At 47.5% G+C, this 144,179-nt stretch overlaps 1 protein-coding gene across 1 annotated transcript; it reads right to left on the reverse strand.

Moving 5' to 3' along the window:
* Positions 1-8,196: 8,196 nt before the first annotated feature.
* SFRP1 (secreted frizzled related protein 1) lies at positions 8,197-78,496 on the reverse strand. The gene is made up of 3 exons (XM_084804075.1): positions 77,541-78,496; positions 51,318-51,395; positions 8,197-13,312 (listed from the first exon to the last, which is right to left on the reverse strand). The coding sequence occupies exons 1-3, from the start codon at positions 78,106-78,108 to the stop codon at positions 12,990-12,992; spliced, it is 969 nt and encodes a 322-aa protein (XP_084660201.1). The 5' UTR covers positions 78,109-78,496; the 3' UTR covers positions 8,197-12,989.
* Positions 78,497-144,179: the final 65,683 nt, after the last annotated feature.

Genomic DNA, 144,179 nt, shown 5'->3' on the forward strand with positions numbered 1-144,179 from the left:
TGCATTGCTGGGGGAGGCGGCTGCCTTGGGGTTAAGACATCTCCATCCACAAGGCAGAAAATGGCAAAGGCATACCCCGTACAGTATAAATATGATAATTTGCATGAATGGACTTTAGGATGCCCTTCAGTGGCTCCCCCAAAAAGCTGCTGTTTTCTCTCTCTGCCTAATTGCATAGCAAGCCTTGATATTATTATTTTTTTCATTTCATTTATATCCCACCTTTTTTCCTCTTGCAAGGAACCCAAGGGGGCTTACATTATCATCATCCTCTCCCTTTTAGCCTCACAACAACAACCCTGTGAGGTAGGTTGGGCTGAAAGTCTGTGACTGGCCCAAAGTCACCCAGTGAGCTTCCGTGGCCAAGTGGGGACTAGAACCTGGATCTCCCAGCTCCCAGTCTGTCACTCTCACCACTACACTAGACTACACTGGCTCTCTAGATATGGACTAGCTGCCCCAGTCTCTTGACTATATGGGCAGTATTTTATAGTCTATATCAGGGGCGGGGAACCTCCAGCCCGTAGGCCAGATGTGGCCCACGAGACTTCCCCATCTGGCCTGCCAGGCTCTTCCCCCTTTCAGGGCCGGCCCAAGGCTGCTGCCTGAGGCGAAAGTCAAGATGGTGCCTGCTCCCATTCCATGTACAAAAGCTGACTGGACCAGCAGATGAATCTCTCTTCAACGCTAATGATGGGACAATGCCCCTCGCTGCGGCCTCCCAGCATCTGCCACCTGAGGTGACTGCCTCACCCTGCCTAATGGCAGGGCCGGCTCTGCCCCCTCTGCACTCCCTTCCCCCTTCCCACAACCTCACTCCTTCCCTTGCATTGCTCCGCTGTTTCTGGACTGCTCCACTGAGTAGTGCAGGGGGGTGGGATTGCAGGGAGGGGAGTTTTAAGACCTCTCCACCCTGTGCTGCTCAGCTCATCACCAGGAAACAGCTGAGGAGGGCGGACAAGAGGGCTGTGGAGTTCCACTGCTCAGCTGAGCAATGGGACTCCACAGTTCCCTTTTCCCCACCCCTCAGCTGGATCCCAGATCACCTAAACCATGTGGGGAGGGAGAGATCATGGGTAAGGCCTGGGGATTGTGCAGGGTGTACTTCAGGCTGCAAGTGAGGGCTCGCGGGATTCAATTAAGAAAAGATCCCCACACATAGACAATTAGCACGGCACCGCCTCCCTGACATACCAGTTCTCTGTGGGCGGGGATTCCTGTTGGTGTTTGTATGGAAGGACATGCAGTTGTGTGAGTGCTCACCTGCAGTCTGAAGTGGTACAGTCCAGACATGAACATACCACCTCAGGCAGAGCTAGGCCCGTGACCGGCCAGACTGGAGTCAGGATGAGGATAAGCCATTTGAAACGGAGTCCAGAGAAGCCTGAAGTACTGAAGCCTCATCCCTGTGGTGTCCGACAGAACTGTCGAACCCCTTTCAGCCCAAGGCCCAAATTCAATTCCAGAGAAGCTCTCAGAGGCCACATTCCAGGGGCAAAAATTCCCCAAACCCCAAAGATACCAGCATATTATAGTTTAGTTTAAGCTCTTGCTGCCCAGAACTAAGCTTTGGAGTAGCATTTCAACCTTCTGGATGGCGGGTGGCGGGAAGTACTGCACAAAAGCCAGGAGACCACCAACAATCAGTGGCTGAGGGGAAAGGGATGAGGCCAGGGGAAGGGTTACGACCCCAGGTAAGCTGGATTTGGCCCAGGAGCTTGAGGTTCAACACGCCTGCTGTACATACACACACACACATGCACACACATGCAGAATTTTTTGTCCCGTTGTCACCTCTGGTCAAACAGGTGATGCAGGTTTTTCAAGACTTGGAAACCTTTTTGCCAGAGATGAAAATGCAACACGTGCACACACTGCAAGCTGTAATCTGTCTTCAACTAAGGAAAAAAGCTGTTTCTGGCCTTCTCTCCATCCATCCCCCATCCTCAAGTTAATGGGGAAGGGGATTCTGGATTAACAGGGGTGGGGGGAGGATTTTAGATACACATTGGTTCTTGGATGGTTTTATCCCCAAATGGTGATCCAATCCACTCCCTCCCGAAAGGCCGCTTGGGCCATTTGAAACACAACCACCCAGGGGGTTACGAAAACAACATACACAAGAACATCACGCAGGAACTGGTTAATTCAGCAACTTTAGTTAAATGAATGTGAATACATGGGGGGAGAGAGAAACAGAACAAGTATCAGACTCGCTTTTAAAAAATGTAACTTCTGCCTTTGAAAGGGCAGATAAGTGGGTGCCGCTAACTTGATACAAATGGGGACTGTTGCTTGGAAAAGAAAGGCAATATTTTCTTTCCCACGGCTGACACAATTATCCAACCCTCTTCCAGAAGAGAGAGTTAACAAAGGTGCTGGTATGATTTTGCTGGTAGTCAAATATGTTGTTGAAGTCCAACTGGGAGCAATTCTCAGCAACACCGAAGGAATGTGAAAGTATTGTACATCTGCAGCGAGAGCTAATCAAATTATCCGTGAAACACACCCTTTAGGCATCCTCTCTAATAATGCTCCATGAGTTTGCCTGTCTGCTTTAGGGATGTACAAGAATTTTATTTCCATTCACAAATCATACCAACATGTCCTGTTTGCAATCCCAAATGCGAACATGACTTTGTTCCTTAGAATTGTTCATAAATTCCCCAATTTGCAACTGCACTTGAAAAATACTTTTAAAAAAAAAAATGCGCACTTGGAAATACACATATCCCCCACCCCAAATGTGCATGTTTGTATTTTAGTCAATGGGGAACAGCACACAATTTTGAAAAATACACACAGACATGCACACTTTTTCCATTCGAATAAGCCAAAAAACAGTCCGAAAACAAAAAAATGGGAGCAAGCCAAAACAAGCTTCGAAGTGATTTTCGGAGCATTTAAGTGATCTCAAAAATTGTTGGTTCTCCCAAACCTAGTTTATGTTCTCCTCCAGATCCTCTGCAGAGATGCAGGTTGCTGTCTGAAAGAGAAGGATTTGGAAGAAAATGAAAAAAAGAGTATAGGGCTGGGCAAAAATGGCCTCCACGAATTCTCCATTCTGTTTGTGGGCAGCACAATTAGGGGAGGGGGATTTTGCAGAATATTTTCTGAAGCAAAGCAGAATTCTCCAACAGCTTGCGGGGGTGGGGGTTGTCAAAAAATAAAATTCTAAGAAATTCCAGCTCACTTAATACCAGGGTGGCCACTTACATATTGCCAAAAAGAGGAAATGCTTCACCCCCAAAAAGAATACACCAATTTGCATAACATTTGCATATGCTAATTGGATGTTTAGATGCAAATTTGGAAATAATAATTATAATTTAAACAGAAATACCACCATACATCTCTCTAAAGTGGGAAAGACTGAACAGGGGACCAGCGTGTGCCTGTGCAGTCTGCTGTCCAAAGGCTAGAAGTGGATCAGCAGTTTCAAGGCCGCTGCTCTCCTTTCTCAGGGTGCTTTCATAGAATCATAGAATAGTAGGGCTGGAAGGGGCCTACAAGGCCATCAAGTTCAACCCCCTGCTCAGTGCAGGAATCCAAGTCAGAGCATCCCTGACAGGTGGCTGTCCAGCCTCGTCTTGAACGCCTCCAGTGTGGGAGAGCCCGCCGCCTCCCTAGGTAATTGGTTCCACTGTCGTATTGCTCTAACAGTCAGGAAGTTTTTAAGTTTTAAGCCTGTCTTGGACTGGAACCCTTTCAAATAGAGGACTCCTGCTAACAGATGGCTGTCCTCTGACAGCCCTTCAAATAGATGAGCATCCTCTGTGAAGTAGGACACCTGACCACCCTATATTGAATGAAACAATATTGTTAGTTCATACCGATAGATGAAAGGAAGTGGTGGGTTTAGAACAGAGGTGGGCAACTTGCAGCCTACAGCTCATATGCAGCCTCCACTGCCCCCTGCTGCCCCCACTTTTAAAAAAATTACCAAAAATAGTGCTCCATAGCCATGACGAAGCATTATGGGCACAATCCTATCGAAATAGTCGGCCACCACCTCCAAACTCAGAGGTGACCGGCTATCCTAAGCAGGGCAGGAGATGCATGGAGGGGATCGTGCCCTCCGTGCTTCCCCTGCCCTGCTTTTTTGGCTAGACAGCCAATTGCGGCTGTCTAGCCACAGGAGCATGGAGCGGGAAAGGAGGCTGCTGTACGACACGTTGGATGTGTCGTACACACAGCTACGCTCTCCCCATCCTGGAACACCCCCAGCCACGCCCCTTTTTAGCCCCTCTGCGCTTCTCTTGTGAGCGCGGAGGACAGGGCTGTCCTCCAGGGGGGAGGTCATTTTTCCGGGAACCGACCTCAGAGCAAAACGGCATATCCTATGGCCGTCTAGCCACTGTCTAGTGGCCATAGGATTGCTCCCTAAGACGGCTAAATTTAACTTGGGGACAGCAGAGGCTGGGGTCTCCGATGTCAGAGGGGCTGTGAATCTGCTCTGGGTTTCAGTGAGAACCAGGCAGAACACCAAAGAAGCTGTCCAAGATGCAAAGCGGATTCATTGTCCCCCTGACATCAGAGCCACAAGGCTGCACTGCTTGGAGACAAGTTAAATTTAGCCCTTATAGCATTATGGAGTGGTTCGCCACCAAATCTCAGTGGCAAACCAGTGATTTTTTGCCTTTTCGTTTTTTGCTTTTTTGGAGGGTGCTTTGTGGACTGCAGGCCACAGAGGGTAAGCCTGGAGAGCAAAAATTGCCCCCAGACCTCCCAAAGTAGCCCACCTCTGGATTACAGGAAAGAAGGAGTAGCACCCATGGCCATTGCTTCCTGAAAGGAGATTAAAACTGGAACCACAATTGCACCTGAAGTTCTCCTCCATATGGAAAATTCAGGAGGTCATGTTGCTAAATATTCTCCCAGGGAGGATTAAAATTCTCCAAAAATTCAGGAGTAGCTTGAAAAAGAAAAAAATATGATTTATCAGAAAATTATTTTCTGAGAAATTTCAGCTCAGCCCTATGCAATTCGTGAACTTTTCACCTAGGAGAGAGTATTTGTCCCACGCTTCAAATGCCCATTTCCCTTAGAAACTGCATTGGGGAATTCACTGTTTTACCTTGTTGTGGCCTTTGTGACACTAGTCAACATTACACCAATGCCCACCCTCATCTCAGACCTATCTGCATACCTAGCAACCAACACTACAGAATGGGTCAAATACTGGGTGTACAGACACAAGGAAAGCTCACCATATCTATTTCCAGAGCCAGCCTTTCTCAATCTGTCACACTCCAGGTATGTTGGGCTGAAACCCCAAACATGGCCACACTGGCTGGATTATGGGAGTTGTAGTCCAACACATCTGGAGGGCACCAGGTTGGTGAAAGCTGCCCTAGGCAGACAATGGAAGGAAAACATGTTTCCCGTGGGAAATTGGGGACCTATGGTTGAAGCTGTGGGAAACCTGACCAAACAAAAACCGGAGGGAAACATTCACATGCAAAGAACAGCTAGGTCTCTTTTCAGTACAACTTACTACCATTTTGGTGAACAGGATGATTTTTTAAAATACAAATAAAAAATTCTAGCTGCTGCCAATCTATACGGACAGTAGCTCCGACGCTATGTTCCCGGGAAAGTCTTCGAGATTTCCTGGAAGCATTCCCAAAGAGATGATGAAGTCATAGCAGGCAAGCTTCTCTGAACAGCACGTCTGCCAAGTGCTACTGTTCTCCCCTATAACATGAGGTTAGAGGAGGGTTTTTGGCTCATTCTGCTTTGCCTTCTCAATTCACGCAGGGCAACGGAGAGACCAAGACCCTGGCCGGTGCCCCAGGTGGGTGCACCCCACAACATGACCCAGAATCCTTTGCAATGCCTGGGGCTCCTCGGTGGAAGAATCAGTGGGCCAAGGGGTTGCTTGAAGGTAGGATGTCTGGAAGCCACTGCCTGTTTTGGAAGGCATCCCAAATTCTAACATCAAATCCTACATATTGACGCTGACCAGAATTGATCGCACAAATTGCTTGCATTCGGGTTTGTTTGTTTGTTCATTTAACCATTTAATTTGAGCTTCCGGAAGCGGGTGTCGGAGGCCTTGTTTGAATAGGGAGAGAATGAGCAAAGATGCCAGACAGTGTGGGAAATGGGATGGGGTGTGGGACTACGGCTGTCGTCAGCATCTGGTTTCCTTGAGCACCCTGACAGGGCCCACCGCTGACACCTGCCCAGGGCTGCCTTTTAAAACATGTTCTGGCCTGGTACTCCAAGAAGAAACAGGTGGCTGCGTCTAGCTACCCCCTAGGTTCCCACAATGCCCCAGCATCATTCTCATGGGGATTGTGGGAAATTTAAATGGAGGCTCTCAGCAGTGCTGGCTCCAGGTTTTGGAGGGCCCTTCGGTAAGGCACCCTTCATGGGGCCCCTCCCACAGTGAGCCTACCTTCTCACCGCCATTCTCACCAGCTGGTCTTGCTCCTGATCTTCTTTCTCATCATTGCCGCCACTTGCTGGCTTGATGAACCGAGAGCCAAGGAGCATGTATGCCGCGGCACCTGCTCCTCCTCCTCCTCCTCCTCACCACCACCGTTATCTGGGCCAGAGTGAGAGGCGGGGGAACAAGCAGGTTGCCATGATGAAGAGAAGCAACTCTGGGGGGCTCTTGTCAGTGGGCCCCTGCTGGGGTGTGGGCCCTTGGCAGATGCCCAGCTATGCCTACCCTTGATGCTGGCCCTGGCTCTTGATGCTATGCCTGCCACTGGCTGCCATCGCTGCAAGGGAAGCCCACCAGGGCACACAGACAGCGCACTTCATCCAGGGGCCCCTCAAAACGGGAGACTCTTAACAACCTGTGGGAGAAGCTATGAAATCGCTAGTTCTCCATGTGAAACAGGCCACCCTGAGGGCAGTGTGAGGTAAAGGCTGATGGAGGGAATCCGAAGCACATTTACTGGGGAGTGAATCACACCGAGCTCAGCGGGTCTCACTTCTTCAGTAGACATGATGCTAAGGAGTGACCTGAATCTGGAGGATTTCAAATATGACCCCAGAAATAGAGCAGCCAGGCCATTAATGGGGTGGAGCCAGAACTGAGGGGAGCTTGGTGTCGCTGGGCCAGCAAGCTGACGCTTTGGCCAGGAGAAAGCATCACATCTGTCCTCAGCAGGAAAATAAAAACCCTGGGGTCAAGCTGACCCTGGCACCTACAAAATCGGTCCTGGTGCTTGGGTTGCTGAAGAGGACAAGAAATGGGTTATGCTGCTGTTTATGGGAACTAGTCGACCCTTTCTCCTCTTACTTCTGTTGTCCCTAATAGCAACCAGCAGTAACTTCTGGAAGACAGAGGTAGAGTTCGGGGCCCAGCACCCAGTCTAGGGCAGGGGTGTCAGATCTCCTTCAGCCTGAGGGCCAAATTCAGTCTTGGAGAAGCTCTTGGGGGCATTCCAGTGGTGGCTGGGGCCAAAGACAAAAGAGGTGTGGCAAAATGCCAAGATATTTTAGCTTAAAGCTTTTACTGGCAGTAACTGAGCCTTAGAAAAGGGCAGGCACCCCAACCTTTTAGAACCGGGGAATTGACTGCATAGAAACCGGGAAACCCCCAAATGATTGACGGTTGGGGGGGGGAAGAGTTGGGCCGGGGGAAGGGGGTGTGGCCTTCTGGGGAACCCTGGAGGGCTGGATTGGGACCCTAGCAGGCAGGCTGGATTTAGCTGGCAGGCTTGAGGTTTTGCGCCTCTGATCTAGAAGAATTGAGAGGCCAATATGGGAACACAGGCAGCAAAGCCTCTTCTTTCAGCGGTGCACCCCAGGTCTCTCTTTCCTTCACAACCAGCTCCTAGCAAATCTAGCTGGCTCCTAAGGCTGCACTCTTACGCATCTGTACTTGGAAGTAAGACCTGTTGAACTCCCCGAGATTTACTTCTGCGCAGGATCAGGCTGAAAGTTTTGCAAACATGTGATGGTGATTAAAGCTGGGTCAAATTATTCATCCCTTCTGCCCTATACTGCTTCCTCTGACTGGCAGTGGTCCTCTGGGAGCTCAGTCAGGGGACTGCTGCAGCCCTGCAACAGAACTTTGCAACAGGAGATGCTAGGGGTTGAGTCTAGCATCTTCTGCATGCAGAGGATGTGTTCTACCACTGAGCCACACGCCATCCCACTTTTTCTTTTTTTCTTTCTTTCTTTCTTTTTCTTTCTTTCTCTTTTTCTTTCTTTCTCTTTTTCTTTCTTTCTTTTGGACCAATGGCCCTAATTAATATTAACCAAATGCTGGACTGGCAGAGTGTAATAGGAAAGTGAAATTCAACACTCCGCAATGCACTTGGCCAAAAGTATCCCCTGTGCAACGACTAGCACGAAGACAGAGCGAGGTTCAAATTAACCTCACTGGTGGTGCCGGTTCCTAGAGAAAGACAGCCAAGGCATAGTGATGGCTCCCAAGAGGAACCTGCTGGACCTTCCAGAGCATTCCAGCACATTTGCTTGATTAGCTTGCTGATCCGATGACCTCCGCTTGCACTCCTAAAGGGCCGTAGCCACTGCGTATCAGCGCCGTGCGAGGGAGTCTTGTCACTAACTCCAGATGGTTCATTTTGTCCACCGTAACAGGCATTTCCCTCTAGAGCCAAAGCGAACTCATCCCCACACGCGTCACTCGGCACTTCTGCTGTGCTCAAGGGCAACCCTGTTAGTCGAAAGCAGGAGGCAGGACAGAGGAAGGAGCCTAATATAAAAAACATGTGTGTATGGGGGTGGGAGGAGGACAGGACACTAAGTCACCTTCACTATGACAAGAACATAAAGTCACCACAAAGGGGGTCTGTGCAGCCTGATCCTACACATTTACTTGGAAGTAAGTTCCATTGAGTTAAGTGGGCTTACTCCAAAAAAGCGTGCATAGGATTTCCACCTCAGCTTAATCCCCACCACCCCGCTAATTTACTCTGGACAAAATCCACAGGAAGGTTCTCCTGCATAAGCTCCACTGAAATGAATGGTTTGAACATAGTGAGAGAGAAAGTATTAGTAGAGTTGGGCCTAACTCTGCATAAATCATTCTATTGCTCCATATTCCCCAAAGATGGAACTGGAGGGTCTAGATTCTCTGAAGGAGCAGGAATACGAATGCATGGCAAATTTGCATTCAACATGCAAGAATTTGTAAACTAGGTTCTGGTTATGGCATCTCTCACCTTGCAGATTTCAATCCCATGTCACCTCCTGCCCCACTCCCTCAGAAGAAGTGCATCTTTAATGTTTTCGTTCTTCATAACTTTGCTTTTTCCCCGTTTCTCAGAATTGCTGCTGTCAGACAGAACACTCTTCATCCTCTGTTTACCGGTTTTGCATTGGTGTGTGTGTGTGTGTGTGTGTGTGTGTGAAATCCCATTTATTTTATAAAAGAATCGACAAAAAATGCACAATTTTGAGATGCAGATACAGTGTTGAAACTGGGCACATTTGCATTTATTTAGTTAATTTGCAAATCTGGTTCTTGTTGTTTTAGATAACATGGAACATTGTGTCAGTTTGGGGTTGGAGAAAGGTAGTACTTGGAGACTATGGCAAGTTTTACACACTTACAGTGCGTGTGTAAAAATATTTATTTATTTATTTATTTATTTATTACAATTCTATACTGTCCGACAGCCAAAGATCTCAAAATAGGGAAGGTATTCGGAGCAGAGAGATGCAGTGTAAAAAAAAAGAAAAAAGACTGTTCTGACTGCAGACATCCTGGCTATAGGGTGGCCATTTATGGATTGTTGAACAAACAGGAAATGATCACCAAAAAAGAGGGCAACAGAGGACATAGATTTACATATAATTTGCATATGTGGATTTATATGTATATATATGCAAATTTAGAATTATTAAAATGTTAATAGAAATACCGTACATCTCAGCATAGTGCAGAATACAGTGACCAGTTGGCCTGTGTACCTGCCTGTTCAGTCCAGGTGATGTTGATGGGCAACAGGTCTTATGGTTCTTTATTTTAAAACTGGAATTGAACAGGACAGTTTTTCAAATAGAGGATGGTCCTCTGGTTGGCTGTGAAAGAGGACACCTGGCCACCCTACAAGGCCCAACTACTTCATCTGCTTTCTAAACGTAGAGCTATAGATGTGCTTTCTGCTTCTTCCCAGCATCCGTCATGGCTAGATACCTGATGGTATTTTTAAATGAAATTGGAAAGAGAAGACTATATTTGTGTTACAGGCCTTCCGCAAAGAATGATCGTGCTGTTGTGGTTGTTCAGATTTCGACACCACCTCTATCTGTAGTGACTTTACAGCATAATGCAAACGTATATGAATAGCTTAAAAATAATGCAGTATGACATTAGATGTAGGTTTTCCCCCCTCTTAGGTGCTGTTAGTTTTAGGAAAAACAATATTAACAGAAAAATGAAAACAAACGGGGGGGGGGAATCTCCTTAAAGGCACAAACTCCATTCTAAAACCTGGAGGTTCAAAACGTCACATTTACCAACAAAATAACAAACAAATGGGAGTGAGACAGAAAACAAGAAAATAGTATACTTTGGAACTAGAAAAGCTACCAAAAACAAAATTCAAGGAAATCTTTCTGGAGAAAGAATAGGATTATACACAAATAGGGCATTTCTACCTCCTGGGAAAAGGACAGAAAGACAAAAAGGTCCTAGCACTGTGAAAATAACAAGCAGCAACACTCCGTTAGATTACACTTTTAAGTAAATAACCAGATCAGGGATGGTTGCCATGGGACAGAACCAGCCCCCAAAGCAATTGTATCTAACCCCCACTGCCACTATCAAATTGTTAGCCAAGGTGTAATATAAAGCTGCACCTATACGGAAGAGAAAAATGTTTTCAAGGTGTAAGAGATATTCCACACTTTAATGTTACACCTCTCTTCTTGGATTCTGTATGCAGTTTGCAAAGATACATATATTGAAATGCCATGTGCCTGAGCTCGTGATGTGCTCCATATCTGAGAAGCTGTTCATGCTAGATGGCACCAGCTTTATTACAGCGCCTGACTACTTGAGAGGGGGGATCAGTTCATACTGCAAAAGACAGCTCATCCACCAACCTAACCAGGCCACTGTCAGAGAATGGAGCCTCCCCACAACTCCCATGAATACAGACGTGGGTCGTTCCTGAACCATGGTATTCAACGTCTTCTCCCTCACACTGCCACTTTAACCAGAAACTCCATTCCTTGTCTTAACCCCATGCCCTGCCTTGGCAATGACCCCTCCAGGGGACAGGACAAACAGCCCAACTGACCCCCAAACCCAGTTTCTCACACTTTCTGAAGTTGGGTTCCCCCTTGCCTCTACCTTGTGAAGGGGCCCTCTCAATGCAACCCATACAACCTGTTCCACCACAGAATGTGTGGAGACTCTCATGCACCGTTTCATGCAGACTTCTGCTTATATTGCTGCATGTGAGGATCTGTGAACTAGGGTACTAGTCCAACTCTGGCATTAGGAGAGGAACAGATGAAAGACCATCTGACACACACACACACCCCAGCAGCTCTCCAGGTAGGGTTCTTTTTCAGGCCTACCTGGAGATGCCAGGGATTGAACCTGGGACCTTTTGCATGCAAAGCAGGTGCTCTACCACTGAGCTATGGCCCTTTCCCTGCTACATGAGGAACTGTAGCTAGAAGAAAGCAGTGGGTCTTCCAGAGCGTCCTTCCCAAATCAGATTGGCATAATGGTCATTTCTACAAGTCCAATGTGAATCAAAGAGGGTCTTCTACCAAGGGACGTTCAACCCACCCAGGTGTTGGCTGAAACAGAAGAAGGGAGGCTTCCCCTGCCTGGGGATCTTAGCCCTCCCTGGAACTTTGCACTTCATTTCCCCCCTACCCCAACACCTCGGGTGGGTGCCATTCTCCAAGGGAAGGCACCTTTCAAATTCAAAACCACTGCCACACCACCAAGCTGCCTGTTCCTGAGTGATCTGGCATTAGTTTCAAACAATGTAAAACAGCATGCATATATCTGCAGAAATTAAGTGTCGCAATATTAGGGCTGGCCCAAGATATTCCAGTCCTCAAGGCAAAGAATCAAAATGGCATTCTCCATCCTGCTAATGGCCATGGAGAACCATCACCGAGGAGCTCTTCTGCACGAGCCTCCTTGGGATGGACAGGAGATCCTCACCTGCACCACTCCCAGTCATTTCAATAGTCTCTATTCTCTTGAGCAGCTTGTTCCCTTAAAAAAAGATTTGCGGTGATAAAACCCCCTTGGCACTGCATGTGTGGGACACTCCTGTGGCCTTACTGACTCCCGGTCAGCACTTTAGATACCCCAAAGGAGAGCTAAGTCAAAACTACTCGTAGGAGGGTTTTTTGTGAACATTTTTTGCTGTGACCAAAAAAATGCCTTCCCTTTTTGGCAATTTTTGGGCACGCCTTGCAATCAAAACAAAGGTATGTTGACTTACTCCTTGATATTGCCCTCAGTCACCCCCAGTGACCTCATCACATAGGTGAATTTAATTGGCCACACAGCACTGTGACATCATCTCATCTACCGCATACTAGCTGGGATCATCTGTGTGTCTAATCAATGGAGGAGGATGAAGCTACACTAAGGGTGGGTAGGAAACGGTCACTGAAGGAACAGCTGCCAGGAGAAACAAGTGAATCAGAGGGGTCCTTTTAAGGGAAATTTTCATCCCCATTGAAATTGCAGGTTTCTATGCAAAAAACAAAGAACAGTCAGCACAGTTCTGTTGCAAAGGCTTGCTTTCAATATGGCCTCCGATACAGCTGTGCTTGTAACCCCAAGCCTACCTACACACCATTCTGAACATTCCCTAACGGGGATATAGCTGGGGTAGGGGAAAGAACAAGAAACAGGAAGCTCTAGAAGACACAAACAGAAGGAAACACCAAGGAACCAAAGGCACAGCATCCACTATGGCAGAAGGAGCCCAACTGTATATGAGCCAGCAAGGCAAAGTCTGTGCAAGTTCAGGGCCAGCAAAAAAAGAAGACGTCCCAATTCTGGCACCGGCTGATCATTTGAAGACAGACTGGAATGTGGGGCACTCAGGACTCTTCATTTTCTTCATGAACTTTTTGAATTCTTTGTTTTTCTTATCCCACTTGTGGATGGCTGTCAGCAGATACTGGGTCTTCACCTTGCGCCCCATGATGAGAAACTGGTTGCTGAGGTTGTCCAGCTGGTGGCATGGACAGTCTGCTCCATTCTTCAAGTACAGCACCAACTTCTTGAGATCTTTCTTCTTGATGGTGCCCAGCTTCAAGGGCTTCTTCTTCTTTGGGATGATCTTCTTGTCTCCATTTTCTTTTTTCACCTCTTTTATTTTCATCTTTAAAGCTGGAAATCAGAAGAAATTCAAATAGGACAGCCACATTAGTCTCTTGAAGAAAGACAACAGAGGAAGCAAAGACTCCTGCAGCCAAGATGGTGAAAAAACAATTGTTTAAAACAAAACAGAACCATATATTAATCACCTCTTAAAATCACCTGCTTTAAAACAAAATCTGAATTTAATATGACTGAGCCTGTTCAAATCTGCATTCATCATCTCTTAAAACTGAATTAATTATCTGCTATCAAACACATAGATTCCAGACGTGGGTGATATAGCAGCATCCAATTTGTTTGCAGCTTGAAATGGAATAGCAACTCTGCTTCCAGACTTCTGGAATCCAAACGACATTTTGTAGCTGGGCAAACAGCCCCAAATGTTGTGTGTGTGCGATTTTTGTAGGGCATGGGGGCCATAACTGACCCAAAAATGCACTAGTGGACAGCCACACAATAAGTCAACTACACCTGGGGAGATTGTGCAGCAAGAACTTCCACTGTGTTTAAAACACACACACACACACACACACACACACACAGCTAGGAATGCCTGAGCTCAGAGGGGCAGGGGGAAATGAAGGGGCGAAATATGGGTGGAAGATGAAAAGTGAGCGACCAAAGTGTACCTATGTCACAGTAAACGCACAGGGAAGCAACCATCATTAAAGTCTGTGATTTAATGTAGAGAGTACAGACCAGAGGCAAAAAGATCTAACTTTTGAGTTCCAGCATTAGTAATATAACACAATGGGTAATTTCACACATAGTGAATATTTTCATAAATATACAGATGTAATGTATATTTATGAAAATGTAAATTAATGTAAATTAACTTCCCATTTCATGGGGAAATACAATCCTGCCTAGCTCTTGTTTCTGGGTACTTGGGTTCAAGCAAGTAGTCTTATATATTGTTCTTACATCTGTACAGGGAACCAAACAGCAATCCATAAATTTCACAAACTAGCCTACCCTGCAGTGAAAAAGCCCTGCGCGCTACATGATCAGAAGTTTTAAATTCTGCTCCTGGGCAGTATAAATGTTCTTTTTAGTAACAAACCAGTTTTTGGTTTGAGAGGGTTTTACCCTTAAAGGTGGCCTAACAATAATTTTAAATAAATAAATAAATAAATAAGTTTATGTAGCAACCCTGTGCACATTGACCAGGGTGTTTGCCCTACTGACCATAGTGGGACTTACTTCTGAGTACACATGTCTAGGACTGTGCTGTTAATGGTTATAAACAGCCAATTAGTGTGCTCTCTTGTTCAAAGAATTTGTGAATTACAAAATTGTAAGCATGATTATTTTTTGATTAATAGTATTTGTATATTGCTTCTAATTTGAAACAAGTGATTATTAGTGTGCTCACAAATCACAAATTATTATTAGTAATTATTAGTGTGCTCACAAATCTGATTATTAGTGTGCTCACAAATCACAAATCAGTGATTACTAGTGTGCTGTTATGTTCAAATAATATATGAATTACAAAATTGTAAACACGATTATTATTATTTGATTAACAATATTTGTATATTGCTTCTCATTTGAAACAAATCAGTGATTTCAATTGGCCTTTTTTGATTATGTAAATCACCCTAAACTTTATCTATAAATTGTGAAACAAAATGGGAGTGATTTATTGATTACTAGAACCAATTTACTGGGTTATAGCACAACTCTATTAATCTCTTCCAATTCCCTATTAAATGGTTTTATGTGATACAAACCATAGTATTTGCCTCTCTTTCTTGCTCTGGTGTATCAGAATCTTGAATATATAAGAGAAAGCATAAGACTACTTGCTTTGTTTTGATATTATATTCAATAATATTATACTTTGATATTTTGATATTATATTTAATGTTGTTTAATATTATATTTAATAATGATATTATATTTAATGATTTAAATGATCATTAAATCATGGAGGGAGCAATCCTATGGCCGCTAGTCAGCGGCTAGATGGCTATAGGATATCTTGTTTTCCGGGAACTGACCTTCCCCTTCTTCCATGCTGCAGGCAGCGCGGAGATGCCTTGTGCTCTGCGCTCGCAAGAGGAGCACGGAGCGGCCAAAACGTTTCAGGGCAGGGAGGGCGGAAATGCCAGTAGGACACATCCAATGTGCCGTACAGCAGCCTCCTCCCCCACTCCGCCTTCCTGTGGCTGGACAGCCTAAAGCAGCTGTCTAGCCCAAAATGCAGGGCAGGAGGAGCATGGAGGGAATGATCCCCTCTGTGCTTCTCCTGCCCTGCATTGGATAGGCGGTCACCTCCGAGTTCGGAGGTGGCCACCTATCTGCATAGGATTGCACCCTTAATGTTTTATCATGACGATGATAAACATTTTTAACTATTTATATATGGATATATATCCAGCTTTTCTGCCATGAGGCACCCAAGACCACTAACAAAAGCAATTAAAAAACAGTCAAGAACAATATAATGCATTAAAAATTTAATTTTAAAATTAAAAAATTAGTTAATTTGGTTTTATTGGCACCCTATTTTTAAGGAATAATTTTAGTATCACGTTTCATTCTTCTTTTTCTTTTGTTCATTTTATCTCTTGTTGTTCACCACTCCGGAAGCAATATACAGCAATATACAAATGTTGTAAATAAATAAATAAATAAATCGACCAATTAAAATGCAATAGTAAAAGTGGAACAGAAGCAGCAGAAAACAATCCAACAGTTTAAAGGCCATGTATTTAAATGCCAAGATTTGAAGCCTGCTGAAATCAAAAGGCCCTCAACCGGCGGCAAAGACAGAACACGCTGCAAGCTAGGCAGATCTTCTGGCAGGGAGTTCCACAAAGAAGCCTCTCCCATGTTCCTGCCAAGCGTACATCAAAGACATGCAGGAGGGTCTCTCCAGATGACCCTGCCAGTTGCCAGCCCCCGACCTTTGCTCCTATGGCGCTACCCTCCTCAGCTGCCCAAAGCTCTCCTGCTTTCTTAAAAGACTCCACCCATTCTCTTTTACTGCTTTTTGACCCTGGAATTGTCCCACTGCTCATCTCATGCCCGATTTCTATTTACACTCGCTATCGCTGCTTGCTATGTGTGAACAGGAAATTTGCACAAATTGAGCAGTGAGCAACCTGGAGATTCGTGCAAGTTTCCCCAAATCTGCGCAGATCTCCTCCATAGGCTAAAGCGGGGCTCATTCAGCCTACTCAGGAAATTTGCACAAATTGGGAAATTTGCAAAAATCAAACTGGGAATTGAGAACAAGACAAATGAAGCACGTCTTCGACAATTTGCGAATATTTTTGGCAAGCATGAGCGTGCACTCATGTTCTGAGCTTCAAATGGGGCATGGTCGAATGTTTTGCGAACAAAAACGAAATTCTCATACATCCCTAGCAACGTGTTCTCAGAACATTGCAGAAGTGCAGCTAGGGTTAAACCTTGGGGCCAAAGTCAAACAAGCCTGTCACCAGGCCAAGGTTAAGGTTTTGGTGATAGTGTACAAAACCCTAAACAACTTGGGACCAGGATTCCTGAGAGAGTGCCTTCTCCCCTACCAACCTGCCTGGTCACTGAGATCATCACAGGGCATGCTCCTGGTGGTTCCACATGGACTATGGCTCAATTGGAGTTCAGCCAGAGAAGAGCCTTCAGTGTGGTGGCCCCCTTCCTATGGAATTAACTGCCTTCAGAGGTCATGCAGGAGCCAACATTGCATTGCTTCCAGCACCTCCTGAAGACACTGTCATTTCGGGAGGCCCTCCTTGAGCAACCAGCCACAATTGATCAAAACCTGATTGTCAGACCTCTGTTCTTTTTTCTTTTTAACATGGAGTTCTTATTCTTTTATCCTGTCTGCTGTTCATCGCTCTGAATTCTTTCAATGTGGAGCAGTATACAAATATTGTAAATACATACATACATACATACATAAGCTAGCTAGCTAGCTAGCTCCTGGGCTGGAAGGGAATGCCAGAGTCCACCAGAGCTGACACAACTCACTACAGCATCCTTTCTTTCTTAGTTCTAAAACATTTTATAGTCAGGGACAGCAAGGTGAACATAAACATGGTTATAGATGCTCATCTTATTATTTTTACTTTCAAATATATTATTCTTTTCTACCACAAAATGATGCTTATTCCCAAGTAAATTTGTTCAGCATCAGGGCAGCAAAAACAAACTCCATTATATCCCTGTAATCTTGTAGGTGGTGCTGTGATGCGCAACTACAGATAGAATAATAGAATAGTAGGGTTGGAAGGGGCCTATAAGACCATCGAGTCCACCCCCCTGCTCAGTGCAGGAATCCAAGTCAGAGCATCCCTGACAGATGGCTGTCCAGCTTCATCTTGAATGCCTCCAGTGTGGGACAGCCCACCACCTCCCTAGGGAATTGGTTCCGTTGTCGTATTGCTCTAACAGTCAGCACGTTTTTCCTGATGTTCAGCTGGAATCTGGCTTCCTGTACCTTGAGCCCATTACTCCGTGTCCTGCATTCTGGAATGATCAAGAAGAGATCCCAGCCTTCCTCTCTGTGACAACCTTTCAAGGACTTGAAGAATGCCTGATTAAAGGCAGCCACCAATGTGATCATATCACTCCAGTCCTGAAGGAGTTGCACAGGTTACCAGTTGTTTTCTGGGCCAAATTCAAGGTGTTTGTTTTGACCTTTAAAACCCTATATGGTTCTGGTCCAGCCTATCTCAAGGAGCACCTTCAGCAACACCAGAGAGGCCACTCAACAAGATCAGCCTCGGATGGCCTTCTCTCTGTCCCATCAGCCAGGACAGCTAGGCTGGTGAGGACGAGGGAGAGGGCCTTCTCTGTGGTGGCCCCCACTCTGTGGAACTCCCTCTCTAGGGAACTCCACCATGCTCCCTCTTTAATGAGCTTCCGCCACGCATTAAAAACATGGTTGTTCAGGCAGGCATTTGGGGTGGGTTAGGGTATTTTTAGAAATACAATGTTTTAATGTGGAATTTTATTGTTTTAAACTTTTGTATTATTGTACATCGTCCAGAGCAGCCGGGTGACTGGCCAGATGAGCGATTAAGAAATTTAATAAATAAAATAAAATAAATTTAATAAATAAATAGAGAGTGCTATCCTATCTCCCCTCAGTCTTCTCTTCTCAAGGCTAAACATGCCCACTTCTTTCAGTCTCTCCTCACAGGGCTTTGTTTCCAGTCCCCTGATCATCTTCATTGCCCTCCTCTGAACTCTCTCCAGTTTGTCTGCGTCCTTCTTAAAATGTGGTGCCCAGAACTGGACACAGTACTCCAGATGAGGCCTAAGCAGTGCTGAGTAGAGGGGAACTAGTAATTCACGTGATTTGGAAGCTATACTTCTATTAATGCATCCCAAAATAGCATTTGCCTTTTTTGCAGCTACATCACATTGTTGGCTCATATTCCACTTGTGATCTACAGCAACTCCAAGATCTTTCTCACTTGTAGTATTATTGAGTCAGGTATCCCCCATCTTGTAAATGTGCATTTGGTTTCTTTTTCCTAGGTGCAGAACTTGGCATTTATCCCTATTAAATTTCATTCTGTTGTTTTCAGCCCAGCACTCCAGCCTATCAAGATCACTTTGAATTTTGTTGCTGTCTTCCAGGGTATTAGCTATCTCACCCAATTTTGTGTCACTGGCAAATCTGATAAGCATTCCCTGCACCTCTTCATCCACGTTATTAATATTCAGAGTATTTCTTTTTTAAATCAGGGCTGGCAAGCAGTTTTTTCTCTCTTTTTTTTTGCTCTAATGTATCAGGAATGTAGTATCAGTTGTAAAGCATGGAATGGTGGGTGGGGAAGAAAAATGTTACGTGTGTGTGTTCACGACTGAAACATGGCCATCTAATGGGTGACCCCATATCACCATTACATCCAGGATCTAAACTTACCTCACTGCACCTCTAAACACCTGCATGATGCTCACCCATCTTGCTGTCCTTTCAATTTTCTCCTAAAAACCCACCATTTCCATGAAGGCTTTGGCTTAACTCCATGGTCCCTAACCCCTTAAATAAATGGAACTGAGTATGTGTAACAGCACATGTCCAAACTGTTTCCCAGTTCCCCTTGTTTCTGTCCCCTCCCCTCCCCTCCCTTCCCTTTCTCATCTCCTTTCCATTGAAATTTAAGCTATAAGCTCCTCGGGGCAGGGAACCTGTCTTTGGTTTTGCTTACTATACCATGTAAAGTGCCAGGTACACCAATGGGGCTACATAAATAAAGAAATGTTCTCAGGAAAAGAAAAAGCAACAGGGAGTCATGCTTCAAGCCTCACACACCGGCGGGCCGAAACGTTCTGCCAAAAGAAGTGAGGGCTGATGGGCCATATGTGCTTGATCAAAACAAGGAGCCAAGTAATGGAGAAAGGGCTCTTTTAATGCGCAACACATTGTCATCATTGTTACCCTATAAACTGAATTCCACCCCACAATTGCCACAAAGGAACATTAACTGTGGACTGAAGCTGCAATCAATAACTGAAACAAAGTACTCAGCCCAAAAGAGAGACTATTTTTCCATTTAAGTCGCATCACATTCACTTTCCTACTCTAGGGGGATGGTGTGGACAGTGGAAAACTGTTCCAAACACCTTTGTCCATGGAGTGGCACAGGTGGGTAGAAGAAAGACACTGCTTCCCATTCCTAGGAAGGCAGGACGACATCGGCCAGGGCTGTTACCAAGACAGCCCCTGTCGCTTAGCTGCAAACAAAGCCCTGGGAAACGTGAATGACAAATGAGCCGGTGCAGTGCAGTGGTGAGAGTGATGGACTGGGAGCCGGGAAATCCAGGTTCTAGTCCCCACTCCGCCATGAAGCTCACTGGGTGACTTTGGGCCAGGCACAGACTCTCACCCCAACGTACCTCACAGGGTTGTTGTTGTGAGGATAAAACGGAGAGGAGGAGGATAATGTGAGCTGCCTTGGGTTCCTTGCAAGAGGAAAAAAGGCAGGGTATAAATGCAATCAATCAATCAATCAGTAAGTAAGTAAGGGTCTTGTAGCACTTTAAGACTAACAAATGTATAATTCCATAAGCTTTTGTGGGCCAAAATCTTGGGATGGCGGAGAATTCCACCACGGATTTCAGTGAGGCCAAATGCACTGGCATTCAGCCCCGCGAAACCCGTGGCAGAACGGCCTCCCACCCCCCGCCACCTTGCGGAATAGCCCCGCAATAAAACTTACCTGGGGCTCCGCCGGCAGCGGCTCCCGCTGGTCTTTCGACCAGCTGCCGTGGCCACCATTTGCATCCTGCTCTTTGCCGTGACAGGCTACGTGGGTATTTACGTAGCCTATCACGGCAAGCAAAACAAAAACAAAAACCAGCGTACGCAAATGGCAGCAGCTACGGCGGCCGCCATTTGCGTTCCCTTTTTTTCGCTGTTTTAGCCTTTGAAAATATTTACGTAAGCTATTATGGCGAATAAAAGGGGAACGCAAAAGCGTAGTGGGCGCTATTTGCGTTCCTTTTTTTCTCTCGCCGTAATAGCTTAAGTAAATATTTACGTAGGCTAAAGCGGCAGGGGGGAAAAGGAACACAAATGGCGCCCACTATGCTATTTGTGTTCCCCTTTTTTTCGCCATAATAGCTTACGTAAATATTTACATAGGCTAAAACAGCGAAAAAAAGGGAACGCAAATGGTGGCCACCGTAGCCGCCGCCATTTGCATACGTGGTTTTTGTTTGTTTGTTTTTTGCTTGCCGGATGTCCGGCTGCGGGCAGCCCCGGCCGGCGGCTCCATGGAATCTCCGCAGAGCGGAGCTGGCCGGATTAGGATTTCGGGGGGAGGTGCGGAGCGCCTCCCTCCCACCGCGAATCACCCCGTCAAAAAGGTAAGTGACTTTCGTACATCCCTACCAAAATCTCACTTTGTCAGAACTTTGGGAACATCATTCACAGGTCACATTCCCCGGGGTCGCAAGGAACTAAAATAACATAGAAAAGGTCAGTGGTCCCACATCTCGGCTTGGGGTCTGTTTTGTACTCCCAATCATGTGCATTCTGCAGGCCTCCAGCCATGATTTACACCCATGGTTGCCCTTCAGAAACAACACCATCTATATATTAGTAAACTCAGCACTGGATCATATTTTAAGCCACTTACTGTCAGAGTTGGATCTGAGCCCAGAGAGCCCCAAAGCAGTTCTGATTCTGAGGAAGAGATAGAAACCGCAGGAGAGGAACCCGCGTGCTGTTCAGAGGAGCAGCCAGGGGGAGAGCCCCCCCGGTACACATTCCTGAGAGTGATAGTGACCCTGGCAGGGAGAGGGAGGCGCAACAGTGGTTTCTGGACACTAGGCGCCGGCGCAGCGTCAAGTGGGAGATGGCGGGCGCTGAGAGGAGGCGCTCAGCCCACTTGGCGCGACGGCAACAGCGGCACCCCGATGCCCCACGGGAAAAGGGTGGACTCTCTCCTCCTAGCCCATAAGTACAGAGGTTTCCCGCCTTCCCCTCCAAATGGAGATCAACTGATTCCTAAGGTTAGAACCCCCGAGTAGGCAGCTCTCTTAAGTCTCACTCGCAGGATCAAGCAATTAGCATCTGTAAGCATCATTAGGTTGAATGGGAATAAAGCCTTGGAAAAGAGCCCTATTGTCTGCATGTTGATTCTGGCTACCTGAGGATTCAGAAGGCGGCAGGGGCGACCTCCCGACACTTACTAGGGTTACAGAGAGATGGAGAGGAAAGGGGTGGCTTTGACAATGTATTCCAAAAATCAAATACAGAACAACAACACCCTGAGGGAAATATAGGCGGCAGACTTTTGACATCCATAGCCATTGGCTCAGAGAGCTCTGGCTTCAGTTGACTGAAGTGAGCCCTCTCTAGCCATTGGCTTGGGTGCTGAGGTGTTATGGAATCTCAAGAAACACTCCAACTGATCCAAACATTCCAGCTGCTCAAGATCTCACTAATCCTTTGAATGTTTATATATTCTACACTGAGGATGTACAGGTCTGCCTAGGGCTAGCAAGGCAGGACTTCCTCTTCGCCCAGCCCATAGCTCCTGCACTCCCAGGCCTGCCCTCTTTCTTTCTTTCTTTCTTTCTTACTTACTTACTTACAACATTTCTATACCACTCCACATCTAAACAGATCTTGGAGTGGTGAACAACATGAGATAAAATCAACAAAAGATAAAATGAATGAACCATGATATTAACATTATTCTTTAAAACACAGAGTGCCAATAAAACCGAGGCTGGTTAACCAAGGAAGGCTTCCTGGAAAAGAGCTGTTCTCAGGAGGCTCCAAAAACAACCCAGCATTGGCACCTGCCTGACCTCCAGAGGCAGGGAGGTCCACAGGATGGGAGCCACCACACTGAAGGCTCTTCTCTGGGTGGACTCCATTTGGGCCACAGATCCATGTGGAACCACCAGGAGCATGCCCTGTGATGACCTCAGTGATCAGGTAAGTTGGTAAGGGAGAAGGCGCTCTCTCAGGTATCCTGGTCCCAAGTTGTTTAGGGCTTTGTACACTAGTATCAAAACATTAAACCTTTCTTGCTTCCTTGGGCCTTATTCTCCATTTTCAATAAATCACCTGATTTATGTTGAAAAATTATAGCCTCAAACTCGGTGTTTCGGGTGCCGAAATGGCATCCGAGATGGAAAGCAAGATGTGGGAAGGGGAGAGAAAGAGAGACTGAAAGAGTTGCGGGGGGGAGAACTCAACTATCTTTTAAATTCTTTTTTAAAGCGGCTTGCTGTCACTTCTTCCAGTGGTGGCTGCCAGTGGCTATTATTCACTCCCTGATCAAAAATGCCAACAGGAAGCCTGTCATGAGGAACTCTGCATGATGTGATGGCAAACTGTTTTTTTTTTTTTAAGAAATAAATGTTTAATGGTAAGCCCCTTGCTGATATGCTTTGGTACCTTTGTCCCTTCCCTAATCGACCAAAATGGCCCCATTTGGCCACCCACAAATGGAAATGCACATTTTGGGGATCGGGGGGGGGGGTGGTACAGCCCTACTGACCGCTGAACTTGACTTTCCCTTAAGCACAGCACATGCAGGCCCACCAGAGAGCCTGATCTGAACCACCACTTTGAATTCTGCCCAGATACAGGCCAATATCCGGTGAAGCTGTTGTAAAAGCCTGGTGGCTCGGATTTCAGTGGGACGGTGAATCCATTCCGGGTTTCAGCCAGAACTCTGAAGGAGCTATGTGGAAGCACCTTGGAGAGCTCCTTTAGAGTTCCGAATGAAACCCGGAGCAGATTCACCGCCCCACTGACATCGGAGCCACCAGCCTCCACCGACATGCTCCCTGTAACTGGTCCCAGTCAACAGTCTGGGTGCAGCAGCATCTTGGACCAGCTGAAATTTCCGGACAGTTTTCAAAGGCAGCCCCACAGAGTTTGTCCCTTCCATCTGCTCCCGAGGTAGAAAAGTGCAGACAGGCACTGCCCTGGCCTGGCCCGGCCCTTGGACCTGCCGCAGCAAGGACCACATTGTCACTGTTAATCATTCTGGCATCCATGGAGCCCATCGCGCCAACCGTCAGAGGAGGAGGATGGCTTGGAACTCTCCAGTCTCTTCTGGAAAGATGCCTTCACCCCTCACCCCACCCCACGAAGCACAAGGGACAGAGCGGAGCTTAAACATAGCCACTTATCAGCACAGATTGCATCTTGGCTTCTGGCCTTCAGCAGAGCTGCCAAAGCAAACATCTCCCCTTCGCTGGAACCCCAACTTTCCCATCAGCTTGATACACTCTCAGGCATCTTATCCCAGGTGGAGTCCCAAGAGCAGAAATGATGGAGAAGCTGGAATCCCATCCAGTTCCATGGGCTTTAATCCAACATGCTTGACGCCGATCTCCAGCCGTCCCCTCCCATCCCAGTCATTATTCACCCAGAAGAGAGTTCAGCAAAATGCTAATTTACAGCACCACCAAATAATGTACAGGAAATTCTCAGCTGGATGCAGTGGGAGAAAGAGAAAGTGTGTGTGTAAACACATGCAAACATGAGCGGTTAAGCTACAGGCAGCAGAGAATCGGGTCGGGGGGAAAGCAAACAGGGCTGATCCAAGCCATTGTGATGCCTAAGACAAAGAGCAATGCCTGCTATGGTCCCAGGTGTCACGCCACCACTGAAGTCAACTTCAGAGGAGAAGCCAGAACCATCAGTGCCAGTTGGCCCCTCATGAGACCCTGGCACTGGCCAAGATGGTCTGGGACCCTCAGGAGTGATGCCTTTGGACAGGGCCTATCGGTGGGGGCTGTGTCTAGGATTTTAGAAGGGGTAGAGTAGATAGGGAAGTTAGGACCAAGTATTAATTAATAATAACAACAATAACAACAACATATAACAATAACATGTAACTCTTCTTGAGTGAAATACATTTTTATTTGTTTGTTTTAAACAATTGTTTGTTTTAAACAATGTGTTGTTTGATTTTACGCTACCTTTATTATATCTGTTTCCTGGTTACTTCTCCTGTAGTGGGTTGAGAGAACCAATCGAGCATACTGGGTTTCTCTGGAACCTCGAGCGAGTAAAAGGGCTGAAGCTTGTGGGACAGTGGGTACAGCTGTCCCAAAGTGAAAGCAGGCGTTCCGGGGGGGTGGGGGTCTCAGTGTCTGAGGAAGAGGCCGGGGAAAAGGTGGAACCCAGGCAGGAATGCCACAAGGGGCCATTTGACCCAGGGACTCAAATTCAGACTGGACGTTATCTCGAAATGCAGTTATACAGACAGACACAGAGATGAGCTGACAGGACTGAAAGAAGGGGACGTTCACCGTGCAACTTTAAAATGGACTGTAAGCCAAAGGAATTGCTTCAAGGAGGACTCCAGCTAGGACGTGCTGGTACGCTTCCTAATGTCACCGTTGCATTGAGGGTTTTGCTCAGTCTACCTGCCTCAGCAGCTTCAGGTGAACGGTATTTCAATGTGCTGAAGCAAGTCAAGAATTGTCACCGTTCAGCTCTGGGACAAGGTCTTTTGTTTTGAATGGCCTTGCTATGCTTAACATAAACTGTGACATTATATTATTATATAATGGTCCCAGGGCGTAGCCTGAAGGCACATGAGGCAGCCACTTTGCTGAAGCTTAAGCAGGTCTGGGTCTGGTCAGTGCTTGGAGGGGAGACCACCTGGGAACCACGTGTAGCCACCTTGAGTTCCACGATGGAAGGAAGGTGGGAGATAAATGAAATAAATAAATTATTATTATTTTCATTTCTATACCTTGCATTTCTAGACGTTGCAAGAAAACTAATTTTTCCCAGAATAATTGGCCAATTTGCACAGAGAAAAGCTAGAAAAGCACTTGTTAAATAAAAAGGGAACATTTATTACAAATTATTGCATTGTATGTTTTGTGTGAAAAGTGTTAATTTGTTAAATGCAAACATTTAAAATATACAAGAATATTTGTAACCCCGTTTTGGCATTTCCTCATTTTTTAATATCCCGGGAGCATCCAAAAATGGAACTGGCCCAGGCCTCTCTCGACCTCTGAGAGGGCCTGCCTTTGGATCGGCCTCATGGAGAGGGAGAGAGCTCAGCTTCTGAGGCAGAGGGAGATACTGGGCAGAGGGAGATGCTGGGCCCCAGCCTAGCCCCCAAGAACACAACACCTTAAGATCCATGATAGGGTGGTGGCCAGGGGAAGGAGTGCTCGCTTACTGAAGAGGGCTACTCATGAGCAGCTGAGCACTGGGTGGGGCTCTAGTAGCTCTAGCTATATCAGCTCTCACTGGTAAGTTGGAAGCTGTCCTTCTCCACACCCCAAGGCATGAGGCTGTCATGTGGCCCAGGACAGACTGTGTGGCGCACACAGCACTATCCTCCAGCACCTCACCACTGCTTTTTTGCCAACCCATCCAGAGCCTGCTTGCTGCCCATGCAAAGAAATGCACAAGCGTGTGTACATCACAGGAGCAGAGCAAGGCACGCACACGTGCAATGCCCACTGGAGTGTGTGGCTTAGGCAGGCAGCCCCCTGCTTGCTTGCTCTGTCAAGGGCCTTTCCCAACAGTGCTGTCTCTGGCAAGTGGGGAGAAGGTGACAAGGTCAGGGATGGGCAGAAGGTAGATCTCCAGATGTGTTGGACTTCAACTCCCAGAAGCCCCTGCCAGCATGGCCAATGATCCGGAATGTTGGGAGTTGACGTCCAAAATATCTGGAGATCTGCTTTCTGCCTACACCTGGACTAGGTGAGCTAGCCTGTTCTGATCCATCCATAGGAGGTACCCATGAGGCAAAAGCAGGCAAACTGATAGTGAACCAAGTCCCTCCATCCAGTCTACTGCTCCTAAGCTAGACACACACACACCTTGCTTGGAGTGTGGTTCCTTAAAAAGCCAACCAAGGCTCGAAGGTGGGCACTTCTTGTTCTTTTTGTGGCCTCCTGCCAGGTATGCTCCCTGTGCCGTTGTCCAGGCATGGTGGTGCAGGGGGACATGACACCTCAGGTGAACTGTGCACAGGGGGAGGGATCTGCAGGGGTCCCAGCATAGGTCATGCATGCTCCTGACCTCTAGCCTCAGGTTCTGTATCAGGAGCCTAGGCCATGGTACAGTAGACCTAGACTGCGCTAGCTCATTCTCCTCTGACTCTGAGCTCAATTCTGGGTCAGTGACACCCCAGCCCAGCAGCAGGCAAGCATGGTGGATGGAAATCGCCATGGGGTTCAGAGGAGAATGACCAAGATCTCACAGGGAACAGCTGGGGAATACTGCTGCCATCCGCCAGCATCCACTGCCTGAAATGAAGGAAATGTGTGGGAAGGATCACACTTATGGCACCCCCAGTCCAGGCTCCAATGCTTGCCTAGTCCTTCCAATGTGATCCCACAACTCCTAGGTACCATTAGGCTGATCTGGCCCACTTCAGGTGACAGATACAAACTGTCAATTACCCAGTTCATTATATTTTCAATCAGCCCAGTGGGGCACCATTTCGATCTGCTCTCTCAGGCCCTGAAATGACTTGGGCTGTGTCCAACTCTTACAGCTCTGGGTCTGAAGTGAGACCTCAGAGCATAGGGGAGGCAAGCACACACGACTCCCATAACATACAAATGAGACCTAATGGCCAGGATTGTGAGGGATGGGGGAGAAATTAGTTGGGTTCACATTTTTATGGGAACTTGCCTAATTTCACACTTTTGAACGAATACACGAACCAAAACCCAGTTATCCATCTAATGTTTGCTCTCCTCCAATTTCTGCATTGGAATTCTCCAATACAAAAATGTGTATAAAACTGGGCATACTGTGGCAGATTCCCACAAAAATGTATATATTCATGAAAATAATGTTCCAAAGTGCATTATATTAGGAAACTTTCTGGCAAAACTGCATACAAAAACACATGTATTAGGAGAAATGTGCACAAAAATCCATATGAATCTTCATGCAAACTGTTAATTTGTTTTTAGTTCTCAATATTTGGGGTGAACTAAAAAAATGACTGGCCCTTTTAGGCAGCCATTCCTTCAGTTCTGAAGCACATGACTCACATTTCTCTCCCTGCCATTCCATGCTTCACAACTGCCTCTACAAAAACACACCATTGTTTGCCAAGAGAAAAGGATATTTTGCAAAGTAAAAACAATGAAATGAGCATCTGTAACTATGTACATGCCCAGCTGGGAGCGTGCTGCAGTGACCACATTTCCACTAAGCCTGTTTGCAACCACCCCATCACCTACTACTGATTGCATGGTCATTCAGGGGTGGAGGGAGGGGGGAAACCCTGGGTTATGCATAGGGATGTACAAATTCTGTTAAATCCGTTCCATCTGGGTTTTGTGGATTATCAAGTGTCATTTGTTCTATCTTCCATTCATTGACTGAATCGGGGGGGGGGGTGCTACCAGAATTTTGTTCTACTTGCACTAATTCACAACAGAGCAAGTGTGCATGCTAATGCACATTTGCACACTTGCGTATTAGTGCTAATACAAATTGGTGCAACTCCACTCCAAAAGTGAAAAACAGCCCTCAAGTCCGTGTAATCCATGTGCCTTGGAAAAAGCCGTCCATTATGGAACCTGCAGGTCAGATTCATAGAATCTAAACTCATTTGAATCCGTTGCAGATTTCTCTGACATCCCTAGCTGTGGGGGCTCTGGACTTCAGCCCTGAGATCCGGCTTTAAGTGCACCACCCAGCATGTGCTCTACCACTGAGAAATGGGCCCCCTTTCTTTGGAGATAGACAGGAGACCCTCTGCCTGACCCATGCGAATGGAAGGAGCAAGGGTAGGAAAACAGAAAGTTCTCTTCGGGCAAACCTCACTATTCCTTCTCCAAAGAAGGAAAACTGCCAGAAGATCCATTAGATCTGTAAGACTAGAAAGCTTCAGGCAACAACCTGCCAGTCAGAGAGGTAAGAAAACAAAACAGCACATTGATTTTATTTCAGTTTCCACTGCCATTCGAGAAGGGATCCCGCGAACGCCAGCTGAATGGCAGAAACAAAATGAAAAGGGTATCATCTCTCCAAAGAAGGCCATGGGGGAAGGAATTAGCACTGAAAAACTGCAGGAATGGACTGAACAAGTGAGGTGTGAGAAATGCAGAGCATTCTCGTGCTGCAGATGGGGTTTCTGCAGGGTTGGGCCTACCATTAAGGGAAGTGCAGTGGCCACTTCAGATAGCAGATGCTGGGGGGCAGGGAAGGGGACAGCAATACCAGCAACCCCTTCCTTGGCCCATAGTCCAACGTTCCTCCAACCACCCAGCCACATGGAGGATCAGGCTGCACAACTAATTCCTCATGGATGAATGCAGCAAAGAAGGAGGGCAAAGCGCACATCAACTAGGGATGGACGCGCCCCCCCCCCATCCGGGTTCTCTGGTCACCCAGCCCCTGTCCCTGCTCGCATGTCCCCGGACCAGTGCTTGAGCCCCACACCGGCTCACCGAGCTGCCTGCACTTCCTCAGGCCCCATCCGTCTCCGCCGTGATTGCATGTTTTTAAAGACATGGTGATTGCAATACTGTGCACATAGACTTATACGCAAAATGGCACCATGAATCTTGCATATATGGGTGATTTACGGTGCCATTTTATGTGTAAGTCTATGTGCAAAAAATGTGCACATAGACTTATATGCAAAATGGCACTATAAATCACCCATATACACAAGATCCACAGCGCCATTTTGTGTATAAGTCTATGTGCATAGTACTGCGATAGCCATGTTTTTTCAAAACATAGCAATTGCAGCAGAGGCGGATGGGGTCCAGGTAAGTTGCGGGCGGTCAGCAAGTACAGGAGGGGGTCGAGCGGGGGCAGGGACTCAGTGGGAGTGGCTTGGGGAGCACAGGCACAGGCAGTCTTCTAGAATCCCGGACTGGGATAGGCACCATGTTATCCCTAGCATCAACCTATAGGACATACTGTACCTAAACACAAATATTTATCTGTGGCTGCATCTTTAGGTTTTGCTAGTATGCCCACCAGGAAGGAGCCAGGATAAGAGACGGGAACTGTTCAGGGATGGCCCTTTATTTATCCCTTCCCCTGGGAGATACGATTTTGTTTTTTTGGAGAGTCCTAAGAATGTTTTTATTTCAGACTGATTTTAATTGAAAGGGCAAATTATATTTGTATCTGTTCTTAGCGGCCCTGTTTTTAGGTCTTGGCTGGCAGCACCCAGTGGAAATTGCGACTGAAACAAACTTGAGCCACCCAAGAGCATGGACACTCTTTAGCTCAGCTCATGTATTTTTCAATGAGGTTAGGACAGGAGAACTTTCCAACGGGCTGTGCCTCATGTAAATTAGTCGGAGGGAAAGTGCCTTTTGGGCTCCCACCACAGACACCAAAATGTCCCAAGCTGGTCCTGACAGAATTTTCTCCTTCCATTTCTACATATGAGCCAAGAAGCTCAGAGCAGCTGAAATGAAAACAGAAAATATAAGGACAAATGTCTAGGACTACAAATGAGATGGATGAATCTGTCTGTTTTGTTTTCTTCTGCATGCAAATTTTCATAAATTCAAGTTCTTTCTCTCCCAAAGATGAAGAACTTCGTGAATGTTAGTTAATACTTATCAAAAATGAACTGAAGGGAAATTCTCACCCACCTGCACAAATTCAAGAAGTACAGCTATTCCCAGCATGGAGAGGAACCCAGAGCAAGGCATAAGGCAAGGTGAAGCCCTTGCTCAGGCAACGGAGCGGGGCCAGCACAGGAGAGCGGCAAATTGCGTATGCATTCCCAACTTTTGAAAGTGATTTTACTGTCTGCAAAGGGATGTATGCTTTAGCATACCTCCCTCTCACCCCCAGTGATAAAATGTTGTGGTGTATCATGATAATCTTGCATCACAATAAAATACATTACCTACCAATAGTGCAGTCCTATGCATGTCTAAAAGGTAAAAAGGTAAAGGTGTCCCCAACCAGTCGTGTCCGACTCTAGGGTGTGGTGCTCATCTCCATTTCTAAGCCGAGGAGCCAGCGCTGTCCGAAGACGCTTCTGTGGTCATGTGGCCTGCATGACTGAACACCGAGGTGCACGGAACGCTGTTACCTTTCCCGCTGAGGCGGTACCTATTTATCTACTTGCAATTTCTTGCTTTCGAACTGCTAGGTTGGCAGGAGCTGGGACTGAAGACGGGAGCTCACTCCGTCATGCAGCACTCGGGTCTCGAACTGCTGTCCTGCCGACCTTCCGGTCTGCAATTCAGCTTCTTAACCACTAAGCCACTGCGGCCCCTATGTCTACTCATGCATGTCTACTCAGCAGTAAGTCCTCCTGAGTTCAATGGGTCTTACTCCCCAGGAAGTGTGCATAGGATTGAAGCATAACTCTTGAAAATCAAGCTTTTCTCCTTCTTCTGGAAGGTGCACAGATTTTAATAGATCATGTGGTAAAGTGGTAGTGCAATAAAGAAAGCATGGGTTTGAAGCATTCTCTCCACCCCTAAGGTTTCAAAGTCCCCATTTGAAAGTTTAAGATTCAGAACATTAGCTATTTTCAAAGAAAATATGTGCTTTAAATGCATGTTGTAAGCTAGGGAATTTAAAAATGGCACTAATTTTTAACAATATCGCCAACGTTTTTATTTATGCAAGTGGTGTGGGTGGGTGTGGGCATGCATGTGTGTGTGAGAGAGAGAGAAAGAGGCAGAGAGGAGGCTCACTGTGTTTAAGAGAGAAATCTTAGGGGATGCCACTTTTCCTCTCTTCCTCAGGCAGCAAAATGCCTTGGGCCGGCCCTAGAAGACTGTGATGGACTCACTTGCCATGGAGCTGTTAAACATGAGGAGCCAGTGGAGGCTGGTGACTCCGATGTCAGTGGGGCAGTGAATCCGCTCTGGGTTTCAGTCAGAACCAGTCAGAACTCTAAAGGAGCTGTCCAATGTGCTCCTCAGGTGGGTGCTTCACCTTGGATAGCTCCTTTAGCGTTCTGACTGGTTCTCACTGAAACCCAAAGGATTCACCGCCCCACTGACATCGGAGCCACAAGCCTCCACTCTGAGGAGCCTTTCAGAAAAAAGAGGTGGCATCCGTAACTGCACAGTACAAATACACAGGGATTCAAACCCAGACTTTTAAGAGCTAAGCAATCAAAGCCCTGGGCCTGGATAGCCAAATCTTGCCAGCTTTGCTTTCTCCCACATTTAGTTTTCTTTTAACCTCACATCTTTTTGCCCTGAATATGGAGAACTTTGAGAATATTGGTAAATTATTATTAAAACCAAACCAAAACAGAATTCTCACCCACCTCAAATTACAAACAAAACAGAAACACAAACTGGTAGAGGTGAAGTTCATAATTACCGGGCTTGGCATACAAACACTCATAACATTTGGCTACAGTGTGAAGCAAACGCCATTTCCCTCTGAAATTCTTCTTTGGCTCAGATTCTGACTCAATTGGTCTCCATATAATGTCTTCGATATTATAACAGCAGGAACCCTGGCACCGGGGATCTGAGGACATGAAGTTTCCAGGGCACCCGACATCCATTGTTTTCCCAGGACTCAGTTGTCCTATGAAAACAAGATTTCCCAGCGTCCCTGGAGCTTGGACCACTTAAAGGTGCCACAGAGAAAGGGCTCATGGACTTCCTTCCTCTCTGAATTTGTGAATTTGCGCAAATCTGGTAACAACAAAATCCAATTCTGGCAATGGGAAGGCGGAACGAAAGGTAACTGCCAATCCGCGAAACACAGACGGATCGGAATTTACACAGTCCATACATCCCTACTCCGAAATCATACATCCACCCCACTGGGAGTCTGAGTTCTACCATCCTGGCTCTGCTTACATGAGGGAGCATCTCCTCCCTCCGAGGTTCCTCCCTCCTTTAAAATGAACCTGCAGTGGAAATGTGAAATAAATAATCCCCCGGCTCCCCACAGGCGCAGAGTTTGAGAGGGTCATTGTCAGGAGCTGCTGGGACTAGAACCTCTGGATGTGCACTCCGCCCTGCTCCCCGGGGCCAAAACTTAGGCAGTTTCCTGACTGTGCTGTATTCCCAGGTTCTGGAGTGACTCCACCCACCCCGAAAGCCCATTGGCTCTCCCTGACCTGGCTGGGGCTATAAAGGCTTCCAGGTCAAGCTAGGACTTACGGCTGCACCTGGCTAGTTCTGTGGGGAGAGGCTCCTCTGCCCTGCCTACAAGCCAGGTTATTCTGCCACCATTCCTCATGTCTCTGTTCTCCCTGTACCTCCATAAAGCCGTCCAGCATCCTCACAATTGCAGCCACAGAGGACAAATGCAGCAGAATTCTGCATTTGAATTCACAAGCCTCTCGATCACCCTCCGAGATCATAGGTGCAAGGGAATGGGGTGACCCACAAAGGACCAGCAAACACCTGGGGTCCATAATACATCACAGTCAAAGAGCTGCTACCCTGAAATTTCCACAGAGTCCTGGTCTTACAAGAAGTGAGGCCAGCCCCTACATTTACAACAGGGCTTTCATTGTTCTTTATTTCCTGCCTACAATGTCCTGGCTGCCCTCTTCCACCCCAGACATGGCTGCGTTCCAGCAGCAGGCAAAGATATTCTGAAGGTTAGTCTGGGAGGAGCCCCAGGCCCTCAAGAAAAGCTGAACATACCACCAGGAGCGAGGAGATGGGGACAGTGGCATGGCGGAAGTGGCGTGAGGCAAGGCCCACAGGGTCAAAGCACTGGGATGTTTTGATTAGCAGGGATGATTGTGTCACCTGCCGCCCCACTCAGAATGTCCTGTTCCCTCTGAGCTTAGCTGCAATCCTCACAGTAGCTGGGGGGTGGATGGGTTTTCCAAGCAATGCTATATTCTGTGGGGAGCTAACCCTGTTGTAATGTAAAATATTTTGGGGTGTCTTGGTCTAGAATGGGCAATTAAGGACACAATCCTATGCATGTTTAGATAGCAAAAAGTCCTCCAGCTCCCAGCATCCCCTAGCCAGTGCTGCTGACTGGGGGATGCTGGGAGTTGGAGGACTTTTTCCTCTCTAAACATGCATAGGATTGCGCCTTAAGAAACATTAGATTTACAGAAGACCTGGTCTGGTGGAGATCAAAACTAGGGGTTTATGAAACACACTCACCCATCCGGTTGGGGCATCCACTGGGGGGGGAGGTGATCCGTCCCTCCCCCCAGAATCCTCCCCGGCCAGCTCCGCTCCACAGCGAGTCCGCGGAGCCACCGGCCAGGCCCATCCGCAGCCGGACTTCCGTCCGCTGCCGGTCTGCAGCCACAAATGGCTTCCGGCATAGTGGATGCCATTTGCGTCCCTGCTTTAGCCGTGATACGCTACGTAAATCTTTACGTAGCCTATCACGGCAAAGAGCAGGGACGCAAATGTGTTTTAGCCGTGATAGGCTACGTAAATCTTTACGTAGCACATCACGTGTAGCCTATCCCTGCTTTAGCCGTGATAGGCTACGTAAATCTTTACGTAGCCTATCACGGCAAAGAGCAGGGACGCAAATGGCGTCCGCTACGCCATTTGCGTCCCTGCTTTAGCTTTAGCCGTGATAGGCTACGAAAATCTTTATGTAGCCTATCATGAAAAGAGTAGCGACTCAAATGGCGTAGCCGGAGCAACAGACAACAACGGATGGACCCGGACTGGCCAGCAGCAGGTAGGGTCTGTCCTGGGAAAATGCCGTGGGGTGGAGGGGGGGGGTAGTCCATTCTGCCATGGACTCCAGTGAGGCTGGATTCTTTAGATTTCAGATTTCTCCGCCATCCCTAATCAAAACTGCTAGAACTGGGTTGATGATATGGATCAACTGGGGTCTGTTGTGAAACACTCAAGCACTTCAAAACTGACCACTACACCACTGGCTGGGAAAGGCTGCTACCACCGAGAGCCACTTCCCCACGCTGCACACAGGCACACATTTTTGTGGAAGGAAGGACTCGATCCTGAGGGGTCAGCAAGGGTACCAAACCCATCTCCTCTCGCTGCTGGGGTTGCTTCCCAAAGGATACTGGAGAAAAGAAAAGAAAAAGACAGGCTAAACCCAACTCCCCCCCCACACACACACACACACCATAATAATGTAAGCTTTCGTTATATAGATCTGGCTTTCTCCCAGAAAGGGTTACCTGCCAGCTAGCAGTGTTTACCTTGGTGGACATTCATGAGAATTTGGAGTTTGGACAGATTAGAGCTTATGTTCAGTGCCAGGCATAAGGCTTTGCCTGATAAGTTTCCCACGCCAGGGAACACAGTTCCTCCAAAGGACCAGATCAGCCTTTCCCGCCTTGGAATGGCCATGCCGGCAGACTGGACATGACAGGAGGCGCCGTCCAACACATCAGAAGGGCACCAGGTGGGGGAAAGGCTGGACTAGACAAAAGAGCTGGCCAGGCAGCTCAGAGCTGGAGGGGTCCCCCAACTGGTGGTCTGCACTGGCCTGGCCAGAGACGAAGGGTGCAGTCCTACAGGGGTAGTCAACCACCTCCAAACTCAGAGGTGGCCGACTATCCAATGCTGGGCAGGTGGAGCACGGAGGGGATCCTCTCCTCCACGCTCCAGCCACCCTGCATTTGCAGCTAGATGGCCAATTTCAGCTGTCTAGCCAGGGAACAGGGAGAGGAGGCCAGAAGGCACATAGGAAGTGTCATGATGGCACTCCCACCCTCCCCTCCCCACCCCCAGGAACGTCCCATTTTCGCCAGCTCCGCACTGCTCTTACGTGTGTGGAGCCAGGGACAAACCGCGCTGCCTACAAGGCAGCAGGGGAGGGGACAGGGAGTCAGGTTTCTGGTTCCCAGAAACCGAAAAATCCTTTGGCCATCTAGACGCTGTCTAGCGACCATAGGACTGTGCTCTAAACGTGGAGAATGAATGACAGCCTAATATTCTTCATGGCCCTTCCTTGGCAATCTGTTAGAACAAGTGGAGACCTCCATCAGTCCAAAGATGTTTTTTGCTACGTGTTCAGTACCTCCACCAAACCCTAGGAAGAGCCACTGCAAAAACAAAACCCCCACAATCACCACTCTCATCTGCTCTGTTAGTAATGCAAAATACATACATTCAGGGTGCACGTTGAAACAGAAAAAAGTCCTACAACAACCAGCATGCACCAGCCAGCATTTATTTATTTATTTAAAACATTTCTTGGCTGCCTTTCAGGTCAGAAGCCATCCCAAGCAAAAAAATACATAAAAACAGTTAAAATATTAAAAGTGATAAAACCCACAAAAACAACAATAAAAGCCAACAATGATGGTAACAGCAGCAACAGCAGCTATATCAAGAGAAGGCCAAAGTAAAATAATATGTTTTCAAGGCCTTCTTAAAAGTCTGCAATGACAAAGCATGGCGAACCTCCGATGGCAGTTTGTTCCAAAGGAAGGGGGCACTGCAGAGAAGGCCCTCTCACGTGTGGTCACTCACCTGACTGCTCTCACAGGTGAGCAAATGAGAAGGGCCTCTCTTTCTGACCTTAAAGTGCGGGCAGGCTAATATGGGTGAAGATGGTCCTTCAAGTAACTTGGTCCCAAACCGTTTAAGGCTTTAAAGGTCAAAACCAGCACTTTGAACTGGGCTCAGAAACACACCGGTAACCAGTGCAGCTGGCACAGTATAGGCATCATGTGATTGAAGCGCCTCGCCCCCACCAACACTCAGGTGGCCTCATTCTGCATAAGCTGGAGTTTCCAAACCTTCAAAGGCAGCCCCATGTATAGCACATTACAGTAGTCCAACCTGGATGTGACAAGTGCATGGATAACTGAGGCAAGAGCCGACCTCTCCAGATAGGGCCGCAGTTGGCGTTCCAGCCTAAGCTGGTAAAAAGCACTCCTGGACACCACAGCCACCTGGGCTTCCCCAGTTAGCTCAGAGTCCAGGAGGACTCCCAGACTGCACACTTGGTCTTTCAGGGGGAGTGCAACCCTATCTAAGACCAGTTGTAAACCTCCATCCGAAGTAGTTGGTTTCCCAACCCACAGTACCTCCATCTTGTCTGGATTAAGTTTTAGCTTGTCCACCTTCATCTGGACAAACACCACACCAGTGACATGAAACAGCAGTTTGCAAAGGAGGGAACAGCTTATGTGCTCTGAGACATTGAAGGCTACTACGGGGCAGGTGTCCCCACCACACAGAGGGGGCTGGCAGTCCCATCTGGGCATGATTCAGTGTAGTAGCCATGCCTCCTCCTGATCAGTGACTGTGGGGAGGACAATTCAATCCCACCTGAGACTGAATTGTTGCAAAATAATGCCACAAAATTATCCACCCCCACAGGAGGCTGCCTCTTATGTCTCTGTATGAGTTTCCAATCAGAAGGCATGCCCAGATCATATAGAGGCTTTTCTGAGTGCTGCTGGCTAGGGATGTACGAGAATTTAATTTCTGCTTGCAAAACATGCAAGCATGCCCCATTCGAAGCTCCAAACACAAATGTAAGCATGTGTCCATTGAAAATGTTCACAAATTGTCGAACACGTGCTCATGTTCATCTCATTCCCAACTGTCATTCTCTGCTGCCTGAAATTAGTACATATCTACACCACAGACATAAACAAATTTAATATTCAACCTCAGTCCTCAGGGGACCCCAGGAATTGTGCTTCTGGGTGTGGGGGCAGAGATCTCTAACAGCTCCCTCACCAAACAATTGACAAGATTTTTTGAGGGAAGCCATGGTAGTTTCCTCATTCCTCCTCCATATCCCCTTTTCCTTTGTGGCATGAATTTCATGACACACCCTTAGTTTGCGCAGATTTCCTCAGTAGACTGAATCAGCCCTGCTTTAGTCTATGGAGGACATTTGCACGGAGAACTGAGCAAATTTTGGGAGATTTGTGCAAAATTCAGGAGATATGCGCAAATCTCCCATTCGATTGCTGCTCCATTTGCACAAGTTTCCCATTCGTGCAGAGCAAGCAGTGATCGCAATCACCAACGTGAATCAGGCCCAAGGCAACTGGCAAGACGATGTTCAGAAAATCCTAGCAATTTTGAAGATTGCTTGCTCATCCATCCCAAGTGCCGGCTCCAGGTTTTGGCAAGACACCCTTAATGGACCCCCCCCCCCATGGAATCTACCTTCTTACTGCCATTATCACCAACTGTCATTGTTCCTCCTCCTCGTTCTCATCCATGCTGCCACTTACTTGCACAACAAACAGAGGCCCAGGGAGCAAGTAGGCCATGGCATCTCCTGCTCCTCCTTCTCACCACCATCATTCTCTGGGCCAGGGCGAGAGGAAGGTAGACAACCAGTTTGCAATGGTGAAGAGGAGGAGCAAGTCCAGAAGGTTCTTGTCAGTGGGCCCTCAGCAGGTGCCTGACCATGCCCACCTTTGATGCTGGCCCTGCCTCTGTGGGCAGACAGTGCTCATTCTTACACACTCTAAAAGTAAACCTGCCTCCCATTTTAATTAACAAAAAAAAGCGTCTCTCTCTTGGCTAGGAGACATTCGGGTTCCGACAACAAAAGACTCCATGACCTGCAAATTAACTGCCTGTACTTTACAATCGTGGATCTGGCAACCTTATCCCAGGATTACAAACTAGCAACATTCGGATACCTTAAATCAATTAAACAAGCATTTCCGGATTTGCAGTCACACGCTGGGTTTTTGGCAAGTCAGCACTGCTGAGGCTGGCTATGACTCCTGGCCAAAGCTGGAGAGAAAAATACAGCAGGGAGGGGGGAGCCCCATTGTCTGATGCACGGCTTGGCGGGGGTCTTTTGCTTCCCCTTTCCAAAAATCAATAGAAGCTATCAAAAGAAAAACAATAAGCAGAATTGCCAAATAATTCCTAACAGCCCTGTCTGGAAGAGGCCTGAGCCAAGAGCAATTAGGAACAGACGACAGGAGAAACACCCCCAGACTCTGCCAAACAACAGTAATCATTTGGCTGCAACCCACAGGACACTCACGGTGAAGTCGCCCCACTGCAGCAGGACTACTCTGGAGTAGCTGTTCCCTGAGCCACAGCATTTAAAGCAGCTGTTCCAAAACACTGCCTTCAGTCCAAATGAGATGTGATGTGGGAGTTTCAAGATCCAAACACCCAATGATTTATTTCTCAAACTGATTTGAATTAAGGGCCCAGCACGGGGAGTGGGGGTGTGTGTCTCTAACTCTTTGTCCCTGTACTGATTCCCCCACTGTTAATCCCCCCTGAAGTTTCAGCTTGCCACTGAGGGGGGAATGTAGGGGGATGATTGGCTCCTAAAGTTTTTCCCTCTGTAGTTAAGAGCAGCTTCAGAGAGGCGCATTTTGGATCAGGGCCACTGCATGGGGGTGAAGGATCATGCCCACTCCACTGCACCGTGACCCCAGACCAAGCCACACATAACCCTGCACAGCTTTTTCTAAGAAAGAGAAAGCCATTGTCACGAATTTCATGTCATGGAACACGCCCATGTCACGTCGGCCCTGAGTCAGGGTGAATTCATGCAAAAGACAACTTTGCTATGCATCTCTGTCCTTCTTCAGTGGTTTTCTGGGGAATGCTGGAATGCCTCCTGGAACCCCAATAAACATGCAGTGACAGACTCGGAGACTGGAGACAGCAACGCTTCCCTGGAATACAGCCTGCCCACCAGTACCGATTATGTTATCGTATATAACATATTTCTGAAAAGCCCCTCCATCCAATGTGTGCTCAAGATGATTTACAATAGAATCATAACAACAGCAAAATACAACCATTCCAAATGAAATAAAGCTAACGCTAAAACAAAACAGATAAAACCTAAACATTTCAGTAAAACAGGGTGATCTTCTAAAATCAAAGAGTGGCATGAAATACTACAAGCCTGGGGAAACAGTGTATCTTTTTACCAGCCATCTAAAGGCCAACAATCAGGGATCCAACCTAACCTTGCCAGGAAGGCAGTTCTACAACCAGGGTGCTGCTCCATAGAAGGCCCTGTCTTGGGTTCCCACTAACTACACCTTTCTAGGGAGACAGGGCCTCAAGGTCTCAGAAGAGAAGCATAGGCTCCTGGCAGGTTTATGCTGGAGGAGGTGGTTTCTCAGATACCCTGGCCCCAAGCCCACAGTTGCCTAGGGAGGTGGTGGGCTCTCTGTTCCTGGAAGTATTCAAGCAGAAACTAGGGATCATTGCTAGGAAATCCAGTTCTTTTTTGGCTTGTCTGTGTCCCACAGTGTGTATGACTCACTTTGCATCTGCGAGCTGAGCTACGACCTGTTCTCTGAACTCTGGGAACTTTCTTGCGCATTTTGGAGGGAAGGTTCTGGAATTTGCACAAATTTCTGAACGACTGGCCATAATTTGCCAAATTTGTGCAAATGCATCCATAATTTGTGCAAATTCGGCCATAATTTGCACAAATTGCTTAGAGATTTGTGCAAATTGCACGACCTTCCCCCTAAAATGTGCAAAATCCCCAGAAATTCCATGAATTGGCCTGATTTGCTGCAGATCGAGTCGGGCACTGCAGCAGGAACTGAAACGAAGTGGGGGGGGCAAGTGTAGGAGCACTTGTCAAACTCCACCCCTGAAATGGATTTCTCTGAGCAGGGAGTTGGACTCGATGACCTAAATGGCCCTTCCAACTCTACAATGAAAATGTGCAAACCAAGGAATGTTTGATGTGTTCAGGGGAGGGGGGGTATTCTCAGTTCATGTTGGACAGTGGCAAGGTTCTAGAAGCCTGATTAATCTCCTCACGTTAACTTCGTAGGCACCCTGGAGCATTGGAGAAACTCCACTGCAGATGCTTAGGAGTTTCTCATTGGATTATCCACACAAAAATTATTTCCAGACTGCCAACTGCTGGTCCATTTAGATGAGTCGTATAACACGGGGGTGCTGTCATGGCAGGACTTTGGGGAAGATGCCCAAGGCCCCACTCAATAGAATGAGCAGGAAGGCCCCCAAATGCACCACAGCTGGCTCACCACGTTTTGAAGTGACGTAATACAGATTTCCATCTAAAAGTGCCATCCTCCCAGCATAAAACCATTAAGCCCAGAATGTAAGAGTTACCAAACTATACTACTAGTATAGCATGGCCAAGAAGAACATGACCGTTGCTCAGTGGGGACCATGATAAAGCACTGAGAAGGTCCCAGATCGCACCCCTGGCATGGCTAGCAAGAATCAGGAAGCAAATGAGGTGAAAGACTTCTCTCTGCTTGAAACCCTGCAGAGCCACTTCCGATTGGAGTAGACAATACCGTCCTATCGACAGACCAATGGTTTTGGGATAGAATCATAGAATCATAGAATAGTAGGGTTGGAAGGGGCCTACAAGGCCATCGAGTCCAACCCCCTGCTCAATGCAGGAATCCAAGTCAGAGCATCCCTGACAAACGGCTGTCCAGCCTCGTCTTGAACGCCACCGGTGTGGGAGAGCCTACCACTACCTCCCTAGGGAATGGGTTCCATTGTCGTATTGCTCTAACAGTCAGGAGGTTTTTCCTGACGTTCAGCCAGAATCTGGCCTCCTGTAACTTGAGGCCATTCTTCCATGTCCTGCACTCTGGGATGATTAAGAAGAGATCCCAGCCTTCCTCTCTGTGACCACCTTTCAAGGACTTGAAGAGCGCTATCCTATCTCCCCTCAGTCTTCTCTTCTCAAGGCAGGTTTGGGGCAGGTTTACTGGAGGCTGGTGGCTCCAATGTTAGTGGGGCGCTGAAGCCACTCCATGTTTCAATCAGAACCAGTCAGAACTCTAAAGGAGCTATCCAAGGTGAGAAGTTCTGACTGGTTCTGACTGAAACCCAGAGCGGATTCACAGCCCCAGTGACATTAGAGCCACCAGCCTCCACTGGGCAAGTTCATATGCTACATGCCTACAGGAACTAGCCCTCTGACAATCTCAGATGGCTTTAACATCTAAGGTTCTAGCCAATGCTGTTCCCTTCCAGGGCTATTACTTTCATACCTATTTCCACCATCTCACATGTTGGGATAAATGAGGGATGGGCGACTCGGCCTATTTCCAGAACATGTCACTTCCACAAGTGTTCACCTGTGTTCCATCCTACTTTCACATTTATCTGCAATATTATTGTTTTTCAGTCCACACAAAACATTCACATTAAAGCCACGATCCTGTACCCACTTATCTGGAAGGATGTTCCATGGAATTCAATGGCTTTACTTTTGAGTAAACATGTATAGGATCATGCTATTGAAGACATATTTAAATTTGTATTTTTCAATGTCTTTTCTCTCAAAATACAATAATGTTCATCCATTTAAAACATCTCTTTTGATATGTTTTGTGAGCCAAGAACTGGGTCAGAACATTTGGAAACTGCCAAAGTTAGTGGATAACTGAGTCCTGATCCACACATTAGTCGAGAAGACGTGGGCCAAGTTAGCTAACAGCACAATTCATAAAGATCAAAATTCTCAAGCATCCCTAGATAGAACCAGCCAGATAAAGCTAGCTAAAGTGCTTTACCAGTGAGGGACAATCAGGCTTGTAAATGGACACTTACCTGGTCTCCTATGGTGAACAACCATGGCCTCCAGCCAATCAGATAGTAGGGAAGAACTTTTGTACGTTCTAATTTTGCTGTAAGTTGTTCTGGGTCTTTTTGTTTTGTTTTCCTTTTTTTTGCGAAAGGGGCTAAGAAATTTAAATAATAATAAAAATAAAATAGTAATCTTATTGAGATAGACGGTCACCTCTGACTTCCTCTGAAGTTGGAGGCGACCACCTATCCAATGCAGGGCAGCTGAAGAACAGAGGAGAGGATTCCTTCCGTGCTCTCTCTGCCCTGCAGTTTTCCTTAGATGTCTGATTCTGGGCGTCTAAGTGTAGCTTCAGGAAGGGGGCAGGAAGGGGGCTGGAGACCGCATAGGGAGCTGTCTAAAAAGCTTCTATGGTCTTCTCCCCTCCCTACCATCGGGAACACCCCCTTTTCACCATGTCTGTGCTCCATGTTATGAGCATGGACAGGCACGGAGGGGCAGCTGCTGCGGTTCTCTCCACCCCAGCTATGAGGGGGAGGGGGAGGGGAGCATGGTTTCCTGCCTATGAGCTCGTAGCTGGAAAACCAAAAACTGCTATCTCCCCTGGACGCTGTCTAGGGGACACAGGACTGCTAATAAAAATAAAAAAAAATTATAAAATAATGATCATGATGATACTAATAAATGTTATCACAAGTTTATCATGATACCAATAATAATAAACTTTAATATTACTTTACTAAACTTTATTATCAGAAATTTATCATCCTTCCTTATTTTCGTGTATTGATGGTGCTTTATTATGTCAAAATTCAATCAAATAATTAAAAGAAAAAAGAAAAGAAAAAAAGAAAAAAAATTCTTAAAAAAGAAATAGATTGGCTGAAATCTTAAAGAGCACAAACCCAACGAATTCAGCAGGACTTACTTATGAGTAGGCATCCTTAAGATTAGGGATGCTTGAGGAATTTTATTGTTGTGAATTTAAATACAAACTAACCTCGCAGACTAATGTGTGGATCGGAAAGTGGTTATCGTCAGATTTTGCCCATCTTTGAATGCTGTCACACAGTTCTCATCCCCCAAAATAGAACAAAATGTGTTTACAAATGCATATTTTGAAGGGAAATATGTTTTGAAATGTGTGTTTTGAGAGAAGATATGTTCAAATATATATATATCTAAATGCAGGTTTTCATGCGGTGTTAAACGACTTCGCAGAGTCGCAGACTAATGAAGGAATGGGACAAAACTGCATTATGAATGAACATGTGCAAAAGTGATGTGGACCAGAAATAGATTGTTTCACCCGTCCCTGCTTAGGATCACACTGCATGACAGGTGTGAATGGACAGCCTAGTAACTCTGGCAGGGCTGGGGATGAGCTGTCAGGTGGGGAGCCTACAGGGATGACATGATCCCCTCAGGAGATGGTTTGAAGAGAAGGCTGCCTGGTTGCCAAGACATTTGGTCCCTGAAGGCTCTCCCAGTGTTTAGTCTGCCATGTGCACAATTTGGCTTCCTGGGGCCTTTCACCAAAGGCCTGAATAACTCATCAAAAGGATGGCTTGGCCATCCGTTGCACAGTGCAACTGCCCCAGCCACGCATGGAAAAAGAAGAGTTGGAACACGGCAAGCGTGTGGCTGTGCTTTTCCTCGCTTTCCCAACTTTTGCCTGCCAAGGAGATGCCAAAAATGCACACAGAACCAGCAGCAGCACTTGAATAACAATTTGCTTTCCTTGCCTGCCAGATGCATTCTGGGCAACGGTGCATCCTTTCTTCGCTAGTTATTTCTGCTCTGGCTACCAAACGGGTAACATTCCTGGAAGCTGTGCGCTTCGAAGTTTCCCCTGCAGATTACTCACCTCATGTTTTTATTACCCATACTTTTAACAAGGTGCGGGGGGGGGGGGGCGGAACCAGACTGAGACATTTTGGTGCCTGAGACGGAAAATCCGAAATTGCAACCCACCTCCACCCTAGCTAATACAGGGCACAAGACGCTGAGATGTTCTCCTGCACAAGGCTCATGGAAGTTCACAGGGGCTATGCAACAGCCTGACATGATGCCCCAGGAGTCTGTTCTGCCCGCCTGCCAACCATGCCACCCTTAACGGCACCCCAAACTATTTTGCCTCATGTTCAGACCACCCCTGGACTATGCTGGCTCCCTACCACCTCCAAGCAACACTCTGTCAGTAACCCCAAGCCCGCCTGTTCTCTAGCACCATCCACAACACTCCCATCAAAAATACCTGTTTCCCATTCTGCCTCCTTTGGAGTGGAACTGCTTTCCACTGACTGCTGGGGTCAAGAATCCAGATCAGCTCGAGGAGGCGGCAGGATGGGGCACTTGCCAGGGCCCTAAAGTGATAAAGGGCTCAGTGCTGCTGTTCTGAGTCTGCACAGAGCACCCGAAACGATAAGAGGCAAGGCGAGGTCTTCCTCAACTGGCCTGCCTCGCCACGGGCAGGCTAAGCAGAGCCAGAGAGGGTGCACCCCTGAGGCGCTCCGAGGGACTTGGCAGCCCTGTGGAAGCAGCCGCTCCGGCGCCACTCTCCCGCTTCTGCTGCCGTGTACCCAAGGTGAGGTGCTGAAGAAAAGAGCAGGGGGTTGTTCCACCCGGTGCTCAGGGTGCCTTGGCAGTGAAGCAGTCAAAGAAGCCCACAGCATCCTCTCCAGTGTCCGGCCTCAAGCAGAGCCACACCTGGTTTCTGGCACTGACTGGACCTTTCAGGCTGTGTGACGAGGCACCGAGGCTGTGGAGCAAGGAGCCAGCAAAAGGGTCCATGCAGCCTCAGGAGTTTTCTTGAAGGCGAAGCCTGAACAAGACCCAAGGGCCAGAGCATACAAGGTTGAAAGGGGAAGAAGGTAGCCAGGGAATGATGAACAGACTAGGCGGAGGCTTGGCTTCCCTCTCAGGAGCCCTCCATCGTGCCTGGAGGCAGCTCCAAGTGAGAGCCCCCTCCCTCCTGCTACCAACTGCCACTGCTGAGGACATCAGCGGGAGAGGGCGCAGCGGCCCCGCCACTCCAGGACCTGCTGAACTTTGCAACTACAAATCGACTGCCTGGATTTGCTTGTTTCCTCCTCCCTCCCAATCCTTTTTCCTTTGGTGTTGTGTCTTGTAGATTATAAGCCTGCAGGCAGGGATTGTCTCGTCGCCTTGTCATTGTAAGCTGCTCTGGGAGCCTTTTTGACTGAAGGATGGGATAAAAATGCAGGGGAAATGCTGAAATCTTCTGAATCAGAAGCCGGGCTCTCTGCAGCCTGAGGAGATGGGTCTACTAATTTCACCCCTGAGGGCACAGGATCCCCCTAATCACCCCCGGGGTTTCTTGAAACAGTCTGCTCCACTGTTCAGCTCAGGGAACTCTAGATCAGGGGTCCCCAATGTGCCACCCGTGAATGCCATCACACCCACAGGGACCTCCCACAAAGCTCTCCCCTCCCTGCCCCCTTTAAAATATATATTTTAAGAAAAACCTTGGAAAATGTTAGGGCAATCTTCTTTCTCTACCCTTCTAGCATCTAGCTGTGCTCTTTCTCTCCCTTCTCCCCTTTTGCTATTTTCCCCTCCCAGCCTCTAGCTTTGCTATTTCTGCCCAGCTCTTTACCTTGCTCTTTCTCCCCCCTCTATCCCTGTGCCTTGCTATTATCCCCTCCTTTCCAGCCTCTAGCCCACCTCTTTCTCTCCCCCCCATACACACACATCTTTAGCTCACTTTTGCCTACTCAGTCCCCCACAGCAGCCATTACATGACCAGCCACATCCACTGTCGGACCATTTTGTGGTGGTGCCTGCAGCAGTTTCTCAAATTCCCAAATGTGCGCACAGGTCCAAAAAGGTTGGGGAACCCTGCTCTAGATCATCCTCGGCAAGGATCCCTTCATGGGTGGGGCAGGACATCCAGCTCCAAGGTTTAGCAGAATCCTGGGGTTCATCGCTCTTGCTGGAGGCAACGGAACATCAACCATGGTGAATTGTGAATTGCTCAGCATAGGTTTCATGGACTAGCCTTCCTGGACCTGGCGCCCTCTGGGCGGCAACTGATCACAATTCCCATCATCTCCAGACAGTGTGGTCTGTGGCCATGCTAGCCAAGGATGATGGGAGTTGTAGTACAACACATCTGCAGGGCGCCAGGCTGGAGCAGTCTGCCATGTGCTACAGTGAGCCTTGCCCATGCCCAATGCCATCCTCAGGTGGCAGGAGTGCAAGTGTGTATACACAAATGCACACATGCATCTTGCAACTGTGGACGCTGCTTCATTCATCAAAGTGGACATTGACTAGAAGTGCCCAGTGGGGAGAAGCATTCCCCCCTCCCGCCCCCCGCCCTGACAATGCTCATGACATAGCATCGTTGTATGGGGCAGAATATATGGGGTTGCTCATTTTCCAGCTTTTAAAAAAAGCATTGGTTAAACAAAATGTACATGTCTGGACGTGTGTCATGTATACTTGCCAACTGAGGATATAACACTTGATGCATCTGACAAAATGAGCTGTAGTCCATGAAAGTTTGCTGCACACTAAGAGTGCAATCCTATGCATGTTTAGACAGAAAAAAGGCCTACCGCTCCCAGAATGCCCCAGCCAGCCATGCTGGGGACCATGCTGACTGGGGCATGCTGGGAGCAGTAAGCCTTTTCCCCCTCTAAACAAGCATAGGACTGCATCTTAAAACTCTTAGCCTCTTTGTTGTTTTTGCTGCAACAGAACAACAAAGTTAGTCTTCTGGAACATTCTTTAGAGATTTCCGGAAGACTCAAATATTGGCCACATTTTTGCCGTCTTAAAATATTTTAGCATTTGACTACAGACATGAAATTTCATATGTATATGATACATGCCAAAATTACTGAGATATGTGCCAACAAGTCCAATGTTTTTGAATTTGAAATTTCAGAGCTGTCATTTTCAAAATGTTTTATCGTATTTCATTATATATTTGTCATTTTAGAGTGTGCTTTATATAGGTTGCCAGCTGCCCTGGGATCTTCATGAGGAAGTGTGGGATATAAATCAAATAAATAAAAATCATAAATAAAATGAAATCCAGATTCAGATTTTGAATTCAAAAATGCCGCAGTGAACATTTCACAAAGGAAGTTGGCCGTTTTGTGAATTTTGAACAGTTGCAAATATTCGCTTTGGCTCTGGCCTGCATGAGAAGCGGGCTACCATTTTGAACACCGAGCCTGGTTTTCGCTTCCCAGTCTGTTGCTCCGTCCAGGCTGAACCAGGAATGTTCCGGAGGAGCCAGGACTCAGGAGTGGCTGTTTATATTATTTTTTAGGTACCAAAGAAATGTTCCAAATATCCACCCTTGCCTTGGAAACATTTGGCAAAGTGGCCGTGTGGGAGAGTCAAGAATTTGTTAAAAGAAAAGAAAGTCACACTCCCTGCCTCAACAAATGTGGCGCACCCAAGTACTAATCCCAGAGGAACAAACACCTTGCTCCACAGGCCTTTTATATCCTTCCAGGAAAGTTGGATTTCCCAAGAAGGCATAAACATCACTCATTTCAATTAAATTGGCCCTGGCCAAATACCAGAAGTAGCCTACTAGCATCTGGGACGGATATATCCACTGAAGCACTCTGCCACCACCATCATCCCAAGCTCAAGCTCCTTTCCTGAGGGTGAACTGGGGCAACACCAAGTGAAGGGGAAAAGATTTCATTGTTCTCTGGAACGACTGTTGCCAACTCTCCAGGCAATAAAGTCAGCCTAGCTGGTAGAGGTAGTGTTGTTGCTTTCAGAGAAGTCTCCAGAAAAGGAGCAAGGATATTTATTTTATTTATTTACAACATTCGTATACCATCTAAAACAGATTCTGGAGCAGTGAACATGAGAGGTACAATGGTAAAAGATTAAAAATTTAAAATACCGTATTAAAGTTCTTAAAAACAGAATGCCAATAAAAACTATGGCTGGTCATTCAAGGAACGCTTCCTGGAACAGAACTGTTTGCAGGAGGCGCCAGAAGCAATATAGTGTTGGCACCTGCCTGACCTCCAGGGGCAGGGAGTTCCAAAGAAAGGGGGCCACCACCACAAAAATATTTCTCTAGGTTTGTGAACACCCCCCCACACACACGCACACACAATTGCACCTCAATTCCAGAGTTGTTGTTGTTGTGTGTCTTGGGGCCAAAGTAAATGCTATACTAAATGCATGGCTACCACTGAAAATAGCAGCCACCTTTTTAATCTCCTATTTCCATTATCAGGTAATTCAGTAGAAGTTACTCCTTATTCCAACATTACAATATCCCGTATTTCTCCATCCCCATCTACTTCCCGGGCTGGCAGGGCACGGGAAAATACAGAATGCTGTGCTATCAGAAGACAGGATGGATAAATGTTTTAACTCTTTTAACCTGCTGTTTTATTATTTTACCGTGTTGTTCACCACTCCGAAATCTTCTGATGTGGAGTGGTATATAAATATTGTAAGTAAATAAATAAATAAATAAGTTCTACTAGACTTCACAAGCCAGAGAGCGAAATACCAGGCCGCCATTTTGGGCAGTAGCCACACATTTAGCATAATGTCTAGTTTCCCACTGCATTACACTGGCTCTTAAATACAGACTTCATAAATGAAGCCTCCTGGAGCCTCAGTGGCTCATCTCTATCAGAGCGGGAAGCGCCTGGCAACTTTACCCTTCCGCCTCTCCCTTTCTGCAGGTGGCACAACGACGACATCTAGAGGAGAACACGTGGCACCGGAGACCCGCCTGTGCATGTCCACCCGACAACCACTAGGGTAAATGCCAAGGTGCCCTTCACAGTGCTATGTGTAGGTCAGCCTTCCCCAACCTGGTGCCCTCCAGATGTTTTGGACTCCAACTCCCAGCATTCCTGACCACTGGCCATGTCAGCTGGGGCTGATGGGAACTGAAGTCCAAACAATACAGAGGGCACCAAGCTGGAGACGGCTGATGTAGGTTACTTGTCACTAAGCAAAACACACTGTCTTGTTTGCTGTCTTATGGGATGGTTTCAAACGTGGATGGAGAGCCTCAGAGGGCAAGGCTGTCACTTTTAAGGAAAAACAGCAGCAGCTAGTCCCATGTGATTACACAGAATCATAGAATAGTAGGGTTGGAAGGGGCCTACAAGGCCATTGAGTCCAACCCCCTGCTCAATGCAGGAATCCAAGTCAGAGCATCCCTGGCAGATGGCTGTCCAGCCTCATCTTGAACGCCACCAGTGTGGGAGAGCCCACTGCCTCCCTAGGGAATTGGTTCCATTGTCATATTGCTCTAACAGTCAGGAGGTTTTTCCTGATGTTCAGCCAGAATCTGGCTTCCTGTAACTTAAATTTCATACAAACCTGTGTTGCACTGCTATCTCCTGTGCACTGTGACTGTGGCAGGGTGTAGGACTGCCATCCGTCTGCCTGGGGTGGAGGGGCAGATTTCTCAGGAAGCACCTAAGATGATGCAACCAACATGCATAGCGCTTTACAAAGCACAAGAGGGCTGGTCTCTGCTCCCAAGGAGCTTACACTAATTTCCCACATCACAGGAAGGGAGGAAGCAGGGAAAGAATATACAGTTATTTCTGTTGCTCGTATTTCAACTTAGTTACCATAGAGCAGACTTCAGCCTTGAAGGATCTACTCTGGTTTTGTTTTTAGAATTTCAAGGCCCCTCAATCAGAGCCAGGTGCAAAATGGTGGCTCGGGGGGGGGGGTGTTCTGTACACTCTTTTGACGGTCCATGGGGCCTGTGAGCACATGCTCAGCCCAAGAGTTTGTTTTCAGTACCAGCACTGAAGTCACCATCCTTTCATGTACAAAGATCCACACCCAGTCCCCTCACACACAAGCTTTCTTCATGACAGCAGTCTGATTTGTGTGCGCTTGGTGGGGAGGCTTTCATCTGTTGCTAGTGCTAAACCACTGGGAGACAGAATTTGAAACTCTTGCAGATCGATTGAAAATTAACCCCAAGACCTACCAGGGGATCTCAAATCAGCTTCTGCCCAGCCCTGCCATGAGGCACAGGGATATGCCAAAGGCTTCGTGGAAAAGTTGGGTTCTGAGGAGGGATTTGGAGGAAGGGAGATGCCATCACACAGGAGTCATGGGAGGAAGTTGGGTTCTGAGGAGGGATTTGGAGAGAGGGAGATGCCATCACACAGGAGTCATGGGAGGAAGTTGGGTTCTGAGGAGGGATTTGGAGGGAGAAAGATGCCATCACACAGGAGTCATGGGAGGAAGTTGGGTTCTGAGGTGGAATTTGGAGGAAGGGAGATGCCATCACACAGGAGTCATGGGAGGAAGTTGGGTTCTGAGGTGGGATTTGGAGGAAGGGAGATGCCATCACACAGGAGTCATGGGAGGAAGTTGGGTTCTGAGGAGGGATTTGGAGGGAGGGAGATGCCATCACACAGGAGTCATGGGAGGAAGTTGGGTTCTGAGGAGGGATTTGGAGGGAGGGAGATGCCATCACACAGGAGTCATGGGAGGAAGTTGGGTTCTAGAAGGAATTGGAGGGAGGGAGATGCCATCACACAGGTGTCAAGGGGGGAAGTTGGGTTCTGAGGTGGGATTTGGAGGAAGGGAGATGCCATCACACAGGAGTCATGGGAGGAAGTTGGGTTCTAGGAGGGATTTGGAGGGAGGGAGATGCCATCACACAGGTGTCAAGGGAGGAAGTTCTAAGCATAACCGGCAGCAAGGGGGACACTAAGGAACTCCAGCCCATCGATTACCTCCTCCCATCCAAGCACATTTGCTCTACAGCACTGCCAAATTCCTTCCAGAGTGGCGTTTCCCAACCTAGCTCCCTCCAAATGTGTTGGACTACAACTCCTATCATCCTCAGTCTTTGCCCATGCTGGCTAGGGGGTGATGGGTGTTGTAGTCCCAGAAGCAGCAAGAGTGGAAGGCACTTGCATGTCCCAAGACAGGAGAGAAAATATTCTCAGATGCCTGAAAAAAAGGTTTATTATGGGTGTTGCAGTCCCACACATCTGGAGGACAGCAGGTTGAGGGAAAGCTGTGCTACAGTTCGACCATTCAAGACAAGAGTCAGATTGTTCTGCTCCAGAAGAGCATTGCAGTCCCCAAGAATACAAGAATTTAGCAACTCTGGCCCAGGACACTGAAAATAGGAAAAAGGGGACGTTTCCTTACCAAACTCACTGGCACACAGGTGCTCGAGGATGGCATCCGACTTCATCTCATTGTCGCAAGGAGGACACACGGCCACGCCTGGCAAGAGAAGAGAGAACAGCTTAGTATGAGGAAAAGCAGCAGTGGTGGCAAAAGCCTACTAGCCCGGAAGGCTACTAGCCCTCCAGCAAATGGACCAAGGTGCTGCTGTACCTTGATACAGAATACGTCCTTAGTGTGTCCACAGCTAAAGGCAGGCTTCCCCAACCTGGTGCCCACCAGGTGTTTTGGACTTCAAGTCCCATCAGCCCCAGTCAGCAAGTTCAGTGGTCAGGAGCTCTGGGACTTGTAGTCCAAAACAGCTGGAGGGTCCCAGATTGGGGAAGGCTGCGCCAGGGGCATGTTTGGCATTTGTGTCAAACAGTGGAGCTTAACTTCTAATGCAGCAGTCCCCAACCTTTTTGGGACCAGGGACCGGTCCATGGAAGACAATTTTTCCATGGACCGGGGGGGGGGGATGGGACCGGGCCACAGTAGGGGTGTGGGAACCCCCCTTACCTTGGGTCCGCAAGGGGGGAGGCGATCCGTCCCTCCCCCCTGCCACCGGAATCCTCGTCGGCCCCGGACTCGCCACAGAGCTGCCGGCCAGCTCCGGACAGGGGAGGACTTCCGGCCGCTGGGACGCAAATGGCGTCTGCATAGCAGACACCATTTGCATCCCTGTTCTTTGTAGTAATAGGCTATTACTGCAAAGAACAGGGCCAGAGCCAGCCGGCAGCTCCGCGGACTTGCCGCGGAGTGGAGCCGGCCAGGGCCGGCAAGGATTCTGGGGCAGGGGGGAGGGACAGATCACCTCCTCCCCCCCACGGACCCAAGGCAAGGGGGAGTTCCTACACCCCTACTGCGGCCCGGTCCCTAACATGCCACGGACCGGTACAGGTCCGCGGCCCAGGGGTTGGGGACCCCTGTTCTAATGGATGGATGGATGGATGGTTGGCTAGACAGAATTTGACTAAGAAGGCACCTAGAATAGCAATTTTTGCTTCCTCTGCAGCCAGCATTGTTTCAAAGGATCCACACCAGATCCAAGGACTGGTCATTGGGAGGGGCAGGGCAGCGGGTTCCCACGCAAAAAGCTTGTCACTCAGCCTTCCCCAACCTGGTGCTCTGCAGGTATGCTGGGAGTACAACTCCCATCATGCCAGCTATCAGGTCGGCCGAAGGCTGTTGTATCTCCTTAAAGAGGTACACACATTTGTGCAATTGCTCTGGGAAGGTTTCACTCTGTCTCACTTCTATGTTCTTGGCCACGGTCCTGCCCCAGCTTCCAGCCTCCGCTATCCTTTAATGGGACTTTTATCCTTTAAAGCACACATACATTTCAAATCACACAGGCATGCCATTGCACCCATGGGCCCATGCACCTAGACATCTTGTTAAATTTATCTACTATTTTATTTCATTGATTGATTGACTGATTGATTGATTGCATTTATATCCCGCCTTTTTTCCTCTTGCAAGGAACCTAAGGCAGCTTACATTATCCTCCCCCTCCTCTCTATTTTATCTTCACAACAACAAACTGTGAGGTAGGTTGGGCTGAGAGTCTGTGACTGGCCCAAAGTCACCCAGTGAGCTTCCATGGCTGAGTGGGGACTAGAACCCGGGTCTCCCGACTCCCAGTCCAATACTCTCACCGCTACACCACTCTGGCTCTCGAGTGCAATCATATGCATATTTAGGCAGAAAAAGGTCCTACAACTCCCAGCATTCCCCAGCCAGACTTCCTTCTGTCTAAACATGCATAGAATTGCACTCTTAGCAGAATAGAAAACCCCAGAAGACTAACTCCGTCACAAGCTAGTCTGAAGTTTGTTCTTCCCGTCTCCTTTTCTCAGCAAACTGTGCTACATGTACCACATGCAAATACACACATTCAGTTTTGACTGAAAAGAAATTAAGGGTGGCTAGGGGAGCGCTGGGAACTGTAGGACTTTTTTTCTGTCTAAATATGCATAGGATTGCACCCTAAATCAATCTGAGCATTGAATGTGAGCTCTGCGGTCATCCTCTTGCACAGCTCCCATTCCTTTCAAGGAGGCAATAGAACACCTGCCTAAACATGGTCAGAAATAGGGATGGATGAATCTGTCTAGTTCGATTTTGCTCAGTTTCTCTTTTTTTCCAATATTAAGTTCATTCTGTCCCTTTTTTGCATCAGTTTGAGATTTTGTTTAAAGTCTGCATGAAAGTGTGTACGTATTTTCATGCGCTTTTCGCCAAATATATGGATTTTTGTACGCACGCATCTCAAAATATACATATTATTTGCAAGCAATTTCCCCCTAAAATAAAGCGGCGGGGGTGGTTGCCCACTTTTCCATAATACATGTGTTTTTGTGCACATCCTCCTATAATGTATACATTTTTGCACACATTTTTTATTTGTGAATAAAATTTTGAAAAGTGCAAATATCCATAGAACTGCATTCCAGTTCATGTGTAGGTTCAGGAAGTGCAAATTTGGTAAGTTCACATTAAAATCTGAACTGAATAAATTTCTCACCTATCTCTAGTCAGAAGGCAACTGATGCAACAACTTTGATGAAGCTAAGCAGGTCTGTATTTGGTTAGTGTCTGGATCAGAGACTACCTAGGAATCCTCCAAGACTTTGTCCCCACCTCACCCCCGGAAGCAGGGCCGGATTAAGACATGCTGAGTCCCTAAGCCATGTCAAGATTCAGAGGCCCCATACCATAAAAATAAAGAGAAAAAATGTATTGCATTATAGTAGAAAGAATAATGAAAGGGTAGCACCCAGTGTTATCTTGTAGTTAGACAGTGTTAGATAGCCTTCTCTGAAGATCTGTATAAAAGTACTAATAAAGTAAGTTGATGTGAACTTCTTTTAAACTGGCACTAGCTTGTGCTTATTGCCTCCACTACTAAATGCTGTGTTGCCACACTTTCTCTCTATATAAAGCAACTCTGCTGTAAGTCACACCAGACTTTCCAACATATCTAAGTCAAAGCAATTTCATCTTAGTTATCATACATCTTAGTTATCTCCAACATATTTAGAGGCCCCTCATAATATCAGGCCCTAAGCCATGGCTTGTTCCTAAATCCAGCACTGCCTGGAAGAAAGGTAGTATGAGGCAGATGCCTTATATTACTTCATGGCAAAAGCTGCTCGGTTCATGGAATCAGCGTGCACACAGCCCTGCATTTCCTTAAATCATATTTATTTACGTAGAAAACTTATACCTCACCTTTCCAAGATGTTGGCATCGCTCAGGGTGGCTTACAACAATAAAAAACCCCAATCCCATAAAAATGACCAGCATAAAAATGGAAACAAGCTCAGGAGATAAAACATTCTAAAACAAGGATCTCCCACATAAAAGCATCTGTCCAGCAAGACAAATGCTTGCCAAGATCAGGAAGGTTTTAACCAGTCAGCAAAAAATGGTAGGAGTGGGGCAGGGCATGAGCAGCCCTACCGTTAGGCAGTGTGAGGTGGCTGATTCAGCCAGCTGATTTTGGGTGTCCTGAAAGGACTGCAAATATGTAGTTATTACATTTATTTTTGTTCTGTTTTTACTGCCAGGGACGAGGAGAGGTACTACTTGTGGGATTTTTTTTGTCTCGGGTGCCGTAGTAAGTTGGCCAGCTGTTGGGACTGTGCACCTTGACTTGGGAAATAAAATGAAGTCAACGATTTAAGAAATATCATGGCATAAATGCAATATTTCAAAGAAATGATACAATCCATGAATGAATTCAGACCCAGTAAATGGTGATCCAATGTGAATGAAAGATTAAAATTAATAAAATAAAACACAGGCAAAATGGTGAGCCCAGAACTCCACCATGTCAGTGGTGGTCTTGCGGAAGACCAAGGGTAATATCCAATGTAAGTCCTACTTAGAGTAGACCTACTGAAAAGAATATGTTAAGTTAGTCTTTACTAACTTAAGTCCCATTCATTTCAATGGGTGCACTTTAAGTAAGACTAACAAGAGTCCACCGCAGACCAGTTTAACTACAGTTTGGGAACTTAGAGGATGGGGTCTTCTCACCAGGCCTGGAGGCGTGATCAGGAGGGGCGATGGCGTTAATTCACCTTCTCCAACTTCCCCCACCTCTCTGTCCACATACTGAAGCCTTAAAAGGGTTATTAATAGAAAATTAATACAATAATATTTCAAGGTCAATGGGCACATTTGGAATTGGAGAGAGTGGCGTGGGTGCTCTCACAAAATGGCTGCCATGGGTGGGCTTGCCAGTTCATCAAAAGACTATGGTGATGGGCATGGCTGGGCACAGAAGGCTCATTTCCCAGAAGGCAATCTGGTGAGATTAAAAGAGAAGTAACTTGCTCAAGATTCAAAGTACAAAGCAAAGGTGGGGTCTGAGCTCCAAAACACAAACTCACTCTTTTGAACCCAAATAAAGATGGCGCTGGAGGGCAGAGCTTCACTTGGCAGCACACCAGCTTCCCAGTTTTAATTTTTTTAAAAGATCTTAAGAAACAAAATAAAAATCAGGAGAGGCAGGGAGCCTGGCAGGCGGAAAGGGAGGTGCCGGTGAGCACACTGGTGCCCATAGGCATCACACTGGAGACCCCGGCAATAAATCAATGAAAGAACATTTCCCAAAGAAATTTTAAAGACTACAGAGAAAAAAACAGCAGCTGGCACAAAGTGCTGAGAGAGAAAACATTTGTGGAGATTTTTTTTTTTACTCAGCAGGCTTTTGCCAGGTTGACGTGGTTTTACTGAAGACTCTGTTATCTTTGCCAGGTCTTTCTCTGTTGTCTTTTTATTGTTGCTATATTTTACTATCCAAACCTCATCAAGGATCCCAGGGTTACGTGACCCTCTTAGGGCAGAGTGTTCTGGTGGTGGTGCCACCACCTCAAAGGCTCTATATCATGGGTCTACCCACAGCACTTCAAACCATGGTGGGACACAGACCGGCCTCCTCCATCAAGGACTTAATGGAGGAAGATCATACGGCTGGAGCTGTTCCCTTAGATATCCTTAGAGTTGGTTCCGATGCACTCCCATATGGACATGTTCTGGATAAGCATCTTCTAAGGTTGGTTTTGCTCTAGAGAATTTTACCGCGGCTGAAGGATGGACTAAACTGACCCCGGGAGAGGTCTTCCATTTCTGGGTAGTGCTCCTTACAGCATACCCAGAAATTCTTTCAGGCTCATCGACAAACCTGGAAAAGCAAAATCCTTGACCGATCCCTTTGTTGCATGGGCTTTTCGTTATAAAACCCGGGTGGTTTGCCAGTCCTTTCCCTTCTGAATGGATTGCCAATATCAGCAAGCAGAGCCTCAGAAGTTAAGCCCTTCTTGTTATTACCTGTGGATATCTTGACAACGGAACAGCTTTCTCGTCTCTGCATTTTTTTCTTTGTGTTTTACTTACCTCTTTGCTCATTCCCCCTAAGTTGTTTATATAGCCCCTGAAGTCAGCCATGAAAAATGTGGAGGAGAGCTATGAGATTTCCTAGGCGATATATCCAAAAAAAACTTCCTTTCCTCATTGAAACCTTAGTATACAAACCTCAACACGAATCCCAGAATGCAGTCATACCTGAATCCCTCTTTGTGTATATGTCTGCAGGGGTGGGGGGGATATCTATCCTACAAATACAAACCAGTTTCAAATTTATCTGCCATGGCCCTCAGCCAAGTTATGCTGGGAATTGTAGCTCCCTGACAGAGCAAAAGATCTCCAGCAGAGCATTCTTAGCATCTTCACAAAATAACAGTTCCAGATCAGGTTTCTTGGAGGGGGCTCTGGCCGTCAAAGTGACTTCAAACTGGTTTCAAAGTGGTTTAGGATTTGGAATCTAGATGTGCAAAGAGAAAGGGAGGGAAAGCACATGCATTTGCTTGTTTGTTTCTGTTTTTTAGATTGCGACTACTCCAAGGTGGGGGGGGGGGGCTACCACAAGGAACTTGCATTTCCTTGGCCTGAGAAATGAGAGTTTTTATGCATCACCAAAAAAGCAAAAATGCATTGCTAAAAAGGAGGAAATGCAATTCCAAAAAAAGTACAGTAGAGGACACAGGTTTTCATAAGATTTTCATGTGCTAATTTAGACAGAGAGATGCAACTTTAGAACGAATTGCTATAATTTAAATAGAAATGCAATGCATCTCACCATAGTAGGGAAGATATTGGCCAGGTGAGCTGGGTGCCCACTGCTCGGTCTGCTGTTCTGCTAAATGTTGTTGGGCAACTTCCGGGCCCCTGCTGCTCTCCCTTCCTAGGTTTTTTATCTTTAAACTGGTCTTGCTGCCCAGTTCAAGTGTCCTTCAAATAGAGGACATGTTCAAAAAGGAGGACTATCCTCTGAAAACAAAAGGCTACATGGCCACCCTACCAAGAAATCAAGCCCATTAAGCCTAACCTGTTGCAAGGTTGTAGACAGAAATGCTGTGGCATAGGACCCAAGGATACACAGAGACGTGGGATTGCTGGCCACTTTCTCCACACCTTGCATAATGGACCAATGGATGGACTTGGTATAAAGCAGATTCGTCTGTTCATTCGTATTTCATTTCATCTTTCTGCATTAGAGTGGCCATGTGTCCTACTTTACAGAGGATGGTCCTTTCTTTGAAGAGGATAGCCCTTTATCTGCAGGTGTCCTCTATTTGGAGGGCTGTCCAGTCCAAGGCAGGCTTAAAGAACCCAAAGAAGAAGGAGCAGAGCAGGGCCTTGAAGTTGCCCATCTATAGTTAGTACCTGGTCAGCGGACCAGGCACACTGGTCAAGTGGCCACAGTCTTCCCCACTATGGAGAGATGGATTCTATATTTATTTAAATTTTAGTAATTAGTTCTTAACTTGCATCTATACATATAAATTAGCTTATGCCATTTTTATGCAAATCGGTGCCTTCTTTTTGCCTCTCCTTTGGCGATGTGTAAGAGGCCTTCCTACGTAACACTCATTTTATGCTGCAATCTCTTCCACCGATTTAAAAGCTAGGAGAGTGTTTGTTGTTTGGGGTAAAGATATATGAGAAGAACATAACTGTCCTACCACAGGCTATCATCAGTTCAAAATATACTGTTGCAGCATGGGAAAGGTCAGGCTTTGCAGGGCATTCACGGGCATGCATTGAGACACACGTGCATGAGATCAGAGGTGTCCAACCGCCCACTCAGAGATTTACAACGTAATCCTAGAAACATTTACTCAGAAATAAGCCCCGCTATGTTCGCTAGTCCTAACCCACAGGCAAGTGTGCATTAATAATGGAAAGAAACAAGCCTGTGTAATATATTACATTTATATCCCACCGTTTTTCCTCTTGCAAGGAAACCAAGGCAGCTTACATTGTCCTCCTCCTCTCCATTTTATCCTCACAACAACCCTGTACGGTAGGTTAAGCTGATAATCAGTGACTGGCCCAGAATCCCCCAGTGAGCTTCATGGCCAAGTGGAGACTAGAACCCCGATCTCCTGAGGCTCAGTCCAGCACCCTCACCACTACACCACACTGGCTCTCTCGCCATATTGACCCAGTAATTGGTGGAGAAATGTTTCTGTGAAATGCCCCCACCCCACACCACTTTGTTTCTCTGAATAATTCACAGACTCCCCAGCATTTTAACTTGGGAATTATTCCCACTAAAGTCAATGGGGCTTACTTCTGATTACACACACAAAATAGCATGGGATGCCTTTCAAACCCTGAGGCCTGCTTTCGAATAAAGTGCCTTTGGATTTTCTCCAAGGCATTCTAATAAATAAGAGAAGGAAATCCAAATATGCAAACCATTTTTTCCTAGTAGTCCAGGCTTAAAAATCAGGTTGCATGGAACAGCACACTGTGACTTTATAGTTGTAACAAGCTTGTTTCAATTGCTGTACGTTTTTGGAGGAGTATTTCACGCTGCATCCCTTGAATAAGGTGAGCTACTGAAGGAGGGATCTGCCCATACTGTAAATGTGTGTGTTTTTCTGTAGATATTCAACAGCTGGCCACCTTCATGGCAGCCCCCAGTGAGTGGAGGCAGCCATTTTTAGTGGTGGAAGCCATTTTGCATTCTCCAGAATTCGAAAACCACCTCGGAACAGGGCTGGGGCGGGGGCATGAAATGGCAGCTGCTCTAATTCTCTTCCTGCCCCCCCCCCAAAAAAGTATTTTGCCTTGGCCCTGAAATAAGCCAAAAGAAAACAAGACGATTTCCTGGTGGGTGAACAGCTGAGAAATGGCTCTTGTCATGGTTGGAAATTATGGGAGCTGCAGTCCAACGTGGGTTTGAGAAGGTTGCTGTTATATACATCCACCGTGGCTTGTAGACCAAAATAACCCTTGGAACATATCTGTGCTACAAACATATATAGGCTTTACGCTTGCTGAACTGTTGCGGCTTCCCCCAAAGAATCTCTGCAACTGGCATTTGGTGGGTGACGAAATTCCCACGCTCCCCTCACAGAATTGAAGTTCCCAAAGTTCCCTTGAGAGGGGGGGAAAAAAACACATGCATGGTGTAACGGTTACAAAGTGCCTCATCTGAACCAGAAAGACCTAGATCCAAAAATCCCCGCTCAGCCACAAAGCTCACTGGGTGACCTTGGGGCGCTCCCTATCACTCAGCTCAAGCTGCCTCACAGGTAGGGCTGTGCATGGACCCCCCGATCCGACTCAGAAGCTGCTTCGGGGCGTTTGAGGCGGGCCCGATTCCACTCTGGCTGATTCAGGGGGGCCCAACCTGCCTCGGCCTAAGAAGTCGAAGCGGGATTTGGACATCCCAATCCCACTTTGGCCCCCAGCACGCCACCCAGCCCCCAGCTCCTTACCCGGGCCCTTGTTCCGTGGCGGGGGCACCACCAGAGAAGGCGCTGCCAGGGAAACCGCTGCCAACAGGCACGAGGGCAGGACTCGCCCTCCAACTGCGCTCTCTCCCTTCTTGGCAAGGAGGGGAGGGTGCCCAGTTGGAGGCCGACTCCTGCCTCTGCTCAAGCCTTCACGAGTTCCTTGCTTGCGAGGAGCCTGTGAAGGCTTGAGTGAGGCCAGCGGCAGCAGCTTGCAATGAAGGTGGGCTGCCGCTGGGGAAGCCACCGCCGCCAGCTCCTAGGCCCTCTGGACACGTGCCGGCAACCATCTTGTTCCGGGGAATGGGGGGAGCCATTTTTAAAATGGCTCCCCCTGTTCCCCGGAACAAGATGTCTGCCAGCAAGCGTCCAGAAGACCAGGTAAAGAACTGAGGGCTGGGCAGCAGCAGTGGCGGCGGCATGGCGGCTGGGCCTCCGGATCACTCCACAGCGCACCAAAGCACTGTGGAGGGGTTCGATCCACTTTGGGCTGCTTCGGGCCCCCTCTGCCTCGATTCAGAGGCAGCCCAAAGCAGCCCAAGGTACCCCACTTGGACTCGGAGTTTGGGCTTTGGGCCGAAGCGGTGCACAGCCCTACTCACAGGGTTGTCGTGAGGATGGAATGGGCGGAAAGAACCGCGTATGCCACCCTTAGCTTTTTGGAGGAAGGCCAAGATAGAAACATAATAAATCAACAGACACAGATTATTCAACCAGTTTAAAGCCATCACGTAGACATGGTTTTGGGCTCCTCTATCCCCACGCTGACTTGCAGCTAAGCCTGTGCGCTTGATGATGTTTCCTCCGGTCTGTTTCCAACATGATTCCTCCTCTGACCCTTTCCAAAGCACACAGCTCGAAGCAAAAACTTACTCCAGGGGAGGGAAAGGAATGTGTAACGCTCTATTAATCGGTAACTCCCCAATGCATCCAGCAGGTCTGCAGGCCGACCATCTCATGTTTAAGGCAAAAGGAATTCAAGCCAGTCAGCATTTCGGAGGCAGGAACAAATCCCGCTTTCCAGGTGTTAATGAGAGAAGGGGGAATAAACCTGGAAAGGATGTTGTTGTCTTTCCTTTTAATTATTCATTTTTGGAGGGATGGCAAAACTCAAAGCTGGTTTATAACCTTATCGACTTCAGCAAGAAGCAAGGCTTCCACTCGTGAAAACTAGGAGCAAATGGGAGTTCTCTGGAGGGTGTCGGTTTGATTTTTAAAGACCAGTTTAAAAAAACCTCACAAGAAATCCCCTCGTTGTAAAATGGTGTAATTGGGGGGGGGATTAGAGCCCCTAGGTTTCACCGTAATAGGTCTGTTATCTGTTCTTGAACAGCCTCTCCGTGTCACAGGATCTGGCCACTAAATAATCATTGTTTGGGGCTGAAATCCTCAAGACACTGGGTAGTCTGCAATGTTAGCCCTACTTAGAGTAGACCCATTGAAAGGAATGGGGCTTAGTTAATCATGACTAACTTAAGTCCCATTCATTTCAATGGATCTACTCTTAGTAGGGTTAACATTGCAGACTACCTGTTGACTTAATGCAAAGGGCCAACCTGCAGCCAAGCTACATCTGAGGCTGGTCACACTGGTCCAGCCTGAAGTGTAAGCGCTGTGCTTTTTTACAATTAGCCAGTGTGGAAGTATGATCCAGGCCGGGATGCCGGTGAGGGGGCTGCAGTGGCTTTAACCTTCCTCCTGCTGTGGGCTCAATCCAAATTGAGCCTCCCACACTTGCAATTCGCACTGCAAAAAAAGGTCCAATTTGTTTCAGTGGGACCTTTATTTGCAATGCAAATTGCAGGCATTGGAGGGGGGAGTCTAAAAGATTAAAAAAAAACCCAACTCACACATATACCGGGTCCTGATCCAAATTGGGGCAACGCGCTGGCTATCTGTCAAAAAATAACACAACTGTGCACTTAAAGACAAAGTTACATGACCAGTGTTATGTGTAGTTTGACCATTAGATCTGATGCTAAAAACATCCCTTGAAGTTCTATTTCTGCGTGTGCGTGTTTTGATGTTAATAGCTGCCGTGGGGGCTGGGGGATTTTCATCAAGACCACAGTGTGTGAGAAGGAGGGTTAACCTTTTCCTCCCCCACAGTGGTCCTGATGAAAAACATACAGCACTCCATGAAGTTCACTGGGTGATCTTGCTCCCCTTACAACAACCCTGTGAGGTAGGTTAGGCTAAGAGCTGATAACTAGCCCAAGGTCACTCAGTGAGCTCCATGGCCAAATGGGGATTTGAACCCAGGTCTCTCCAGTCCTCATCCATCACTAGAACCACTACATCACGCTGGCTCCTCAGGGAATGGCCTCGCTGGACGGGACCAAATGGTCTGCGTAGCCCAATATTCTGCTCCCAGCAGTAGCGAAGGAGATGCCTTTGGACGGTTCATAGGCACAACATGAAGGCAATCCCAGCCAACCTACCAGGGCCCAGGACACTTTGCTGTCTGAGGCAAAGAACAAGATGGTGCCCCCTCCTATTCCGTGTCCAAAAGCCAACTTGACTGGCAGATCAGTCTGTCCAACACTGACGATGGCACTGCACCCACCATAGCACCTGAAGGGGTCAGGGCGAACTTAGGGGGTGCAGAGCAGGCCACATGGCACAGAGGTGTCTCCTCCAATATCTTGCTGCCACCTCCCAGCATCTGCTGCCTGAGGCTACTGCTTCACGCTGCCTAATGGTAGGGCCGGCCCTGCAACCTACAGACAGGACAAGCTAGATTCAGTGGCTTTCAAGCCTCTGCTTGCTCTACAGGCCAATGAAGCAAAAGCATGCCCCAACAGCTCCAGATCCTTGACATGTCCCTGAAGATGCTTTGGTGTGGCCTTCATTGAGATGCACATCTCAATCGTAAGCATGTTTACTCAGAAGTAAGACCCACTGAAGTCAATGGGAGTTATAACTGTGCAAGGCTTCTTTTTTTTTCCAAAATGGACAGGAACAGGGACTATATCTTCTTGCCACCATCAGTTCAGACAAGAGGGCAACCCAAGTTGCCCAAAATTATCTTGATAGGCTGGACCGCTGGGCTGAAAACAGAATGAAATTTAATAGGGATAAATGCCAAGTTCTGCACCTAGGAAAAAGAAACCAAATGCACAGTTACAAGATGGGGGATACATGGCTCAACAGCACTACAAGCGAGAAGGATCTTGGAATTGCTGTGGATCACAAGCTGAATATGCGCTAACAACGTGATGTGGCTGCAAAAAAAGGCAAATGCTATTTGGGGATGCATTAATAGAAGTATAGCTTCCAAATCATGTGAGGTACTAGTTCCCCTCTACTTAGCATTGGTTAGGCCTCATCTGGAGTACTGTGTCCAGTTCTGGGCACCACACTTTAAGAAGGATGCAGACAAACGGGAGAGGGTTCAGAGGAGGCAACGAAGATGATCAGGAGACTGGAAACAAAGCCCTATGAGGAAAGACTGAAAGAACTGGGCATGTTTAGCCTTGAAAAGAGAAGACTGAGGGGAGAAAGGATAGCGCTCTTCAAGGACTTGAAAGGTTGTCACAGAGAGGAAGGCCAGGATCTCTTCCCCATCATCCCAGAGTACAGGACACAGAAGAATGGGCTCAAGTTACAGGAAACCAGATTATGGCTGAACATCAGGAAAAATGTGCTGACCATTAGAGCAATACGACAATGGAACCAATGACCTAGGGAGGTGGGGGGCTCTCCCACACTGGAGGCATTCAAGATGAGGCTGGACAGCCACCTCTCAGGGATGCTTTGACTTGGATACCTGCACTGAGCAGGGGGTTGGACTCGATGGCCTTGTAGGCCCCTTCCAACCCTACAATTCTATGATTCTATGAAGTGGTCACAGGGCTGAAGTAACACCCCTACAAGGAAAGGTTACATATGTGGCTTTTTAGTACTGGAAGTGGGGATTTGATAGAGGTGTAGAATCATAGAATCATGGAATAGTAGGGTTGGAAGGGGCCTACAAGGCCATCGAGTCCAACCCCCTGCTCAATGCAGGAATCCAAGTCAGAGCATCCCTGACAGATGGCTGTCCAGCCTCATCTTGAACGCCTCCAGTGTGGGGGAGCCCACCACCTCCCTAGGTCATTGGTGCCAGAACTTTAAAGTGTTCATGCATAAATAAAATTATGCATGGTGAAATGGATAGAGGGGGAAAATGGATAGAGAAAAAAATCTCCCTCTCTCCTAATACTAGAACCCAGAGTCATCCCATAAAGCTGAATGGTGGGAGATTCAGGACAGATAACAGGAAGGACTTCTTCATGCACTGCATAGTGAAATTAAGGAATTCACTTTCAAAGAATGCAGCCATGGCTACCTATTTGGATTGGGAGGATTAGATACATTTTTGGAGGACAAAACTATCGATGGCTACTAGTCATGGTAGTACGTATTACCTCCAGGATGAGAGGCAGCCTGTCTCTCAATACCAGTTGCTAGGAAACATGAGCTAGGAAACTACTGCACTCATGTTTTGCTTGTGGGCTTTCCATTGGGGCATCTGATTAGCCCAGCATCCTGTTCCCAGAGTGGCCAGAGAGGCCTTTGGTCTGACCCAGCAGGGTTCTTCTTATGGTCTTGCATTCAGTATGGGCCATTCATATGTGCATGTCCGTCACTTGCTCACTGCGGCATCAAATAGTGACCTGCATGTGTGAATGAGCCTTTGTGGATCTATCATCCATGTATTAACAGATATGAAAGGCATGTTATTTTACACAGAAGTAATGGATCTCTCTGAGCTTCCTAGGAAGGGAATTCCAGAGAGCAGGGATGATCTTGAGCCATTTCGGAATATCATAACCACTACGACCTCCAGGTTTCTGAGGACCCTTGGAGACACCTGCCATGGGCCCCTCCCCGCAAGAGTCCGCCTTCTCACCTCCACGGTCACCAGCTGCTCTTCCTCCTCCTCCTCTTTCTCATCTCTCGCTTGCTGACGGACAGAGAGCCAGCAATGGCATCCCCTGCTCCTCCTCCTCACCACCAGCACCGTTGTCTGGGCCAGAGGGAGAGGCAAGTAAACAAGCAGATTGGTGAAGGGGGGGAGCGACTCCAGGGGCTCTTCTCAGTGGGGCCCCGCTGGGGTGTGGGCCCTCAACAGGTGCCCAACCATGCCTACCCTTGACACTGGCCCTTCTCATAACAACACATACCGCAACAAGATTTAATCTCAATATACTGTATTGAAAAAGAGAGGGCATATGCTGCGTCTTATCTGTCAACTCAGGGGTATACAAAGACAAGGAGTTACTGGGCACAAGGCTACCTCATGCATGGTGTCTGCACCCACATTTTTCAAAACCCTCCCCCCCACCACACACACACACACACACATCTCCTTGCACACGCATTGAATACGTGGATGATACGCCTAAAAGAAGATGGCAGATCCCATATAGCAGCGTTCTCTGACCTGGCACCCCCTGAATGTGTTGCACTACAATTCCCATCATCAACCATGGGATGATGTCAGCTGTAGTCCAACACATCTGGAGGGTTGAGGAAGGCTGCTGCAGAATCTCTCACCGGCTACAACATCCTGTCTACAGAGAGCATCGCAGCCCCAACGGGGCAAGAGTGAGGAAGTCACACATGCACACACTTTTACACACACACACACACACACACTGCCAAGTCCAGAGCAAGAACACAAAAACCTTTTGTTTGCTCCTATGTAGCTGAACTTTGGCAGTCCTTGTAGCAATGCTGAGAGCCGTTTCCTCGTGTGGAATGCCGCAGCATTTCTTTACCATGAGCGAAAGTCAGGGAATTGTTACATTGAAAAAAAGAGAGGGGGGGATTCTGGACTTGAGAAAGAATGCACGAACGCAACACAGGGCAAGTCGAACAATGTTTTTATTGGACCCCACAGCCTTTAAAGTTCTGGAAGCAAGCTTTAAAGTTCTATAGAACACTTCTTCTGACTTAAATGCTTAGAGCAAAACATAGTGGGCAGGCAACCTAGTGCCCTGCAAATGTTTGGGACTTCAGCTCCCATAATCACTGGGCATATATTGGCTAGGTGTTGTGGTCCAAAACATCTGAAGAGGGCCAGGTTGCCATCCCTAATGTACAGGGTAGATGAATCTGTCAGATTTGCTTTCTCCCACATTTGAATTTTTTTTTAAATCTCAAGTTCTTTCCATTGGTTATGAAGAAAATTGTGAATTATGAAGAAAATTGTGAATTCTTATCAAAAAATGAATGAAATTCTCACCCATCTGCAATGGCCAAATTCTACATGTAGAAGACCTGCCTGCCATGTCGCTGTTAAACATGAGAAGCCTATCAGAGAAAAGAGGTGGCAGCCCTAATTTAGGACCACAAACATGGCTGACCACACAGGGATCCAAACAAATACTTTTAAGAGTGAACTCAAAGCCCTTTGCCTAGATGAACAAATCTGTCTAGTTTGCTTTATCCCACATCCATATTTTTTAACATTCATATTAAAATTCATAGGACAGGTGGTGTGGGGGCTGGAAGAACTCCAAGAGAATCCAAGAATCCCTCCAAGAGAGACTAAATCCTAATTTCACATAAACACTGGGCCTGTTTACACGTAATGGCAGCAAATCATGGGTTAAACAAGCCACAGTTAACCTATGATTAGTTCTTAGGTTAACTGTGGGTTGTTTAACGCACAATTAACCCAAAGTGTCCAGTTTCGCACATCATGAAATAACCTCCAATCAAGCAAAACGGGCTGCATATTCATGGTGGCAGCATGCAACCTTGGCAAATGGTGTGTTAATTAACCCAAGATTTGGTGCCATTATGTGCAAACCAGGTCACTAATGGTATCTGAACTGGCGATGACCTACCAAGAAAGGAATTTGGAGGTTTCGGTGGACAGTTTGATGAAAACGTCAATCCAGTGTGTCTCTGCTGTGAAAAAGGCAAATTCCATGTTGGGGGTCATTAGAATAGGTAGAATAGAACTGCCAAAACCATAATGACTTTATACAAATCTATGGTTTGACCACCATTGGAATACTGCGTACAGTTCTGGTCACCGCACCTCAAAAAGGTGCAGAAAGATCTAGAAGAAGAAGAAGAAGAAGAAGAAGAAGAAGAAGATCTTTTCATCCCATATAACAGGAGTGTCAGAGATCCCTGCTGGATCCAGAAAACTGGAAATTTGGCTAAGTTCTCATCAAAAAACAAGCCAAACAATTTTTTCACTCATCTCTAACCATATATCACCCGCACAGGCACATTTCGCATATCTAGAGTAACGTTTATGTCACTGAACATATATCGCTTCTTCAAGGAAGGCAATGTGACAGTTGGGGGCACCAGGGCACCTGAGACCCTTTTCGTGCTGCCCGCCAAGGGTCCCTCCCCCTTCTACTTTTTATTTTTATCTTTTTTAAAATAGCAAAATTTCTTACTGGCAGCTGGGATCCCTTCAAAGCAAAGTGAGGGCCTCCATCCGCCACCACCTTCATTTCCCATGAATGCCGCTGGGCCACACATGGGGCTCAGAGACAGTCTTAGCCATGTGGCGGCTGCAGGTCGACGCTTTCCTCCGCAGCATGCCCATTTCGTGCTGGTGCCTGGGACACTTTCTCAAATGGCCAAATGTGTCCACGGGCCCAAAAAGGTTGCCTTCCCACTGTGCAGTCACTGGTAACTTCTCACGGGAGGGCCATTTCACACACGATGAAGAAGGAAAGCCAGGTTCACTATCAAGTTTACCCTCCCCTCTTCTGCAGCCAGTATAGAAATGCAGGTTTACTAGCGTCTTAACAGGCTTAATAAAAAAAATACAGGCTGGTAACTTCTGTGGGCTTCTTTACAAGGCTGAATTAAGCCTTGGATAGCAGTATCATACCACCTCCATCTTTGAAAAATTATAATCTGTACACAAGGAGTGTTGTGGCTGAACGGGACATCTGAACTTGCGTATGGTGTTGCCCACACTGGCTCCTCCCCCAGCATCCCTGGCCCCGCCCTCTCTGTTCACGACCTTGCTGGGTTGAGTGGCAAAGGCTGAAGGGGGCTTCTACTCACATTCAAAAGGACACGAATAGAAGCCCCCTTCGAAACTTGCCAATCGGCAAGAGCGGGTCCAGGAGGGGAGGGGCGGTTCCATGCCCCATGCCTCACGCACAAGTCCAGATTTCCTGTTCAGGCATAACAGGGTCTACCATATACTATTCTAACTTTGTGCAAAAATTCTAATCAGAAAACAACTTCTCTTTAAGGACTGGACTTGTTAAGTTGTCAGCTTATACCTGAAACAAATAGGATTTGTTTAAGAGGGGGAGGGGAGAAATTTTGGAGCCTGCAGTGCTGAGACAGCTACACTGAATGTCCAAAACAAATCTGTCCAGCTTTAAACTCAAGAGCAGTTATGAAAATAACCTTTTCTTCCCTAGGGGTTAGCTTGCTTTAAAAAAGGAGTCCATCACAGACCCTTGCACCAGGTCCTCTACTAAATGGAATTTTTTAAAAGAGGACCACCTTGGCGCTACACAGGTGGACACCGATGCCAACTTCAGAAACTAGATTTCGAGCTGTCTGAACTGAACCCAGGACTAAAATGTATCCCACACAGGTTAAGAATCTTACTGTTTAAAGACTTGCAGATTCATATCTAAAATATATTGAAACTGACAAAGGCAGCCTTACTAACGCAACAGCAACCAGATCACATACCAGTGCTGGGATGTTTGCATTAGATCCTCAACATGCCTTTGGTGAACAATCACTATAACGATTTTACATATATTTCGGGTACTTCCAGACTAGGCTTTTATTGTACAGTTGCCCTGTCTGAAACACAGAATTTTAGGAGGTGGGTCCAGACATCATCATCTTCCATTTGCAACCCTCCCGTGTTTTCCCACTGCTTCTTCTGCCTTTTTTCTGACTTCAAAAAAACACACAACTGCTAATAGCTACACAATGCCTTTTGCTTGGTAGCGCAAGGAGCACTCCATCTGGAAGCACTCTTAAGCTTGCGTGTACTTGTCATGCTCTGTACTTTTTGTATGTCGTTGAACTTCACTGCTTCCACTTAAATACACACCCACACATGCGTATATGCATCTGCCAACTTAGGATAACACTCCGTGCATCTGGAGAAGTGGACTCTACTCCCCAAAGCTCATGCCATAATAAGTTTGTGAGTCTTGAAGGTGCCACAAGACTCCTCGTTCTTTCTAAGAGAAGACAGGCAGGTTTGAGCCATGGGACACAATCCACTAGGATGTTCTTCTGCATGAACTCCAGCAATTCATTACAATGGGGCTCCCACTGGAGAATGTCCTGGCTGATTGTGCTCTAGATTACCTAGATACATAGCCATGGGGCGGGACGCGCACACGCGCACACACACACACACACACACAGAGTCCATTGCATTTCCCACCTGCCAAATAGCATAGGGTTGACCTTGGCAGCTAACCTCACACAGGCAGGGTTACGCTTTATCTCACAACAAAAACAGAACAAAAAAGCACACTCAGCCAAACTCAATAAACTAGGCAGCAAAAGATTGGACTTTGTTGCAATGTAGATCTGTACGTATAACTCTTCTGATAATATATCATCCATACGCATGCCTTCAGACTCTCATGAGCAGCAAGCTTTGCCAAAAGATCACTTGGATGAGGGAAGCAGAGCAGCCTTCACCAACTGGTGCCCTCCAGAGGTGGGACTACAATTCCCATCATCCCCATCCAGCAACACTGGGGGTTGTTACACTTTTAATTCTTACTGATTATTATCCTGCCTTTTTTCCTCTTGCAAGGAAGCCAAGGAGGCTTACACGGTCCTCCTCCTCCTTTCCATTTTATCCTCACAACAACCCTGTGAGGTAGGTTAGGCGGAGAGTCAGTGACTGGCCCAAAGTCACCCGGTGAGCGCTTCATGGCCGAGTGGGGACTAGAACCTGGATCTCCCCAGTCCCAGTCCGACACTCCAACCGTTAACACCACGCTGGCTCTACACCACATGATGTGTGTTAGAAGCAGAGCACTATGTTGTGGTTGTATTGTTATATTGTGGTTTTAATTTTCTATATATTTTAAATTGTTTTATTGTGTGCTGTTTGGTTTTAGTTTTTGTGAACCGCCCAGAGAGCTTCGGCTATTGGGCAGTATAGAATAAATAAATAAATAAATAAATTGTCATTTTCAAAGTATATCCACAAGGGTGTTAGTGACACTCCTTCGGCTCTGCAAATTCAAGCAGGCCACACAGCGCACTGATGCACACATCAGATATAGGAAAATTATGGCTGGATGAGCCCACACATGCCGCTCCCCACATAGGAGGAAGAAAGGGTAGGGACCTAGTACCCCTCCTTGTATCACACCTACTGGAAGTATGCTTTACTACCATACACCTCCAGATGCACACGAAGAGCTGGTTCACATGAGCACATGACCACTTCTCTCCCCACACTTGGGGGCAATTTGCACATGCACGTACACTCAACGACCAGCGGCTGAACAAGTGAACCTTCTGCGTCTGAGAGCACTGCACTTGCAATCATGCAAGGCAGAGAATGAGCGTTCCGCCTGTGGTGGTAATTTTGTGGAGTTGGGAAAAGGGCAGAAAAGGGCAACTACAGTGATCAAGGGGCTGGAGCAACTCCCCTATGAGGGGAGGCTACAACAGTTTGTTTAGCCTGGAAAAAGGGCGAGTATGGGGAGACATGATAGAGGGGCATGAAGGCACCCCTCTATCGTCCTCTCTCAGAATTGTTCCTCTCTCAGAATTCGCTACCACAAGGTGTAGTGATGGCCACCACTTTGGATGGCTTTAAAACGAGATTTGACAGATTCATGAGCGAGAGGGTGCTATTGCACCTGTGTCCTGCTTGTGGGTTCCCGGTCGACAGCTGATTGGCCACTGTGTGAACAGAATGCTGGGCCAGATGGACCCTTGGTCTGGTCCAGCAGGGCTCTTCTTATGTTCATGGAGGATGTATCGCCACTGCAGTGGGCGTTGAACTCTTAGGTTAGAGGTGCCAAGATAGTGACAAATCACCACACATGCATACCCAATAACGTACTCCTTGTAAGTAAACCATTGAGTCTGATGTATTGCTATCCTGGCACTTCTAACCTAAGAGTTCAACGCCCACTGCAGGGGCGACACAGAGGATAAGGCTATCAATGGCTTTTAATGATGGCTATATATTACCTCCAGTGGCTATATATTACCTGTGTGTACCAGTTGTTGGGGAACACCAGTGGGAGGGTGCTACTGCGCTCATGTCCTACTTGTGGGCTTCCAATTGGAGCACCAGGCTGGTCACTGTCCAAACAGAACGCTGGACTAGGGAGGCCTTTGGACTGATCCATCACAGCTCTTCTTACATTCTAATCTGTAATGGGTCATTCATACATGCAAGTCATCTCTGTGATGTGGTCGTGAGCAAGTGAAGAACATGCAGGTGTGAAGCGCCCTAAGACGTGGGAGTGCGCTGGCACAAAAGCAAGCCATTGGCAATACTCGTTCCGGTGGCCTCACAACAGCTACTGTTCTTGCTGCCTCGCCCCATACTTGCAAATATGGGGGATGAAAATATTACGGACCCACCTTCCAGAGTTGTTGTAACAACTGCTGGCATACTATGCGTGAAGAATTTTGAATGTTCTCAAATGCAATTAAAATGTTGCCTTTGCTGAACTCTTGGCCAGTGGTTCATTTCTAATAAGTCCACAGGTTGGGCAATACCTTTATCAGGACCAGCCAGAATTCCACCAAACTGTGCAAGCTTTCAAGTTCCCCAGAACTCTCATCAGGTTAGGTCATACAAAAAGCAGGGGATTTGCTTTTTGTACTATGAATCAAGGTAAGCTGGAGGTGTCAAACATGAGATGGCAAGATTGAACATCGACATCTTGGGAATCAGCGAACTAAAATGGACAGGCATGGGTGAATTTAATTCAGGTGACCATCATATCTACTATTGTGGGCAAGAATCCCTTAGAAGAAATGGAGTAGCACTCATAATCAACAAAAGGGTGGGAAAAGCAGTACTGGGGTACAATCTTAAAAACGATAGAATGATCTCAGTACGAATCCAAGGCAAACCATTCAACATCACAGTAATTCAAGTCTAAGCCCCAACCACTGAGGCCGAAGAAGCTGAGGTTGATCGGTTCTATGAAGACCTACAACACCTTCTAGAACTAACACCCAAAAAAAATGTCCTCTTCATCATAGGGGATTGGAATGCTAAAGTAGGAAGTCAAGAAATCACCGGGATAACAGGCAAGCATGGCCTTGGGGTACAAAATGAAGCAGGACAAAGGCTAATAGAGTTTTGCCAAGAGAACACGCTGATCATAGCAAACACTCTTTTCCAACAGCACAAGAGACGACTCTACACATGGACATCACCAAATGGTCAATATTGAAATCAGATTGATTATGTCCTTTGCAGCCAAAGATGGAGAAGCTCTATACAGTCAGTCAAAACAAGACCTGGAGCTGACTGTGGCTCAGATCATGAGCTGCTTCTTGCAAAATTTCGGTTTAAATTGAAGAACGTAGGGAAAACCACTAAACCATTCAGGTATGACCTAAATCATATCCCTCATGAATATACAGTGGAGGTGAGGAATAGATTTCAGGGATTAGACCTGATAGACAGAGTGCCTGAGGAACTATGGACGGAGGTCCGTAACATTGTTCAGGAGGCAGCAACTCAATCCATCCCAAAGAAAAAGAAATGCAAGAAAGCCAAGAGGCTGTCTGAGGAGGCTTTACAAGTAGCTGAGGAAAGAAGGGAAGCGAAAAGCAAGGGAGAAAGGGGAAGATATATCCAACTGAATGCAGAGTTCCAGAGAATAGCAAGGAGAGACAAGAAGGCCTTCTTAAATGAACAATGCAAAGAAATCGAGGAAACAATAGAATGGGAAAGACTAGAGATCTCTTCAAGAAAATCGGAGATCTCAAGGGAACGTTTTGTGCAAAGACAGGCATGGTAAAGGACAAAGAAGGCAGGGACCTAACAGAAGCAGATGAGATTAAGAAGAGGTGGCAAGAATACACAGAAGAACTATACAGGAAAGATCTGAATGTCCCTGATAGCCATGATAGTGCGGTCACTGAACTTGAGCCAGACATCCTAGAGAGTGAAGTCAAGTGGGCCTTAGGAAGCATTAGTAACAACAAAGCTAGCGGAGATGACAGTATTCCAGCTGAGCTATTTAAAATCCTAAAAGATGATGCTGTTAAAGTGCTGCATTCAATATTCCAACAAATTTGGAACACTCAACAATGGCCGCAAGACTGGAAAAGGTCAGTTTACATTCCAATTCCAAAGAAGGGCAACGCCAAAGAGTGCTCAAACTACCGCACAATTGCGCTCATTTCCCATGCCAACAAGGTGATGCTCAAAACCCTACAAGCTAGGCTTCAGCAGTATGCGAACCCAGAACTACCAGAAGTACAAGCTGGGTTTCGAAGAGGCAGAGGAACTAGAGATCAAATCGCCAACATTCGCTGCATCATGGAGAAAGCAAGAGAATTCCAGAAAAACGTCTATTTCTGCTTCATTGACTACGCTAAAGCCTTTGATTGTGTGGATCACAACAAACTGTGGCAAATTCTTAAAGTGATGGGAGTACCAGACCACCTTACCTGTCTCCTGAGAAACCTGTACGAGGGTCAAGAAGCAACAGTAAGAACCGGACATGGAACAACCGAGTGGTTCAAAATTGGGAAAGGAGTACGACAAGGCTGCATATTGTCACCCTGCTTATTTAACTTATATGCAGAGTATATCATGAGAAATGCCGGGTTGGATGAATCAGAGGTCGGAATTAAGATTGCCGGGAGAATTATCAACAACCTCCGATATGCAGACGATACCACCCTAATGGCAGAAAGCGAAGAGGATCTCAAGAGCCTCTTGTTGAGGGTGAAAGAGGAGAGTGCAAAAGCTGGTTTGAAACTCAACATTAAAAAAACGAAGATCATGGCATCTGGCCCTATCACTTCCTGGCATATAGAAGGGGAAGAAATGGAAGCAGTGACAGATTTTACTTTCTTGGGCTCCAAGATCACCGCAGACGGTGACTGTAGCCATGAAATTAAAAGATGCTTGTTCCTTGGGAGGAAAGCTATGGCAAACCTAGACAGCATAGTAAGAAGCAGAGACATCACCTTGCCGACAAAGGTCCGTCTAATCAAAGCTATGGTTTTCCCAGTAGTAACGTATGGCTGTGAGAGCTGGACTATAAGGAAGGCTGAGCGCCAAAGAATTGATGCTTTCGAACTGTGGTGCTGGAGAAGACTCTTAGGAGTCCCCTGGACTGCAAGGAGGTCAAATCAGTCAATCCTAAAGGAAATCAACCCTGAGTGTTCATTGGAAGGACAGATACTGAAGCTGAAGCTCAAATATTTTGGCCACCTAATGCGAAGAGAAAACTCCCTGGAAAAGACCCTGATGCTGGGAAAGACTGAAGGCAAAAGGAGAAGGGGACGGCAGAGGATGAGATGGCTAGATAGCATCACCGATGCAATGAATATAAACTTGAGCATGCTCCGGGAGAGAGCGCAGGACAGGAAGGCCTGGCGTGCTATGGTCCATGGGGTCACGAAGAGTCGGACATGACTGAACGACTGAACAACAACTATCCTGATGAAGTGCTTTGGAGAACTGGATAGCTTGCACATTTTTGTGGAATTTTGCTTGATCCTAATAAAGGTATTGCCCAACTATGGATCTTAGATTTTTTTTCTCATGGACCAGCACAGCTATCTTTATTTCTAATAAGGAAAGTCTCAAGTCTGCTTAAACAATGCATTGCACTCTCTGTCCAGGAACACCCCCTATCCCAATTCCAGATATATGGGAAAACAAGTTAGGATTACTGAGCAGCAAGAGAAAGGCGCTCTGCTTCTGCTCAAGGGCATGCTGGTTTTTGTTACTTTAGAAGTAATAAAAGTTAAATCTTTTTCTTAGGAACTAGAAAAGGGTCCTTGACTTCAAAGCAAAAAGCCAGCAGTTCTAAGCATATTCAATGTGCCAACAGACAGCGTTTAACTTTCCTTCTTGGTTATATTTATATCTCGCCTTTCCTCTAAGGCAGCCTTCCCCAATCTGATGCCCTCCGGGGGTTTTGGACTTCAACTCCCATCAGCCCCAGTCAGCATGGCCAATGGTCAGGAATTCTGGGAGTTTTAATCCAGAACATCTGGAGGGCACCAGGTTGGGGAAACCTGCTCTTAGGATATCAAAGCGGAATGTTATCTTCACAACAACCCTGCGAGGTGGGCTAGCCTGAGAGAGAGACAGAGAGCGAGAGTCACTTGCCCAAGGCCATCCAATGAGGTTCACAGCAGAACAGAGATTTGTGCCGAGCTCTCCCTGCAGCCAAGCTCTAAACTGTATGCCACAATGGCTCCAAGGATAGTCCAAGGCACCTTGACCTGGAAAATTCCAAGGGGCCCAGAAGAACTTGATATTATTCAACATTTATACGATGATTCAAGGTGTTTCAACGACATTGGCCCTGTTTGCATGTAGCAGTAGTAAATCATGAGTTAATTAACCCATGATTTGCCAGATCATGTGCCCAGCATGTCCCACTGCCACTTTGTAAAATCAGCCTCTGATTGGCCTGATCAGAGGTTGTTTCATGATGCGTGAACCTGGACACTATGGGTTATTCATGGGTTAAACAACCCCCAGTTAACCTAAGAACTAATCATAGGTTAACTGTGGGCTGATTAACCCATAAATTCTCATAACCCATTATTCTTGCCCGCGCATGTTTACTCAGAAGTAAGTCCAGCTCCGTTCAGTTAAGGAGGCGTAACGACCATGACCTTCTTGGCTTCATGGCAGAGGGAGAGGCTCACAGCTCAGCAGGCAACTTCTTAGCTGCCAGCTGTCCTAGCTCTCTCAGGAGCTACTCTACACAACAGCACGATGGCCACTGCATTGGCTTTAAAAGGGGATTCATTAAATTCACAGAGGAGGAGGAGAGCAGCAATTAGTTACTAACACTAAATGGAACCCCTGAATTCTGAAGCAGGATCCTTCTGAAGACTAGTTTGCAATGGGGGAGCTGTTGCCTCGATGCCCTTCTGGGCTTCCAGAGGCATCTGGTTGGCCAAGCTGGGCTCAATGAAGCATTGGCCTGATCCAGTAAGGCTCTTAGGAAGCTGCCTTATACAGAGCAAAGGTGCTTCTAAGGATCCATCTAACCTTAATATGGTCCACGCCACCCTTCCCCAACCTGGTGCCCTCCAAATGTGTTGGACTACAGCTCCCACCATTGCCGCCAACACAGCCATTGGTCCATTGATGGGATTTGTGGTCCAGCACATCTGGAGGACCAGATTAGGGAAGGGTGGTCTACACTGGCAAGCAGCATCTCTTCAGGGTTTCAGATGTGGATCTTCCCCAGCCCTACCTGGAGATACTGGGGGTTGATCCTGGGACCTTCTGCATGCAGAACCCGGGTTCTACCACCAAGCGCCAGCCCTCCCTTCTTCTTATGTTCTGAACTGCCCATAGGAATCTGCCCAAAAGTCAGACCAACCTTCCCCAACCTGGTACCCTCCAGATATTTTGGACGTCAACTCTCATCAGCCCTGCCATCATGGCCAATGACCAAGAATGTTGGGCACTGTAGGCACCAGGTTGGGGAAAGCTGACTCAGACTGTTGCCCATCCAGTCCAGGATTGTCTCTTCTGAGGCTGCCCAACTGAAGGGAGCCCTGTTCCCAGAGATCTTTAACTGGACATGCCAGGGATTGAACCTGGGACCTTCTACACACAAAATCTGCGCTCCGCCTTGATGCTGTGGCCCTTCCCAGAACATCCACAAAGAACTTCCCAGTAAGAACATAAGAAGAGCTGTGCTGGATCAGACCAAGGGTCCATCTGGTCCAGCATTCTGTTCACCCAGTGGCCAACCAGCTACCCACAGGAAACCCGCAAGCAGGACATGAATGAAACAGCACCCTCCCATCCATGTTCCCCAGCAACTGGTGTACCTAGGCTCACTGCCTCTGGTACTGGAAGTAGCACAGAGCCATCAGATCTAGTAGCCACCTATAGCCTTTTCCTCCAGGAATTTGTCCAACCCCCTTTTAAATCCATCCAAACTGGTGGCCATCACTACGTCTTGTGGTAGCGAATTCCACAGGAGAATGTGCCCCGTGTGGATCAGAGCTGCCTGCCTGTCTGCCACTCTGCCACCCCCCAATCTGTGCCACCTGACGTTGCCATCTCACCTGGCTTCGCAGCAGGGGCCACCCCAACTGGCTTGAACTCAGGGAGGACAGAAGCTCTGCCAGATGCAGAAGAACCACTACCAAGGAGTCCCGCCTGGCTTAATGGAGGAGGAAGAAGAGGAGGAGGAGGAGGCTCCTCACGCCAGAAGCTTACCTTGCGGTTTCGAGGCCTCGGTGGCGTTGGGGGCGGTCATGGCGATGCAGACGTCGTCCTGCGGGAACTGGTCGCACTTGAGCATCTCGGGCCAGAAGAAGCCAAAGAACTGCATGACGGGCTCGCAGGAGTCCCGCACGGCCTCGCAGAGCCAGCGGCAGGGGTAGATGGGCCGGTCCAAGCAGACGGGGGCGAAGAGGGAGCAGAGGAAGACCTGGGTGCCCATGTGGCAGTTCTTGTTGAGCAAGGGCACCCAGCTGCTGGCTTGCTGCTTCACCTCGGCCATGGTCTCGTGGTCCAGGAGGTTGGGCAGCACCATCTTGTCGTAGCCCACGCTGTGGCACAGGCGGAGGTCGGCCGGGATGGCCACGCACTGGGGGGGCTTGGTGTAGAAGCGCCCGCTCTGGTAGGAGCTGATGTCCGACTGGAAGCTCACGTAGTCGTACTCGCTGGCCGCGGCCGGGCCGGGCAGGAGGAGGGCGAGGAGGGCGAGGAGGACCCTGGGGGGCCCCAAGGGCATCCGGGGGCCCTCCCGAGCGGGGCCCCTGGGACGGAGCGCGGGGCCCATTCTCGGAGGCGGAGGCGCCCGCGTCCCAGCACCAGCCCGCCTGCCCCTTCTTCCGAACCGCCCGCCCCGTCCCCGCTCCCCCGGCCTGCGGAGCTCCGCAGAGCGACTGATGGCGAGGCTGGCGCGGAGAAGAGGACGGCGCGGATCCTCTCGCCGGGCAAGCCGGGCAGGAGCGACGGGGCGGGCGCTGCTGTGGCTCGCGCCGGCACTGCGGCGGCGGCGGCTCTCACGAAGCGGCGCAGCGCTCGGCCGAGCGGCCCCCGGGACACGCGAAGGCGGCTCCTCGCGTCGCCCGCATCCCCCGCCCGCCCGCGGCCAGAGACCCCGGCAAGCGACAGCCGGACCCGAGCGCGGCGCCGCCGAAGCGGACTTTCTCCCCGAGAGTTTCGGAGCCCCTTCCTCGCCCCCCCCCCGCACTCCGCAGCAGCCAATCAGCGCCGACCTGCTCCCCTCCCCCTCCCGCGCCCCCTCCCCCTCCCGCGCAACTGTCACTCACCGGCTCTCCTCCGGCCAATCGCGTCCCTGGCGGGGCCCGTTTCCAGGCTGCGCGGGTCGCCTCCCCTCCCCTCCCCAATCCGAGGCAGGAGCCGGGCGCCCGGGCGCGGCGGGGAGGCCGCGCCCGCGCGGCCCCCCCGCGCCCCCCGCCCCGCGCGCGCGCGGCCGCCGCCCTCCCGGAGCGCGGCTGGCGCTCGAGCGCGTTTCCTCGCAAGCCGGGCCCGTCGCCGGGCGGCTGGCTGGCTGGCTGGCAGCCGAAGGAGCGCGCTTGCTGCGCGGGCGGCCCCGTCCCGGGCGCGCTCCCTCCTCGCCCGCGCTCCCTGCGGGCCACGTTCGGGGAAGGGCTGCGGCAGCGGGGTGCCGAGGAGCGCAGCCTCGCGGCGCGGGGAGACGCGCGCTCAGTGGCGCTCGGCGAGAGGCCCCGCGGAAGGCGCGATCCTGCGGGCGTTGAGGCGGGGGGGGGGGTCCTACGGCTGGGGAGCGTGGGACCTTCTCCGTCTCCGCGCCAGAACAGCAGAAGCGATCAGACCAAGGGCCAGCTAGTCCAGCATTCTGCTCGCACGGTGGCCAGCCAGCTGCCCACGGGAAACCCACAAGCAGGACGCAAGTGCCGCAGCACCCTCCCGCCCATGTTCCCCAGCAACTGGTGTCCGTAGGCATACAGCCTCTGACACTGGAGGTAGCACGTAGCCATCCTGACTCGTGGCCTTCGATAGCCTTCTCTTCCAGGAATTTGCCTGGCCCCCTTTCGAAGCCATCCAAACGGGTGGCCATCGCTGCGTCTTGTGGTGGCGAATTCCATAGCTTAACTCTGCGCTGTGAGAGGCAGTCCATCTTTTTATCTGTCCTGATTCTCCCAGCCTCACGGGATGACCCCAGTTCTAGTATTGTGAGAGAGGGAGAGACATGCATAGGGTCGCCCCCTTACGCTCAATGGGAGATTTGCGCTCCGCGGAAAGCGCGCATGAAATTCGTGCAATGAAGTAAGCCCCACGATTTTAACACGGCTTACCTCCAAGTAAGTAGGCTGGGGAGGTGGAAGGGGGGTTGCAGCCCGATCCCCTGTATAAGCTTTACCCCAAAGTAACTTCCACTGAGTTCAATGGGACTTCTCACACAGGTAAGTGCATAGGATTGAGGCCCAACTTCCCCTTATTCCCGGGCTGTTAAAACTAGGATTCTACCCGGAGATGTGGTTGAGGGTGGCTAACAGAGATGTCTTGCCTGCCTTTCCCTCTTCTGGATTCTTGGAAGTTCGGGATTGTTAAGGAATTCTTTGCCCCAGTGGAAAATCTAGTGCGTACTTGGATCCTTTGGATGCTTGCTCGGAAGTAACTCCAACTGAGTTCAGTGGGATCAACTGCTAAGTAAGCCCATGTAGTCTTGCTGCCCTAAGCCAAATCCCACCGCATGCTTAACCTTAATGACTGGGAGTTAAAGGAAGGTGGAATTGCAGCAGCTGGTTTTGCTCTTTAAATGTTATTATATTTCTCCAAATTAGAACATAAAGGAAGACACAATCCTTTGACCTTTCCCCCCTGCCAGTTGTATAATCTTGTCTCATCCCAGCACATATGATCACATACCTGAATTTAATGGCAGACACATCAGCAAAGGGGAGAGAGAAAAAAACGGGGAGAGAAAAAAAGAAAAATGGGGGGTAAAGGACAGGTGATGTGGCAATCCAAGGAGCTCCAAAATCACTCCTCTAAGAGAATTCAAGAACCCCTCCAAGAGACACTTTAGGACACAATCTTATGCATGTTTAGACAAACAAAAGCCCAACTCGTGGTATTCCCCAGCCAGCTGGGAGTTGTAGGAGTTTTGTCTGTCTGAACATGATAGGATTGCACCCTTAGTGAGTGTAAAGTGACACTGAGACCAAAAAATCCTAATTTCACATATACATTGTTGGGGTCTGAACTGGCTATGACTGACCAGGGAAGGGTTCTGGGGTTGTAGCAGATAGCTCCATGAAAATGTCTATCCAGCATGCAGCTGCTGTGAGAAACGCAAATTCCCTGTTGGGTACCATTAGGAAAGGAATGGAAATGAAACTGCCAGTGTCATAATGCCATTATGCAGATCTATGGTGCCACCATACTTGGAATACTGTGTACAGTTCTGGTCACCACGCCTCAAAAAAAGATATCGTAGAACAGGAGAAGGTGCAGAAAAGGGCAACCAAAATGATCAAGGGGCTGGAGCATCTCCCCTGTGAGGAGATGTCACAACATCCGGGACTGTTTAGCTCAAGGAAAAATGGGGAGTAAGGAGAGACATGAAAGAGGTGTCTAAAATCATACGTGGCAAGGAGAAATTGTATAGATGTTTTCCTCCCTTTCACATAATACTAGAACCTGGGGTCATCCAATGAAGTTGAATGGTGCAAAATTTAGGACATATAAAAGGAAGTCCTTCACACAGCATATAGTTAAAATATGCAGTTCACTTCCACAGGATGTAGTGAATGTGGTGGCCACCAACTTGGGTGGCTTTAAAAGGGGGTCAGACAAATTCATGGGGGACAAAGCTATCCATGGCTACTAGTCCTGATGGCTATATGCTACCTCCAGTATCAGAGGCAGTGTGCCTATGTACACCAGTTGCTGGGGAACATGGGCAGGAAGGTGCTGTTGCACTCCTGTCCTGCTTCTGGGCTTCCCGTGGGCAGCTGGTTGGCCACTGTACAACCGGAATGCTGGACTTGAGAGACCTCTGGGCTGATTCAGCACAGCTCTCCTTCCCGACCATCTGCTCCCATCAGTAGTACATGCCCTGGTCTCCTCTCGTTTAGACTACTGTAACGCGCTCTACGTGGGGTTACCCTTGAAGACGGTTCGGAAGCTGCAGTTGGTACAGAACGCAGCGGCTTGCCTGATAAAAGGCAGCCGCCAGTGAGATCACATCACTCCAGTGCTGAAGGAGTTGCACTGGTTACCAGTTGTTTTCCGGGCCAAATTCAAGGTGTTGGTTTTGACCTTTAAAACCCTATATGGTTCCGGCCCAGCCTATCTTAAGGAGCGCCTCCAGCAACACCAGACAGGCCGCTTAACAAGATCAGCCTCGGATGGCCTTCTCTCTGTCCCATCAGCCAGGACAGCTAGACTGGTGGGGACGAGGGAGAGGGCCTTTTCTGTGGTGGCCCCCACTCTGTGGAACTCCCTCCCTAGGGAACTCCGCCATGCCGCCTCTTTAATGAGCTTCCGTCGTGCATTAAAAACGTGGTTGTTCAAGCAGGTATTTGGAGTGGGTTAGGGTATTTTAGAAAACATTTTTATTGTAGAATTTTATTGTTTTAAACTGTTTTATTATACGCTGTACATCGCCCAGAGTGGCTGGGTGACCAGCCAGATGGGCGATTAATAAATTTAATAATAAATAAATAAAATTTTCTTAGAGGAGTTGATTTTGAATCCAAATGTTTCACTTTAATGGTATCACCTTCCCCATAAGCCAAGAAAACCTTCCAGCTAGCTGGGTGATGCAAAGAGGTGAGCTGCAGTCACAAGCAAAACTCTGAAGACTCCGCCGTTCCTCCTGACACACACACATGCACATGCAATTGCCTGCTTACTGGATCCCAGTCCGGGAGAAGGGGCACCCCCTTTCACCTCTTTTTGCCTGTGAGGCCAATGTGTGCTATACATGTCATGGACTTTTCCCAGGCACTTAAACTCTTTGAGTAATATATGCTCCCCACCAAAAGGTGAAGGACAGGGGGGCTATGGAGGGGGGGAAATCCAAAGGGCCAAGAATTTAGGCATAATTTGAGCTCGAGTGGAGCCCCTGAACCTATCGCTAGGGTCAGGGCTCAGTCCTGGAATGTGCAAACCAGTAATGAAGATTACGATGTCTCGGCACAGGAAGGGTGCATTCCCCTTGCCTCTGCATAACTGCGATGCCCCTCTCCCCGTCTCTCGTGTGTGCGTGGGCCCCAGAAGCATGGGGGCAACTAGAGCTTCCACTGTTGGTTTGCCTGGGAGGAGGCACATCCCTACCCACACCCCGATGATCAAGCAAAAAGGCTACTCTTTTAGTAACAGCTGCTGACTGAGGATGCCTAAGTGGTCAACACTTTTTACTTCCGCCAACTGCTAGTTCTTAGATTTCTTTCTTATACAAGTGTGTGTATCATGGTGAGAAACTCATGTTCAACAATATTGAATGTGATCACTTACAACATTATTATTGGCCTATTCAATAAGCAGATGTAAAAATGTTCCAGGAAATGAGTAGGTGACGGACTGACAGCCTTCAGCCACCCCCACCCCACACACACTAATAATTGGGAGTTGGACTCGATGGCCTTGTAGGCCCCTTCCAACCCTACTATTCTATGATTCACACACATGCACACTGAAAAAAACCAAAACGACCGGGACTCCTGTGACACTAAAATAGCTTTTCTGAATCCAGAGAGCCACCAAAGCATCATTTATCTGGGCCTTGTACACATAGGCCCCTTCCTCCCCCCCCCCCGCCCACCCAACCCCCATGAAAAGACTTCTCTGCTCTGAAAAGCTGGAGGAGTTGGCACCCCTTAGCTTCTTTTAGGCTGCAATCCTACATGCACTTAGCTGGGGGTAAGAACATACTGGGGCTTACTTCCAAGTAAATGTGGCTAGAATTGCATGCAAGACTGAGGTCAGACCAGACCTCTTCTGGAAGCAACTTCCTATGGGGGGGGTTCCACAAGACCCCTACCCTATGTTGAAAGAGTGCATTGGGGAAGTGCAGGCCCACATGGACTAGCCCTGCCTCCCACTGCCTCCCTGCTGCTGACACAACCTCCTGCCACACCCCTGCCCTGTGGACATGCAGAAGGAGTTGGAAGGGGTGTACACATGTACCATTGCAAGCTTCCTTCAAACATATACATTGCTTTTTACCAGCGAAGGGCCCAGATTTTGTGCATGTGTGGCGTGTTCTGCTCAGAGTTACATTACTTCATGGGTTTTGTAGTTGTAGTCTTTGTTGTTGTTCAGTCGTTCAGTCCTGTCCGACTCTTCGTGACCCCATGGACCATAACACGCCAGGCCTTCCTGTCCTCCGCTCTCTCCCGGAGTGTGCTCAAGTTGTAGTCTTAAGGCTACATAAAGTTGTAGTCTTAAAGCCACATCAAGGGACTGGTGGATCATATTTCACTAATGGTTGCATTTTAAATAAAGTTTTAAATGACAAGTATTAGTGTTTGACTTGGGATTTATATGTATGTCCACAAATTTATACCAATGGATGCATATAGAGCTCTCCCATGCAAGGGGTGGGGGATTGGAACTGGGTCCCTCCTCATGAGGAAGAGTCCTATGTACACACCCCAAGGCCCTTCCGATTCATCTTGAACACATGGAGGTTGTGGTGGTGGAATCACCAGGCAGTGGCCAGGACAATCCCAGCTCGCATGGCCCCGTATCCCCCTTGCACGTTTGGTCAATATGTGTGAATCCCCACTGTCATGAAAAAACATTGCAGAGGAGGGACACAAGAACAGAACAGGACGGACCCCCCATCTCCCTAACAACTAACCAACAACCATAAACACAACACTTGGGGACGTCTCTGGGGAAATTAGGGTTCCTTGATGTGTTCCTTTGCAGCAGGAGTTCCTTTGGGTTTCCCTGCTCCTGTTGGTTTTGTGATAGTCTTGGGGAAAGATAGGGAGACCCTATATTGTTCAAGAGCAGGCCTGTGCATCCTGGGTGCTGGCGGGTTACATTCCTGTGTTCAGCTTGTACAGAAAGGATTTCTATTTTCCCCCACTGACATTATCAGAGTGGAGGCTGCCTTTGAGGGCCCTTGAGATGCCATAAGTTACCTCTCGCTAAGCATCTCAGAGTGGAAAGCGAGTTGCCCAAGAGATAGGTCATGTATAGAGCAAGAGGCCCAAAGGATCTACCATAGATTAGTGAAACAAATCATGATTTCAGCACTGTTTCTTTTAATAGGATGGCAAGCAGCAAATAGAACATATTGATCATGCTTGCCACAGTTTCATATTGTTGTTCAGTCGTTCAGTCGTGTCCGACTCTTCGTGACCCCATGGACCATAGCACGCCAGGCCTTCCTGTCCTCCGCTCTCTCCCGGAGCGTGCTCAAGTTCATACAGTTTCATATACAGGTGTGCTATTCCCACAAGATGAGCTTAGTTTGCAAATCTTTTTTCTGAACCCTATGCAGTGGCAGGGGCGGGGAGGGGGAGTTACAGCAAATCTATCTGTCCATTCAGAGCCCAGTTAGTTGTGCTTGCACACTCTCTTGCAAAATATAAATATCAATTGCTTTCTACCAGTAAATAATCCAGATTTTGTGCCCGTGTGTATGTGTGAGAGTGTGTTGGGTGTATTTTGCTCACAGTTACATTGCATCATGGGTTTTAAGGCCATGTAGTCTTAAGACCACATAAAGAGACTTTCGCATCTTGATTCACTAATGGACCGCATTGTGGATTTCACAGATTCAAAGCTTTGCATTTTAAACAATGGCTTAAATAACAAGTATTAGTATTTGAATTTATGTTTATGCATACGTCTGCAAATTTATTCAAATGCTATGTATCAGCTGATGTAGCAAAGTAGCTAAGAGTCTGAGCCAGATGTCCCCTGCTCAAATCTTAAATTATTCTCTCTCGCTATTTTCGAGAGAGAAGCTGGGTGATGGGGATGCACAGAGCAGGTGGCCCATTTACTTTAAATGGAGTTCCCTCCACCCCATAGAACATCAGAAATACAGATCCCATAATCCCTAAAGGAAGAATCCTATGCATGTTTAGACAGGAAAAAGCCCTACAACTCCCAGCATGCTGGCTGGGGATTGCTGGAAGCTGTAGGGCTTTTTCCCGTCTAAACATGCATAGGATTGCGCCCTCAGCTACAATGATCTCTTGTCCCTCTTCCAGCCTTGCACATCTCATAGCAAAGGAGTCCCAGATGGTGACTGAAAGAAAGCACAATAGATTGCTTAAGCCCATGGAGCTCAGAAGACAGTGTTCCTTCATGAACCGTCTCACAAAGCAAACAAACACGATACCAAAATGGCACAGACATTTCTTGGGAAACAGAGACGGTGCTGCGGTCGCTGGAATACTGGTAGAGACAAGCAACGGAGAGTTGCACAGAAAAAGCGTAAAGCAAAACTCAGCCTGTCGCTTGAATTTAGAACTGCAGGGGAACGCCAAAGCAGCCTCCCCCCACCAGGTAGTTCACCACCTTGGGAGGGCACCAGGTTGGGGGAGGCGGTCCTCAGGAAATCCACCTGCCATCAAGTTGGGCTGGTGCTGGCTGGAGACCCTCGCGCCGCATCTGTGGGAAACAGATTCATTGGGAAAGTATGGTCTTGTTGTGTTTGCTCACTCGCTCGGGGGGGGGGAGAAGATCCATTTCAGACGCTGCATGTACTACCTTCCCCAAATCCTCTGTGAGGTCCTGAAACTCAGCCAGGTTATGGAACGTTACAAATAGGGCCTTGCCTGCTTACAAGGCCTACAGGGAGGTCCCCCACTCCTGCCCCTCTGAAATTTCTGCTCTGCTCCCGCTTGGAGCACTGATATGAAACACAGCTGTGAAATTTGGCTTCCGTTGATGTGCATCTGAGAATTGGCCAAGGCTGTGGAGCGGACAGGCTGTTTGCACTTGCGTTGAAATCTGTTGTTCATAATGCAGAGGCAGAATCCAAAGGAGACAGCAGGAAGGGGTCTCTCTCTCTGGTCCCCATGATACCTCGCAATACCCCTGCTGAAATTCTATCCAGGTCAGGGGTTCCTATCCAGACCAGCATGCAATATCCTTGGGCAGTGTCCACAGCTGGCACCTGCCATGGACTGGCCTGCAGTTGGGCCTGTGAACCACCAGTTTAATTTCCCACAACATCTCCGCCATACTGTTGCTCTGGGGCATTGTAGGAAATGAAGCCGGTGTCTCCCAGTGGTGATCTGGGAGCTGCCATCTTAATTTCCCACAAAACTTCAGAGTGCCGCTGCATTGGGGGCATTGTGGGATATCAAAATGGTGGCTTCCAGAACCCCAGGGGGGGGGAGCGCCAAGCACTCCTGAGCGTGCTGCTGAATGCTGTCACCGCAGAATGAAATGACAGACTGAGGCAGTAAAAACCTAGAATGTACTACTGCGAGCTGCAGGCTGGGCAGGTGTTATATTTTTGAATGCACACATACATTTCCTGCATGTAGAAAACTAGCTCATCAGGCAGCACAGTTAAGCATAGTCCTTTCCCTGATGAGCTAGCTAAGCTTACTAGCAACAAGGAAGGTTTTTTAATGTGAGGGAAACATTTCAAAATATGACACCCCCACCTACCTGCAGCCTGACATGGCACCGTCCAGAATTCTGCCATAGTGCCACCACATTCTGCATAATAAGCAGCTCTTAGGGCATCTCTACACCAGCCTAAAAACCTGCATTTAAAGGGGGCTTTCTGCTTCTGTTTTAAATGCAGGATCACGACGACTCCCTTTTCACCTGCTTCCTTTCCCTGAGATCTATTTAAAAACGGAACAAAGGGCATTTAGTGCAAGAGATGCCCTGGCGGGTCACAGCGTCACGTAAAGAGCCGGCAAACTTCTGTGAAGGAGCCATCTCAATCGCAGGGTAAAAGCTCCATGTGAAGAAAACCTTAAAATCAACACAGAACATGCATTTTTCTTCTTCCCAGGTCTCTGAACCGACACTTACCCAGGTCTCAACCAGAACCCATCCCAAATAAAACTGAGTTGCCCCAAAAGACCGAGGATGGAAAGAGCAAGGAAAAACAAGTACTCGCAAATACAAATAGCATTCAGACTTTGTTTACGGAGACCTCTGTTTCTCCCGGCCTGTGCCAGAGCTGAAGCAAGAATTAACAGAGGCTCTCTCCCACCATAGAAATAAAATCCATTGCACAGCTCCTCTGTTGAGACTGAGCACTGTTACACCAAATATTGCCAGTAATTCGAAACAGATGCGCCAAAAGCCTCAAACACTATAGAACTAGTATCGCAGAATGACCTGACCTTGGGAACTTGCTGAAAGCTGCGTTGAAATTCACCAGAACGCATTGCAACTTCTGGAAAGGGTTATTTATGGCAAAGCCATAAATAATATTTGTTATGGATTTTCCCTGCCAATCTAGAAAATGAATTAAATTTGGGAGGGATTGCTTGAATGTCAGGCAGATGTGTTGGGGGAAGGAGAGGACATTACAGCCCTTCTTGGTGATTACCAAGTTCTCCATTCAACCAGCCAGATTTATTAAGACCCGTCTGCAGAAGGTTTTAATCTGCCATGTGGGGAGGGAGAATTTTTTTCTTCAACCCTTTTTCAGAGCTTTCTAGTTAGTGTCTATGTGGACTGGAAAGGAACGTGTCCTCCTCCATGGCTTAAAATTTCAGACTTTGATATAGAGAATGGAATGTTTTGGTTTTCAGAAAACGCTGAATCATTAATTCAATTTCTGCCTCTTTTTTCTCATCTTTTCTTTTCTGAGGATCGCTATTCTGCATGTTTAAAAGCAGTTGATTTCTGAAGAGGAGCCACGGAAGTCTGCAATTAGAGACAAATGGATTCCCCAAAACTGTTCTGCAAATAATTTGGAGTAACCAGATGAATTTCCTGGATGTCTGCGGAATGCCTAGGAAATTAATCTGGATTACAGATTCGGCTGAGGGATGTTTCCAGACAAGGCTTTAATCGTGCAATCACCATGCCTCATTCACGGAATTTTACAGAGGATCCTGATGATGACATCTTCCGCTTGTAACCCTCCCACGTTTTCCCCTCTGCTTCTTTGCTCTTTTTTCTTACCACAGAAAATCCGTTAAGGAAGGAAAGACGGAATAGTGGCACAATCTCTTTTAACTGGTAGAGTTAGGAGGCATTCATCAGGAAGCATCCGAGATTGGGTGCTTAGGCTCTGACAATGACATCATCTTTAGTTGCCAGGAGTGGAAAACTGAAATCCCGCTGTAGCCCTCAGCTTGTGAATGGGCCCTACCTCTCCACCATACTGCCTCACTTGATGCTACCTGCTTGAAACAACAGGGAGGGCGGCTCTTTTCTTTGTTCAAGATTGGCAGCAGTCTTAATGATTGACATTAAGTCTGGTTCCTCCCCCCTGCGCTGGAGGGAATGCCAAGTGTTTGGTACCTACCAGCACACGTGGTGGGAACGTGCTGAATCTCAAAAATTTTGGACAGCAGTTTTTAATGAGATCACCCAGAGTATAAAAATAGAAGTACCTGTGGACTTGGAATTGGCTCTATTGAATATATTTGTGGAAGTGAGTAGGAATCTGAAGCAGAGGGAGATAATTTCTCATCTTTTATTTGCCGCCAGAAAAGTAATAGCGTCACATTGGAAGGGCTTTAAATGTACAGATTTGAATGAGTGGTATACAGTGGTGTGGAAGACAGCAATAATGGAAAAATTGTCATCTACATTACAGGTCATGAGAGACCAACGAAAATATGATTCTTGTGCAGCTGTTTGGCTACCTTTTATTGAATACCCTAAGGTACTGGAACATGGCCAGATGGTACCAGCAAGGTATAAATCAGTATGGTTGTTGTAAATGACCCTATTTTTCCAAGCTTGGATATTATTATATATATTTCATTTTTAAAGCTAAATATGCATCCTGAGGGACTTTGTATTTTGTAACCTGATCTAGGGGCGGGAGGGGAGGGAGGGAATTGTTGTATACTTTTGTGTTTTGTATAACACCAATACAAATTATATATTTTTAAAAGGATTGACAGCAGGACCTTGCACTCTCCCTGACACCTCTAGTAAGTCATCTGAAGTGGAAAGTGGCAGGGGGAGCTCCATTTGTGGATTCGAGGCCACGTGGCAGACACACCCTGGCTCGTGGCAATAATGTCATCACCTCACACAGACCCTAGGAGCCCAGTTCAGAACTGTTTTGGAGTGGACCATGAACAGTCTAGTCTGCAAGCCAGTCCAAAATGGGTCCAAGGAGGAGTGTGCCCTTTCCAATCCAGCCATTCCCCCCCTCCCCCCCCCCCGCTGGAGCAAAAGGACAAACATCACTTGTGACACCTCACGTTTATTGAGGCATGCACATTCCTAGGGAGCTGCACACTTCATCAGATGTTTGATGTAGCAGTGATTACCTCCCCAAATAAAATGGTCTAGCTTTTGTAACTAGTCCTTCATGGACATATATCCACACATGAACGGTGTGGTGGCGGCTCTATACAAACAGAGGCTATGGCAGACCAGTGAACAAACCAGTGAAGAATGGTTTCATTGACTCCATCGTGCATTATGACATAGGGGGTGTCTCCACAACAACGGAAGGAGACAGAAGGAGAAGCCAATCATGGCTTACCCGGATTTTTCAAGGAGCCGGCTTTGCTCCGCACAGGGCTCCATGAGCGAGTGTATCACACCAGTAAAAGTTGCTTCACAGAACATACTTCTGGGGGGGGCAGTTGGAGTGAATGTCATCAGACTGGCAGGGGCAGCTCAACCAATAAGAGAGGCTCCCCCCTCCAGGCTCCCTCCCCTTTCTCCTTTGAGAATAAAAGAGGCTCCCCTGCATTCAGGGGACAAGCCTCATTGACCACAATGGGAGTTCCTTCTGAGTAGACACTAACTGGTTTGTGTTGGGAAACACAGTGGGGACAGGAACAATCTCCTTCTCTGCCCCCCCACCCCTTACTTCCTTAAATAAATAATCCTTTCCGGAACACAGTGTTCTAAGTGCCCTGCTGCAATCAATCAAAGCTTCAAAGCTTCGACATTAAGGCTTTCTAAATGTGTTCGTTCGATTCATAAGAATCTAGTAACTTCAGGAGTGCGCATTTTGGGAACAAGCCTCATTGATCACAATGGGAGTTACTTCTGAGTAGACGCACATATGTTTATGCTGGGAAAGACAGGGAGGGGAAACAAAGGGAGGAGAAACCTGCCCCCTTTCTAACCTGATGCTGCACAGGAACGAAGGTCTGAATTAGTTACTTCCAAAGGCAATAAACCAAACAAGGGAGAATAGCAGCTGGAGGAAAGCACTTTACAGCCATTAGGGAATTAGTGCTTTAAAATGTGCTGTTTCAATTGAGGGGGATCTCTGGTGTGTGCGTTCAGGGGACAAGCTTCATTGTCCACAATGGGAGCTACTTCTGAGTAGACACTACTTGGTTTGGGCTGGGAAACACAGGGATGGGAAACACAGGGACAGGCAACAGCCCTTGACCGGGGTCACAGTGAAAGGCACACCCCTGGGCAGGGCTAGCATATCCAAGGTCAGTGCGGGGGTTGGGGCACACAGCAACTATACTGGGGAGAATCCAACTTGAGGAAAAGAATCGGACTTTGAGCAGTCTCAGGAAATCCAGTTTTCCCTGATAAGCTCCGGGGCGGGTGCTGGATGGCCACGATGTCATGTATCCCTACCAATCTCCAAACGCGGCCAGCTCAGAGTAAATCACTCATGGAGACACCCCCATAGACTAGGGGTATGGAGCCTCTTTCAATCCAAAGGCTGAATTCAACTTCAGAGAAGCTGCTGGGGCCACGTTCCAGTGGTGGGCATGGCTGAAAGCAAAGGGGTGGGGCGGAAACACCTTGGATAGGTCCTTTAAAGTTCTGAGTGGTTCTGAATGAAACCCAGAGTGGATTCGCCACCCCACTGACATTGGAACCACCGGCCTCTACTGAGTTATGCCACCATATTTTGACAACGTCCCTGCCTCTTGCTCTTGGCCCTTGTTTGCTTGATCCAGTGTTTAGCTACCAGCCTGTCCGTGACCTCCTCTTCTGCCTCTGGCTCATTTGACCCTGGCCGCCAGCGTGTCACGAAGCTTGGCCCAGGCCTGACAAGTGGCTTCCTCGGCTGGAGTCGGTGGCTGGTGGGGTTCTCCTTTGGCAAGGCCTGGATGATGATCAATGTAAGGGTTGGATTGGAGCCCAGAGAGCCCCAAAGCAGTTCTGATTCTGAGGAAGAGACATAAACCGCAGGAGAGGAACCCGCGCTCTGTTCAGAGGAGCTGCCAGCGGGAGATCCCCTCCTGGTACACATTCCTAAGAATGATAGTGACCCTGGCAGGGAGAGGGAGGTGCAACAGCAGTTTCTGGATGCTAGGCGCCAGCGCAGTGTCAAGCAGGAGATGGCGGGTGCTGAGAGGAGGCGCTCAGCCCGCTTGACGTGACGGCAACAGCGGCGCCCCGATGCCCCATGGGAAAAGGGTGGACTCTCTCCTCCTAGCCCATAAGTTCAGAGATTTCCCGCCTTCCCCTCCAAATGGAGATCAACTGATTCCTAAGGTTAGAACCCCCAAGTAGGCAACTCTCTTAAGTCTCACTCGCAGGATCAAGCAATTAGCATCTGTAAGTGTCATTAGGTTGAATGGGAATAAAGCCTTGGAAAAGCCCTATTGTCTGCATGTTGATTCTGGCTACCTATGGATTCAGAAGGCGGCAGGGGCGACATCCTGACACTGCCAAGTGGATGCTGAGAGGTGGCAACTCGATTAGCCCCATGCTGTCACAGACTTGCCCCCATGGGCATGGGAGGGATGCTTCCTTTTCACGCTGAACTTCGCTGCGCCGGCTTGGGAGGGCCTGTGGGCACATGCCATTTCAAGCAACAAGCCATTGCACCAGTTCACAGGTACATTGTCACACAGGGAGTTACAGCGACAAGAACATGCTCTCTGTGTTGCCCTCTTCATGCACCCTGCACATCCCTCCCACCCCTAATTGGGTTGCAGGCATGTAGCACCTGCCCATCATTCCCACCCCCAGCAACATTTTTTTTCATGCACGAAGAAGGAAAGGAAACACATTCTTTTCCTCCGTCATCAGGCACATTTCATCCCCGTGTTAGTGTTTCTGGAGGCGTCTCGGCCTATTCCACCGCAAATCAGAGCTGTGTTTTAAACTGTTGGCACCCAAGTTAACGAGAAGCTATTTTAAGAACATCATTGCCAGCGCTCAGAAGTTGGCTCAGGGATTGTGCATTGTTTTTCGTCTGCAACAGCTGTGCCCCTCCGACAGACAGCGCCGCCCGCCATGCGCAGTTTCAAAAAGCAAGGGATGAGGGATGGACCTCCGTTCAGTGCCTTGGCCAAATTGCATTTCATCGCTTCCTGGCCAATGGAGCTACACACAGAATGAGTTAGGAAGGAGCCTGTCAAAACAAAAATACCCATGTACAAGCCTCAATTTGAACGGAACTCTGGAGAAATCAGATTGATGCTTTTTACACTGAAAAGACCAAGAAGTCAAAATGCATTTGGCTATTACCATTCTAGTCATTGCACCAAAAAAGGATATTGTGGTGTTTGAAAAACTGGATATTGTGGTGTTTTATCTCACTTCCCTTCCTGATTATGCCTAACTCCATGTTAGGCATAATCAGGAAGGGAATTGAGAATAAAACTGCCAATATCATACTGCCCTTATACAAATCTATGGTGTGACCACACATGGAATACTGTGTTCAGATCTGGTCACCACACCTAAAAAAAAGATATCGTAGAGCTGGAAAAAGTGCAGAAAGGGGCAACTAAAATGATAAAAGGAAGGACATCTTCACATATCACATAGTTAAACTATGGAATTTGCTACCCAAGATGTAATGAAGGCCACCAATTTGGATGGCTTTAGTAGGGGATTAGCCAGATCCATGGAGGAGAAGGCTATCAATGGGCCGATCTACACTGCACCCACCATTGCAATGAATTCAGTGTCCTGTCGGGTTAAACATTCTCGCATTAAAACATGATTATCCACACTCAGCCATTTTCTCCGTTGTGGTGCTTCATCGAATAGGTGAGCTCGGTTCACACTCGAGCACTGTGCTGTTTTCCTGCTCTTAAAGATGGCGGCTCTCATTGGAGGATCAGAAACTCTTCCTGTTTCTGCTGATTCCACACCCACCACGCGGCAGTGGCGCGGGAGAGGCTTGTCATTTTCTGCATGTTTTCCTGGCCTTGGGGAAAATGACCAGCTTGTCCCTTGCCGCCGCCGCTGTAGTAGGTGGGGGTGGAGGGAAGAAGGAGGTACTTACCCTCTTCCTTCCCCCCACCTGCTGGAGGCCAGGGCAAGTGGCTGGGGGGTGTCTGCCAATGCTCTTTTCCCCATGCCAGCCCTTGACAGCTGGCGCGAGGAAGAGAGGTGGCGGCGGCAGCACCCAGCACCCACGTTTGGGGGCGCTGCTGGCATCTTCAAAGATTTGAAGCTTCACGTCGGCCCGGTCAGTAGTTGGATGGGTGACCACCTGGGAATCAGGCTTCCTGCATTGAGCAGGGGGTTGTTCTATCCCTTCAAATGAGACTAAGTTTTACCCCTTTCTTGTCAGGGTGGAAACTGAGCCGATAGAACCCCAGAGCAGTTCTGATTCTGAGGAGGATCAGCAATCCATGGGAGAGGAGCCAGCTCATCCCTCACACTCACAGCAGCTGGCAGAGATTCCTCCTGCCAGCATTCCTGAGATAGATAGTGACTCTGGCAGTGAGAAAGTGCGGGAGTGGGGCTTGCTAGATGCTCGACGCAGATGCAGGGAGCGACGAGCGATGGAGGGAGAGGAAAGGAGGCGTAGCACCCGTTTGGTGCGCAAGCAACGGCCGCGTCCCGTGTACCCAAGGGAAAGAGGGAGGATCTGTCCCTAGCCCATAAGTTCAGGGTCTTCAAGTGATTCTCTTTCAAACAGGGATCAACTGCCTACCCGGAGCATAGGCTACTCTGCTGTTCATTGCTTAGTCGCTGGAGATTAGCATCTGAAAGACTCATTAAGTTGTAAAAGGAATAAAGCCTTGAAAAGAATCCTTTCATCTGTGTCTTGGGTTGGCTAGGGATGTCAGAGAATTTTGCCACGAATCTCGGGGAGGCCGAATGCCAGCGCATTCGGCCCCCTGAAATCGGTGGCGAAATGGCCTGCCCCCCACCCCACCCCGGGATGGGACTTACCTTGGGCGAATCTCCCTGGCGGCGGCAGCTCTGGTGGCGGTGCAGCAGCAGTGAGGCGGCGGCGGCGGCTATGGCGGCTGGTCTTCTGACTGGCTGCCGCCGCCGCCATTTCTAAGTTAAAAAAAAAATGTGATAGGCTACATAAAGATTTACATAGCCTATCACGGCTGACTGCAGGGACGCAAACGGTGGCAGCTACGGCCCCCGCCATTTGCAAACCCGGTCAGCCAGGATTCGCAGCGGGAGGGACGGGGTGCCTCCCCCCCGGCCAGAATTTCAGGGGGGGAGGGACAGGGCGCCTCCCCCCCGGCCAGAATTTCGGGGAGGAGGGACGGGATGCCTCGCCCCGGCCAGAATTTCAGGGGGAGGGACGGAGCGCCTCCCCCCCACCGCGAATCAAATTTCGTAAAAGGTAAGTGACTTTTGTACATCCCTAGAGTTGGCTATTGGAGTGTACTGAAAGAGGCCGCTAGGGCGCTCCTGACACTTCTATCCCCCGCTTTGTCCTTTTTTTTTTTAATTAAGGCGTTATCTTCGAAGAATCGTGGCTTCTCCGCAATTTTTTTTTCTAATTCAGGCATGATCTTTGAAGATTTGAAGATTTGAAGCTTCGAAGATGTGAGGCTTCGAATCTTCAAATCTTCAAAGATCATGCCTGAATTAGAAAAAAAAATTGTGGAGAAGCCACAATTCTTTGAAGATAGCGCCTTATTTTTATTTTTTTTTAAGCCAAAGCGGGGGATAGAAGGGGGTAAAACTTAGTCTCATTTGAAGGGATAGAACAACCCCCTACTTAATGCAGGAAGCCTGATTCCCAGGTGGTCGCCCATCCAACTACTGACCAGGGCTGACCCTGCTTAGCTTCCGAGATCAGACAAGCACGCGCACATCCAGCCCTTTGCTTGTTGCTGAGGAACCATTGAGTGCTGAGAAAGCTATGCAATCAGTAGCCGGAAGAAGACATGGGGCCATCGAGAGCTGTGATTGGACAGGAGGGAAATACAAACACTGCCATATATGGGCAGGCAGGGGAGGAGACTACGACCAGATACAGTAGCAAAGGCAGAAAATCAGAGCACATTAAGGGGAAATACTGGGATATCAGCGTATTGAAAGCGGGAGCACAGAAGCCAGAAATTCCGGTTCCGATTCGAGGCGGGTACTGCATAGTGTGAAAGACGGGCGGTGAAACCTCACTGGATGTGAAAAAACCCATAAGTGTAGATCGGCCCAATGACTACTAGTCCTGATGGCTATGTGCTACCTCCAGTATCAGAGGCAGTATGCCTATGGCAGGGGAACATGGGCAGGAGGGTGCTGTCATCTCCTGCTTGTGGGTTTCCTGCAGGCAGCTGGTTGGCCACTGTGTGAACAGAATGCTGGACTAGATGGACCTGTGGTCTGCTCCAGCAGGGCTCTGCTCATGTTCTTATTAGGAGGACCTTCTAAATTAACTTGTCCAGCCATTGCAATTGGCTTCAGAGTCTCTGCTCAGCGGCTCCAGTTTGGTGCCTGGATGACTCTTGTCAACATCTGAAAAGTTCAACTAGCACCAAACTTATTTTCTTTTTGGTACCTGGTAGTAACATTTTTATTTGTGGAGGCCTTTTAATGCTACACATTTTTATGCTGGTTTCTAATCACCTGCTATGTTTTAAATGTATACAGTAGCTAATAAATGCCCTAAATTAATTCATATTAGACCAGTCCCCAGAGAGAGCCTGTAGCTCAGTGTGCTAGAGTGCCTGTTTTGCATGCAGAAGGTTCCAGACTCGATCCCCGGCATCTCCAGGTAGGACAGGAATAACCCCTGCCTGAGACCCCGGAGAGCCGCTGCCAGTCAGTGTCAATGCTACTGGGCTAGAAGGACCAAAGGTCTGACTCACTATAAAGCAGCTTCCTATGTTTTTATTGTTTTCATGTAAAGCTCCCTTGTGGCTTCATAGAATCAAAACTACAGTTGGAACAGTAGAAGCTGGTGGCTCCAATATCAGTGGAATGGGAATTCCGCTCCAGGTTTCAGTCAGAACCAGTCAGAACTCTAAAGGAGCTACCCAAGGTGTGGAAGCATCTTGGAGAGCTCCTTTAGAGTTCTGACTGGTTCTGACTAAAACCCAGAACAGATTCACCACCCCATTGACATCAAAGCCACCAGCCTCCACTGGGTTGGAAGTGTCCTTAGATGTCATCTAGTCCAACCCTGATGCTCAATTCAGAATCTACAATGCAGGATACATCTACAGCATCCCTGAAAGATGGCCACCCATCCTCTGCTTCAATAACTCCAGGAAAGGAGAGCCCACCACCTCCCAAGGTGGACTGTTCCACTATCAAACAACTGTTGCCATCAGGACATTTCTCCTAAAGATCTGCTTCTCCACAATTTCCGAGCATTCGTTCAAGTCCTGAACTTTGGAGCCTGCTCCATCTTCTGTGTTACAGCCCTCCAGATATTCAAAGACCACTATCATGTTTCTCCTTAATTTTCAGTTCTCCAGTCTAAACATACCCTGCTCTTTCAACCATCTTTCATAGGATTTCATTTCCAGACCCATCACCATCCCATTCACCCTGCCCTGGACATGCTACAGTTTGTCAGTGCCCTTCTTCAACCCTGGTACCAGAACTGGACACACTACTCCTTGTAAGACTGTTTGCCAATAATTTGTTCAGGAAAACTATATGTTTTAGAAGTTTAGCTCTAGAATGGAGAGTCTCGAGCTCATTTGTAGCTTTTATTTGTTATTTTGTTTATTAAAGCTATTTGGGCAGTATGTTAAAAAGAATACTAATGTATAGTAAATATCGCACTAAGAGTGCAATCCTAAGTAGATAGGCGGCCGCCTCCAACCTCAGAGGCAACCGCCTATCCAAAGCAAAACAGGAGAGGCACGGGGGGGTATCATTCTGTCCGCGCCTCTCCTGCCTTGCTATTTTTCACTAGACAGCTGTTTTCGGCTGTCTAGCGTCAGGGCGGCCAACCGGGAGAGGAAGCTGCCATACATAGGATGTGTCATACGTGCAGCTCCGCTCTCCCCACCCTGGAACGTCCCCCAGCCCCACCCTTTTTCAGTCGCTCCGCGCTCCTCTTCTGAGCGCAGAAGATGGGGCTTCTCCGTGCTGCCTCGGAGGCAGCACAGACGAGAAGGGTGGTCAGTTCTCTGGGAATCGACCTTGGAGTGCGGGCTCCAAGGTCAGTTCCCAGAATAAACCATATCCTATGGCCCTCTAGGCAGTGTCTAGTGGCCATTGCTCCCTTATTGATTGATTGATTGATTGATTGATTGAATAGATTTATCTCCCACTGAGCATATTAAAAAAATTCTCTAAGTTCACAAAATTCATTATAATATACATTAAAATTAAATTAAAATACATAAAAGTTTCTAAAACATTAATATAAAACTTTAATAAAAACATTATAACCAATTAGAACAACACCATAATTACAAACAAACAGACCAGGCAGCACATTTACTCAGGGAAGGCCTGGATAAAGGAATAGGTCTTTAAGTGGCGCCTAAAGCATGATACAGTTGGCATCTTCCCTGTACCAGGGGATCGTTCCATAAATTGGGTGCCACCGCAGAGAAGGCCCGCTTCCTGCTTGCTGCGAGATGGCAGTCTGCAGATCATGGAACAACCAGCAAGACCTCCTCCAATGATCTTAATGCTCACACAGGTCTGTACTGGGGTAGGCAATTGGCCACTCAAATTTTGAATGCAAAACATTGGAAAAACCAAAATTTACATGCTGTAGAAGTGTAGTTGCAGAATGCCTGGCAAACTTTAGTGATGGTATTCGCTCATTATAAAAGAGGATGTGAAAAACATGACTTCTGCTCTTTTGGGCAGTTGGAAACTATTTTTGATTTATTGGAATCACATTGAAGTATGGAGTGTACTACGAAAGACTGAATATAGAGCAGCCTTCCCCAACCTGGTGTTCTCCAGATGTGTTGGATCTACAACTCTCAGAATCCTCCAGCCTACAACTCCCAAAATCCTCCAGCCTGGGGATTCTGGGATGTGTTGTCCAACACATCTGTGTGGTAAAAGTCCAAACTGGACTTGGAGGTCTGTGCCCAGCTGCCCTCCAATTAAGCTCTGGACACACGGGTAAGATCCAACTCAAGTTTATTCGTGTACAACAAAGGCAGCTCTGTCAACCAAGAGGCAGCTCAGATCAACACTCACCAGTTACATTTATAATCATAATGTGGCTAAATAATCAGCCAAGCCTAGCGCGCATGTCTGCTCATTATCAATTAAACTTTTACTGGACCATCACCCCCAGTCTCTTCTCTCAGCGCCCTGTAACCTTTTGCAAGGACAGCAATTCATAGGCCTGGGGTGAGTTGCTGTGGAGACAAGAGAACTTATCTCTACTGTCCTAGCAGTTTCTCCTTCAGTACAGAAGAAACAAAGACAACAGTTATGGGCTTTTGAGGAATCTGCCACATTGGCACAAAGAAGCTGATGAACATGGCCTTGCCTTAGTTATTTTCCACAACTGGGAGGAATAGTTTTGAGGTGGCTGTTACAGAGGTTGACATGGATGCCTTCTCAGATCTGGATGTTATTTATGGGATATTTGTGTTGGATAGGATATCAGTCATCTAATACAAGGAAAGGAGTCAACCAGCAGCTGTCCAGGGCACCATTTTGTAATGGTGTAAAGCACTGTGTAAAGCACTTTGCGCTATTGCCACAGCCAGCGGAGGTGGGGGGCTCTGATGTCAGTGGGACAATGAATCCGCTCCGGGTTTCAGTCAGAACCAGTCAGAACTCTGCAAAGCACCTTGGATAACTCCTTTAGAGTTCTGACTGAAACCCGGAGCGGATTCACTGTCCCACTGATATCAGAGCCACCGGCCTCCACTGGCTGCCACAGAAGATCAGGATCATTTCCACTTGCTGTTATCTGCATTCTGTGAATCTTTTGCAGGAGATGTCCCCAGCCCCATGACTGATTGTTAATGGTGTGTTGGGGGAGGGGGGGTGTGCAGAGCCACTTGGATTTTCCACCACAAGTACAGAAATGTTTTCAACCACCTCTGGGTGCATGTCTGCACACCCCTGCGCACACTCCCCTGACTGCAAGAAAAATCTCTGTGTGTGACAAAGACAGACAGACAGCTCATCAATACATGCCAGAACAATAGCCGCTGCTCTCCTGTGTCTATCTGTTCAGCCGTTGGAGCACTCCTGAAAAACAGCTTGACATGAATGGTGTGACATGGCTGCCTCTTTTGTGATCAGGCCATGGCCTTTCTCCTTTGGCCTCTGCCCAGCTCCAAGGGTAGCAGAGATGGGGTCCAGCCACAGAGCAGGCTCTGCTCCCATGGGAATGGAAGGCACCTTTTTGAGCCACCTTCAGCTGGGAAGCAGAAATCCAGACTGACTCTCCGCTTCCCCAGCATGGCAACAGGGACAAGGGGAGAACCCCTCTGCCCTGACCCCTGGCATCCTCCCCAGGGACTCTAGCAGCAATGTGTAGCTCCCTGCGCTGGTTTCTTGCCATCTGGAGGGTAAAGCCACCCAGGAAGTGATGCTGGGCCTTCTCTTATTTTTCATGCTGCACACAGGCTAACATAAACAGTACTTTTAAAATGCGCAGAGTAGTTTGCAGTATTTATTCTGTTTGTCCTCTTGCTATTTACATAGGTAACCATTGATTCCCATCTTTGTAGATGGCAAAAGGGAGCTGTGCAAAACTTTCCAAAGTAATTCAATTCTTAATTCAGCTTCCTTTTGTATTTGTAGTTGATTTCCATGGGAGGGCCATTATCTGACTTGAGATGCAGGCATATCCTTAAAGGGTCTCATAGCCCAATGCTTTTTTCATTGCCTGAGTTCCCAGAGTTTTTGAGTATGTTCTTCTATTTGATATGGCAGTGCATCCTGTGTTTTATAGTTGTAAATCTGTGCTTTTAAAAGATGATTCCGTACGTACACATTTGGCTCAATTTCACACTGCACTATGGATGTTACTGAATTAAAACTGTGTGACCACATAGTCATTTCTCATGCATTTTGAGGAGAGAGAATGCTCATTGCACTGGTACTAAAGAGAAAAGTTACTTCCTGGATTAGCACACAGCTGATGGATTTAATTATTTCAATTAGTTTTCCTGCAATTGGAGAAATTATTCTGTTTTAGCAGAATCTGGAGATTTGACATCATTTCTGATTAGGATAGCCCAGTAGTTAGCAATGGTCCTACCTGGGTTTACTGAGACTAAGTTCCAAAACTTGTTTCCAGTGCCTGGCTCGTTAGACTCTGGAACACATGAAGAGCACCAATGAGCATGCACAAACTGTCCTCCCCTGACCTCTGAGTAACTACACACTATCCCCACAAATTCATGGCACCTTTCTTAAAGAAAAAAAAATCAAGTGTAACACACACATAGACTATCTGTTTTAGTTGTTCAGATTTTTAATAAATCAGCATGAGCGTTCGTGGGTTACGACCCACTTCATCAGATGCTGTAAGTGCAACTGGAGGCAGACTCAAAGCCTTCAGTTCCACCTATGGCATCCGATGAAGTGAGTGAACAAAAACTGAACTACAACAGTTGGTCTATATGTGCTACGCTTAACCCTTGAATATGCAAACAGAAGATTAACATGGTTATACTATATTATTTGCTGCGATGGAAGGCAAAGAAAACAAATGTTTACTCCTTATTGAGCAAAGGTCAGTCTTCATTCACCAGCTGGCTTTGTCAAATACTGCAGTGGAAGCAGCAATGTGCCACGGTTTGATTCCCCAGCAGTAAGTTAACAATAAACTCTTCCTCTGTATCACACTGTATGCAATATCCAGCAGTAGCCCCAGCAGAAAATTAGCTGTGAGGTGCCAGCACAGAGCCTCCACACCACCACCCGTGATGAGTCTCTTTCTGTTTATTGAGTTATTTAACCCCCTCCATTGCTCGTTTCGCCTAAAGCAACACGTTAGGTGAAATTGGAGATCCCTGGTCAGGCAAGACACCTCGGGAATTCCAGGGGGGGAGCCAACTGCGTTTCTGCAGAATACTATGCTGACATTTGTCTAAACATGCAGAGAGAGGGGAGCAGAACTGGGCCCGCTAAGCCTATCCCAGACCCATTCAGTGCAATGTCTGAAAGAGTCTTGGCTTGGGCCTGTGGTGAATTGTTCAAAGGAATCAGCAACAACAACAACAACTTTGGTAGGGATGAGTGAATCCATCCATTTCCGTTTCACTCAGTTTCTCATTTTCCCCACCATAAGTTCCTTTCAGCCCATTTCTGCACCAGTTTGCAAATTTGGCCAAAACAAGTTGGCATGAACTTTTGTATGCATTTTCATGCATATTTCTTCTAATATATGTATTTTGTATGCACTTTTCCTCATGCAAGCACTTTTTGCCAGCAATTTTACCCTAATATCATACATTTTATGCATACTTTCCCCAACCTTTTTTGTGCACATTTCTTTAATATGCACATTCTTGTGCAGATGTCAGTGTTCAAGTGCTTTCTGGTTCAGGTATAGGTTTGGGAGGTGCGAATTGGGTAAGTTTGTATAAACATTCAGACTGAACAAAATTTGCACCCATCCCTTGGTAAGACTCACAACATTTCTCAGGCTGGAGAGGGGGCATGTCCCTATCTGGAAGCGTAGACACAAATAATGACAAAAAAGATACCACTGGTGCCACTGTGTCCTTGCCACCAATGGCACCAAAGATAGATATGGCACCCAGTCCCCCAGGTATGTTTGTACGCAAAGGATTGTAGCAGAAATTCTTACTTCGGCGATTTCACTCTGGGCAACCCAGCAGTGACAGGAGCAAATAACATAGGCACAACGTGGGGAGATAATCTACTCTGCCAATGATTTACTAGAAATCTGCATGGTATGAAAGGTTTGCAAACATCTTCTAATGGCCTGTCATAAATCTAGGCAATAATAACTTAACTCCAATCATAACTTTAGCTGCAATGAGACTGCACTGGATCACCAGCATGGGGCCAAGGAACCTCTTTCTTTCTTTGGTTCATCATCCTAGATGCTACCTGTGTAAATCACAGCAAATATATATATATATCCTGAGGTCAAAAAGATGTAAACACCAGAAGTGGATTTTAAGATGGGCAGTATTTTCCCCCTCTCTCCTCCGCCCTCGGTTCCCTGCCATTCCTTATCTTTGCGAAAGTTTGCCTCCAGGACATTTGATTTCCATCTGAGTGCCCCTGAAGTGGGTGGCTGTGTTTTCACGAGGCCGTACTGGATGCTGTCTTTTGTAAATCACTGGAGCACAGCATCATTAGTGAGAAGTGCAGAGAAGTTATACAAAGAAGGACTTGCCAAATTACTAATCAGCAAAAACCCTCATCCATCTTAATGAGACAGGGTTAAGAAAATAGCAACCTAAGCCAGGCACAAAGGAGCCTTTCCAAGCTGTTTATTTATTGTGTTCGAAAGTCGTTCAGAGCTCAGATGATGTGCCTGTGTGAGCTGGTCATGGGGGTCTCCCAAGGGTGCACTGTTTACGCTTTCACAAGCAATAAGAACTAGATGTTCACACAATACATAGACTGTAGAGTTCCAAAATCTGGGATTCAGGTATGAACCGTTTGGGAACTTTTCCTGGCTGCACATTTGCAGCAATGCCACACAACTTATGTGAACTGAGCGTGATGCAAACTCTCCACCGTGAGACACATAAAAGGAACAGCCTTGCTCAGAATGGGTAAGTATCTGGTGTTTTTGCCATTTTCCTAGCACAGCTTCCGCAGAATAACTGGAAGGGGTACAGGAGACAAACGAAAGAAGGCCTCCACTGGATCAGACCACAGGTTCATGTAGTCCAGCAATCCCTCTTCCTCCAGTGGGCGGCCAGATGTTCCTGGAATGCTGATGGAAATAGCTGTCCCCTGTACCAAGCACCTGGTATTCAGAGGTACACTGCCCCTGGCGAGGCCAGCCCTACCCTGAGGCAGAGTGAGGCCTCAGTTGCCTCAGGCAGCAGACTGTAGGTGTCATAAAAGGGCAGCAAATTGTTAGTTATTTACTTCATTGTTATTGTATTTCTACTGCCAGGGATGAGGAGAGGTACTTATGGGATGTTCTGCCTCATGTACCAAAATAACCTGGCTGGCTTTGGATACTATAAACCTTGGCTAGGTGGGGTGGGGTGCCATTTGCAGCTCTGCCCCAGGCAGCAAAATGTCTTGCGACAGTCCTGGCCTCTGGACATGAGGTTCTGTTTAGTTATCACAGCTCATTGTTGTTGATAGACATAACCCCTGTGAATGTGGCTAATCTCTTCTTAAAGCCCCCTGTAAGCCAGTGGCCACCATCTGGCATCATTGAATGCCATAAGTAAATGCCTTCCTTTTGCCTGTCCTGAACTTATTTCCGATCAATTGCATTGGGTAAAGAAATAACACAGCTCTGGTATTAGGAGAAATGGAGACACATTTCTTGCTCTCTGGTCTCTTGGCGTTCATAATCTGATGAAGTGGGCTGCAGTCCATGAAAGCACATGTCCCCACACGTTCCCCACCCCAGGCTTATGCCATTGTAAATGTGTTAGTATTTAATGTCAACCCATTGTGGAGCTGCTATAAAAAAGGCAAACTCCATGTTAGGCATAATTAGGAAGGGAATTGAGAATAAAACTGCCAATATCATACTCCCCTTATACAAATCTATGGTGTGACCACACTTGGAATACTGTGTACAGATCTGGTCACCACACCGAAAAAAAATATTGTAGAGTTGGAAAAAGTGCAGAAAGGGGCAACGAAAGTGGTCAAGAGGCTGGAGCATCTCCTCTATGAGAGAAGGTTACAACAGCTGGGATTGTTTAGCTTGGGAAAAAGGAGGGTCAGGGGAGACATGACTGAGGTGTACAAAATTATGCATGGTGTGGAGAAGGTGGATAGGGAGACATTTTTATCCCTTTCACATAATGCTAAAACCCAGTGGGGTCATCCCATGAAGGTGATTGATGGGACATTCAGGACAGATAAAAGAAAGGACTTCTTCACACATCGCATAGTTAAACAATGGTATTCACTACCACAAGACATAGTGATGGCGATCAATTTGGATGGCTTTAAGAGGGGATTGGACAAATTCCTGGAGGAGAAGGCTTTCAATGACTACTAGTCCTGATGGCTGTGTGCTACCTCCAGTGTCAGAGGCAGTGTGCCTTTGTACACCAGTTGCAGGGGAACATGGGCGGGAAAGTGCTGTTGCACTCATCTCTTGCTTGCAGGTTTCTGTGGGCAGCTGGCCCAGATGGACCCTTGGTCTGATCCAGCAGGGCTCTTCCAATGTTCTTAATGTGCCACAAGACTCTTTGAAGATTTTTGTTGGAACAGGCTAATCTGAAAATACATAATTTTATAAGCTTCTATTATGCCCACATTCGTGTCTTCATTTTTTCTAAACTAAAAAACTCCCAAATGCTTCAACCTTTTCTCACAGGTGTTTGTAAAATAACAACAACAACCAGCTGGTCGCAGTCTTCAATGGTGAGATGTACTGTATTACAATCAAAATTATAGTTGTGATTTCTGCATTTGCATTTCTACATATAAATTAGCACATGCAAATTTTATGCAAATCAGTGTTCTCTTTTTTTAATGATGGATTTCCCCCTTGGGGGGCATTGCATAAATGACACTCCTCTCACTTGGAAGGGGGATGCAGGGTGGAATGCAGCCACTGTGTTCGGTGTCCATCACGACAGGTGGGTGAAGCCATGAAAGGAGGGACCGGAGAGAAAGGATGGCCAGTCTGAGAGTCCTAAGCAGAGCATTTTCCTAGTTCATCCTCTGAATGGAATACAGGTTGCAGCAGACCTTTAGCTTCTGAATGCCCAGCTCTGTTTGATATATCTTAGGGATGTCAGAGAATTTCTCCACACATCTCAGGGAGGCCGAATGCCAGCGCATTCGGCTCCCCAAAATTGGTGGAGAAACAGTCTGCCCCCCGCCCCCCCCCCGGAATGGGACTTACCTTGTGCGAATGTCCCTGGTGGCGGTGGCTCCGGCGGCAGTTCGGCGGTGGCGGCTGCAGCAGCCGGTCTTCTGACCGGCTGCCGCCACCGCCACTTCCAAGTTTAAAAAAAAAAAAAGTGATAGGTTACATAAAGATTTACGTAGCCTATCACGGCTAGCTTTTTAAAAAAACACCGTGATAGGCTACGTAAATGTTTACGTAGCCTATCACGGCTGACTGAAAAGAAAAAAAAAAGCCGCGCATATGCAAATGGCAGCGCCCATGGGCACCGCCATTTGCGTTCCTTATTTTGGCACGTGTAGTCTACGTAAACATTTACGTAGACTACGGCGAAAATAAGGGTAACGCAAATAGCATTCCCCTTATTTTCGCCGTAGTCTACGTAAATGTTTACATAGACTACACGTGCCAAAATAAGGAAAGCAAATGGCGGCGCCCATGGGCGCCTCCATTTGCATACGCGCGGTTTGTTTGTTTTTTTTACACTCAGCCGTGATAGGCTACGTAAACATTTACGTAGCCTATCACGGCTGACTGCAGGGACGCAAACAGCGGCGGCTACAGCTGCCGCCATTTGCGTCCCGGCAGAACAGGAGGATTCGCGGCCGGAGGGATGGGGCGCCTCCCCCCCAGCCAGAATTTCGGGGGGGAGGGATGGGGCGCCTCCCCCCCCGGCCAGAATTTCGGGGGGAGGGACGGAGTGCCTCCCCCCCACCACGAATCAAGCTTCGGGATCAGGTAAGGGACTTTCGTACATCCCAGGATCAGCTGTTGGACCAGCACCACCCAGATTTATTTATTTCTTTACAGTATTTTTATCCTGCTCTTCAGCCAAAAAGTGCTCCCAGAGTGGCTTACAATCAATGAACAAAGAAGACTGTTCCTGACCTCAGGCGTACAACCTAAAAAAGACATGACACACAAGGAAAAGGCGATGGGAAGAGAAGAGGGGGAAAATTACGTAGACTGTCAGCAGGGCTGGTAGGATGGCCCTGCTCCCCCCTCTCATCTCCCAAAGGAGGGGCAGCCCAACTGGAGCAGGCCCCGATGTTCCCGTTGCCTGCTCCTGTTTCCCTTACTCCTTCTTCCCCACAGGGCCATGAATGTTAGTTAGTCCTGCAGGGGCGGGGGGAGTCCAACTGGAAGAGAACCTCAAGGGGCCAATGTCAGGTCCAGCCAACACATCACATTTGCCCTGAAAGTTTTAGGCATCTGTTTCAGAATTTTCTCTCCTACTTTTTTTCCCTTAAGGCAGGAGTGGGCAGAATTTAGGCTTATGGGATCTACTCATGGCAGGCCCCATCATGAGCCATGATGAGCCACGTGGCTCAGGTGGTGGATCGGGCGGGGTGGCACATTTTGCCCCCCACCATCTGCATGGCCACCCATTGCTGTCACCAGCAGCACATCTGTCACCCCCCCTTGAACAGCTGCAGCAGCTGCTGCCCACTAGCCCGGGAACACTTTTGCCACTTTTGCTCCTGCAGATAATACAGTTTAATTTTAAACAGTATTTTGCCGCTGCAAGAAAGCTGCCAGCAGCATTCCTGCATGGCTCCCTGGAGCGTACCTCGCCCCATGCCTCTCACTCTGAGGAAGGCGTCCTTCTTCAGAGAGAGGCATTCTGGGCACAGTGGCCCAGGAGAGTGCCTGTGCCACAGCAGCGGCAAATAGGCATGGGGAAACTCTAGCCTGTGGGGGGATACAGACCATGGGGGGGGGGTCCCCATCCAGTCCACCTGCTTCTTCCCCAGGCCCTGCACCCTCTCCTGGCAGGGAAAAAAGCCCTCCTCTCTGGTCAGCAGCTAAAGAGCTTTTCCCTGCTGAGCACTAAAAAAGCTCCCTTTTATAGTATAAAAGCTTCCAGGTCAAGTTGCTACCTGCAGATTGCCTTTGCCTCTTGCTCCCTCAGCCCTTTCCGCATCCTGCCTCAACTGCCCTGGTACCTGAAGAAGAAGAAGAAGAATAACAACAACAACAGTAGTAGTAGTAATAATAATAATAATAATAGGAAAATTCTTCCCTTTGTTGCCTAATTCCAAATGGTGATGTATGACAAAGATTTACCAGTAGTTACAAACATTTATCCTGCAGAAACTTTGCTGTATTATAGGGCTTTCCATTCTGTCACAGTATTTGCTGTCCTGTGACTCACGGGGTCTGTTAGCGTGTCGAGGTTTTCCAAACAACTGAATTCCTCAGCAGAATTTGCATCTCAGCTGTTTACATGCCAGGCATTTTGAGCCCAACAGATGAGAAATTGGGCTCGGCATGATCCGGGTGGGCACGTTTTCCTGGGCATCGAGATCTTGAAGCACACAGCCTCGGGTAGCCTGCTGCACATTCCACCCCTTCACTCTGGTTGCAGGCTTACTCTGTAACCCATCTCTGAGTCAGGTGACTGGTCACTGAGCACCCTTGCTGGATGTAATGGCTCGGGCCATGGACACCTTAAGGACTGCCTTCTCCCTGTGGTGCTGCCCTGTACATATAGTCCATTTGGCGTGTCGGTTCTGCTTTGGGTCCCCTGCTGATTAAGTTTAGTAGGTGGCACAAGAACAGGGCCTTTTTAGCAGGGGCACCAACACTCTGAATGCTTGCCTTAGAGAGGCCTCCACAGCCCTATCATTATATGTCTTCCAACACCTGGGGAAGATCTGATTTTTTAAAGACACCTTCAGGGGAAGCTGAGCCAGTCATCTGTTTGTTGATTCTATAAATATAAGAGTATATTCTTTGATATAGCCTTAGGGCTTTTCTACATGAGGCTTTTAGCCCACACCTTTACTGAGGCTTCTGCTTCCAAATTCTTTGCAAGATTAAGCTGATCTTAATCAGCTTCCTTACACATGTTTTTTTCCAGGGGGTGGGGATGTCTCTTGCTTTCTATATGTTCCATTACAGAGCACAAGGTGGTGATGTGTATAGCAGAATTGTGCAGTTACATTAAGTTTCTATAGCACCATTCAGAAAAAAATACTAGACATTCCTTGTTGGGGGCGGGACACGATAATCATTGCAAAGCACAGGAGAGGCCCTGGAAGATGACGACATCGTGTAAAGGACCTACAAAATACCATGAGTGTGGATCACTAGCGCACAATAAAAGCCTTGCTTAGAAAGGCTCTTCCTTGCACCTGAGTTTCCTTAGGGCACGGCTTGATTGCTTTTAACTTAGTTTTTATTATAAAATTTTAACAAAGCAAAAAAAGAAAGAAAGAAAGAAAGAAAGAAAGAAAGAAAGAAAGAAAGAAAGAAAGAAAGACGTGGCTACATAGATATGAATAGATCTATTTCAGTGGATACATATGAAGTGTGTGTGTGTGTGTGTGTGTGAAAATACAGCTTTCTAAGAACTATACATAAACTTCAACAAAACAGACCAATTATCCAAATTTATCCATTTGCAGGTGACATTTATATACCACCCATTCAAACGTTGAAAGCGTTGTAAGGTCTTCAGTCCGTTGCGTTATACGAGGTGAGTGCTTACCCTTCCAATGTTGCAATATCAGTCTTTTAGCTGTCAGAAGGGCATGGAGAATCCATTTACGCTGCATTAACTTCTCCTTAGGGCAGAGTCGGGAGGAAGACAGACCAGGACCTAGCAGGAGACCTCCGGGTGATTTACAGCACACCAGCAAAGGTTTGTCACTTCCAGTGGTTTAACAATAGGGACAAAAAAAACCACCCCTTGTTCTTCTGAAATTAGGCTGCTGAAATCCAGAAGGCTTAGGGGAAAATTGGTGTAAGTGTGTGTGTGTGTGTGTGTGTGAAGGGATTTGTGTGCTAGGTCCAGTTCTGGTAAAAATAACAAAATCCTGGGCTGAGCATGTGCTCAGAGGCACCTCCTTCTGCAATTCTATGTCCACCTTCCTGCACCACTATTTTGCACTTGGCATCAGTTGAGGGACCTTGAGGTTCTTCTAGTAAATAACAAAGTAGAGCAAAAGATATTGGCAGGGTGAACCATCCTCCTCTCCCCACATCCCTCTTGCCTTTTAAAAGAATGTTTGCTGCTGTATTAAACATTGGCTGTTTAGGCGATTTCTGGGGCCATCTCATCCCTAAGTGCCATGGTCTGAGAAAGGGGTCCTTTTTTTGATATTGTGGGCAAGGCAGCCCAAACAGTGCCCCTCCCAAGGTTGTAGCTGTGTATACAGCCTTGGGAGAGAAAATCCACTATATCCTATTATTCCTAAGCTAAGACACTGAGCTTTCTACATGAGGCTGCTAATCCACTGTTATGTTGCAGAATTGAATCCGAGCACTATACAAACAGTATTTCCTTTCTTGCTTTTCCACTACATAACCCCTAGGTGGCACTGTGGTATAGCAGAATAGCAGAATTACAAAGTGGATAAAGCAGTTTCTTTCACTTTCAGAAATAATACCGCATTTTCCCTGCTTAAAAAAAAACAACTCATCAAAAGGGCTGTTTAAAAACAGAAGCAAAACTGGAGGGTTACAACATCGTCCAAAGAACTCTTAAACAACCATGACTAGAGAATGACAAACACACAATAAATACCTCACGTAGAAAAGTTCACTGTCCCAAGGACCCAGTATAGCTCTCTTAAAGTGATTTATTTATTTATTTATTTATTTCTATACCACCCAATAGCCGAAGCTCTCTGGGCGGTTCACAAAAATTAAATCCAAGCAACACACAATAAAACAATTTAAAATATACAGAACATTAAAACAATAATATAACAATACAACCACAATAAAACCTAGCAGCAGTGCAGGAGTTTAAAATACAGATTTAAAACAGCAAAGATAAAAATTTAGAAAGCTAAAATGCTAAAGTGCCTGGGAAAATAAAAAGGTCTTCACCTGGCGCCGAAAGGAATACAATGTAGGCGCCAGGCGAACCTCACTAGGGAGCTCATTCCAGAGCCAGGGTGCCACAGCAGAAAAAGCCCTCCTCCTAGTAGCCACCCGCCTCACTTCCTTTGGCAGGGGCTCACGGAGAAGGGCAGCTGATGATGATCTTAAGGTCCGGACAGGCACATATGGGAGGAGGCGATCCTTCAGGTAACCTGGCCCCAAGCCGATAAGGGCTTTGAATGTTAACACCAGCACTTTGAATCGGGCCCGGAAATGGACTGGCAGCCAGTGCAGCTGGAAAAGTACTGGCGTAATATGAGCTCGCAGGCCAGTCCCTGTTAACAATCTTGCTGCCCTATTTTGGACCAGCTGAAGTTTCCGGACCGTTTTCAAAGGCAGCCCCACGTATAACGCATTGCAGTAATCCAGACGAGAAGTTATCAGAGCATGGATAACTGTAGCAAGGCTATCTCTGTCCAGATAAGGGCGTAGTTGGTATACCAGCCTAAGCTGATAAAAAGTGCTCCGTGCCACTGAGTTCACCTGTGCCTCAAGTGACAGTTCTGGATCCAAGAGCACCCCCAAACTACAAACCTGATCCTTTAGGGGGAGTGCAACCCCCTCCAGAACAGGTTGAATATCACCTAGCCGGGCAGACGAACCACCCACTAACAGTACCTCTGTGTTGTCTGGATTGAGTTTCAGTTTATTAGCCCTCATCCAGTCCATTACCGTGCCCAGGCACTGATTCAGAACAGTCACTGCCTCACCTGGTTTTGATGAGAAAGACAGGTAGAGCTGGGTGTCATCTGCATATTGATGGCACCTCAGCCCACACCTCTGGATAACCTCCCCCAGCGGTTTCATGTAGATGTTAAACAGCATGGGGGATAAAATAGAGCCCTGTGGAACCCCATGGCACAATTGCCATGGCACAGAGCAGTAATCCCCCAGCACCACCTTCTGGAATCGGCCATCCAAGTAGGAGCGGAACCACTTTAGTGCAGTGTCTCCAACTCCCAACCCAGACAACCTATCCAGAAGGATACCATGGTCGATGGTATCGAAAGCCGCTGAGAGGTCCAGGAGAATCAACAGGGTCGCACTCCCCCTGTCCCTCTCCCGGCAGAGGTCATCCCACAGGGCGACCAAGGCAGTTTCCGTTCCAAAACCAGGCCTGAAGCCCGATTGAAATGGATCTAGATAATCCGTTTCATTCAACAGTGCCTGGAGCTGTCCTACAACCACCCGCTCAAGCACCTTGCCCAGGAAGGGGATGTTGGCCACTGTTAACATCCTCTGGGTCCAGGTTAGGCTTTTTCAGGAGTGGTCTAATTACTGCCTCTTTTAAAGCGGCAGGCACCACTCCCTCTCTCAAGGAGGAATTTACAACCCAGCCGGACAACCCCTCCTTGTTTGATTTAATAAGCCATGAAGGGCAAGGGTCAAGCACACAAGTGGTCGATCGGACTTGGCCAAGCACCTTGTCCGCATCCTCAGGCCTCAGTAACTGAAACTCATCCAATAAAACTGGACCAGATGGTGCTCTGAACGCCTCTACCAATGGAACTGCATTAATGGTGGTGTCCAATTCATGACAAATCTGAGCAACTTTATCCTCAAAGTGCCGTGCAAACTCGTCACAGCGTGCTACCGAGGGTTCCACTGTCTCTCTCCCTGGCCCAGAATGTAACAGGCCGCGAACCACTCGGAAAAGCTCCGCTGGACGACACTGAGAAGATGCAATGCTGGTGGAAAAGAACTGCCTCTTTGCCACCCTCACCGCCACAGAGTAGGCTCGATAGTGGGCTCTTACCTGTGTTCGGTCAGACTCAGCACGAGTTTTCCTCCACCTGCGTTCTAGCCGTCTCCCCTCTTGCTTCATTGCCCTCAGCTCAGGTGTATACCAAGGAGCTGGCCGGGCTCTGCTCAGAGGGAGAGGGCGCTTGGGCGCGATCGTGTCAACCGCCCAAGTCATCTCTGCATTCCACAGAGCGACCTGGGCTTCGACAGGAGCACCAGCCATACCAGCAGGAAAATCCCCCAGAGCCCTCTGGAATCCATCGGAATCCATTAATCTCCGGGGGCGGACCATGTTAATAGGTCCCCCACCCTTGCAGAGGGGGAAGGCCGCCAGGAGTCTAAACCTCAGCAGGAAGTGATCTGACCATGACAAAGGGACAGATGTTAATTCCTCCACTTTCAGATCACCATCCTCCTGCCCAGTCGAGAAAACCAGATCAAGCGTGTGTCCTTTTGTATGCGTTGGGCCGATGACATGTTGGGACAGCCCCATGGTTGTCATGGCAGCCATGAAGTCCTGAGCCGCCCCGGATACAGCGGCCTCGGCATGGAAGTTGAGATCCCCCAGGACCATCATCCTAGGGGTCCTCAACACCAAGTCCGAGACCACCTCCGTCAGCTCAGGCAGGGAGTCTGATGGGCAGCAGGGTGGGCGGTACACCAACAGAATCCCCAATCTGTCCGGGGTACCCAACACAAGGTACAAACACTCAAGATCTGCGCTCGAATGAGCAGGAAGCCTGGAGAGGGAGATTGAATTCCTATAGACCACAGCAACCCCCCCTCCCCAACCCTCAAGTCGGTGTTGGTGCTGCACTGAGTACCCAGGAGGGCACAGCTGGGAGAGAGTGATCCCTCCCAGTTCCCCCACCCAGGTCTCAGTAATACATGCCAGGTCAGCCCCCTCATCCACAATCAAATCACTTTTAGATTTGATAACATTTAGATTTGAGAGTTAGTTAGTTATTTAATAAATTTATTCCCCATCATTGAAATGAAAACCTCCCGAGGCAGTTTACAAAAACAAACAAAATACAACTGTCAATCTGAGATACATAAAACAGCCAACAATAAAAAAACAACTACTAACAATTAAGAGCAAGAGCAGCAAAAATAACAAAGCACCATAAAATGCAGTTTAAGAAAACAATGTGGAACAAAAAGTGTTTAAGTTCCACTTAAAAGTCCCCAGTGAAGGGATCATATACTTCTTGGGGGAGGGAATTCCAGAGATGTGGAGACACCACAGAAAAGACCCTGTCTCTGGAACCTACTAATCTGATGGTAAGTCCTGTCTCGCTCAACTTTTAAAGTTCTTTGAGGGTCTCAATAAGCATGTGGATAGGGGTGATCTCTGGTAGACACTGTTTACATAGACTTCCAAAAAGCTTTTGACAAAGTCCCTCACAAAAGGCTCCTGAGTAAACTTAGATGTCATGGGATATGAGGACCTTTTATGGATTCGTCAATCATTACATAATAGAAAGCGCAGAGTAGGAATAAATGGATAGTTCTCACAATGGAGGGATGTCAAAATGTGGGTTTCACCAATGTTCTGTATTAGGAATGGTGTTTTTTAGCTTGTTCATAAATGATCTGGCATTAGGGGGGAGCAATGAGGTGGCTGAGTATGTGGATAACACCCAATTATTCAGACTGGTAAAAACAAAAAGAGATTTTGAAGAGCTTCAAAAGAATCTCTCCAAACTGGGTGAATGAATGGGCAATAAATTCACAAACGTTAGTAAGTGTAAAATGATGCACATTGGGCCCAAAATCCTAGCATCACACATACATTGATGGGGTCTAAGCTGGTGGTGACTGTCCAGGAAAGATATCTTGGGGTTGTGGTGGACAGCTCACTGAAAATGTCAACCCAGTGTATGGTTGCTGTGAAAAAGGCAATTCCATGTCAGAGATCATTAAGAAAGGAATCAAAAATAAAACCAGTGTGGTGTAGTGGTGAAAGTGATGGACTAGATCTGGTGAACCGGCTTCTGGTCCCCACTCAGCCATGAAGCTCACTAGGTGACTTTGGGCCAGTCATTGGCCCTCAACCTAACCTACCTCAGGTTGTTGTGAGGATAAAATGGAGAGAAGGAGACCATGTCAGCTGCTTTGGGTCCCTTGCAAGAGGAAAAAAGGTGGGATATCAATGAAATAACAACATTTTTTTAAAACTAACATTGTAATGACTTTATACTTCGAATGCTGTGCACAGTGCTGGTTGCTGCACCTCAAACAGGATATTGCAGAGTTTGAAAAGGTACAGAAAAGGGAAACTCAGAGTGCAATTGTATGGCCACTAGACAGCATCTAGACAGCCACAGGATTTTTCGTTTTCTGGGAACTGAGCTCAGAGCCAGTGCTCTGGGGTCGGTTCCCAAAAAACCGACTCCCTGCCCCCTCCCCTGCTGCCTTGTAGGCAGCATGGTTAGTTCTCGGCTCCATGCTTGTAAGAGCTGCCTAAAAGGGGGCGTTCCTGGGGGTGGGGAGGGGAGGGGATGGCGGAAGCGCCGTTACAACACTCCCTATGTGCTGTCCGCCCCCCACTCCCGGCTCTGAGGTGCCCTGACTAGACAGCCAAAATCAGCCTTCTGGCCGCAAATTCAGGGCAGTCGGAGCATGGAGAAGATCCCCTCCACGCTCCGCCCACCCTGCATTGGACTTCGGAGGAGGCCAACGATCCCCACAGGATTGCACCATAAAATGATCAAGGTGCTAGAGCAACTCCTGTATGAGGAAACGTTACAGAGTTTGGGACTTTTTGTTTTTTAAAAAAAGTGAACAGGAGTCCATGACAGAGGTTTAATAAATTATTTCTTACTCCCTCATAATGCAAGAACCTGAGGTCATCCAATGACGCTGAATGGTGGGAGATTCAGGATAGACAAAAGGATTTCTTCACCCAGCTGAACGATGGAATCCGCTACCACAAGATGTAGGGATGGTCACCAACATGGATGGCTTTAAAGAGAGATGAGACAAATTCATGGGGGATATTTTCCCAGCATTTTAGCACTCTCGTCTTTTAGCTCTGTTGTTTCAAATCTGTATTTTAAATCTCTGCATTGCTGCTAGGTTTTATTCCGTTTGTACTTTTATGCTGAAGTTTTAAGCTTTTATATTTTATATTGTTTTCTGCTGTACCTTGTGGTTTTAATTTTTGTGAACCACCCAGAGAGCTTTGGCTGTTGGGCAGTATAGAAATTAAATAAATAAATACATAAATACATATATCGTAGGAAGCTCCCTGAAGGCTTCCCATGGGATTCTGGTTGGCCACCCTGGGAAACAGGATGCTGGACTAGATAGGGCTTTGGTGTGATCCAGCAGAACTCTCCTTAGAGGGTTTCAGTGGAGACTGGTGGCTCTGATGTCAGTGGGGCAGTGAATCCACTCCGGGTTTCAGTCGGAACCAGTCAGAACTCTAAAGGAGGTATACAAGGTGCTCCACCCTTCCAGCAGGCTGTACAGAGGGAGATGAGAGAGGAAGGAGGGTCATCTGCACTTCTAAATGCATATATAATGTTCAATTATTTTTAAAGCCATCTGAAGCATGGAGATGAGAGAGGAAGGAGGGTCACTCTACCAGTTCTACTGAAAGACTACTTTATTTTTTCCCTCTTCCCTCTCCATCCCTTTTTCCTTGTGCCTCATGTCTTTTTAGACTGTAAGCATGCAGGGCAGGGAGTGATTGCTTGTTTTGCTCATCACATATATAAGCCGCTCTGAGAGTCTTTTTGGCTAAGGAGCAGGTTAAAATGCTTTAAATAAATACTAAATGTAGTCAGAGAATGACAGATGTAACATTTTAGGAGCAGTGGGGCCACTTCAAAACCATCCTCATCGCATTTTTTTTTTTTTCCCTGTCCCAGGGCAAGTTCGAGGTGGGGGGAGTTCCTCACATTTTTTGCATGGTTCAGTTTGAATAAGAGGAAAATGGCTATTGACCAGCTCCTGTGATATCACCAACACACCTGGTATTGGAACTGTTCTGACACTGTTTCAATAAGCTGGAGGGTGAACATCTGCACTTCTAAATGCATATATATTGCTCAATTATTTTTAAAGCCATCTGAAGCATGAATAGAAGGGGGAGACAAGCAACAGAGGTAGCATTCGATTTGCTGGTATGTAGGCGTGTAAGGCAAATTGTGATGCTGGGATCACACCATTGGACTTGCTGTGTGTATCCACGGTTAAAACCTTATGTCTCTCTTCCCCTTGGCAGAACTTCTTCTTGACCAAGAAGTTTGTTGGTCTTGTCAATCAACAAACTTTCCTTCAACCGAAAATGAACCTCCATTTTAGACTAGGAAACAGAATTTACCGGAAAGCAGATTTGTCAGCCCATTAGTAAGGTAAACTGCGGCAAGCATTTTCTGTGAGAGCCGAAAGCCGGGGCGGGGGGGGGGGGGGCTCTTCTCTATATTCTTTTGCTCTTAATCATTCAAATGGGAGAATGAGGCAGCATCACACTCTGGGCTCTGGGACCCCAGTTCCATTCAGGCCTTTCAGAAAACAGGGTCAGACATGTCTTCTGACCTCCGACCTCCCGCTTCCCTCCTCACCATAATTATCTTATACAGCGCTCCCCCCGTCAACTACAATGAAACAATTTGTCAGTTCAATTGTCTGTCAGTCAACAGTGAGCCTCTTTTCAACAGGCTCAACACATGTTTTTCTGAGGGCTTGTCAGCAAGGCCTGTCTAGCCAGACACCATAACCACGGAAAATAGAACTTTTGTTAATTCTGGTTCTTAGAAAAGTAAATCCATTCACTGCCCCCCCCCGCCTCTCCACGCCTCTCTCTCTCTCTCTCTCTCTTTTTCCAGGGCCTTCAGTTTAGTCTTTCCACGAGAAGCTTGAATCGCTCCTGATCCTTAAATGATTGGTCAAAGGATTTGCATGAGGAAGCAGAAATTAATTATTCTTTTCTTTTGCTTGTTTTCTTTTCTTTCTTTTCTCGATTTTCTTTTTCTGTAATTGTGTGTTTAGAAATGAGATTACATTATGGAGCGCCGCAAAGGGTCTCGGAGGAATTGCTTTGCATTTATTTATCTCCTTAGAGTTAAGATCCCCCTAATCATTTAAAGCATTTCCTAAGAGTCTCTCCCCTTGCCTTCGACATTAATGACAAAACAAAGATTGGGCTCCGTTCCCCAAGAGCTTTCTTGGCAGCTCTGCGGGGGAGCGGGGGGGGGGAGAGAGAGAGAGAAGCCGGGGGCTTATGTCTCTGGTGAACTTTTGTGTTCTGTGTTGCCAACAGCTTCGTACCAAAAAGTCCTTGCCACGCAAGGCAAGGGTTTGGGGTGTTCTAAAATGTCGCCATGCTTTGGGATGGATCTGGAAGTTCTTTCAGACATCTGAGCTGGCCTTCAGCCTTGCTCGAAGTCCCCTAGGCATATCCATATTCTGTGCCGGGATTTTGTCCGATCCACAGAGCTGTTTCAATCTGATTTATGATTCCATGTTAGTTGAGTACCCAGGAATCATAATCCTATGTGCCCCCGAGAGTTGCACCTCAGGCCCGGGGGCAACATCCAGCCAACCTGGGGTCCCAATCCAACCCTCCGTGGTTCCTCAGATCCCCAGATGGCCACGCCTCCTTCCCATGGTCCCACCCCCTTTCCCTGACCAACATAATTGGGTGGTGTCCTGGGTTTTGTGTGATTTTCCCCCCATTCTGAAAGGTGGAAAGGCCTCTCCTGAGGCGTTTTCACTGGCAGTAAGAGCTTTGAGCTAAAACATGCTGGTATTCAAGGCCGCCTTGAGTCCCAGCATTGGGAAAAAGGCAGGATATAAATAAATATAATAATAATAATAATTCTTGGCCCTAGACCCTTTTCCCTTCAGCCTGCCCCCCCCAACTGGAATGCAGCCCCCAGAAACTTCTCAGGGTGAAAGTTGCTCAACACCCCTGCTATATACTAATAGCAAACTCCATTCTTCAAGGGTGGATCCTTATTTAGCCAAAACAGCAGTGGAGGCTGGTGGCTCCTATGTCAGTGCGGCACTGAATATAGCTTCTTGGAGAGATCCTTTAGAGCCCTGGCTGGTTCTGACTGAAACCTGGAGCGGATGCGTTGCCCCACCGGCACTGGAGCCACCAGCCCCCGCTGCAAAACAGTACCATCTGTGCACAAGAGATCTCAGCAGGCTTGGGAGGATCCCAAGGTTTGCAGAAGTATAAAATCTCCCAGCCAACTGTGACAGAGATCTCTTGCACCTCCAAGAAGGCCAGTGGGAATGACACGACATCATTACATAGCGTCATTTTCGGGGGCACTCTGTCCCAGGAACATGTCCAAGCTGCTGAGAGCAGCCAAGCCACTGCAGCAAGAGACCAGAAGACTTCTTTTATTACAAAAGTTGGGGGGAGAAAGGAAAAACTATTTCAAGGTCAAACCACCATTACCCCTCCCACCCAAATTTGTAAACTTAGCACTCCCGCAAAAGTCAGTACATATCCCAACTTTTGCACGAGAGGAATGGCCCTGCAAAAGTGTGTGTGTGGGGGGGGTGTATTCAGCACACCTTAATTGTAAACCAGTGTCTGATGGTAACTTTGGAGTGGATGAGGGTGAACCGATTGAAGCTCAATCCAGACAAGACAGAGGTGGTATTATCTGAGGGTTCCAGCAATCTAGGAATGGGTGTTTGGAATGAGATTCACAACTTGGAGGGTCTTCCCAGATCCAGCCCGGCTCCTGGATAGCCAGGCAGCAGAGTGTCTAAGATGTCTTTTACCAACTCAAGCTGGTATGCCAGCTCTACCTGTTCCTTGGGAAGCAGGGCCTGGCCCCAGTCATTCATACCCTAGTCATTTCCAGTTGGACTACTGTAATGCACTCTACATGGGGCTGCGTTTGAAGACAGTTCAAGGATTTCAGTTGGTTCGGAATGCAGCTACGAGGATGCTGATTAGACTGGGCAAATAGGAACACAAAGTTTCAATTTTATGCTGCCTGCACTGGTTACCACAATTGTTTCCAGGCTCAGTTTAAAAGCCCTAAGCATCCTAGGACCAGAGTGTCTTAAGCACATAGGCCCCTTCCAACCCTACTATTCTATGACTATTCTATAAGCACAAGGAACTGGGCCTTTTCTGTAGTGGCATCAAGAAAATGGAAGAATGCCCTGCCAAAGGTAGTGTCCTCAGCCTCATCACTTCTCATCTTACAAGACAAAATTTAAAACCATAAAATACAATAACATAGTAAAACAATATAAAAACCCTACATTTAAAGCAGAATAAAACCAAATAGTAACCAAGAGAAAACCAAGAGAAAAGAGTCTGGATCTTCGGGCTGGATGCTATGTTGAACAAAAATAGCAAAAATGGGGTAGGGGGTGGACTGGAGCATGGTAGAAAAGCCCCAGTGTGGGCCACGGTATAATTTCAGAAATGCAGAAAATGTAATTTCAGCATTCAAACGGAAACTTTTCTTCCACAGCTTGTGCAATTTTATGGAATGGGATTGTGATGTGTGGGGGGAAGGGAGCCATTTTACAACTTTGCTCAGGGCCCACAAAATGATGCTTGGGCCTTGGATAAAAGTGCCGAAAATAAAATAAAACAAGCTTGTAAATGGGAAGTGTTCTAGCCTAGTTTTCCCTCAGACAGGCTACTTTCCTATGTCTGGAAATGTTTCTTGTGGGGAAGTCTTCCATCATGTGAACCCCCACCTGAAGTTTGGAGTGGTGCAGTCCACACACAAGTTTGGCACCCTCTTCTATCTGAGGTGAAGCAGGTGGCAACAAAAGAGAGAGGGTCTTCTCAGTGGTGACACCTCAGCTGTGCCCAAGGAAGTTCACCTGAGGCATACAATGTTCAGTGGAAGCTGGGGGCTCTGATGTCAGTGGGGCAGTGAATCCACTCCGGGCTTCAGTCAGAACCAGTCAGAATTCTATAGGAGCTATTCAAGGTGCAAAGCTTAGAGCGGATGCACTACCCCACTAACATTGGAGCCACCAGCCTTCACTGACTCTGTTAGCTTTTCAAAACCAGGTGAAACTGTTTTTATGCCCCCACTTTGTTCCCTAATGAAATGTATTTATATGCTGCTTTTATCTGTTTAATTTGTATCCTGCTATAATTTTATTGATGGCATTTTACTTTTATGTGTTGTAAAGCCTGCCTGGGGGGAAAAAACGTGTTTTTTTTTAGGAGTGGGTGGGATATAAATCCCCTTAATCAATAAAATAAACCTTGCTGTTTATGAGAACTAGACCTCAGTTGATGTGGTGTGACAAGGGCGAATCCCAGTGAGTTTGGCCATTGGGAACCAAGCATGCCTCCCTCAAAATGTAGAACTGTCATAGAGTTTCATGGAATCTTAGAATTGGAAGGGTCCCTGGAGATCATCTACTCCAGTCCCCTGCTCAATACAGGATGCACCTACTGCATCCCTGACAGATGAGATGCCCCAGCATGCTCTGCAATGGAAGGGCTTCCATGTGGTGGATGTAGAAGGCTTCCTTAGCAGTCAAATCAGCATGGGAAGGGCTCCCTGCAGGGCTGGCCCAAGACATTTTGCTGGCTGAGGTGAAATGCAAGATGGTGCCCTGTCCTCATTCCATACACAGAAACTAGCTGGACTGGCAGGTGAATCTTACTTCAACACTGGCAATGGGATAGTGTCCTTGTGACATTCCTGCCCTGGGTTCTACCTTCTCCAGCTTCCACCTCATGAAACTGAGAATTTCTCTCTTTTAAATTCTAAGTACTGAGGCGGCGTTTCTATACGTCTTAGTGGATTTACCTCAGCCTCTCCAGCACCTCCGCCTCTGAGGTGATCTATTAACATCCATTTTAATTCATCTGCTGACTTCCTCTTGTAAGGGAGATTCAGACTCTAACATCTCTCTAAGAGTCCTTCCTTTTTCATGCTTAAAAACTCCGTCCCCCCCCCAATTTTCCTCACCCAAATAACGTTACTACTTGAGAAAGGTTTAGGATTGGTATCTCGTAGCACTAGTGTACTTTCCTGTCACCTCCTGACTACAGAAGTATCTGTCTCTTTAACCCAGAGAGTAAAAGGTGTGTCCGTGAGCGTGAGGACAACTGACCCAGCAGGGGCAGATGTCTTGAGGGGGTTTTCTCCTCAGTTTCATCAGGTTGGAGCTGGAGAAGGGAGAACCCAGGGCAGGAACGTCACAGTCCTCCACCACACTAGAGGCTGCAGGCTCCTCTAGTGGGCCCAGATCAGGTTGTGTGGCGTACACAGCTCTGCCCACGGGGAACAGCTGGGCGGCTGCTATTGCTGCCGCCCCTAGCATCTGCTGCCTGAGGCGGCTGCCCCACTCTGCCTAATGGTAGGGCTGGCCCTGGTTCTCTGTAGTGGTATAGTGGAGCCAGGGCTTGCAAGAACACAGCCCCGGCACCATTTTTTATTAGCAGGGACACTGAAGTCATCTGCCCCTGTTCTCTTGGAGCTTAGCTGCAATCCTCACAGTAGCTGGGGGAGAATGGATTTTCCCAGTAATGAGCTTTCCCTGTTGTAATGCAGTGTATTTTGGGATCGCCTGGTCTTGAATGGGCAGTTAAGACCCATTCGCTTTGCAAAAGACCTGCTCCTGGTGGAGAAGGAAACTGCTAGAAGTGGTTTGTTCTTATGGAACAAGGCAGCTGTTTGAATTTTTGGACTCTCCGTGGGGGCATGGTTATGGGGACTGTCACGATGAGCGCTTGCATTTCAAAATTTCACCACTGGTTCCTCACAGGTCAGAAGTCTGAAAATGGCTGGTCTGCCAAGGCAGGTATACTGCAGTAGCTAGGTCTGGGGCTGAGATACCTCGAGTTAGAGCGTGGACATCTTAAAGCAGCCTTCCCCAAGCTGATGCCCACCAGATGTCTTGGATTGCAACTCCCATCATCCCCATCCAGCATACCCAATGGCTGTGCTGGCTGGGGATGATGGGGGTAGTGGTGCAACACATCCGGAGGCCACCAGTTTGGAGAAGGGTATCTCAAAGCTTCAGCGCTTAGGGTCGCTGCTGCTGGGGACCGGATGTTCTTTCAGTTTCAGCTTCAAGGCGACCAAAGCTGGACTCCACTAAGCCTATCATCTGAGGGTCACCTCAGCAACCTTTTTACAGCCAATGTTTCCTCCATCCAGACATTCAGGCTCCAGTCAATGAAGCTCCAGGGAATACGGGGAGAGGGCAAAGCTGTACAGGAGGTTTGTCTCGTGTTACACACAGCCGATCATTGGGAGGGAAGGAGAAGGTTTGTGTTTTTTCATGACAAGATGCAGGAAAAGATGCAAAGCTCCCACTGTTAGTGGGCCATGTCTTCCCTTTTGGTTTTTTATGCAGCTCTGTGCCATTTTAGCTGCACTTTGAAGCATCTTTGACCTGCCCACTGTCAGCATCCAATTTTGTAAAATTCAGGAAAAGGATATTTGGGCTCCTTCCCTCAAACTTCGAGTCCCAACCATGTGACATCCTGCATGTCAAGTCAACATAACCAGGTAAATATTCTCACTCATTCAGATCATAGGTGCTTCCAGACAGTGCTTTTATACTGCCATTTATTTATTACATTTCTATACCTCCCAACAGCCGAAGCTCTCTGGGTGGTTCACAACAATTAAAAATACATCATAAAATACAAATATAAAATATAAACATTTAAAACTACAATATAAAAGAACAACCCAGAATAACACCTAGCAGCAATGCAGAGATTTAAAATACAATAAGAGATTAAAACAACAGAGCTGAAAAGACTAAGATGCCTGGGAAAATAAAAAGGTCTTCACGTGGCACCAGAAAGAGCACAATGTAGGCATCAGGTGAGTCTCTCTGGGAAGATCATTCCATAACCAGGGTGCCGCAGCAGAAAAAGCCCTCTTCCTGGTAGCCACATGCCTCGCTTCCTTTGGCAGGGGTCCCAGAGAAGGACCACTGAAGATAATCTTAGGAAAGGAACAATCCTTCAGGTAACCTGGCCCCAAGCCGTTCAGGGCTTTGAATGGAAATACCAGCACTTTGAATTGGGCCCAGAAATGGACTGGCAGCCAGTGCAGATGGAAAAGTAGTGGCATAATCTGATCTCATTGGCCAGTCCCCGTTAACAATCTCGCTGCCCTATTTTGGACCAGCTGAAGTTTCCAGACCGTTTTCAAAGGCAGTCCTATGTATAATGCATTGCAGTAATCCAGAGAAGAGGTTATCGAAGCATGGATAACCGTAACTAGACTATCTCTGTCCAGCTAAGGCCACAGTTGATATATCAGCCTAAGCTGATAGAAAGTGCTCTGTGCCACTGAATTCACCTGTGCCTCAAGTGACAATTCTGGGTCCAAGACCACCCCCAAACTACTAACCTGATCCTTTAGGGGGAGTGCAACCCCCTCCAGAACAGGTTGAACGTCACTGAGCCGGGCAGACAAACCACCCACTAACAGTACCTCCGTCTAGTCTGGATTGAGTTTCAGTTTATTGGCCCTCATCCAGTCCATTACCTTGCCATAACCCTGCCTCATTCACAGCATTTTACCAGGAGTCCAGATGATGTTGTCTTCCACTCATAATTCCCCTGTGTTTTCTCACCACTTCTTCTGTATTATTTCTTACCATGGGGAAAAAAAGATGGAATGGCTACACGATGCGTTTCGACTGGTTAGCGCAGGGAGTGGTTAAGAGTTTTGTTTCTGTCCATTTCTATGAAAATTTATCAGCATTCACAATGTTCTCCGTATTCAGGACAAAAAGAACTTGAGATTTAAGAGATCAGAATGTGGGAGAAAGCAGAACGGACAGATCTGTCCATCCAGCTCCAGGACTTTGAGGGCTTAGCGTTTAAAAGTCTGGGTTTGAATCCCTGTGTATTCAACCATGTTTCTAGTGCTGAATTAAGGCTGCCACTATCACCTCTTTTTTCTGACAGGCCCCTCATCTGTAATAACCCTGTGGCAGGCAGGCACGCAGATCATGGGCCTCTCTATGATGGGAATAGCTATAAATGCTGAATTTGGCTGGTGCAGATGGGCGAGAATTACGTTCCAGTCCATTTTTTTATAAGAATTTACCAACTTTCACATTGTTCTTCATATTTGGGAGAGGAAGAACTTTAACAATTTCAATGAGGGAGAAAGCGAAACTGACAGAGCCACCCATCCCAAGGTAGCACAAGCAGCCTCTGTCTTGAAGCACCTCATGTTCTTAAATGAGGCTTGAAGAGGAGAAGTCCCCAGTGCCCAGCGGCCCCACTCTTATCTTTCACTGCTCTGTTTTGATCCCCCTTGACTTCCTGCACTGCAGAATACCCTCTGCAAGAAGACCTGTCTCCAAACTGCCTGATGTCAGTTCCCACAGACTGTCCTTTTGGGGAGACAAATTGACTCTCACTGCCCTCTCTGTGGGCCCTGTCATTAGTCGACAAAAGATATAGGTGACACTAAGAATTCCGTGACAGCCCAACAGGTCAGAAAGGTTTATGCTGCCTGCCTGCTAACACAGCATGTTTAAAACATTTCACACAGCAAGGGAGGCAATAACTGATGGTCACCAAAAGTGCAGAGAGGCAACAGCTGAAGAGAGTTGGCTTTAGAGAAAGGATGGGTGAATATGTCAGTTTCATTTTCTCCCACATGCAAATTTTTCAGATCTCAAGATCTTTCTCTCCCTAATTTATTTATTTTTATTGATTTGATTTGATTTGTACCTCACCTTTCTACCAAAACTGGCACTCACAGTGGCTTACAATCACTGATAAAAACAATAAGCAAATGCATTGGAAACAATTAAAAATACAACGACAACAAAGACAGCATCCAGCTCAACAGGCCTGCTTACACACCATAGGCCTGCTTGAATAAAGTCATCTTTGCGTGCTGTGGAAGGACAGCAGAGAGGAAGCGAACCTAGCTTCCCTCAGCAGGGAGTTCTGCAGTCAGGGAGCGGCCACCAAAAAGGCCCTCTTTCACATTGCCACCAGATATGCCTGTGATGGTGGAGGTCTCAAAAGAAGGGCATCTCCCAAAGATCTTAAGAACCAGGCAGGCTCGTATGGGAGAAGGCAGTCTTTCAGGTAGCCTGGACCCAAGCCATATAGGGCTTTCGACCAGCACTTTGAATTCTTCCTGGAAACAGCCTGGTAGCCAGTGAAGCTGCTGTAACAAGGAACTGAAGTGCTCCCTGAAACCTCCCTCATATGAAAGACTTGGTGCACCTTTTTGACAACCAAAAGACTGATACTACAAGACTGGAAGGACAAATGTTCACCTCCTTTAATGCAATGGACTGAGGAACTAACGAGGCAATCAGTATTCAAAAGGGTGGTATATAGGCACCACTCGTGAATGGATACATACATGGATATTTGGTCTGCTTTTATTGAAGTTTATGTATAATCCACTTTTTCTAGAATGCTGTAGTCAAATGAAATTGATACTTTTAATGCATGTAGTTACACTATATATACATATATTTATTTGTCTGATTTATTTTTTCTTCATTTTTCATTTTTTCTCATCTGTTTTGTTTTTGTTGAAATTTACAATAAATATTAATTTTTAAAAATGGACTTGGCAAATTTGGGTAAATTCTTATCAAAAGCAAACTGAAACGACATTCTCACCCATCTGTTCTCCCTGGCCAAATTCAGTAGATCCAGCTATTCCCAGCATGGAGAAGTCCATGATGCATCTTTGCCACAGAGCTGTTAAAGATGAGGAGCCTGTCAGAAAAAAAGAGGTGACCCTAATTCATCACCAAAAACATGGCTGAATACCCAGGAATTCAAACCCAGGCTTTTAAGAGCAAAGCACTCGAAGCCCTGGGCCTGGATGGAAGAATCTGTCAGTTCCGATTTTTCCCATATTCATTTTTGTTCTTTTTGTCCCAAATACGGAGAATGTTGGTAAATTCTTGTCAGAAATGAATAGAAACAAAAGTCTCACCCTGACAGTTGAGAGAGGATTTGCTTGCCATGACATGCAAAGTACACAAATCTTTCTTTTGTCCTCTCTGGTCAGACAAGAGTTGCAGGTTTTTGAAGCCAGATGAAAACCTAACAGACCTGTTTATCAGAGACGGAGGGGGGATGAGGATACACACCGTGAGCAGTAACCTTTTCAAACTAGCTTCACCTCTGTGCACAACATTATCATCTGTCATCAGCGTAAGCCACTTGACTATTTTAAGGCTGCAGTCCTATACCCATGGACTTGGAGGCACTGTTTTACAGTGGCTCCATTCCTTCTTGGAGGGGCGGACCCAGAAGGTGGTGCTGGGGGACTCCTGTTCAACTCCCTGGCCATTGGCTTGTGGGGTCCCTCAGGGTTCTGTTTTGTCCCCCATGCTATTTAACATATACATGAAACCACTGGGGGAGGTTGTCCAGAGTTTTGGGGTTTGGTGTCACCAGTACGCTGATGACACCCAACTCTACTTTTCCTTTCCATCTAATTCCAAGGAAGCTGTTGGGGTGCTGAACCGGTGTCTGTCGGCAGTAATGGACTGGATGAGGACAAACAAATTGAAGCTTAATCCAGACAAGACAGAGGTGCTCCTGGTCAGTCGAAAGGTAGGTCAGGGAATAGGGATACAGCTTGTGCTGGATGGGGTTACACTCCCCCTGAAGACTCAGGTTTGCAGCTTGGGTGTACTTCTGGATTCAGCCCTGAGCCTGGATGCCCAGGTTTCAGCGGTGGACAGGAGTGCATTTGCACAGTTAAAGCTAGTGCGCCAGCTGCGCCCGTTCCTTGAGATGTCTGACTTGGCCACAGTGACACATGCCTTAGTTACATCCCGTTTGGAGTACTGTAATGTGCTCTACGTGGGGCTGCCTCAGAAGAGTGTTCGGAAACTTCAGTTGGTTCAAAGAACTGCGGCCAGACTGCTGACTGGAGCTGGTTACAGGGAGCATACAACTCCCCTGTTAAAACAGCTTCACTGGCTCCCAGTCTGTTTCCGGGCACAATTCAAAGTGCTGGTTATGTCCTATAAAGCCCTATACGGCTCGAGTCCAGGTTATCTGAAAGACCGTATTCTCCCTTATGAGCCTACTCGTGCCCTGAGATCTTCAGGGGAAGCCCTTCTCGCCATCCCGCCATCATCACAGGCACGACTGGTGGGAACGCGGGAGAGGGCCTTCTCGGTGGCTGCCCCAAGGCTCTGGAACTCCCTTCCCAGGGAGGCGAGAGTGGCACCCTCCTTGATATGTTTTCACAGGCATGCAAAAACTTTTTTGTTCCAGCAGGCCTTTGGGGATAACTAGTCTGGACCTGGGAAAATGTGACGTATGGATACCATTTTTGTTGTTCTGGTTGTCTTTTAATGTTTTAATATCTTTACAATTTTAATATTGATGATTTAATTATATTTTTAACAGTTATATTTATTTTATTTATTTATTTTTATTTATTTATTTAAACAGTTGTATTTATTTTCTATTTATAGGTTTTAATTGTAGCAGTTTTAATGCTGTAAGGCCGCCTTGAGTCCCAGTATTGGGGAAAAGGCGGGATAAAATAATAATAATAATAATAATATAATGGACTAAATTCCATTGAACACTACAGGACCCACTTCTGAGCAGACAGGATTGCATCGTAAATGCTGTATTTATTGGCTGGCTAGCAAGAAACACACACACACAAGTTGCTTTTCACAGCTTTTTTAAAAACTAGGTTTTATCATTTTATTCTGTTGTATTAATAGCATAACAGTTATGAAAGACAACAACAGCCAGTGTGTCATAGTGGTTAGAGTGTTAAATTGGGACTGGGGAGAACAGTGTTCAAGTCCCCCCTCTGCCATGAAGCTCACTGGGTGATTTGGGGCCAGTCACTGTCTCTCAGTCCACAAAGTGAGGTCTATGAAAAAACTGAAGCTGAAGAAAGATGGAGGCTCTGGCCACTTCGAGAGAAGGCTTAATTTGAAATCCAGCACCTCAATTCCAGCCCTTTGCCATGCCCATCATCAGGAGGTTAGAAAAACAATGCTCCAACAAAATCCTGACATCAGCTCTAGAGAGAAATGACAGGCTAGGAAAATAAAAGCCAGCTTCTGTTTCACCTACAGCCTGAGAGCAGGAATTGGCTTGCCCTCCCAATCCTGGTGGCTGAGGCAGGAGCCAGAAGGAAAGATTATTAGAAGAACCATGTTTTTGAGAGTCCGCCCCATTGGGATCCATGTGCTCTTTCAACTGCAGTAGTTGTCCCCTTCAGAAAAAGCAACGAAGTCTGAAAACAGATATAACATTTGTGGAGCAGTTGGGCCAGTTTGGAAATGCCCTCACCATATTTGATATTCATGTACCTTCTCCTCTCCAGAGCTGAGTTCCAGGGGGAAAAACCCAATGGTTCTGTAGGTTTGCATCAAAATTCAGCTGTGGATAGTGCCAATTGGTCATCACCTGTGATGTCACCAAGACAAATCCCCTTCCTCCAGTTCCAGGAGCAGTTCCGTACCTGTTTTAAAGATGTTTCCTTTTTTTTTCTTTTAATAAGGTGAAGGATGAATGTATAAACATCCATACTTGTGATATTTAAAAAATAAAAAAGGAAAGGCAGGTCACACGCCTTAACATGAAGGGAGGAGCAAGAGACATGCCTGGCTCAGCATTGCACTTGATAGACTATTTGGTCTGTTGTACAAACTGCAAACCTAGGAAGAAACTGGACTCACACTGCATTTGAAGACCCTGTTATGATGTCTTTTTAAAAACAGTGTCTATCTTCAGCCTGAGATAGTGCCTTAGTTGTCAGCAAACCTGTGTCTGGAATGTATCATTTCAAGGGACCATCAGAGTTGCTGAGGAACATGGACGGGAGGAAGCTGTCACACTCTTGTCTTGCTTGTGGGTTTCCTGTGGGTAGCTCGTTGGCCACTGTGTGAACAGAAAGCTGGACTAGATGGACCTTTGGTCTGTTCCAGCAGGGCTCTTCTGTGTTCTGATGTTCTTGTGATATAGCTGTGGGCTCACATGTTTGAATGCACCAGAGAATGAACCTACCCATACACTGCGATCTTCCTCTGAGGTCTTCCTCTGAGGGAGGTTCAGAGGATGGCAACAAGGAAGAGGTTCTTCTCAGTGGTAGGCCCCTGATTGTGGAATGCTCTCCCCACTGAGGTCTGCCTGGCCCCAACATTGTCATCTTTCCAGTGCTAGGTTAAGACCTTCCTCTACTCCCAGGCATTTGACAGCATAAGATTTTTAATGTGTCCTGGGATTTTTATAGTTGATTATGCAACATGGTTTGATTTTTGTATGCAAATGGTATTATATTATATATTATATTATTAGACTTTTAATTTTTGTAAACTGCTTTGGCTATTGGGCAGTACAGAGCTGAAATGAAATGAGAAGGATTCTAGGCTAGATTTTCCCCAACGTGCTAGTTTTCTATGTGTAGGACATTTATTTTGTCATTAATATTAATAATATAGAGAGACGGATTCAATGATGTGATGCCACCATCAGCAACCTGAAGTGGTACAGTCTCAAAACAGGTTGACCACATCAATGAGAATTAGGCCAATGACTCCATCCTGTCTTACTCTGTAAGCATCCCGGAATCTTGTCCTGCTCGATATCTGTCCTCAGACTCTACCTGTCGTGTTTGAGGGGTGAGGTGATCTACTTTGTTGAGCCCCTTAGTGTGGATCCTTCCAGGTCTATATTCCTCCTTCCTCACTGTAAAAACAAACAAATTACTTGAAGACTTTCCAATTCCCCCAAATACTTTTGGCAGAGCCCATGATCACTCCTGAAGAAATATCTGCACTACAAATCTGTCACTGTTTTCTACAAATTTAACTGAAATGGTTTAAGAACATATGAGCATGGGGCTTACCCTAAAGAATCCTGGGAACTGTAGTTTGGTGAAGGATTAAAGATTCTCTGTTAGAGAGCCCTATACCCTCACAAATTACAATTTCCAGAGTTCCCCAGAAAGAAATAATGGGCCTATTCATATGTCATGCTAAGCCACTGTGGTTCACATTTTTGAGGGTCTAAATCCTGACCACGATGGCTAGGAAACTATCCCAGGAAACCGCCCCTCTGCAGTGGGGTTAACGGGGCCCGGAGCAGCTTACCATGTCATGTGGTGGTTTCCCTTTCAAGAGGACCTCTTCATGGCGAGACTGGCGGTCCCTTACATAGCCAGGTCCTAAGCCTTTTACAGCTTTAATGGTTAAAATTAACACCTTGAATTGAGCCTGGACAGCAGGTCTTTCAAGGCAGGTGTAATAGGGTCCCAATACCGTGCACTGGTTAGCAGCTTAGCTGCTGCATTTTGCACCAATTATAGCTTCTGGACACTCATCAAGGGCAGCCCCACATAGAGTGCACTGAAGTAGTCTAAGTGAGATGTAACCAAGGCATGGATAACTATCGCCAAATCAGACCGATTCAGGAAGGGTTGCAGCTGGACCACCAAGCACAATTATGCAAACACTCCTTGCCGCTGCCACCTGGAGATCCAGGGACAGCATATACTCAAGGCGCACTCCCAAGCTGCAAAGCTGATCCTTCCGGGGGAGCGCAACCCTTTCCAGAACAGGTTGAACCCCAATTCCTGGGTCAGGTTTTCTACTGACCGAGACACTCTCCATCTTTAACCCCTGCCATTTATTTTTATTCAAGAGACTATCAAAAGTTGCCGTTTAAGACGAGCTTTCTTACTCCTCTTCTAACGTTACGGTCTAGGGTGAGGCCTTCTTTCCCCAACCACCCCCCAGCTGCCCCCATGTGCTTCCTCTGGAGTTCCTTTCCAGTTGGATAGGCTCAGCCAGCACAGCAGATTGACACCTGGGGAGTGGGGGGTGGAGGGGGGCGGTGGCTAAAGCTAGGAAACATCAGCCCACTGTGAAAAAGCCTGGCTCAAAAGAGCAACAACATTTGGTCTTTCTCAGGGGCTTAGCTCCGCAACCTTTAGATCCCAGCTGGTTCGACTTACCAATAACAAATGCAATCTTGTTCTGTGGGCTTCCCACCGATGCAGGTTCAAATTACGTTGGGGGGAGGGAAAGTGCTCCTCACGGCTGAGCTGCCGGCAAATATGCCATGAAGGAGTCAAAGAGGGAGGCTGGGGGAGACAGAGAGAGAGAGGGGGGGAGGTGGGAGGAAGAAGGAAGAAGGAAGGAGTTCTCCTTGGCTGTGTCTACACCACATATTTGTCTTGGTTCCAGTTCACTTGCTATCTGTTCATTACAAATGTCTCTGACCGGTGCCCACGGCTCTCCTTGAACCACAACCTGCACCATGAGTCCTATTTATCTATCTATCTATCTATCTATCTATCTATCTATCGCCCATCTGGCTGGTCACCCAGCCACTCTGGCGATGTACAATAATAAAAACAGTTTAAAACAATAAATTCTACATTAAAAACATCATCCTTCTGAACAACCACATTTTTAATGCATGGCAGAAGCTCATTAAAGAAGAGGCATGGCGGAGTTCCCTAGGGAGGGAGTTCCACAGAGTGGGGGCCACCACAGAGAAGGCCATCTCTCTGCATTGAATTGTTTGATCATATGTGGCCACTGTCCTGCTTTTCTCTTGAGGGTGACCATGCAGATCAGAGGCAGGGAGAGGCCTCCTCCACCTGTGACCCTTGCCTAGAGGCAGGGATTTTGGTAGCTGCAGCTTGTCATGCAGTGGGGGGAGAGAAGTTGTGCCTGCTGAAATTCTCTACCCTACATAACTGTTAAAGGTACAGGAGGCCTGTCCTCCTTCGTATCTGGTCAGCCTGTGCTTCTTCGTCCGTTCACTTAAAAAACAGACAAATTAATCCGATAGCGGTGGCGATACCACCAATTTGTGCGCGACCCACTGGTGGGTCTGAGCCAGCACTTCAAAGTTGGGAAACCAACAGACCTCCAGATGCTGTCAGACCCCAGTTCCTATCAGCCCCAGTCATCATGGCTAATGGGAATCAATGATGGGAATTGTAGTTCAACAATATTTGGAGGGCTGCAGGTTTCCCACCCTTGCACTAGTGGAAAACCACTGGTTTATAACACTAACCACCACCACCACCCCAGCCCTGCTCTTCCTGCCAAGAGTGGCTTACATTAGGCTATTTTCTTTGCTTGTTTGATTGATTGATTGATTGATTGATTGATTGATTTGACAGTTTATTTTTACCCAGTCTTTTTGCTTGACAAGAGGCCTCTAGGGAGGCTGACAGGAAGAGAAAATTAATGTAAAATAAACATAATAAGATCTTTTTTAAGGTAATGGTGGCTGAGGAAAGTCCCCAGGGGGAAGGGGGAATGAGTATACAACAGGCCATAGTTCAGCCTTGCCCAAACTGGTGCTCTCCAGATGTGTTGGATTGCAATGCCCATCATTCCCACCCACCATGCTGGCTGGGAATTATGGGGATTGCAATCCAACACATCAGCACTAGGTTAGGCAAAGCTGTTGCAGGTGTTCCGACTGCTTCTGCTCCAGGTGCTTCTTTTTAGAAGGTCTGCAGCAGCCATGGAGGGAATTTCCCCCAGCCCACCAGCCGGCCTGCCTGTCTGCCTGCCCAGAAATGTGCTGGCAAGCAGCCCGGGCCAGTAGCCCCAGGGACTTTCATCCCTGGACGCAAGGGCAGCCACTTCTGCAGCACTAAAAAAAAGAGGGCGCGTACGTGCATGGAAGTTGCATGTGTTCACTCCAGTGGGGGCTGGGGGCTTCGATGTCTGTGGGGCTGTGAATCTGCTCTGGACTTCAGTCAGAACCCTAAAGGAGTTATCCAATAGGTCTGTGCACCGCTTTTGTCCAAACCCCGAAGCAGATCGGGGTGCTTTGGACTGAAGGGGTGCGGTTCCGGAGCAGGTCAGGATTAGCAAAGTGCTCCAACGTGGGTTGGATCACTCCGAAGCACGTCAGCCCAATCCGGACAGCTGCCCCGCCCAGCCACACAAGCCCGCTGCTCCTTACATGGACCCCTGGGAGCGCCCGCAGCCATCGCTGTCTTGGAGGGAGTCACCATTTTCTTTCAGAATGGTGGCTCTTCTTCTTCCAGCCAGAGAAGTCACCTTTTTTTTTTTTTAAAGGACACTCCCTTGCAGAGGGTGCGACGGCTGCAGGCACTCTTGACAGGTCCAGGTAATGAGCGGGGGGGTCTTGCATGGTGGCGGCAGTGGGGGGGGGGCTCAGCAGTGGTAGGGGGCTCACTTGGCGGCAGCAGCAGTGGGGAAGCTCACATGGTGGGGGGCAGCTTTGGGTCTTGCTTCGGATCGGAGCCTGAAGCAGGTCAGCCTGGCTCCGGAGCAGGCCGAGGCAGGTCAGGGCTGATTTGGGGCCTCCGAAGCAGGCCAGGGAAGCTGTGCACAGCCCTGTTATCCAAGATGTCGAACGCATATGGTTCAGCACCCTGGACAGCTCCTTTAGAGTTCTGACTGGTTCTGGCTGAAACCCAGAGCGGATTCACAGCCCCACTGAAACTGGAGCCACCAGCCCCCACTGGTTAAAGCATAGAGAGAGATGCCAACATAGAAGCGATTGCTACAGTTTAAACAGAAACACACCTCACCACTGCAGGGAAGATGGTGACCAGGTGAGCTGTGTACCTGCTGCACAGTTTGCTGTCCAGGTGCTTGCTGTGGATGAGCAACTTCAAGGCCCCTCCTGCCCTCCCTTCTTTGGGCTCTTTCTCTTTAAACCCACTTGGACTTGGCAGCCCATCCTATAGAGGACACGTTCAAACCAGCAGGCTGTCCTCTGTAAAGGAGGACACATGGCCACTGTGGCACCCCCTCATATGTCAGAAGGACATTTGGCAACACCCGGCTCTTCCCGGCGATGAAGGTAAGTATTGCAGGCCCTGCGAGGGGACGTAGAAGTCCCCTGCCTCACATTAGATGTTAATGCTACACCTGTCGCTGTTCCAACAGCTGTCCTGTAGTGACCACAGGTGAGGCACTTCTAGGATAAAATCTCCCACATTCGCCATTACGTACACTCCATTGCTATAGCAGGTGAATCAGGTGAGGTATCCACAGTGCAGCCTTGTCCACTTTTGTTGTTGGTACAGCTCAAGGACATTGACAAGGTGCTTGGACAGGTTCATGCAACCACTTTCCTCTTGGGTTCTTGCCCCTTGTGGCTTACGAAATCTGGCAGGAACGTGATGAATGCCTCCTTGCAAGAGGGAGTGGTCCTGGGCTGCCTGAAATTGGCAGCGGTGAGACTACTACTCCTGAAGAAATCCTCCCTCTACCTGGAGGATCTCAACAACTTGAGGCCAGTGGCAAATGTTTCTTTCTTGGGCAAGGTTCTTGAGCGGGCAGTTGCGGACCAGCTCCAGACGCTCTTGGATGAGACTGATTATCTGAATCCATTTTAGTCAGAGTTCAGACTAGACCAGGTTTTGGCATGGAACAGCCTCGTTCACCCTCTATGATGACCTATGTTGGAAGAGAGGCAGGGGGAGTGTGACCCTGATTCTCCTTGATCTCTCAGTCGCTTTCAGTACCATCAACCATGGTATTCTTCTGGGCTACTGTCTAAGCTGAGGGTGGGGGGAGTAATGCATTGCAGTGGTTCCACTCCTATGTGGATGGCCAGCTCAGAAGGCGGTGCTTGGGGAATATCGCTCAGCCTCATGGATTCCCCAGTATGGGGCTCCTCAGGGGTTGGTTTTTTCCCCATGCTATTCAACATTTACATGAAACCTCTGAGTGGGGTCATCCAGAGTTTTGGAGTGTGTTGCCATCAGTACGCTAATGACGCACAGCTCTATTTCTCCTTTTCATATTCATCAGGTCAGGCTCTTGAAGTGCTAGATTGGTGCCTGGCTGCAACAATGGACTGGATGAAGGCTAATAAACTGAATCTCAATCCAGGCAAGACCAAGATGCTGTTAGTGGGTGATTCTTCTGACCAGATAGAGGGTGTTCGGCCTGTCCTGGATGTGGTTGCATTCCCCATGAAGGAGCAGGTTTGTAGCTTTGTGATTCTCCTGGAGCATCTGTCACTTGAGGCTCAGGTGGCCTCAGTAGCACAGAGTGCCTTCTACCAACATCAGCTGGTGGCCCAGCTACAACCCTGTCTGGACAGGAATAACTTGGTTTCAGTAATCTATGCTCTGGTAACCTCCAAGTTAGATTACTGCAATGCACTCTACGAGGGGTGACCCTTGAACACTGTTCAGCAGGTGGCACTCGTGCAAAATGCACTAGCCAGATTGATAGCAGGGACTAGAAGGTCTGAGCATATAACACCAGTGCTGCCCCACTTGCACTGGCTGCCTATATGTTCTTGAGCCCAGTTCAAGGTGCTGATCTTGACCTATAAAGCCTTACACAACTCAGAACCACAGTACTTGATGGGGCACCTCTTCTGGTATGAACCTACCTGTATACCAATCAATGTCAGAGGCCCTCCCCCACAAGTGCCTTCTCCAAGGGAGATTCAGAGAACGGTAACAAGGGAGAGGGCCTTCTCGGTGGTCCCCACACACACACCCATTATGGAACTAGATGTAGAGAAGACCCACTATTTAGGACACCTTTAGATGTGTTATATGCCTTCTGGGCCCCTAGTCCCAGTTCCTGATGTGGCACATTCCTCTTCTTCTATATTTCCTCCTCCATTTGTTAGTATGAGGTGTGTGGAGATTTTTCAGGTGATGCTCTGAATTAGTTGGCAATGTTTTATAGTATGTGTGTTTTCCTTAATTTTATTTTGTTGATTTCATGTTTTATATTGCAACCTCCTTTGAGTTTATTGGAAAAGTTGGGATACAAATGTTTTAATTAAAGAAGACTTACCCAGTAAGGTAGATGTCAGGGTTCCCCTTATGACCTGGACCCTCTGAGCAACTCCTTAAGGATCTCTTGCCTCCTTAAGAGTACCACCTTCCTTCTTTTACCTTCCCCTTTCAATAACATGGGGTTTAGGCTGTAGGCATGTGGTCATTGACACTCTAGACACAGGGTTTAACCACAACAGTTTACTGGTAAATTAAAGCAAGCAAATCACAGCTAAAGGTATTTACGCAATAGAGCTGAGTGATATAAAAGGCCTTAAAGGAAAATAAAAGTTGCAAAATGCAAGTTCCTTTACCCTAGCTGCACTTAGACTTCTCCAGGCTGCTTCTTCCTGCTCCCTCTTCAGGCTCTGGTCTTCCCGACTCTACTCTTACTGTCTCTCCCACTCTCTTTATATACCTTCCTCCCTCAAAACCAAAAGTATTGTTTCAAACCTGAAGGAATGAAATTTAACTGGGAAAATGAAAATGAAACTTAACAGGGGAAATTTAACTACTCCTCTCAGGGATACCCCCTCCCAACAAAACTTTCCAAGCCTCTAGGCCTGACCTTTTGGCTTTCCTTGCCTCTGTAGGCCTCAAGCCTTCACAGTAAATCAGTGTTATCATCCCCCTGTTGCAGACAGCTTGGGAGGTGGTGGGGAGCTGAGAAAGGGGGCTCGCTAAAAGGCAACAAAATGAGTTCATGGCTTAGGCAAAATCTGAACAGATGACTTTCCAGCTCACAGTGGTAGGGTGGCCACTTACACATTGCCAAGAAAAGAGGACATGCATTACCACAAAGAAGACATCCATTTGCATAACATTTGCATATGCAAATATATATGTATAAATGCAAATTTAGAAATAACAACTTGTAGAAATACAGTACATCTCACCATAAGAGGGAGGACCCTGACCAGGTGAGCTGTGTCCTTGCTGCGCCGTCTGCTGCCCAGGTGCTAATGACAGATGGGCAACTTCAAGACCACTGGGCTCTCCCTCCTTGGGGTTCTTGGACTTTAAACCAGACTTCGACTGGGCAGCCCATCAAACAAAGGATATCTTCAAAGAGAGGACAATCCGCTGTAAAGTAGGACAGCTGGCCACCCTACAACAGTACACATTTCTTAGCTGCAACGTTTACTACAGTTCTTAGCGTTACAGCTGGAAGAAAATGTCATGTCTTGGTCTTAACCTTGAATATTCAGCCAGGGTGTTAAAGAAGGCGGCTTCTGCTGCAGTGCAGGCTGCAGCAGCTGGATTGTTTGTCATCTTGATGTACAGAACTATCCGTCTTAAGCTGAGTGAAGTGATCACCTATCTTTTACAGTTCCATGCTATATCGTTTTAACAGGCTTAAACCACCCCAATCCCTGTAGCCATAAGCCTGTGGAAATTACCCTCCACTTGTGTAAGCAATCGTAAAATACAGAGAGAGAGAGAGAGAGAGAGAGAGCGTGGTGCAATGCAATAAGAGGTATAGTTAGAAACAGATCCGTTCTGCAATTATGTTTTGCACATTGCAAAAACAAATCCCTGAATAGTTAAGGGATGAGGCAAAGCGGGAGGATTCCCAGAAACAAAATGGTTTATTGCTTTTCTCATTGTTTTGTTTTTGTTTAATTAAGCAATAACAAGAATACAGGGTAGGGGGGGAGCATCCATTAAAATCCACTTGATGCCCTCTTGCTTGTAGAGGCTTTGGACTGTGCAGTGGAAAAATAATATTCCCCCAGCCTGCTCCCGCAGTGGGAGGCAGGACCTGCAAACCACATTAGTTCTACCAGGGACAGAATAAAACTGTTTCAGGAGGACTGTCTGCCTTAGAGCTGGTTGTAGTTTCGGCTCCAGTTTGAGGCTGCTGTTGTCTGGACCTGAGCCCGCAGCAGGCCCTGAAGAAGCAGAGACCTGAAGGCCTTGGGACAGGAAGTCAGCTTTGCTGGCTAAGGGCCATTTCAAACAGCCACTGCAGGACCTTACTAGCAAAAGGCACAGGAACTGCAAAAATGAGCAGCAGGACACACAGTGTCGGCACAAGATGTTGTGCTGCCTGAGGCAAAGGACAAGATGGTGTCTCTCCCCACCACCATTCCACATACAAAGTGAACTGGACTTGAACCTGATTTTCTCTAAAAAAAAGAAAAGAAAATGGTGACAGGATAGTGCCCCTCTCTCTGAAGCATCATCTTTTATCTGCCACTCCACCTAGCTCCAGCAGAGGGAGAGATGGGACAGCAGGTCCCACTCCATTGGCTTGGCTGAGACACCATCTGCCCCTTGGCTCCCCCTCAAGTGTCATCTTTTATCTGCCACTCCACCAGCTCCAGTAGAGGGAGAGGCGGGACAGCAAGGCCTGCTCCATCAGCTCAGCTGCAAAACCAGCCACCTTTCAACTCCTACTCTCTTTCAAGTGTTTCTTTAAGAGAAGAGCTCTAGCTCGATGGTAAAGCGTATGCTTTGCATGCCAAAACACCCAGGTTTAATCCCTGGCATCTCCAGGTAAGGCTAGAAAAAGTCCTACCTAAATCCCTGGAGAGCCGCTACCTGTCAGGGTCGACAGTACTGAGCTAGATGGACCAATGGTCTGACTCAGTAGAAGGCAGCTTCCTATGTTCCTAGGTTAAGGGGTGCAAGTCAGGCCATGTAGCCCACACACACCTCTGTCCTTCAATAGAGGGTCATGGCTGGAGAGATTCAGAAGGAATGGCTAGGGGAGCTGCTGCTGCCCCCTCCCTCCCGCAGCATCTGCCACCTGGGGTGGTTGCCTCCCTCCGCCTAATGATAGGGCCGGCGCTGACGGAACACCTGCAACAGCCTCTCAAACATCACTAGGCCACAGCACGTCATGTGACAAGGCTTGAACCCTATACAACAGGGGTGCATAACTTGTGGCCCTTCAGGAGTTTTGGCCTACAACTCCCATCGTCCCTCACCATTGGCTACGCTGGCTAAGGCTGATGGGACTTGTAGGCCAAAACATCTGGAGGGCTGCAAGTTGCCCACCCCTGCTATAAAACCTTGTGGGTCAGGAGCTCTTCTTGGGTCTGAGTGACAAAGGGCAGCTTACTCCTATCTACCTGTGACATGGCCCAATATGAGTGACCATGTGTCCTACTTTACATCATCTACCTGAAAATGCCCTCTGTTTGGAGAGCCGGCCAGCACAAGCCTGGTTCAAAGATAAAGAACCCCAAGAAGGGAGGGCAGCAGGGGCCTTCATGTACTTCACACCTGGCCAGGAGACTGAGTAGCCGGCACACCGCTCACCTGGTCAGTCTTTCCCCGCAACTGTGAGGTGTAAATTAGCGTATGCAAATTGTGCTCAACTTTGTGTCCTCCTTTGCGGGGAGGGGGGAGTGCATGTCGCCTCGTGAGAGACCATGCAGGCGTAGAAGTTCATCTGGCATTGCTACTCCACCGGAAAGTAATGGCAGCATTCCCAAAGGAGGTGGGAGCAGCTACTTCGGGCAGCTAGCGATGACCCCAAGCCGCAGAGGGACAAATATAAAAACGGGCTGAAGACAGAAGAAAGGGGTGGTGCAAGGAGGAGAAGACCAGTAGTCCTGTGCGTGAAGCCGTACAACAGACAGGCAAGTTTTGTTTTGAAAGACTAAGGGTGCAATCCTAGGCATGTTTAGGCAGAGAAAAGGCCTACAACTCCCAGCATGCCACAGCCAGTCACGACTAAACATGCCTAGGATTGCACCCTAATTGAGCCTAGGACTATCATTAAAAAAGCCATCAGCCCTTATGATGAGCCAGCTATCTCTTGTTCAAGGCCAAGCAGGAAAAATACGTAGCTTTCTCAAAGAACTTAGAGAGAGTAACCCATCTCTGAGAGGCAGTATCTTTAACGGCTTAATGCACCCCCTTTCGGCAATGCTTGAGCGGCTACTCTAGCCACAGGTAAGCGCATTTTCCCCACCCCGTCACCACTGCCGCTGATGTCAATGGGGAAGGTAAGCGCATGCTTGAAAATCTCTTCCCTCCAAGTCCACAGGACATGATCATACTAAACTTTCACTGGATTGTACCCTCGCTTGCTTGTTCAGTTATTTAAATTTGCCATGCTGGTTGGGGGCAGGGGGAGGGGAGGGGAGGGGAGGGAGTTGTAGTCCTACACTTCTGGGGGGCACCCGGTTGGGGAAGGCGGCTTTAAAGGACAGCTTTGCAACCACAAAGGCTGGAAACTTGTTCCAGTAGAAAAAAGAAGCGGCAGCAGCTGAGGGTTTGGGGCCGCTGAGGGCACAAACCTATGCATGTTTCCCCATGCTGGCTGGGGAATGCTGGGAGTTGTAGGCCTTTTCTCCGTCTAAACATGCATAGGATTGTGCCCTGGATTTGTTATATTGCCTTCTGCCGCTCGTCTGTGCCTGTGCAACAGCTCTGCCCAAATGGCTGCACATGAAAGCAAGCTCTGTAGGCAGCAAAGACAAATGTCTTTCAAGAAAGGTGCAATGCTGTTACTATTTACACCAGGGGTAGGGAATGGGTGAGGGCTCTGCAGAGGTTGATGGCCTGAACCTCCCTTCAGCCCTAGCCAGCATTGCCAATGGTGAGGGGTGAGGGGATTTAAAGCCCTACCACACGGCCAAGGCCACACATTCCCCATCCCTGGAAACTGGAAGCATTTCACTTCCAGTTGAGTCACTAAGAGATCCTTCTTGTTGTCAGGCCTATAATGATGATCCCGTAAGAAATTGCTTACAGCTGGAGGAATGATCACATCCGTTTGTTTTCCCTGTGTTCATTAGCCCACTCCGAGAGCAAACAGAGTATCGGGTTGAAATATTGGCACATTTGCATACAAATTCAGGAGATTCATCTCAGAGGTAAGTCACAAGGCAATTTTACCATGAGGGCTTTTGCATTTTACTGCAATGGCCCAGAGGATTCTAAACACCCTAAAAACAGACTCCTGGCTGTTTTTGTTTTTAAATGCTAGTAAAGTTGTAATTGGATCAAATTTTGTATTCAAACGCACATTCTTGCAGAATGTTTTATATGCGCGTAAAACTTCACAGAGAAAATGTTTAACATGATGATCTTAACTGTTTGCACATTGGAAAGAGCGAAAGGTTAGGAAAATGCAGCCCATCTGGTACCAAACAATAAAAAATTGATTAGTGCGTGCGTGCGTGCGTGTGAACACATATGTGTGTGTGTGTGTGTGTGTGTGTGTATACACATCTCGTTAGGGGTTAGGACAAGTCGGTTGTGTATGTTTCTCATTGTGGAATCGCAAAGTTGAGCACACAAGCCAAAATGCAAATGATGCTACTATCAGAAACCAATCTGACAATAATCTATGTAATGTTTACATTTGGGTCTTGTTCACACATTCCACTTCAGTTTGCGGTTGTATGCCACGTGATATATGTCAAGAGGAAACCAGTTATGTTGTAAGAGTGTTTGCATGTTACCAAAATCGGTGTGTGTGTTGGTGGGGGGGGTCTCCCATAAGAACATACACTAAAGTGGTCATGTGTCCTACTTTACAGGGGGCAGTCCTCTGTTTGAAGGCATCCTCTATTTCATGGGTCCACAAACTTTCTGGTCCCAAGAGCTGCATGTGACGCTGGCTCAGGGGCCAGGGGCCACACACATAGATGCACACATGCATATGCACACACACACACATATATATACACACACAGGCATGCACACACAAAACCCCCACTGATCTGCCACTGTCCCAGTCCACATCAGGTGGCCATACTTTTTTTTTTTTTTTAAACCCTTTCACATTATTGCTAATTTTATAAATAATATCAAACATAGTTTGGCCCTTATATGCTGTGTCAAGAAGTACTTCCTTTTGTCACCTGAACCTACTGCCAGTACTGCCCTACCTATCTTATTTATTTACTTACTTATTGCATTTCTATGCTGCCCAACAGCCGAAGCTCTCTGGGTGGTTCACAAAAATTAAAACCACAAAGTGCAGCATAAAAAATATAAAATATGAAGGCTTAAAATTGCAATATAACAGTAGAACCAGAATAAAACCTAGCAGCAATGCAGAGATTCAAAATACAGATTTAAAACACCAGAGCTGAAAGACTAGGAAGCTAAAATGCTAAAATACTGGGAGGATAAAAGGTGTTCACCTGGCGCCAGAAGGAGTACAATGTAGGTGCCAAGCAAAACTCTCTAGGGAGCTCATTCCACAGCTGGGGTGCCACAGCAGGAAAGGCCCTCTTCCTGGTAGCCACCCGCCTCACTTCCTTTGGCAGGGGCTCACAAAGAAGAACCCCTGGAGATGATCTTAGGGCCTGAGCAGGCACATATGGGAGGAGGCGATCCTTCAGATAACCTGGCCCCAAGCCGTTCAGGGCTTTGAATGGAAATACCAGCACTTTGAATTGGGCCCAGAAATGGACTGGCAGCCAGTGTAGATGGAAAAGTACTGGCATAATATGATCTGGTTGGCCAGTCCCTGTTAACAATCTTGCTGCCCTATTTTGGACCAGCTGAAGTTTCCAGACCATTTTCAAAGGCAGTCCTATGTATAATGCATTGCAGTAATCCATACGAGAGTTATCAGAGCATGGATAACCGTAACTAGGCTATCTCTGTCCAGATAAAGGCACAGTTGGCATATCAGCCTAAGCTTATTAAAAAGTGCTCCGTGCCACTGAGTTCACCTGTGCCTCTAGGGGCAGTTCTGGGTCCAAAAGCATCCCCCAAACTATGAACCTGATCCTTTAGGGGAAGTGCAACCACCTCCAGAACATCACCTAGCCAGGTAGACGAACCAAGCACTGACAATACCTCCATCCTGTCTCACCTTATTGGCCCTCATCCAGCCCATTACCGTGCCCAGGCATTGATTCAGAAGAGCCACTGCCTCACCTGGGTTTGATGAGAAAGAGAGGTAGAGCTGGGTGTCATCTGCACATAGGGATGTACGAAAGTCACTTACCTTTCCGCGGATTACGTTGATGGGGGGGGAGGCGTTCCGTCCCTCCCCCCAGAATCCTCCACGGCCGGCTATGCTCCGCTGCAGCTCTGCGGAGCAGCCGCCCAGGCCAGAGCCGTCCACAGCCGGATTTCTGGCCGTGGAGGGCTCTGGGTTAAAAAAAAAAAACGCGTATGCAAATGGCGGCAGCTATGGCGTAAATATTTACGTAGGCTAAAACGGTGAATCAAAAAGGGACGCAAATAGCGCCCGCTACACTATTTGCGTTCCCCTTTATTTTCACCATCATAGTCTACGTAAATATTTACGTAGACTAAGACGGCCAAAAATAAGGAACGAAAATGGCAGCGGCCATAGCCGCCGCCATTTGCGTACGCGGTTTTTGTTTTTGTTTTACCCAGCCATGATAGCCTACGTAAATCTTTACGTAGCCTATCACGTCTTGTAAAAAAAAAAAAAAAAACCGACAAGACTGCAAATGGCGGTGGCGGCAGCTGGTCGGAAGACCAGCCGCCGCAGCCACCGCCGCCGAAGCCACCGCCAGAGCCACCGCCACCTGGAACATCCGCCCCAGGTAAGTCTTGTCCCGGGGGGATCCGCGGGGGGGCGGGTGGTGGCAGGCCGTTCCACCACGGAGTTCGGGGGGCCAAATGCACTGGCATTCGGCCTCACTGAGATCCGTGGCGGAATTCTGACATCCCTATCTGCATATTGATGGCACCTCTGCCCACACCTCCGTATAACTTCCCCCAGGGGTTTCATGTAGATGTTGAACAGCATGGGGGATAAAAAAGAGGAACCTGTGGAACCCCACAGCATAATTGCCAAGGCACAGAGCAATAATTACCCAGCATCACCTTCTGGAATCAGCGGAACCACTGCAGTGCCATGCCTCCAACTGCCTCTCTATTTACCTATCTGATTCGCTAACAATCTTCTTTCTAAGCCTAGAATGTTCACTTTTGTCTTCCTCCAACATCTGTGGTGCTCTGTCCACCACCATCCTCAGGGCATTTTCCATGTGAGGTCCTCTTTCCCTCCCCATCTCCTTTTCTTGTGTGTCATATCTGTTCTGAGACTGTAAAGTTGTCTCTTTTTATCTCTATGAAGTGTTTAATCTGCTTCCCACAGCTTAATACAATGGGTGTGTATTAACCATCAGAAAGGTGGTCAGTGTTAACATTTCCCAGTAGGTCTTAAGATTATCCAAGGCCCACCGTGAACTTGCAGGAAACGCTGTGTCATGGATCTGCTTTTTGACATTTGTACCTGTAAATGCACTTCTCAGAGCACTGGGCACAGAGTTTCAATATCACTCTGAGGAGGACTCTGAGCCCAATGAAACACCCCCTGTCACCCTACTCCAGGGAGAA

Source organism: Heloderma suspectum, chromosome 6 (genome assembly GCF_057233095.1).
Source record: "Heloderma suspectum isolate Gila_16-S chromosome 6, 16-S_ref, whole genome shotgun sequence".
NCBI classification, from domain to species: domain Eukaryota; kingdom Metazoa; phylum Chordata; class Lepidosauria; order Squamata; family Helodermatidae; genus Heloderma; species Heloderma suspectum.

Bases quoted from the DNA above. Each gene is read 5' to 3' on its own strand.
- SFRP1 (XM_084804075.1), bottom strand. From the start codon at position 78,108: ATGGGCCCCGCGCTCCGTCCCAGGGGCCCCGCTCGGGAGGGCCCCCGG. The intron at 51,396-77,540 runs GTAAGCTTCTGG...TTCTCTTGCCAG, and splicing joins CGAGGCCTCGAAACCGCAAG to GCGTGGCCGTGTGTCCTCCT. The intron at 13,313-51,317 runs GTAAGGAAACGT...TCTGATTTCCAG, and splicing joins CCTGTGTGCCAGTGAGTTTG to CTTTAAAGATGAAAATAAAA.